At 44.3% G+C, this 144,179-nt stretch overlaps 3 protein-coding genes across 4 annotated transcripts in view; 1 reads left to right on the top strand and 2 right to left on the bottom strand.

Moving 5' to 3' along the window:
* Window positions 1-65,077: 65,077 nt before the first annotated feature.
* On the bottom strand, window positions 65,078-103,864 carry EIF4E3 (eukaryotic translation initiation factor 4E family member 3). Its single transcript, XM_060161354.1, has 7 exons — window positions 103,689-103,864; window positions 88,962-89,034; window positions 79,668-79,762; window positions 78,011-78,071; window positions 75,338-75,404; window positions 71,459-71,614; window positions 65,078-67,072 (listed from the first exon to the last, which is right to left on the bottom strand). The coding sequence occupies exons 1-7, from the start codon at window positions 103,862-103,864 to the stop codon at window positions 67,026-67,028; spliced, it is 675 nt and encodes a 224-aa protein (XP_060017337.1). The 3' UTR covers window positions 65,078-67,025.
* A 24,422-nt stretch (window positions 103,865-128,286) lies between these two features.
* GPR27 (G protein-coupled receptor 27) lies at window positions 128,287-130,564 on the top strand. The gene has a single exon (XM_060161353.1). It carries the CDS (start codon window positions 128,632-128,634, stop codon window positions 129,781-129,783), a length of 1,152 nt encoding a protein of 383 aa, XP_060017336.1. The 5' UTR covers window positions 128,287-128,631; the 3' UTR covers window positions 129,784-130,564.
* An 11,560-nt stretch (window positions 130,565-142,124) lies between these two features.
* Window positions 142,125-144,179, bottom strand: part of PROK2 (prokineticin 2) — a 12,416-nt gene continuing 10,361 nt past the window's right edge. The window contains exons 3-4 of one of the 2 annotated variants that reach the window (XM_060163890.1): window positions 143,719-143,781; window positions 142,125-142,229 (exon numbers count right to left, since the gene is read on the bottom strand). In XM_060163890.1, coding sequence (XP_060019873.1) covers window positions 142,125-142,229; window positions 143,719-143,781 — 168 coding nt within the window. The remainder of the gene's footprint in view (window positions 142,230-143,718; window positions 143,782-144,179) is intronic. The other variant, XM_060163891.1, reaches the window with a different exon arrangement.

The raw sequence follows: 144,179 nt of genomic DNA, 5'->3' as shown, positions 1-144,179 counted from the left end.
GAGAAACATCTGGACGAGTAACACAAGAATGGAGGCTCCAGGGTGTCAGATTTCAGCTCAGTTGTGACTCACTGACTTCGGCTCTATCACTGACCACGCCCCCCATCCCCTCAATTCATTCACCCTGAAATCCACAGCTGACGGGGCTCTAAGCACCAAAGACTTAGTACACCTGAAGATTTTGCCTTTCTGCTATCTCTCACGGCAACTGCTGTCCCAAACAATTCACATTAGCCTTAAAAAGAACCCCCAATACAAACCAGCTCTTTGGGGCTGTTTCTGCCCAATTTTCAAGAGTGTTGGGTTGTGATGTCAGAAAGAGCCTGTCTTAAAGGTGCCTACCGTGCGAGCATAACCCCATCTAAATGACGTGACCACTTCATTCTAGTGAGAGCCTGCATGAGACGAGAGATCCCTCCTGTGCGTTCAGGGGAAAGCGCTGCTTAAACTTCTCTAGTCTCCAGAAGGAGACACATGTTCACTGAATACGTGTTTTGCCTACTGAATATTCAACATGACCCACATATGGTCCTTGAACTCATGGAATGTGAGAGCAGATAGGGACCTCTGTGTTTATCTCACGGGAGTGTAATACTGGCTGCACCACAATTGCCGACTCTGATGGATTGGTACTGACTGCCTTCAGGTCTCTGACAAAAAGCTGGTGGGATTTGCAAGGAAACCTGGTAAATGATAGGAGGTGAGCAGCACCAAGTACCCCCAATCCATACTACTATACCTAACCCAAACCCCGCCCCCCCCACACTATAGATCAGAAAACCAAAGCTTCTACCATCCCCACGGGTCGAGGGAAACCCTGACAAAGACCCAAGTTCACATGCACTGTAATTAATCTACACTGGTCCAATATAGGTCCAGGTTCTGGCTCAAGTAACACTTCGGGCCAACTTTAGGAATGGGTGGCTACCAGTAGGGTTTCACATATTTGAAAGGCACCATCACCCTGGCCAAAGGGTCCTTAACCGCTGTCCAATCCCCAAATTCCACAACTATACACCCAATAAATTTCAAGTTTCTCCTCTGAATTAAAATGTTAATATCCTTGGATGGAGGCAACAGGAAATGATTTAAGTCTTGTCTCTCTTAGTATGAATGATGTTATTAGATCCCTTCCAGTAAAAAATCTTTCTTTAATGGTGTCATTTAAATTTAGAGAAAGATCATTAAAGAAAAACAGTTACACCCAAGGTGGGTGGATGATGATTAAGCAGTAAGGACACTAACCCATTAAAGAGGGAAGGAGGGAACATGAGGAAGAGGTTGGCTGGAGGCAATGCAAAGCCACTCGGACACACTCTACACTTCTGCCTAGAGCCAGTCCTGTTCCCATCATTTCGGTGTCAAATGGCTAAATCATTTGCGTCTTCTAGTGGAAGCTATGCTAGTTGTAAATTATCTTTTACTGTCCAATAATGGACAAGTCATTGTACTTTTTTAAAAAATCAAGCATAAATTACAGCCAGGTTTTATCATTCTGCCTTTACTTTCCAAGACTGTTATGAAAACACCCTCTCGCCATCGATCAACACCTTTCTTTATCTTTTCCCATTGCAGTGGTGGTTGAAAATGGAGGTGTCCAGAGAAACCCGGCAGATGAGAGCAACGAGAAAAGAGGACCAGCCTCAAGAAGATCAAGGACAACAAACACTCTGCATCGGGAAGACAACAGAGAAGACTGAGGACTGTGGCATGCTGGACAGACCAAGACCATTTCAAGGGAGCAGCTGCCCAACTCCATCTCATTGTGGGATTGAGGGCCTAAACACCAGGACTTGCACTTTCTCAACAGAGTCAGAATCATCTAGCTTATTGCATGCAATATCCTGATTTTTAAATGCTGACATTGAACTTTTTGAAAAGCTGAACATGATGCAAGCTGGTCATAGACATCTTTGGCCAAGTTTGACTTATGCGCAACCACTTTGCTATCTCTGCTTTAAGGCAGGACTTGACAAACGAGTCCTTGGGCTAAATCCAGCCCCTGCCCATTTTTGTAAATAAAGCTTTATTGGAACATAACCACTCTCACTCATGTGTGTACTGTCTCCTGCTGCTTTTATGCTAATAACAGCAGAGATGAGTTTAGCACATTTGAAATCATATGGCCCACAATGTCTAAAAAATTTGCCACCTGGTCCTTCACAGAAGAAGTTTGCTGATCCCTTGCTTTAGGGTCTTGAAATTGATGGACCCTCCCAGGATCTCTGGTCTTTTCCAACAGATCAGTTGGCCACCTTTAAATCAACGAAGAAGGAAGGGCCTGAAACAACTTTCGCTGGCCTGTCCGTACCACATACAAACCACAAAATTGATTATTTTGCCATCAAAAACAGAATACTCAATTTGAATACTAAGCAAACCAAGAAACAGCAGAATCGTGGTTTGGGGAAGGTACTCCAAGCATCTGAAGCAGAAACACCTATGCTAGAATCCCACCTCTGCCACCACTAGCTGGGAGGCATTAGGCTGAGTACTTGACTTATGACCAGCTGTTGCATCATCTATAAGATGGCAATATTATTAAGTAAATAATGATACCTATTCTGCAGGTTTTATGTTGAGGTTTGAAAGTAATATATGTCAAGTATCTGGCACCTCATAGAAGTTCTATAATGATGAGGCCAGTAGTCCTAATGGTGGTAATAGTAACACTATCATATATATTCCAAACTTTGCTGCCCAGCACATTTTCTTTCTTAGATATTCTTTGATAAGGAACACGATTCTGGGACTCTTCATGTTTCAAAGGAAGGATTAGGAGAAACATCGAAAATTCCTTCCTTTAAGACTCAGTTACTTATTTTAGGGGCTGGGGAGTGAGTCTCTTTAATGTAAGTGCTCAGGAAATGGGCAGAGTGAGTGTTTGGGCAGAAAGGGGCAGAGTAAATGTTGGTTGATTTGTTTTCATGAATGAGTATATGGTTGAAGGGATAAAAAATAATACAGAGTCAGAAAAAAATCTGAAGTTCCAGTGTAGTATGTTTCCTTTGCACTGTTTCTTAAAAAATTATCACCAAGTAGAATTCAGTTAGACAAATCTTGACTGTGAGGCCATCTGCAAGAAGACGGACGTTCTTCAACAGTCAATGCAATGAAATAAAGCTGTGGGGTGGGATTCAGTGGGTCAATGTTCTGGACTAAAAGAATCAGGAGACATAGTGACTTAATGCAATGCACAGCTCTTGACTAGACTGCGGTTTGAACACATCAGCTATAAAACAACTTTTGGGGACATTTGAAAAATGTAAATATGAACTGGGTAGCAGATAATATAAGAGAATTAATTATTATTAATAATTTTAATATAATTATTAATTCTGTTAGCTTTGATAATAATATTGCAGTTATATCACTTGTAGAGATACCTAATGAAATATTTAGGGTTACGGCGTGATAATGACTGTAAATTATTTTTAAACACTTTAACCAAAAATTTTAAAAGGGAACAAATAAACAAAGGGAAAGAAAAGCACAAATGTGGTTAAAAGTTAACACTGTCGAATTTAGGTGATGGGTATATTAGTCTCTCTACATTTCTGATGTTATTTTGTAATTTTACATGATAATGTAATAAATCAATAAAACTTATCTCTTTCTGGAGTTCTTAAGGATGCTGGATTATATTAATTATATTTGGAAATTGTGTCTAGGGTTAGGTTGCCCTTTCATCTCTGAAGAGTACAAAAGTCATCTTTTCCATTGAACTCTGGGCATTTTAGTAATAAATAAGAAAAAAAAGTAGTATTACTAAAAGATTAGTTTCAGAGTATTAGTTTGTCATTGGTGCTATAACAAATTCTACAAACTTGGTGGCTTAAAACAAGATGAACTGCAAAACTTACAGTTCTGTAGGTTACAGGTCCAACACAGCTTTTTCTAGGCTAAAATTGTGGTGTCAACACTTGCAGGCTCTAGACGGAACCCTTCTCCTTGCTTCTAGAGGCCACCTGCATTCCGTGGCTCGTGGCCGTGACTGCCTTCCTCCACCTTCAAAGCCATCAAGCTCGAATTTTTGACCTTTTCCCTATCATCACACCTCTCTCTCATCTCACCTAGGAAAGATTCGCTGCTGGTAAGGACCCATGTGATTACACTGGGCCCACGGGGATAATCCAGGCTAATCTCCCTAACCCCAAGCCTTAATCACACCTGCAAAGTCCTTTCTGCACACAGGTTTCAGGATTAGCATGTGGACGTATTTAGGAAAGGGCTTTCTTCTTCCTGTCACAAACACTATTAAAAATCATAATGCATGATACCACAGGTAGCAGGATTATGTAGATATTAAAAATAACTGCAGCAACAGCGTAGCCCCCATTCCTTGAGCACGTACAATACGCCAAGCACGTGATAAAGGCTTTACATGCATTTCCCTGTAACCCTAACGAGGTTCACCAGATTCTGCAGATGAGGAAACTGCAGTTCTGGGAGGTTGTGATATTTGCCTAAGTGGGAGCTTGAATCCAGGCCAATCTGATCATAAACGTCAACTTCAATACCTCCCAACTACTTCCTGTCTCTGATGTCTTAAGCACCTTCCTACACCGCTAACACACCCAGCACTTTAATTGATGCCGCTTGCCTGCCGACTGGCCAAGCTGCAATTATCCATCTACTTCATTTCTTTCACTTCTTTCATTTTTTTTCTCATTTCTTTTTAAAAGAAAAAATTCCATTTCCTATTAGCTTTCTTCTGGAGAACGCCCTCTCAAATACTTAAGCAAATCTTGTCACCAGTCTGGGACAAGTCATTTGCTTATGTAAACTGATCAGGACAGACGTCACATAAAACATTTGACTTAGAAATCATGTGGTTGTTGGACAAGACACGTTCAAAACTGGGGTTTTATCCGAAAATGTTGGTCAAGAGCATGTGTAGAAAGAAACCCACTGATAAAGAGCCAGTGCTTCCTGAGACAGGCTCACTGGGATTGCTGTCTTTGTGTTTTGTCAGGGAGGAGAGCAGAGACATCTTGGTTGGTTATTTGTTTCAAGGAAATGAACAAGTGAGAATCATCCCTCACTCACCTAGAACAACCTCAGCATCTAGGGGATTTGATGCTTCTGGCCAAACTCCCTCCTTTCTTCCTCCAGGACGGCAAACTGAAGTTACATTAAGGTACCTTTTCATGCAGAGACTGTACATTACCCTAAAAACTATGAAACTAATTCTCACATGTGTGTCTTGATTTCAAAATGGCTTACAGCAACTATATTCCTTCTAGAGTTCTTCAAAATTTTACAGTTATTTTATTTATCTAACAAGCTCTCCATAGAGAGCTTGATTTAGCATACATATTTCTTGTTAGAAAATCTTTTTTCTTAAATAGTCACGAGACTGAAATTTCAAGGTACTTCTATTTATCCATTACAGAAAATCTCTTTATGCAATCTCTCTAAAGTGCATTTCAACCAAAGTCGTCATATCACCAACTCTTTTTATAGACACAATCCTCCTAAAAATCACAGGCTGGGAGATGGGTCATTTGTAGATTGAGCCTGCTATATTATTGATTAGTTTTCTCCTTCCTTCCTTTTCCAGCAACACGCAGACTTTGTCAAACCAAACTCAAGATAAGTCATGCGTGAACAGTTCATCAACTGGGGAAAATGGGAAAGACTTGAATGAAATAAATAGTTTCGTACCTCAAACACCATCATTTCACATGTACATTGTGTTCATCTCGTAAATGCCAAAGCCCTCTGGTTGGCCAACTGGCTCTGAAAAATTACAAAAAGTCTCCAATTCCTAAAGGCTGGTAAGCTCCTCTTAATTTTTTTTTTTTCGCTTTACGAAATAGGAATAGTATAAACACAAGATGGGAGTGCTTAACGCTTCTTTTAGCATATCTTTCTGGAGCTGAGAGGGCTGCCCAGGGCCTTCACACATAGCAGCCTCTTTGGTCTCCAACTCAGTTCTTCTCGAGACATTTTTAGGACCTCCTCCAGAGGCTCAGGCCCAAACAGATGTCCCTGTCGCCCCCACTTCAAACTGGTGTGGCGTGAAGAAACACAAGAGGGAAGGGGGGGAAATGCTTTGGTAACCATGTGTCACAGTATAGAAAGTGGTTCATATATTAAGGGAAAGTCAAAATGCAAAACCAGAAAATATGTAGCTAGTTCAAAAGCATCATGAAAAACAGCTTCTAGCAGCTTCTCAGCTGAACCAAGTAGGTGTGAACCTTAGAGAATCAGACTGATGATAACATGACACAGGGGTTGGGGTTTGACCGTGAAGACAAACTTGAACTCCCAAAGGCAAAGGTTCTCAGCCTCGATGGTACAAAAAAGCATAGCGGCTCATGCTTTGTTTAGGGGGATATACAATACTATATGTTGCACGTAGCATCCCTGGCCTCTGCCCCCTAGACACCCCTAGCACTGCATCCGTGGTAACCGAAAAAGTCTCCAGAGTTGTCAAGTGTCCCCTGGGAGCAAAATCACTGCCAGGTGAGAACTTCTGACTTCAGGTATGAATTTGGATTACAGACTGTCCCGACTTACGATGGTTGCACTTAACGATGTTTCACTCCGATGGTGCAGAAGCGATACTTGATTCAGTAGAAACTTAGAATTCTGAATTCTGATCTTTTTTCCAGGCTAGCAATATTCTCTTGTGATGCTGGGCAGAGGCGGGGGCCGCAGCTCCTGGTCACTAGGGTAAACAACTGATATGATCAATCTGTACCCATACAACCATTCTGTTTTTCACCTTTGATACAGTAGCCAATAAATTACATGATATTCAACACTTTATTATAAAACAGCTTTGTGTTAGATGCTTTTGTCCAACAGTAGGCTAGCGTAAGTGTTCTGAGCACATTTAAGGGAGGCTAGGCTAAGCTGTGATGTTCGGTAGGTGAAGAGTATTAAATGCATTTTCTTTTTTATTTTTATTAAATAGATTTATTTATTTTTATTTTTTATTTATTTATTTTTGGCTGCGTTGGCTCTTCCTTGCTGTGCGCGGGCTTTCTCTAGTTGCGGTGAGCGGGGGCTACTCTTTGTTGCACTGCGCGGGCTTCTCATTGTGGTGGCTTCTCTTTGTTGTTGAGCACGGGGTCTACGTGCGTGGGCTTCAGTAGCTGTGGTTCACGGGCTCTAGAGCGCAGGCTCAGTAGTTGTGGCGCACGGTCTTAGTTGCCCCGTGGCATGTGGGATCTTCCCGGACCAGGGCTCAAACCCGTGTCCCCTGCACTGGCAGGCAGGTTCTTAACCACTGTGCCACGAAGTGAGCCCCTTAAATGCATTTTCAACTCACAGTATTTTCAAGTTGTGATGGGTTTATTGGGACATAACCCCACCAGAAGTCGAGGAAGATCTGCATATTTGATGTTCAAGTGATGATTCCATGACTTCTTGGGATCCTCCAGATGGGCTGGCTACGTTTTAGAAATTCAAATGTCAGGGTATTTACACGCAGACAGTACCAAGAGGAATTAAGTGGCCCAGGCACATCAATTATATAGATCAGGAAATTGAGACCCAAGACAGGGGGACTGTCTAATCAAAGTACTCGATTTAATAGCAGCCTAGGTTTTGGTCCTGTTTTTGTTTTTAATTATAGTTGATTTAACAATGTTGTGTTAATTTCTGCTATAGAGCAAAGTGATTCAGTTATACACATATATATTCTTTTTCATACTCTTTTCCATTATGGTTCATCACAGGATATTGAATATAGTTCCCTGTGCCATACAGTAGAACCTTATTGTTTACCCATCCTATATATAGTAGTTTGCATCTGCTAATCCCAAACTCCCAATCCTTCCCTTCCCAGCACCCCCAGTATTGTTTTTTAAGGAAAACTCCCCAGATGCATCTATAAGCGGCCAGGGTCAGGCTAGGGATGCATCTCTAGGGAGATGCACTTTAGACCAGACCCTCTGAAGAGCTGCGCGCCGTCCCAGAGCCTATGTGGATGACTTCTAGACTACTTCCGGGAAAAACTGCTCACCGGGATCCACCTGTGATCAAGAAGGCCACCCCTTTCCCTTAAAGTCCTGGCCTTCAAGGATAACTTGGGTCAAGCAAAGAAGCCCCGGCCTCCTCCCATCAGTGCCCCTGTCAAAAGAGGGCCTGGGTGTTCCTGGCCCTCAGCAGCAAACTGGCTGAAATACAGGATTTATTCATAAGTTGGGCAGATGTGTGTTTGCCGCAATTCTATTTGCATGAGAAAACATTCTGCATGGAAACCCAGGCATGCAAATTTCACCCTGATTTGGCAACTGCAGGCCTAACACTACAGAAGTGAATACATCAACTGCTTCCTCTGGCTCTCAGCTCCTAAACCCAGGGAGAAACCACAACTCCTACTTCCTGCAATCCACTTTCCGCTTCCCCAGCTCACTCCGAGACCCGCGTTCCCTCCTCCTGAGGCCTCCTCTTAGCAACTGCTAATCCCATTGTGGGCCCAGCCACCAGAGTACAGCAAGCAGCCCATATGGGATCCTGGAGGGTGCTTCTGCTCCTTGAGCCTTAGAGAACTGACCCCATCACCATACGTTCCCAAGGGTCCTTCTTCTGCCTGCTTCCTCATAGCTGTTGTCATGGACATGTGATGTTTTCGTCGGCCAGGCCAACGTTCCTCCTCCTTCTGGTAACAGCACCCTGGTGTTTTGCTTCCTAAGGAACCCCTCCTTCCTACTCTCCGTCCTCGAGGTGCAGGTGGACTTGACTCCACCCCCAACCCCAGGTGTGGGATTCAGGGTTAGCTCAGCAGAGCCGTGCGACTCTGCCGCCTCAGAGATTGGTTCCAAGAGGGGCAAATGAAGCTACCTGGGCCGAGAGGCTGGATTCCAGGAGGACAGCGTTTTTGTTGAAAGAAATCGACTCCTGTAACGAATACTGCTGAGAGGACAGGGCTTGGGCTGGGCCAGGGGAGCCACCTAAGAAGCCTACAGAGGAGAGAGAGAAACCACAAGACGGAGCGTGACCCAGACCCCACGGGCTGGCTTGAGTTCCCAATCTGGCTCTGTCTGAAGCCACCAGCCTTATTCTGGACTCTTGACTTATTGTAACCAGTTAATCCCTTTACGTTTAAGGCAGTTTGGAGTAAGCTCTTATCCCTGTTAACTGAAGCGGTCCCAGCGGGTGTAGAAGACATGGGTCCTCTGATCATCAACAATTTGCCGTTCCCCAAATTCCCTGCGCATTTCCAAACATCCTTTTCTTTGGGTTCCTAAAAAAGACGGCTAAAGATTTCCACAGCTTCTTGTCATCTATTAAATCCCAATCTCCTTAGCCTGACGTTTCAAGCTTGCAGTAACCCGGTGTGACTCACCTTGGTCAACCTTTCCCCAACCCCTCCCTGTTGGTGTCCTGCACCCCCCTCAGAATCCCCCCACCAGTCCCCTCGTGGCCCTCTGTCCTGACCAGTCTTCCTTCTGCCCTCTGTCCTGACCAGTCTTCCAGCCTCTGCTCAATGTCGCCCCTTCCATCAAGTCTTCTGTGATGCCGCCGGCTTAACGCCACGGCTCCCTCACCTGAACTCCTGCGGCTCGTTGCCTACCCGCCTCTCTGCATAGGGAAAGTGTGACGCAGCATGCAGGCCCTCAGCAAGTGTTCGAGAACATGCTATCATTACCAGCACAGTCACAGGCGACTTGGTTCTCTGTGCCAAGTCCTTGGTCCAGCCGCTAAACGTTAAGTCTCTCGAGGGACCACATCCCATTCATCGTTATTTCCCTGTAGTGCTAAAAAGCTGTTGAATGAATACGATCATGTATGGATAGTCTGCTATTGTTTTATTAAAAGTCAGATCTGTTTTTATACTGCCAGTATGGAAATCATGAGAAGAAGGCACAGAGTCAGTTATAAGGAACCATCTTGCCGGAGTCTGAAGATGAACTGAGAAGTGTGGGTAAAATGGGATGTAAATAAAGTGCAGAGATCAGGGGCCAGGCTTTGGCGCCAACGCAGCGTGGGTTTAGAGCCTGGCTTTCCCACTGTTGTGGGATCTTGGGCCAGTTTCTCAGCCTCCAAAATCTGTTACCTCATTGGTAAACTGGGGTTTCTAGAACACATCTCACAGGGTGCCCAGGAGGTGTAAACATTCCAGCACATGCGAAGCATTTCGCTCGTTACATGACAAGTAGCATGTGTTCTGGAAACAGCAGCCAAAGGAAAATGTCTGAGATCCCACATCCTGTGCAAGATGATTCCCGCTCGCCCTCCCCACGTCACCGGTCCTCCTAGTCCTGAGGGTTATATTCCAGGTGCTTATTTGTTTTCCATCTCTTCCTAGGTCTGGAAATGTCAGTCTTCCATCTTGGTATGCTATATTGCTCCCTTGTTTCTCCGTGAAAATTACTATTTAAAATTTTTTGTATCATCTCTTCACTTCCTTTACACCATGATGCCGACCCTGAGTACGCTGTCCCAGGACACCCAACTCTCCTCTTTTTATTCCGCACTTGCCGATCTCGGTCATTTAAAAAAAGGTTCCCGACTCTACAGGAGAAAGTTCAACGGGACAATCGTGACCATCTTTCTATGGTTCCTGCTGCCGAGTTGGTAATTCAAGAATATTTCTGTCCTTCCTTCTCTTGCGGATGGTCAGTCAACGACTATTTACCAAGTGTCCTCTAAGTACCAGGGGCTGTGTCGGGTGTGGGGATGTACAGTGAGCCAGAGAGATACGTGTTTCTGTCCTTGCCCTCTTCGCGTCTGCAACGTTTCTTTTCCGTAAATGGAAGGACAAACGAAGACTGGAACTTCACCACCGCTCGTCTTCCTCTGCCATCTCCTTCTTTATTAAAATTGCAACACGAAGAAGAAAAACCACCACGCTTCCTCCATGAAGGAGCTCGGAATTACCTGCCCCAGTCACTGGGAGGTGAATACATTCACTGCTTTTTAATTATATTGGCCTTACTGTTTCATGAAAAAAATAAAAAACAGTCTCGCAGAGCAAAGGACGCTAAATGTAACTTATGCACCTTATTAAAAACAATTAGGGATTGTTTGATGAGGCAGATTCGGCTCCAGATGGCTAGGCTCCATAGAGCCACGGTTCCCATTTCTTCTCACCTTCCCCCAGCCTCTTCCCAAGTTCTGCATCCTCAGTTTTCTTAAAATACAAGGATGGGATTGTAAGGGATGCTGTTCCCACGTTCACTCCTTTGCTCTTCTCCGTTGTTTCTGCACTAATGTTTACTGGCTCTGGGCTTCTCCTCTGTCACCATCTTGGTCGCAGCGCTCAGGCTGCCAGACGTACCACTGAGAGACACTTTATCTGCCTCTTCAGACTTCTATGTTTGCCTTGCTGGGGGAGCAAGTTTGCCTGAGGGGCCTTTGGGGTCCAAGCATGTATCAACTTGCTACTGCATTTTAGCCTTGAGGGGACCAGGAGGGATACAGAAGTCCACTGTGATGTAACATTGGCGGCCTTCCCTACGCTCACATCCTCCCTTCCCACCTCCTTCACCACGTTTCAACGACGCCCACAGATTGGAGGTTCTCCCAACACTTCACATGCTGTTCTGCTCTGTGCCTTTGCTCACTCTGCGCCTTCTGCCTAGATCGCCCTTCTCCTACTTTTTCTCTCAGCTCGTTGCTACTCACCTTACAACTTTCAGTGAAGGCATCACCTCCCTGCCTCGCATTCCGTCCAACCTCTACACCTGGGCTGTGTTGATGGCTCCTTGTGTTGATTTAGATCATAACAATCTGCTCAAGGTTCTGTTTTCCTTAAGAAACCATGGGCTCCTTGAGGGCAAGGACTGAACTCTATTTATCGCCATCTTCCCGGCACTTGACACAATTCAAGGCACATAGTCTGGGGGCTCTCAATCTGAATTACCTACTAGAATCACTGGGTTAGTTTCTTAAAAATAAGTCTCCCAGGGCCATACCTCCTCGGGAGATGGTTTGGGGTAAAGTCCCATCATCTGGTTTTTTTAGCAGCACCCCAAGTGGTGCTCACATCCAGCCAAGGTTGAGGACCGTAAAAGTCATCACGCAGCACGAGTGTGTGAAATTGTGCTCCTCCAAGCTGGGAGAGAAAAGAGATTTCTGGATTTTCTACAACAGGTTTTTATCGGTCATTCCTGACTCTCAGAAATCTAGACATATGGATATATGAGGAGTAATTTAGTTTCCCATGTTGCTTAATTATTCTCTAAAAATAAAAGGGAAGAAATAGAAATGACAACAAAATGGCAGAAGGTTTGTTACACCTAAACATCCACTGACAGAGGACGGATTAAAGATTTTGGTGTATCCACACACTATAATCTTACACAGCCACCAAAAGGGCAATGCTCTAGCTACAGACATGGACCAATACCCAAGACATATTAAGTGAAAAAAGTAAGATACAAAGCAAAGTTTGGTGGCTGTTGTGGGTTGAACTGTGTTCCCCCCAAAGATATACTGAAGTCTTTATCCCTGGTACCTTGGAATGTGACCTTATTTGCAGAAGATGAGGTCCTGCGAGATTTTGATTGACATGTATACACTAATATGTATAACATAGATAACTAATAAGAACCTGCTATATAAAAAATAAATAAAATAAAATTCAAAAAAAAAAACAAAAAGATGAGGTCCTACTGGATTAGGGTGGGCTCAAATCCAATGACTGGTGTCCTTATAAGAAGAGAGAAATTTGGGTACAGACACAGAAGGCCACGCAAAGATGGAAGCAAAGATTGGAGTGATGCAGCCACGGAAGCTAGAAGAGAGGCATGGAATAGATTCTCCCTCAGAACCTCCGGAAAGAACATATCCTACCAACAACTGGATTTTGGATTTCCCGTCTCCGGACTGTGAGAGAGTAAATCCTGTGTTTCAAGCCAGCCAGTTTGCAGTGATTTGTTATGGCAGCCCTAGAAAACTAATACAGTAGCCTATCATTTTGTGGAAATTACCCATCTGTCTGTCTGTCTATCTTTTAATACAGACACTCTATCTGAAGGAATACCCAAGAATCTGAGAACAAACGTGGCCTCTGGGAAAGAGAAGTGATGGCTACAAGCAAGGTGAGGAGCAAAGATTTATTTTTCACTGCATAGTCTTTTGTGCTTTTTGACTTTTGTACTACGTTCACATGCTATTTATTTGAAAATCAATGATTTCACAATTATTGTGATTTTTTATTTTTTAACAGCTTGGGTCAGCTGCAGAAATGACCCAAGAAAGCTGCTGAACCTCTCGGAGCCTCAGACTTCACATCCAGAAAATGGGGATAACGATAATAACTACAGTTGACCCTTGAACAATGCGGGGGAATAGAGGCGCCAACCCACCCAGCAGTTGAAAGTCCACGTATAACTTTACAGTTGACCCTCTGTATCTGCAGTTCCCCATCTAGGGATTCAACCAGCTTGGATCGTGTAGTGCTGCAGTACATCTTTATTGAAAAAAATCTGCATACAACTGGACCCATGCAGCTCAAACCCCTGTTGTTCAAGGGTCAACTGCACCTTACCCTCAGTGCATGATGTGCCTGGAACAGCTCTTGGCAGAGAAAAGGTCTCAAGGCGTGATTGCCTTGGCTATTGTTTTTATGGCTAGTATGTGGTTAAAGTGCTTCAGCAATAGTTAAAATCAAAAGAAGGAATCATGAGTGGGACCCTGGGGGGACCAGATGAGACTGTGGAGGCAGAACATAAAGCTTTCACCTAATCAAGTACAGCATGTGCTACACAGACGAGACACTCCTCAGCAGGCTTCCTCAACGGCAGTCATGCTGCCTTCAGGGCTGGATAATTCTATGTGTTGGGGCTATGCTGCACACAGTAGGATCTTTAACAGCACTGTTGGTCCCCACCTACTAGGTGCCAGTAGTATGCCTCCCTCAGTTGTGGTCATCAAAAAGCCTCCAACCCAGAAAAAACCATAATTCAAAAAGATACATGCACCCCAATGTTCATTGCAGCACTATTTGCAATAGCCAGGGCATGGAAGCAACCTAAATGTCCACTGACAGAGGAATGGAAAAAGAAAATGTGGTACATATATATGATGGAGTATTACTCAGCCATAAAGAAGAACGAAATAATGCCATTTGCAGCAACACGGATGGACCTAGAGATTGTCATACTGAGTGAAGTAAGTCAGACACAGAAAGATAAATATCATGTATCACTTATATGTGGAATCTAAAAAAAGGGTACAAATGAATTTATTTACAAAACAGAAGTAAAGTCACGAATGTAGAAAGCAAACTTATGGTTACCAGGGGTTGGGGGGAGGGATAATTTGGGAGATTGGGATGGACATATCTACACTACTATATATAAAATAGATAACTAATAAGGACCTGCTGTAGAGCACAGGGAACTCTACTCAATCCTCTGTAATGGCCTATATGAGAAAAGAAGCTGAAAAAAGAAAAAAACAGTGGATATATGTATATGTATAACTGGTTCAGTTTGCTCTATACCTCAAACTAACACAACATTGTAAATCAACTGTATTCCAATAAAATTTTTTTTTAAAAAAGCCTCCAGACATTGCCTAATGTCCTCTGGTATATAAAACTGACTCAAGTTGAGGACCACCAGCCTGCAGATCAGTGATTCCTAGTGTGTCACCCCCAGACCAGCAGCATCAACATCACCCCGGAGCCTCTTAAAAACGCAGAATCTGGGCTTCCCTGGTGGCGCAGTGGTTGAGAGTCCGCCTGCCGATGCAGGGGACGCGGGTTCCTGCCGCGGTCCGGGAGGATCCCGCTTGCCGCGGAACGGCTGGGCCCGTGAGCCATGGCCACTGAGCCTGCGCGTCCGGAGCCTGTGCTCCGCAACGGGAGAGGCCACAGCAGTGAGAGGCCCGCGTACCGCAAACAAAACAAAACAAAAAAACGCAGAATCTGGGCCCCATCTCAGACTTACCGCATCTGAACCTGTATTTTAACAAGATCCCCATGTCTTTCTTATGCACGTTAAAATTTGATCAGTGTCTATCTACACCAGTGGCTCTCCCCTCCTAAACATAGGAACGCTTGCGCCTTTGGTTAAAAACACACATTATTAGCTCCTACCAAAACTGCTGCATCGACTCTCCAGGAGAAAGGGCTAGGAATGGATAGTAAAGTGATTCTTAGGATCAAGAAGATTGGGAAAACTCTACAGCATTTCTACGGAGAAACAAAATTTAGCAGTTACTTTCCAGAACTGTCTGGGGAGAAAGTGTCTTGGCTCAAGAACTTGTTCTCTGGATATTCAACAAATCCTCACTGAGCACAGGACAAGGGACAAGCCATTAGAAGAGACACATCTCCTTACCAGCGGAGAGCTGACAGCCCAACCATGCACTAAATGGCCCTTTCACTTCCTCATCCCATGAGTAAAGAAGATCTGCCTCTGCTTAAGCCAGCTGAAGTCTGATTTCTAATCATTTGTCTCTAAGATGGTCTCAACACACTATCCTCTAAAGTCACAAGACTAATTTTCCTTCCTATGACCATGCTCAATGAAGCAACCTTCTAATCCTAATATGGCTTTCCATGAAGCTCTGCCCCCGGGGAGACAATACAGAGCTCACTGAGCATAAGAATGTGATGCTTTTTGTAGCTACAGAGAGTATTAAAAATGAATTGTATTCTGGTTTTATACATCAGTCTCTTGTGAGTTTGGTTCCTGTGAGTCAGTGTCCAGGTTTTAACATATCTGGGTATACTTAGCAAAACGAATATTCCAACCAGTCCCTGGAATGAAGTCATGCCACACCTACACCGCACTGTTTTAAGGCAGGACCTCTTTAAATAGCAAAAAGTGGTTAAACCCAGATGGTCTGTAGATCTCCTTCCTATGTGTGCAATAGAAAGGTGGATCTTTCCTTCCCTTATTGGTAACTTCATTTTCTTCTCCATCTTCTCCTATACAATATCTACAGTTAGTGTTCCTTTTTCATGTTCCCTTCCATAAGCCCATATTTCTTTTTAAGATTTTGCTTTGGGTTTCTCCCACTGGTCCCAAGTGCTCACACAAAATGGTACTTGGAGCTCCTTTATCCGCTGCTCTATGCATTTCTCTCTACACACAACTTTCTAAACTGATACCGTTTCTTTTTAAAGTTCTCTGTTTTGCCAAATTAATTGCTGCCATAACACCAATGGTCTGAGCAACGCACTTACCTAGCTGTTTATTGCTGAATCCATACGTTCAATGACCTACTTCGCTGCATCACCGCATTACATGTAACAACAACAGGAGTGGCCCTCACACTCCTTGCTGGTTGGAATTTAAGCAGGTTCAAACTTTTGGGAGGGCAAACACAAAGTATATAAAGAGACTTCACCCCGTGATCACCCATCCAGGGACTCATCCAGGGAGGGATCCTAAAAGAGCAGTAAGATAAGTAGGCAAAGCTGTCCATTCAGAGATGTTTGCAGTGTTGATAACATTGGCAAATTGTAAATAAACTCAAGGTCTAATGATAGAGGATCAATTTTTTAAAGAGTATATAGTCCAGGAAGTATCTAACGCAACTGGCAAATAAGCTCTGGTCCACGACCCAGCTGTCAGAGGTGAGCAGAAGCTCCTCCCTTGTGTATAGGGTGGGGTGGGAGGAAGGGAGGTCAGGGGGCAGAATGTCAAACAATCCTGTTTGGGAAAGGAGGGAGATGGGTGGTGGGTCCCCACATCATCAGAGCTCTCCTGCCCTAATCTTCCCAGATGGGCTAATGAAATGGATGCCAGCTAGTTGGAAGCTTTTTGGAATTGCCATCACTGAAGTCCTTGTAAGACAAAGGACCCAAATTCGTCCCCATTGATGCGTAGGCTGTAGCGGTCAATCTTCACCGAGAGGTACCAAACAGGAAGTGGGGCTGGCAAGGAGTGGGGTCTCCCTCACGGACGCCCAGAAGTCCTGTCCCACACTCTGGTGTGAACTTGGCTAATAAATCCTTTCATCTCGTTCTACCCCTGCTTCCTCACCTGCAAAGTGCTAACAGTACTCACCTCACAGGGTTAATACATAGCATACAGTTGGCCCTTGGTTAGCATCTCTAAACATTTGCTATTATGATTATTGGTACTAAAAGTTATCTATCAGCTTTTTTTTTCCTTCTTACTAGGCAAAGTTGGGATTCCGAAGTGAACAGCTGCACGGTGTTATCATCTTTCTACACATTCACACATAGCAATCTTAATGATACACCACGATGAATAATTTGGTGTTATTTAACTCTCTGTGCTCTAAGCCACAGACTGCATCAAACCCAACTCAGACAGCAAGCTTGCTCTTCAAATTTCGGTGGTGAAGTCATTCATAAATTAAAAAAACGGCTTCTTGTTTTGTATGAATCAATTCACAAGATAAATATTTAAATAAAATGTGGCTTCAATTGTGCTCTCTGATGGTAATTGCTGGCTCACACTCTGTTTCTGTATCAATGTGTTTTCTTTTATTTTTCCCCCCCACGCTGACTAATGAACAGAGCTGTCAGAAGCCCATTGCTCATGATCTAGCAAACAACACATTAGCAGTTTCACATAAATATAAAAGCCCACAAGGGAAATATACACGTAACGCACAAATACTCAGTTGCTATGAACAGATAAAGAATCCTGGGCATAAATGTAATTAACCAAGTAGTTGACACTCTCTTAACATAGGAATCAGCCCTGCATCATCTCAACTGTCAATAAAAAATATATAATGCAAAGAACAAAACCCTTTCTGCATAGAACATATCCTATTTGGAACAGCCCACAAAATTCTGTACCTGAGGTTGCCGGGGGTCAGAAAAAGCTTATTTATGTAATTTGGGGATATTTACAATCCCTACATTGTACAAAACCGCATACTCTTGAATTTAAATCCCATTCAAAGCGGGAAGAATCCAGGATTTTTTACCTTTAAGACTCAAGATTCTTTTAAATGTCATTTCATTCATATCCTTCGTATCTCCATGGACTGTTCTGTTCCAATTTTACAGTTTATTCACTCCATGAAAACGTATCAAGTCATTACCATGTGCCTGGCACTGCTGGGGAAGATGGATTCCAGGAAGAAAACTTCCAGGCTCTGACAGGCATCAAAAGAACCAGAAAGGAGAGGTCACTGTCTCCCAAACCGCTGCGCTCACTAGGAGCACTGTAAACTCACAAACCGCAATTCTCTAAGATAAATACTTAAATGAAATGTGTTTTCAATTGTCCTCTTTGATGATAATTACTGGCTCACCCCCTGTAATTGCATCAATGTGTCTTTATCTCCTTTCCTCATGCCGATTAACAAACTTAAGATTCAGAAGATACAGAATTGTGAATGTTAGTGATAAAAGACGAGATACAACTGTTCTAAATAAGTCATTGATTCTCCCTATTTCTCCTGATTCCTTCTCTGTCAACTCTTCAGCCATGTGGAGGGTGAGATAGGCAGAAGTTGCAAGGCCTCTCAAATTACACCCCTGACGCTGGCATGAAAAGACTGGGGTTCAAAGCTAACGTCGTCCCCTGTGAGGTGGGTCTTCCCCTCATTGTCTGAAACCCCATCCGGATTCTTCTGAGCAGCCAAGCCTTGGACCCAGTTCCGTCTAATCCACTCACACCAGTGACCACAACCAAATCAACAGCACCCTTGCTAGGGCTTGGAAAATTCAAGAGTGGAAGAAAAATCATGCTGCAGAGCCCAGGAAAGAAGTCAGATGTGCGCTCCCTTGATTTCTTGTTTTCTCTGCCCCCTCTTACGTGGCAGATCAGAGTATCGCTCAGGAACACTCCCTTCCTATCCCCGTCAGTTCCATGGATAGAGTAGGGACATCCTGATTTTGGGTTTGGCTCCGTGACTTGCTTTGGCCAACAGGATATTAACAGGTATGACACGACCAAAGGCTCAAAAAGCACTTGTGAGACTGGACATGTTCTCTTGTGCTTCTGCCCAGCCTAGTCGCCCAAGGACCCCAGGAGGAGGAGAGGACCCACCCAGCCAGCTCCAGCCTCGGTCACCTAATCCCCAGCCACTCTGCAGACATGGGAGCTAAACAGATGCCTTCTTTAAATGCCACCAACATTTTGTTATTACCTGTTACTTGGCAATAGCTAATAACAGAGCTGATCCGTGATGGTACCCATCCTGCATTCCCTGGCTCCTGCCCAAGAGGAAGACACATCCCTTCTACTCTGCAAGGCTTTTAAATTTTGAAATACAACAGAAAATATGTGTTTATTGGCTGAAGAGAAACCTCAGAATCCAAATTGTTGATTTCAAGGATGCACGTGAGAGACTTGAATCCATCATTTCCCTCCTTTGCTTGTAGCTCCCACATCTGCTTCCTTCACTCTCACCTACATCTTGAAACGCTTCTGCTCAGCCTCTGGGGCAGCTTCTTCCCCCTACCTCTCCTCATCCCTCTTTCCATCCACTCCATAAATATCTGTCAGATGCTAGAAAGGCAGGAGGGAAAGAAGAGCACGGCAAGGTCATGAAGGACGCACGAAAAGATCACTTCGAGACAAATGAAATGATCAACGACGGCAAATATTGTCACGTGGCTCAGTAAAGGGTCACCTCGTCCAAGCCCATGGCTTGAGCGTGCCCTCGCCAGCCAGCAACCGTCAGACACTGTAGCCATAACCTCTCCCTGCGCTTCTGCACCCATGTTTGCAGGTGCCCGTTGGCCATCACCTGGATATCCTGTAGGTGATGCCTGCTCAAATTCCCCAAGCCTGACTGATATCTGCCATCCAGATGTTCCCCTTTTGTGGGCTGAGTCTCTCTGATCAACACGTGCAGTAGGTGCTGGTGGTGTCCAGCTCTTATTTCCTTGGGTCTTATCTGGTGTGGCGCACCCTATGGGCTTCCCGCAGCCCACGGGCTGGCTGTGGGAGCTGAAGCCCGCTCTAACCCATGGGCCAGAAGTGCCCCAGAGAATTAACTCCCCACAAGGTACAGCCCTCACCCAGTGGCGGCACCCTCTCCAGGGTCACACAGAGGCACGTGTTGGGTTCTGACTTCTACAGTCGCCCAGCAGAAGCTCCAGTTACCGCAATGGCAACGCCCTTGATAACTGGCTGACGGCCCTAGCCTTACTCACTTTTCCACTACCTTGCCAGTGTTTCTCAGTATCACCTCCCAAGGAAACTATTTGTACAGGAATCCTCGCATGAGGGTCTGTTTATGGGGGTAGCCAGACTGAGGCCAAATGCCTCCCGATCCTAAGCTAGATCTTACACCCCCTCTTTTACATGTTTCAATGACGCTCCCTGCCCGCGCCCACCCAATACAACCTTATTCATTCATTCAAAAGTATTACCAGGAACCTAATACACCAGCTGCCAGGGATACAGCTGTGAACAAGACACTGAGGGCCCAGCCTTCAAGAGCTTAAGCTCCAACGGGGAAGAGGGACAAGAAGCGAGACAAATACATCAACATCATCACCTGCAGAGAGGAGTTTTATGAAAGAAAGAAATCGGGATGATGAGATAGAGAAATTGAGGAAAGCCATATTCTTTAAAGTGGGCAGGGACGGAAGCGACACGGGAGCTGGAACCCGGAGAATAAGCCCAATACGTGAAGATGTGTGGGTGGAGGAAGGTTCTGCAGGCAGAGGGAACAGCACAGGCAGTGGCCTGGAGGGAGGAGGGAGCTTGCCCATCCGAGGACAGGGAAGGAGGTCAGAGGAGGTGAAGGACAAGGGACCAAGAAGAGTGTATATACAATAAAGGGGGAGGGGTGAGCCAGGGCCAGACCACGGAAGGCCTTCTGTGTGATCATTAGGATTTTGGATTTTATTCTAAGGACCACTGAAAGGATTTCAGAGAGGGTGTTACACAAAATTCCCTCTGACTGCTGTATGAGGATTATTTTGGAAGCGTGGAAGCCCAGAGGTTCTTGTAAGCTGACCTTGCCTTCCGTGCAGGGTTCATTCTGAGTCCCATCATGGCTTGTCCGTAATATTTTCAGGGTCTCCGACTCTCCCCTTAAAGGTGTGCAAGCTATAGGCAAGCGCAACAAATATGATCTACGCCCTTGCAGAGCTCATAAGCTAATCCAGAGATGGAAAAGTAAGAGTCATGATGGCACAGGGCCTTGATGGTGGAGGGTACCACTGGTGCAGCGGAGAGATTGGGAACTCAGACCTAGACAGGGTCAGGAAAAAATGCATAGGCTGAGGCCTGAGTGGGGGAGTAGGAATTACCCAGATACAGAAGGCTAAGGGGGAAAGAGCATGGTATGCCTGGGGAACTGAAAAACTCAGTCTGGTCAAGGCATAGAGTATGAGAATGGACGTGGTGAGAGATGAGGCTTAAGCGGTCAATCAATGCTTAGTGAATGAGTGAGTGAATGAATGAATGGGTGATGAGAGACACAAGCCAAAATGAAAAAAATTCTAATCTAATGTTTCTAGTCCTTCAACATTGCCATTCAAGGACTTCCGCTCTACCGCAGATGACAACTTGACAGATGAGTTAAACTGAACTCAGGAAACATTTATTGAGTATTTACTTTAGGCCAAACATGTGTTAATTAAGCATTCGCAACAGATCTATAGAGCTGGCTCTTGGCCTGCAGAAAATCACAAAGGCAAGTGACGTTTATATGACCATCTAAGACTGTGCTCTGACACTGAAATGACTCTTCTCAAAAGTGAGGCATAAATGAAGAGGATTTGTAATGTGGGATAGGCACAGAGATCTGTTTTCTAAACACAGTCTTAGTTCCTCTTAAAAAATATATATATATATATACATATTTTAAAGTTCTGGAGTACAGGCCTTATCTTCAGCTTTGGTCAACAGAAAGAGGGAGATCCTATAAACAACAAGGTCCCACTGTACAGCACACGGACTATATTTAATATCCTGTGATGAACCACAACGGAAAAGAATATGAAAAAGAATGTATATATGTGTATAACTGAGTCACTTTGCTGTACAGTAGAAATCAGCACACAACATTGTAAATCAACTATACTTCAATAAACTTTTTTTAAAAAGAGGGAGCTCCTACACCCTACAAGGCATTTCCACTTTACACTGCAGATTCATTTCATTCTCTACAGCCTCGCTGTCCAATACTTTTACACTCTATACTTTCACTGTCCAATGTGGTAGCCACGAGCCATATGTGGTTACGGAGCCCTTGAAATGGGACTAGTCTGAATCGAGATGTGCTTGTAAGTGTAAAAGGCAAACACAACTTCCAAGATTTAGTATAAAAAAGAATACAATGTATCTCATTAGTTTTTTTATGTTGATTACACACTGAAATAACGCTATGCTGAGTATACTGGGTTAATAAAATCTTATTAAAATTAATTTCACCTGTTACTTTTTAAAATGTAGCTAAAAGGAAATTTTAAATCATATATGGCTCATATTTGTGTCTCCTATTATAGAGTCGGTTCTAGTAGTTATATTGTTACATATACAGTACATATATTTACATACAATATAAGTATATATTATATATGTATTGTTCTTTTGTATATAACTTACACAAAGTAAGTTACACTTATGTTGAAAATGTGACTTTGTCCCAACGCGACTGATATGTTGAGAAGTGATTTTAGCATAACACAAATAAGGCGTCTACTTATGTCTGCAAGGAACACGAGGTGAATTCAGAAAACTGCCCCCAGCTTAACTGCGTGGCTTGGGAACACACAAAACGCTCACACATGCACAGACCTCAAACATCTCCCGGCCACTTCAGTTCACCACATGGATTACACATCACACGCACCCACATCTGGTACTACAGCTTTCCATCCAATTTTAGATAACCCTCCTTCCACCACTTACCATAACTCACAGGCAGCCACCCACTGCTTGTGGACGCTACTTTCCCAAGCAAATGCCAGGTCTTTTCCAAGGTAAAATGCAATATGTAGTTTAGTACTCATGCAATCTGAATCAGTGAACATATGCAAAACTGGGCTGTTTTTACTACGTTTTTTTTTTTTTTTTTTAATGTGTCACGGACAAACTTTTTAGTGTTATGCCCCTCACCCCACTTTCTCTCTAAGTCCTGCAGTTTTTATTGCAAGATTTTACATCTCATGGTATTTTTCAGTAACGTCTATGGCTGTATCTCTTTTGGACGGGGCTGTGCTACAGAACCTCGGCTCCCAAAGCAAACACTAGCCTCTCAGTCCTACCCTTAAGACACCTGCTTCACAGGGCGCCAGATCTTCCTTTAAAGCAATCTTTAAAAAAAACAGCGCAATATGATTCTAAGGTACTGTAGGGGCAAATGTCATAGAACCTATACGAACAAGGCTAATGATTACTTTCATAACATGACTGCTAACTTTGCTGTAAATGTGAAAACAACCGTTGTGCTTTTATGAACAGTGCCAGGGGAGTGAAATAAATAAGAAGTCTCGCTGCCTTGGGGAAAGCGGTTTTTTCTGCTTTGTCCAGGAGAAGATGGACCGTGTGACTACATAAGAGAGCACTTCCTTAAAATCTCAGGGGCCACGATTACATGACGTCACTGGAAAAGTGCCGGTGACTGGGATTCCTGCTTCTGAGACATGACGCTTTACTTTTTTCTAAAGCCCGGCTTTATCCCGGCGCTGTCAGGATGGACCCTGGGGGCCTGACTGGAAAACCAGCATAGAATATGGACTCACTTAAACATAGACACTTCCTTAAAAGCTTTGGTTCGATGTGAATGTAAGTCATTTTGATTACTCAATTTCTATATTTATTAGGAATGATAAACCAAAGTACTTGAAAATAATTTCAGTGGTGATGAACTGCGGCAGTCGATCGATGGGGGACACGGCAGTCAATTACCCTCTCACTTTATTTTGGTCCTCGGCAATCAGTTGGGATCAATGCTCTCAGTCTCCATTGATAGCCAAGCGCAAATCACAAATAATTCTTTTAAGTGGGCTGTCACAGTGTGTGCAACCAGGTCCAACTGCTCCCTCCACGTGGGCGACTAGGATCCGGTGCGCGCTGTGCCGTTCCCAGCCCCGCCAGGTCAGCAGGAGTAGCTACGAGAGGCCAGTTCAGCCCGAGAGGACCCTCAGCCTCACAACTGCGTCTCATTACAGCCCACTCTGGCCTCTTCAAAATGGAGCTGCCTGAAGTAAGCTCGAATCGGAAACTTGGTGAAATCAATGAATTGAGCAAAAAAGAATTACCAGGAAAAATCATGCAACACTCAACAAGGATAAAGAAAGGAAGAACTATAACCCAGCAAGGATACCCATGCATTCTAAATGTGCTTTTCTAAAAAGGAGGTGGTGGGAAGGGAGCTTTTCCTGAAGATACAGACTCCGGAGAAAGGTTGACTTAACTCAGCCCCTACGTGTGTCATTTGGGGAGGCAGAAAGACCCCTGAATTTGAAGTGAGATTCTCCCAGTTTGGCCATTCAGAAGCTGGCTGATCTAGGGTAAAACGCAGCACCACGTGACCACCAGAGAGGTGAGTCCCAATTCATAAAATGAACAGGTTGGCTTAGGGTGATGGTTCCCAAACTGCTCCCTGGGGGAACTTTGCACCTCAGGGAAATGGGGAAAAGGTTTGCGGAGAGGAGGAAGGAAAGGGTTGAGGGGAAGGCCGAGAAGCTTCTCTCCACTCTGTTTACTTGTCTTGCGCATTTGGTTCTACCTGAGTTTGTTTCAAGGAACAGCCTAATTAGCGTGTGAGAGTCTGAACTCTGGAGCCAGGCAGCCTGGGTGTGTTTCCCAGCTTCCACTTTCTTGCTGGTTGACCTAGCCTCTCTGGGCTTCAGTTTCCACAAATGAGATCTGAACAGCACCTACTCTCGTGGACTGGTTATGAAGCCTAAATACATTAATATTTGTAGTGCACGCAGAACCGTGTCTGGCATGTGGCAAACTACATATGGGTTTAAGTAAAGCAAGTTTTATGCTGCCTTTAAATTTTTTTTTCAACTATAGCCCTAAACTAGGGGTCTCAAGACTTTCTAACCCAACATCCTTATCAGAAAAAAAAAATTCTGAACATGCAATCCCCATGTTTATATACTTGTATACACACACGTACTATGGTTCTAAGGTATTCTGTTTTAAGGTGTGCAAACAATTCTGGAATGAACATAAAGTTGGGATATAAATAGGGAGGGAAGTTAGACCTGTTGCCTTGATTCTCCTCCACTGTCCTGACCTCAGAGGGCTCAGCACCCAATGCTTGCCTCAGACCTCCAGTGAAAGCAGCTGGGCGAGCCTGGTTGAGCGTAAGTAGACGGCTTTGCAAATGCACAGCAAAGGGACCCTTGTCAGTACCCATTTTCATTCAAGATGCGATGCTCTGAGTGTTCTCAAGCATGCGGTGAGCATCTACTGGGTGCCCTAGGGACAGGAAAAAACTACAAGATGACGTCTATGGTCCTAAACACAACTCAGGTCGTGAGAAGCTGAGACTAAAATGCTGGCCGCAAGCCTGCCACTCACGGATCCGTGACAGAGGGGTTGTGCTGGAGTGCAAGTGGTGTCGGGGAAAGAGAGAGTCTCAAGAAGACGGGCGTGGTCTTCTTCTACGTTAGCAAGCTAAGACTCAAAGTAAAAGCTTGCGCTTCTCCCCTGCCCTGCTACCCATTGCGGCAATTCCAGGCCAGGAATCCAGGTCTTCGTGGCTCGTGTCCGAGGGCATTTCCTACAAGATCATGATCAACCATAGTTACAGAGCTACCCGTGTTCACTGACCAACCCCACGGCCAGCTTGGGGAACGTGAACAGTCCAGACTTCATCTGAGATCAGAAAAGGCCTCTGAGAAGGCTGCCATAGCTCCAGAGGAGAGAAGAGACAATCAAGCAATTATTTAGAACTATCACATAGACATGGGACATTTCATTTATATCAGGATAAATGCCTAAGTCACTCTCCTCTACAGCTATTCTGAAGAGCTAATGTTTCAGGAAGTAGCCTCCAGAGCTGAGCATTTTTACGTTACTCTTGTAGAAATAATCTGGGCTGTCTGCTCAGCTCACAGCAACCGTCCTATCTGCCCTCCTCCTACACAGAGTGACCGTGGGCAGCCACCGTACGTTAGATGCCGAAGCTTCTGAAAGCTCAGGGTGCACACCAATGATCTGCGGATCCTGCAAACGTGGAGATGTGACAGGTCCGAGGTGGTCAAGGGTCCACATCACTAACGCAGTGTTGTAATGACACCAACGTGGCTGATGTAGGGGCCGCACTTTGAGTGACAGGTTGTCTATAACTCCACCCACTGACCATAGCTCACTGGACGTGGAGTAAACACCTCACCAAACTGAGCCAATCAGCTTCCATTCCAGACATTTCGCTTTGAGATAGAGATTCTCTTCCTTCTGGGATGATCTCTCAAATGTGGACAGATCTGAAAACTCAAAAGCTGTCGGAGAGCTGTTTTCTGCTATGTGGATGGAGACAAATGAAAGACCAGGAGGCAGAGAAAAATTGAGCAAGTATGCAAAATGAGGGACACAGACAGGACACAGACTGCCTGGGTCCTGCAGCTTTTAATTCCTGGGTCCAGGTCCTATTGATACCTCTAGGAGTTCCCTGACTTGGGTTCCACAAGACACCCCTGCATCATTACAATAATTTTCTCTTTTTCACTTAAGCTTGTTGTAAGTTGCTTTCTGTTACTTGCAACCAAAGTACTATAGACTGTCAACAGCTACCAAGGGCAAGCACTGGGCATTTTAATCTAAGACTTTACCAAGAGCACATAGGAGGTGCCTGTAAGACAGCTGATGATGGAATGAATGAACATAATGCCCCAGGCATGGTGTTCTCTACAACTTCCCTGTGCCCAGATTTGGAGAAACCCTTTTCCTTCCTATCTCGCTGTCAATCCTAGAAATCCAATTGTCAATGCAGCACACTGACTGTCAATTTTTCTTTTTATGCCATCTATTCCCTCTGCACTCTGATTTCATTCTTCGTATCTGGCAAGGGAAAAAGGGACTCGGGGAAGGTGTATTTCCCCTTTAAATACCATGAAAGTTATGAATATATCTTTCCCAAACTGCCAAAATAATTGTTTCATTTACAGAACTGAAATCCTCTAGGGAGCGTCCCAGTGATGTTCTAAATTGCTAACATCAGATACGCAGAAAACAAATATGGAGCGGGCCATATGCTCCCGATCCTGGATTTAGCATCGCAGCTCAACAAAAACTCGCATTTCAATCACTTTTAGTCGGTTTTGGGTTATGAGTATGTGCAGGGTTGGGGCTGGAAAGAAGCCACCGGCCTGGAACCTTCTGCAGAGAAGGGCTCTGTCTGCACGGCCTGAGGCGCCTGCACGAGTTACCGTTTTAGAGAGTTCACTTTAAATCAGCACGTACAGGCTGCAGATCCCCAGTCAAAGGGGAAACCGCAGAAGGCAGTGGCTATGTGACTGTGGAAGGAGAATCTGACAAATTTCTCCCTCTTCTTTTTTATTACTATTCAGAAAGTCCTATTGTTTGGGGGGGGGGTTGGGGCACAGCCAGCATTTCCCACGTCTCCAGGCTGCGTTATGAAAACGGCATGTAACGAGGGACAGGAAATCAAGCACTCGGGATGATAACAACGGTGACGGAGGTAACATTTACAGACCACATTTTATGTTCTAGGTGTTACTCTCAGAACCTTACATATGTTAACCCATTTAATCTTTAAAATAATCCTGTGAGGTGGGTATCATTATTCTCCCCATTTTACAGATGAGGAAACGAAGGCTCTGAAAATTGGAGTAATTATACTAATGAGGTGTAGTGGAACAGCTCTTGCTTTTTCCTGCCAACAGCCATTCTCCTTCTTCTGCTCGTAGGTCTCAGTTTCCCTTTGGAGAACCACTATTCCCTTCTGCACGTTGTTTTGGTGGGACAAAGGAGACTACCTTAAACTCTAGGACCAAAAGATCCTATCTATTCAGTCCTTGTTGGACTATGAACTACACAAGGGCAGGCACTGGTTTTATCCATCTCAAATCCTAGCCCAGGGCACAGGTTAGATGCTCAACAAATAGTTGAAGGACAAACAAAGGAACAAAGCATATGATGTGTAATATATTAACGTGATGTTTTCTACAACAGCTGTGTCCTGATTAGTCAAGCCTGGTTGTGCGTTTCCTCTAGACTGGATCATGCTCTCCCGGGAATATGAACGGAATCATGCAGGAATAGAAGCTTTTGGAGCTGATTCATCCTGACCATGGTGCCTTAGAAGGGCTGCTACCTCTATCCTAGACCTGACCCTGTGCTTTTCAGGTCCAGCTTTCCCTTCAGTTCTCTGAGATTACCCCTAACCCACAAATAAATTCCCTTTTTGCTTAACTGCACCAGAGTTGGTTTGTACTGCCCACCAAATCACCCTGCATTCTAAGTGGCATGTTTGTACCATTCATGACATGGCTAGACCCAGAAGATTGAATTACAGGGACACAGATCAGTGCTGAAAGCTTAGGACCTAAGGTTAGGCAAAGCCACTGACATGGAGCATTCATTTATTCCACAGACATCATTCACCGAGTGCCTTTATGAGCTTGGAGCTATAATAAGTCTTTCCCCAGATTTTTCTTTTCAAGATTCACAATACACAACAATTATCAAAGTATCATACCCACTTTGCAGATGAGAAAATTAAGGCTCAAGGAGATTAAGTAACTTGCCCAAGAACATCAGTAGAGGGAGTGGCATAATTAGGACTGAAAATTACATCTTCCTGAGACCAAAGCAATTGCTCCCACCATTGTAGCCCACAGTCTCCAATGGACTAGGGGCTTGGCTCACTGGCAGGGCTGAGAAATCCAGTTGCTAGAGCTTGGGCAAAAGGAAATAGAAAAAGTGAATGGAAGCTGAGTGTCATGTGGGTTAAACTAGTTCAAGGGATGCAGACAACCACCAAATACGTTATTATACACTCTGCATTATTCAATAACTTTTTCAGTTAAACAGAAATTTCCTCATTTCAGGAGAAATATTGTTTGAGTCAATACAGGTTCAAAGGATTGGCTGAACTGTCCCAATTCCCCTAGCTTCCGTGCTCAAGTCCCTCATACGGTGACAGACACATGCGACCTCTTCTGTCCTAAGGACAGCCCTCTCATGTTTTACACTCCGTATGAATCCATTCACAATCAACTTAAAACCCACTACCATTTGCGAAGACCAACCGAAAATATTTAAATCAAAGAGCAGTGTATGGGCTTCCCTGGTGGCGCAGTGGTTGAGAATCCGCCTGCCAATGCAGGGGACACGGGTTCGAGCACTGGTCTGGGAAGATCCCACATGCCGCGGAGCAACTAAGCCCGTGCGCCACAACTACTGAAGCCTGCGCACCTAGAGCCCGAGCTCCGCAGTAACAGAAGCCACCGCAATGAGAAACCCGCGCACCGCAATGAAGAGTAGCCCCCACTCGCCACAACTAGAGAAAGCCCACACGCAGCAACAAAGACCCAACGCAGCCAAAAAGAAATAAATTTAAAAATAAGTTTTAAAAAAATTGTTAAGAAAGAAAAAGAGCAGTGTATGACATCACAGAGCCAAGTGCAATCTTTTTTCTTCTCTTGATCTAGTGAACAGCAGATGTTTTTGCCCTTACGCACCCACTTCACCTTCTTTTGCTGCCCCTTTGAATAAGCCCTTCCTGGTGCTTGGTCTACATGGCTTAATTGCGCTGACCTTAATTCCTCCTCACTTCTTAGGTGCAAAATGGGCCTGTGATTCAGGTCTGCCAAACGAACGCCTTCCATCTCCCTGGATACAATATGGGTTCAAGGTTGGCCACTGAATGGTCTCATCTGAGTCCTGGGGCTTCTGCTGGACTCATGATATGAAGAAGCCCTCTTTCCCTTGGGAGTACCAGCCACAAGGAAGAAAGAATCCTAGTGCTGCCTGAGAATAAAGCCAACGCCAGAGGAGGCAGAGCTGCTGAGAAACAGACAGAAGAAAGAAAAGTTCTTTCCATCACCTGCATGCAGCCATACCTCAGGTCTGTGCCTTGGACTTTGAAGCAAGAAAGTAAGACAGAATCTCCCTTTTGTTGAAACATCTCTGAATCCCCTAATCCAAAGAACCGAGAGGAACACCATCGACTCAACCATGTGTTTCAAAATACATTTATTTGCCCTGAGCTGCTCTTGTGTTCTCCCAAATCTTCATCAAATTGCCTAAAATTTACTATTTTTTTTAATGTTACATTTTAGAAACTTCACGCCCTAAAATTCCTTTGCCTGGAAGTTAAAGGTTTTAACATAGCAAGAGTGAAAACGTAATTCATTCCCAAGCGGGAATTTATTTGATAACTCAATTCTCTGTAATAGCCCAACTAATGTACTAAGAATGACAGGAAAAAATAGGTATGTGCCCTGCAGATTATATAATATTTACTGAAAAACCACAAGTCCCATGCTACTGGGGATAAGGCAGTAAACAAAAGGCATTTGTTTGGCAGACCTGAATCTCAGGTCCATTTTGCACCTAAGGAGAGAGGAGGAATTAAGGTCAGAAAAAAAATTCCTGCCCTCATGGAACTTATATCCTGGTGGAAGAGGAAAAGAAAATCAACATGACATAGATAAACAAAGCAGGGCAAAGTGAGAGAAAATGGTGGAGGAGGTGATGCTATTTTAGACGATGGCCTGGAAAATCGCCGAGGAGGTGACATTTGAGCTGATACTGGTGCTAGCTGGAGAAGCATACTGTAGGCAGAGGGAACATCTAGTTAGGGACCCTGAGGCAGGGATGTGCTTCACATGTTCCAGGAACACCAAGGAGGCCAGCGTGGCTGGAACAAAGTGAGGGGCACAGTGACAGGAGATGAGTTCAGCAAGGTAGCCAGAGTCTAGACCATGTGGGTCCTTTTGGGGCCAGAAAGACTATGAGTTTGACTGTGCTATGATGGGAAAGCAATGGTGCGAGTGGGCAGAAGAACAGCATGATTGAACATATATGTGAAAAGAATCACTCTAGTTGTGTGTGGAGAATGAACTAAAGAAGAGCAAGAATGAAAGAGACTAGTTAAGAGACCACTGAGGTCCAGGCAAAAGATGGTGTGGATCAAGCAATTGAGGTGGGGATCATGAGAAGTGGATGCTAGATGTATTTTGAAGGTAGAGCCGCCGACCTGGTTTTAAGAATGGAGCCAATGCAGGATTCTAGGTGATCAACATGTGGACCGCTACTGAACGAGACTATGTCCTTTAAATTAACTGTCTTAATGAGTTTATTAGATAATCTCTTAATTTTAAAATAAAACATGCTGCTTATGCAAGAATAAGGCCTTTGATAAACCGTTGAGTGTTTAAAATATCTTTGCATCATAGAACAGAAATATATAAAAATGATATAGGTTGACTGTAAACAGGTGTTTTCACAGGTTTGACTTGTTTCTTTTCTTTTTTATTTATTTATTTATTTTTGGCTGTGTTGGGTCTTCGTTGCTGCGTGCGGGCTTTCTCTGGTTGTGGTGAGCGGGGACTACCCTTCGTTGCGGTGCGCGGGCTTCTCATTGTCGTGGCTTCCTCTTGTTGCGGAACACGGGCTCTAGGGGCGCAGGCTTCAGTAGTTGTGGCACGTGGGCTCAGTAGTTGTGGCTCACAGGCTCTAGAGCTCAGGCTCAGTAGTTGTGGCTCACGGGCTTAGCTGCTCCGCGGCCTGTGGGATCTTCCTGGACCAGGGATTGAACCTGTGTTCCTTGCATTGGTAGGCAGATTCTGAACCACTGTGCCACCAGGGAAGCCCTGACTTGTTTCTTGATAAAGTTATTAAGACATTAGAGAAAGGTATACTTAATACAAATTAATGGAATAAACAACTAAATGAGACTTAATAACTGGCATTTGATTTTAAATATTTAATTTGTTCCTATAAACCTTGTCAATACAAATAATAAATCAACAACAACAAGAAAAGAATGGAGCCAATGTTGGATGTGAGAAAAAGAAAATCAATGGTGATGACACCAAGTTTTTAACATGATCCTAAAAATGAGTAGAGGTGTCATTTTCTGCGATAAAGATGATGGCAGGAAGAACAGGTGTGGGGAGTGGAAACTGAGGTTAGCGTTGGATGTGTACTGTTCTTATTGCAGCAAAATACACAAACATAACATTTACCACTGCACTCATCTTTAAGCGTTCAATTTAGTCGTATGAAGTACATTCACAATGCTGTGGCCATCACCACTGTCCAGTTCCCAAACTTTCCCATCATTCCAAACACAAACTCTGTACCCATTCAACACTAACTCCCCATTTCTCCTCCCCCCAGGCCCTGGTCATCTCTGTTCTACCTCCTGTCTTTAGTGGACACGTAAGTGTAAGATGCCTACTGGACATGCCGCTGAAGATACTGGAAGGTAGTCAGACACACTGATTCTGGGGTGGAAGGGAGAAAGGAGAGCTCGAGTCATAAATTGGGGAGCCATCAGCATATGGAGTAGTCAGCGCACAACTGCCATTTATTGAGCTCAATGTCTGACTTAGTTTCTCTCACTCCTGTGCAGCTCAGAAAATGAATATGGCGCCAGACAGAGTGCCTGGCATAAAGTAACCATTCAATAAATATTTGCTCACTTGAGCAACTAAACGCTTTGCCCTCCAGTTTGTGGGCACAACGATTCTTTGAACAAGAAATTTTAAAAGTACAAGCCTTTAAAATCAACACCTCTATTTCTTGGGGGAAAAAAAAAAGAGTCTGAACAAATTTAAACATACATTGGCACTGCTATTGCAGTTTTCAGAAATAACATTTGATTTTCTGATCTCTTTGGCTGATGACCATGCCAGAACCCAGTACCACTTGACACCACGCTATGTTACATAAACACACTGGGAGAGACACGACCAGATGTGGCGTGTCACAGCAAGGATCGATGAGCTTGAAAAGCCGAAGAGGTCCTGTCTAAAACCAGGCATTTGAAGTGTGTTTCAAAACCTCCAACCTCTATTCACATTACCCTGGTGATGTTCGAAGAAAAATGTGATCGTGGAAAAAGGTAAAATGTTGGCTACCAAGATGGGATTCAGAGAGCAATTTATCTTCAGCCAACGAATGTCTTCTACATAGAATAATCTTCAAGCGCCGGATCTTGATAATCTCAGTCACGTGCAGGCATTTAAGGGCTGCTGTTCCTTAGGGTGCAGCAACCCTTGGGCATGTCAAGGCGTGTCATACATCCTCGGGGTGTGGAGGTCCTGGGATTTATCGTTACATAATAATGTTGGAATCGTCTTCTCCAGCCACACTGCCGTAAGTGCAGAAATTTGAGGATGTAAACTTGGTATGGGAAGATTTCAAAAGCCTCAGCTGTTGATTACATTCTCTTGACACTTACTTCCATCACCTGTATAATTAACCATCGCTTAGTCATCCACTGGTGCCATGGCTACAGCCCTGAAGTTAAACTGAAATGTTAGCGTAATCCAGGCTGCGAAACTCAACGCAGAGCAGTACAAGACAGGCAAGCGTTCCCAGACCCCAGTGTCAGTGTTTCACCGGGAAGTGAAAACACATTGGTGTTTTCTCTCAGTCATCATACCTTCTCAATTTACAGTGGTTGTTTTGGTGGATGCGAAAGTATCTGAATATGGCATTAGTAATAGGTTAAGAAACCAATTAGCTTCTGGAGGGCATATGAGAATTTCCAATTCCTTGAGTTGGAATCTGAACTTTGAAAGCTAGGATACGTTTGCCCACTTTGAAAAAAAAGAGAACCTATTCAGTTTAGAAGGCTGGTTATCCAACTCCAGTTGTACGGGCAAAGATGAATTTGCCTCCTCCGCCCAATTTTATCATTGGGTTTGGACCTTCCTGATGAGCTAAGAGGAGAAAGGAAGAAGTATTTCTCCACATCCTCTCTTTGGAGTAGAACAAGATACTCAGGATGGATTCCACAGAAGCTTTCTTAACCTAGTGCTATGTGGTGTCACTACGCTCCGCCGCACATAAAACTTCCTTGGGGTACATGAGCCTTCATCTGTCCTCAGGGATGACAGAAACAAAGCATTTTCATTGTTATTGTATCATGAAGAGATTTAAGAACCAAAGAAATGCTTAAATTCCTGTGCCTGCGCATTGACAAAATAAAGGGACTTGCATTTCTAGTGAGAGCCAATGAAGAAAACTAGCATGTCTCTCGTAACGCACCAAGAGCATTTTCTAACAAATTCCACTGCAAAACCTAGAGCCAGAAATCTTTTCCAAAAGAAATAAAAGTTCACTCGCCTTGGGGTTTTTGAATGAACCGTATATTTAATGTAAAACCCTATTTCAATAATGTGTCCTCGGGCTTCCCTGGTGGCGCAGTGGTTGAGAGTCCGCCTGCCGATGCAGGAGACGCAGGTTCGTGCCCCGGTCCGGGAAGATCCCACATGCCGCGGAGCGGCTGGGCCCGTGAGCCACGTCCGGAGCCTGTGCTCCGCAACGGGAGAGGCCGCAACAGTGAGACGCCTGTGAGCCGCAAATAATAATAATAATAATAATGTGTCCTATTTTAAACTATTTTTAAGTTAGTTATCATGGCCCTATTAGATGCTGATGATGACCATTATTAGCAGGAAATTTAAACTTGACTTTTCCTGCTGCCATGCCTCAGTGTATGTCATACTCTATTACTAATCTGTTGACTCTCAGCCATACAGGTTATTTTTATTTGGCCAAGTTGCACAGCCATTTAGCACTTGCTCAGGAAATAGTCAGTGCAATAAAAAGGGCTTTAAATATATTCAGAGGCCGCGAACTCCTCTTCTTCTATTTTACCATTGGGAGTACATATAAGCCACAAGATGTTGAAGGAAGTCTAAGTGAAGATGGTCAAACAATTTTCATTATGTGGCACAATGTATGAATTGGTCAAACTACAGCAAATGCACCTGAGTCTCTGGGCAGCGAGCAAGCCTTCAATTTAGACAAGGAAGCGCACATTTCCTTCCAGAGGAAAGAGAACGTTTCAAAATGTAGTCAGGTTTATCAAATTTATTCGGGGTATAAATGGGACTCATGGTCAATCAGACTGAAAATCAGGTAGATTAGGGTTACTGATAGTCTTTAACAGCTTAGAAATGAGAATCGACTTAATGTGGAGGAGCCATTGGACAATCAGGTGAAAACATGGTGGTTGTTGGGATTTAGGAACTATACTCTCCAATTTCACAGGACAGGCTGGTGGGTTAAGACCCCGAGAATAGGGACAGTAGTAATAAGAGTAAGAAAGGCTCTGACAGTGAGGATGAAAAAGAACCACGAGGGAGATGGACCCTACTGGTTTCACTGACTGTTGGGATGGGAAGTGTGTTAGGTCACAGGTGACTGATTTTAATTCACGAACAGGAGAATGGAGACGAGGAAGCGGATCTGGATTAGACAGGAATGTGCGAGGCTCCATTCTGGAGAGGTTGAGTGTGAGTAGCCTGTGGAATATCCAACTGGAAGCTGAGGTCTTGTCTCTGAAGAGAGAAGCCACACCTATAAGTCTAGATTGTGTAATGGCCGAGATGGTCGTTATGTCCAAAGAATAAAGTGGCTGTGAGTACAGGGAGGAAGGAAGCTGAAGCCAGAACCTGGTAGGACGAAGCTGGAGTATGGTGAGTGAAAAGATGGGGAAAAAAGGAGGAAACCCAAGGCATGTAATGACATAGACAACAGGGAACAGGGACTTTCAAAAGGTGTAAACGATTCAAGTTAGTTCAAGAAAACACAGAAAGAGCTAAGTGCAGGGGGGGGGCAGGGGATAAATTGGGAGATGGGGATTGACATATACACACTCGTATATATAAAATAGATAACTAATAAGGACCTACTGTAGAGCACAGGGAACTCTACTCAAGACTCTGTAATGGCCTATGTAGGAAAACAATCTAAAGAAGAGTGGGTATATGGAAATGCATAATTGATTCACTTTGCTGTACACCTGAAACTCACACAACATTGTATATCAACTATACAATTTTAAACTGTATCATACAGTTTTCTTTTTAACTCAACAAACAAACAAACAAACAAAGAAAACAGAGGAAAAGCCCATAGGATTTGTTAATTAGGGAACTGGTTTATCTCTGTTGGGTCAGATTGAAAGTGGATGAGGATTCTGCACAGCAAAGGAAACCACCAACGAAATGAAAAGACAACCTACTGAATGGAGACAATATATGCAAATCATTTACCTGTTAAGGGGCTAATATCCAACACATATAAAGAACTAATACAACTCAATAGCAAAAAAAACAACTCGATTAAAAAACAGGAAGATATAAGTAGACATTTTCCCAAAGAGGACGTACAGATGGCCAACAGCTTCATGAAACGATCTCAACATCACTGATCATCAGGGAAAAACAAATTAAAACTGCAAGGAGATACCATCTCACACCCGTTAGAATGCCTACTCTCAAAAAGACAAGAGATAACAAGCGTTGTCAAGGATGTGGAGAAAAGGCACCCTTGTGCCGTGCTGGTGGAAATGTAAATTGGTGCAGCCACTATGGAAAATAGTAGGGAGTTTCCTCCAAAAATTAAAAATAGACTACCAAAGGATCCAGCAATTCCACTTCTGGATTCTCAGCTGAAGAAAATAAAAACTTTAATTTGCAAAGATACATGCACCTCAGTGTTTACTGCAGCGTTACTTATGATGGCCAAGAGATGGAAACAGCGCAAGTCTCCATCAACAGGTGAATAAAGGAGATGTGGTACATATACAATGTAGATATAGATATAGATGTGGTACATATACAATGTAGATATAGATATAGATGTGGTACATATATACAGTGTAGATATAGACATAGATGTGGTACATATATACAATGCAATGTTACTCAGCCATAAAAATGGAAGAAATCTTGCCATTTTCAGCAACATGGATGGACTTTGAGGGCATTATGCTAAGTGAAATAAGTGAGACAGAGAAAGACAAATACCATATGATCTCACTCATATCTCGAATTAGAAAAAGGAGAAAAATAAAAACAAGCTTATAGATACAGAGAACCGACTGGTGGTTGCCAGTAGCAGGGGATCAGGACTGAGCAAAACGGGGAAAGGGAGTCAAAAGGTATAAATTTCCAGTTACAAAATAAATAAATCATGGGGGTGTAATGTACAGCAGAGTGACTATAGTTAATAATACCATATTGCATATTTGAAATGTTAAGAGAGTGTATCTTAAAAGTGATCATAAGAAAAAAATATTTTCTAACTATGTATGGCGACAGATGGTAACTAGACTTACTGTAGTGATCATTTTGCAATATGCCCAAACATCGAATCGTGTTGTACACCTAAAACTAATATAATATTACATGTCAATTATACTTCAATTTAAAAAACGTGAATGAGGAGATGGGACAATACACAGAGGCATAATCTGTGTGGCTCTTTGGAGAGACAGGCAAGTGTAGGAAAGGAGAAAACAGGGGTGCATACGGGCACCCTAGGACTGAGGCCCTCCACATCTCATTAGTGGGATAACAGGAATAATGCAAGGTCTAGGCTAAAGGGGGTCATTCTATTATATCCAACACACAGTTTAAATACACGGCCATGGGTGTCAAGGTTGTCTAGGGAGGCCATCAAAGCCAGAGTGGAAATGACAGCGACCACAAGAAAGCAGGGAGAATCTGCTTGGGGGAAGGTGAGGATGATAAGGTGGTGTGTGTGTGTGTGTGTGTGTGTGTGTGTGTGTGTGTGTGTGTGTGTGTGTGTGTGTGTGTGTGTGTGTGTGTGTGTGTGTGTGTGTGTGTGTGTGTGTGTGTGTGTGTGTGTGTGTGTGCGTGTGTGTGTGTGTGTATGGGGGTTTTGGTGTTTTTTTCTTCTTTTGGTATATAAATGGTTTTGAGTGCTAATGAAAACATCACAGGTGATATGCTTTGCACGGAATGTTTAAAAAATTGAATTATTTACTAAGATTGAAAAGTTGAGAGTATTTCAAATAATTTTTTTCTAATTTATCTTGATGAGGACATGACTTGGGATAGTCTCCCATGTGGCAGCAGACATCAGGAACTGCCTGGTTGTGGGCGCCTCCTCTGGACACTGCAGGTTTCTCCTTTGCCCTGATCCTCAGCATTCCCTGTTGTCTACCACCCAGTTCACAGGATCTTTCTGGTCTCCTTAAACACACGAGTTTGCCACCTCGCGGCTGGAGGTTCTAATTAGTCAGTAAGAAATAAAAAGTAGAAAGTGATGGATATGTAAGAAATTATGATTAGAGGCAACTTCAGAGCCAGACCTCAAAGTCTACCTTTCTACATAATCCACAGATTTTGAATGTAACTTCAACACCATATTTCTTCTAAAATATAAACACTTATACAATATAAAAACATTCCCTTATTCATAATTCAGAAATTCAGAGTTTTATTTATTTTTCTAATTAACTCAATGTTGGCAAGACCTGACCTGATACTGGATCTCTATAGACGTTACTTGGACCATTAACCTGAACATTCACACATTTCACTGCAGAAATATTAAAGTACCAGTTACAGGGTACATGACGCATGGTCCAGGCACCATCGTGCCTTTATAAAATCCCCCCGATTCTATATTCTGGCACTAAGAGTTTCAGGAAAGGGACTGGGATCCTTAAGTATCAACTTTCACACACCTATGAACAAAGATACAACTTTGTCCATTTGAGGAAAAAATGTCTCGGGGGTGTCTAAAACAGTATTTTCAAAATAACATTTATGAAGACAGCAAGAGTTGGGAGGGGTAATTCAGTATTCTTAAGCAAGCAGGTAATCAGAGGAACAAAGCAGGTATGAGATCTCACAACAGATTTCTGCCAACAGAAGCAGAGGACACCGGTGTATTAAGAAGCAAGTCTTTTCCCTTTGCTCCACCCCCAGACAAACCTCCACTTAATGTTCTCCGAGAAACAGACATCTTAATACCACAGTGATTTTACAACGGGAGCTGAGAGGTTGCAATGGTCAAGTCTACTGAACAGAGTGAGATGGGCGATGACTCCACGTGTGTGCCATAGACTCTCTGGCATGGGGCTTACTTGCCAGAGACCAGCCAAGACTGTCTTCCCCCAAATGGAGGCTTAACCCACCAGAGAGAAAACCCATCGGTTTTTGCATCAGCTAGAAGTTGGGCTCTGTGGGCTTCCGAGGCCACGTTACCAGGCGTGGGCTTTCTAGGCTACAACATCCCCCGCGACGCATCTCTGATTGGTCTTTGACCAGTATTGTCAGTTGCCTGACATTCCCCCTGTTTTCTTCTACTGGAGTGATGGGGGTTAAAAATCATTAAGAAAAGGAGCCTGATGTTCTACGTAAAGCCAGGCTCCCCAGTGACCTCTTCTTAGCCAAGCGTAGTCCGCTGTTTGCAGGGAGGCTAAGTGCTTCCAAAAGCCATCTCATGGCTCCAGCAGCATCCAGCACCTCTCCCGAGTGTACGGTATTGAACAGGGCCTGGATACCTGCTTGCTAAGCAGAGAAGAGCACGTACCTGCTTTTATGCCAAGCCAAAGAGAGTACCCACTTGGTATCACAATAGCTTAAGATCTCCAAGAAACTGATTTTTTTTTTTTTTTTTTAAAGAGCTTTTCTATGAAGCCAGAGAACACACTGGTGAGACTGCTGTTTTCCACTGCACCTGAAGCTATGGAGCCCCTACAAAGGAATCTGGATGACGTTTCTGCCCCTTTCCTCTATAATCTCTAAGGGATTGCCACTAGACCAGGGCCACTTTGGCAGAGGCAGCACTGACTGAGCCCCTCTCGAACAGAGCATGGCAAAAAAAAAAAAAAAAAGCAACCAACGATGCCTACTGCATCAGTATCCCAAAATACTTTTACTCCCCAGTGCTCATCTGTAAAAGGCAATGCTTGCTTTGTTAAAAAAACAGAACCAAAAAACACAAAACAACAACAAAACCGAGGGGATAAATGTGCTAGCACCGACGTTCAGACACCACAGCCAGGCCCTGTGGGGTTGGCCATTGTTCTAAGATTGCCTCTCTCCCCCTCCCGGGATGACAGGGAAGTCAGAAGAATGGGAAAATGGTCCAACAATCTTTTCATTCTGACCTCAGTTATTATATTCCTGAGACAGAACCCAGAGTGGAAAACAACTTCCCATTTTTTTTTTGTACCCGCAATTGCAGCCTGATTTCTCTTAGTATTTTTGAAATCTTTTCTTTCACGTTGTATTGGAATTCATTTTCTCTGAAAATGTAAAAGGGCTTGTCTGCATTGAATTCCTGGACAGCGTCTCCCTGATTAAAATCCAGTGTGAGTATAACATGCTTTTAGCACGTTTCCTAGTTAATGCAGCTCTTTGGGAATAATTCCCGTCTGCTCACCTGCAAATCTGGCGCTCGACTTTTCATTCTTTCAGTCCTTACACCATATAGCTGACTCTTCCCATAATTTACGTTACAGTGCCATCTTATGGTAGTTTATGACCACCATTTATGGATGGAAAAACTCTGGACTGCCTCTTCAGCGTTTTAAGGAAAGATATGGGGTTAAAAATCATCTTTAATTAATCACACCAGGTAAATGTACCATAAACGGAGGTCTGTAAATAAAAAGCTGTTTCATTGCGGTCTGCTAATGCTGAACACTGCAGAGAATAAGTGAGCAACCACACGAGCCTTAGAGCCCACTGATGAATTTCTTTTAAACGCATTTATGTTCCCATTCAGCGACTATTACTGCATAATCTGACATTAGGAAGCAGTATTTTCCATGAAGGCCATGATGTATTTGGGAAGCATTTATCAGAGGAAGAGGCTGGTCTAAGTTAGTGATTTGCTGCCCAGAATTTTCAGCTCTGCATTCTCATGGTGCCTTATTTCTTCCCTCTCATCTTCAAAAAAAAAAAAAAAAAAAAAAAAAACAACCCACAAAAGTCTCTGGGCCCCTATCAGCAAGACACAAGGAAACCCAATCCCACTTTTAAGCCTGATCATTTGCAAATGTGTTTCAGACCCAGGTTTAATTCGAGGAGAAGATTCCTGGGAGGAGCCTCCTTCTGGAAGTCTGCCTGCCAGTTTCTGGAGGCTTTAAGCTGTGTTTCCTCTGTCTTCTCCAGGTTTCTTTCCACCCACAAAGTGAATGTACATCGTGAATGGACCTGAACTGAACGCCTTCACCAGAACTTGGCAGTTCTGTGGCTTCCACGGCCAGTCACTCTCAGGAGGGCACAAGGGAAAAGACGGTTTCAGTTCCAGGTTGGTTTGGTGGGAGGAGAGGGGGCTCTCCCATTCCAGGTGGGTTCATGGAATGGGATGGGGATGGGGGAGATCTGGGGTGGTAGAGAGGGTTTTACTAAAGTCATGTCCTATCCTCTTTAATGACAAGAAGTCTAAGACCTAACACAGTGATCCACCTCCAAGTCTCACACTCCAGAATCCTTTGTTCACATCCCATCTCCCTCCCAGACCGCCTCACTCATTTGCTCATCATTCCTATAGGATCCAGAGGAAAAGTCTGAGCTGCTGGCGCCAGGCACTTCTCCATCTCTGGATGCTTCTTTACTCTCCATACAGAGCACACAGTGATTCATGAGGAAGGAGGCAAAATTAATACGCATTTCACCAGATCTAAAAGGAGAACTTTGTCAAAAAGGCATTTTTTTTTTTTTATTAAAGGCATTCAAACGTCCAATGTGTCTCGGGTTCTTCCTGCCCTGTCACAGTGGAACTGCTTTCCTTTTTAACTTCTCCACTTTCAGTAATTGTAGGGATCACAGTTTCAAATTAAACATCTCCAACACATCGTGGCGGGTTTCGTGTGCTGGGTTTCCGCTCCCCTGATTCTCTAACCCCATCCCCCCTTCCACCCCCTCCCCTCCCCCAACTCTCTTTGGCTCATAAACTTACCTTTGCTGACCCTTCTGCCCTCTCCTGGCAGGGGGGGCTATTCTTGCTTCACTCCCTGCACTTGAAATGTTCTTCTCTCTTCAACTGTCATCCCCAAATCAGCAGGGATACGCCTGGTGCTCACATTTTCCCCATCTTTTGTTGAGTGTGTGTTTGTGTGACTCTTATTGTTTCCCCTTCCCGCCCTCCCCCCGCCCCCCAATCAGAAGAACATGATCAGAGACTCCAACACACTGAGCTCAGAGTCTAAACTGCCTGTACCCATTAGGAATTCTTAAAGTGCAGATGACGCTACAAAATGACTCTTTACAGATGCAAAAGCAACATCATGGGTTGCCTCACCCCGACCCCACCCCCCAACATGTATGGTTTTTTCATTGCTGTTCCAATTTAAATTTCTCAGTTTACCAGTCAAAAGAGATGCATTTTCTTATCTCCATCCTGCAAACTCCATCTGGGATCCCCCAAACAAGCTGCGGTCTTCTGCCTCTCTCACATGCAGGAATTAGGAAAAGTCTGCATAGGAGCAGGGACCAGGTCAGGCCTTCTGATCCTGAACCAGGAGTCTCGATGACTACAAGCACGCAGGACAAGTGAACAGGGAAGATGGAATAAATGCCTTCCTCCAAGTGATTTATTTCCCCCATCCAGCCTGCTGATCTTGTGCTAATTACCTTGGGAAAGCCCAAGTTCCAGCCCTCAAAAAATCAGAAGCGAGGAGCATCTACTATCATTGCAATTATCCTACGACGTCCACGCATCGCGAGATATTATTACCCTTCCAAGTTGTTGGCCTAGTGTCTCATGTGAACAGAGAACCAGATGGGAGTTTGGGGGGCTAAAATGGATACACCAATTATTTATAGATTCGGACTAAAAATCACGTGAACTGCCTTCTGTGGAGTTCCATCTTCTGAGAAAAGACTTGAAATAGACATAGTTGTGGAAAGTCTCAGAATCCTTCAGAATAATCCTAAACATGATATTGCAAGTAGGCAGTGGTGGAGAGAAGCCTAAAGACTTTTAGAAGCCCCTCAATGAAGAAGAACATAGTTTAAGAGCTATCTTTTGGAAAACTCTAGAATGAGACCCGGTGGTTCAACTTTATATCCAGTTGGTTTTAGTAGCATCGCCCCTAGTCACTTTTACCTCCTGGAAAAACCTTTAAAATTTGACTTGACTGCTTGCGTAGCTGGGTTTCACCAGCTTCTGAGTAGAAGGAAATTGTTCCTAGCACCTACACATGACAGGCATTCAGTCAACATTTACCAAAGGGATGAAAGAATAAAAACAGACTCTCTTTTGTTAATACTAAGTATATGACTATGTCTTATTTGGGGAAGTTTCCTTAAATTCTCAATTTTATTTTTTGACTTCGACATATATTTAAGCAATCTTTTTTCCTTTTGAGGGAGGGAAGTGGAAGGGCAATATTTCTTGAAGGATTCCTTTGTGTTAGGTACCATACTAAATACTTTACCTACATTGCTTTATTTCAACCTTATAATGACCAACAATCTTTCGGACGTTACAACAGTGGAATTATAACCTGGCTGAGGTTAACCACCTTGTCTAGGTCACCCATCCAACCTACTCTGGAGCCCAAGTCCTGACTGCTCCCAACACAGCCTGTTCTGCTCTGATTTAGAATTGAGAAATGCTGCCTTCTATTATTACTCATAAATCTGAAAATCATGATGGAGGAAATTTTTGGAGAATTGCTGAGGACATTAAGATTTTTTAGGGATGCTTCCATTTTCATAGCCAAAAAACCATTTAAGGCAATCAGCAAAAGCTTTTGCTTTTGTTTATTTTTTTAAATGTCTTTAATAGTCTCCTGAAAGACAGGAACAGGCAGCCTAGGCTCAGCTCTCAACTCTCTCTAGGCTCTCCTCTCCATTAGAAGACTATTTTGGTCCACAAACTAGTGAAAAAGCTTCAAGGAGAGAAATTGAGAAATGTCCTTCTCTCTGGTGGTATCAATCCTTGAGTTATGGTGTGATTCTAAAGCACCTGTCTGTACTGATTTACCTTTTATTGATATCCACTGAAACATACAGAGCATCACTAAACACGGGGGAAATAACTTTGATTACCGTTTCCTCTTGACTTGGGAAAAAGTCCTCCTGCGTCAGCAACGGAAGATTCTGCCAACTCTATCAAACTCGCATGGAACCAAAACAAACTTTTCTATTTTCCAGTCAACTGTCATTCTCAGGGGAAAAAGCATTCAGTTTCTCCCCTTAAAAGGGAACAACGGTACGCCAAGTCATCTCCCCGACCCCCGACGCCTAAGTGTTAACTGGTCCATGAATGACGATCTTGAGCAATGATCTAATTCTGGGCCCTCTTCACCATGTGGCTGGAATAATGTCAGTTGCAAGAAATATACTTCATAAAAATTACGAGAAAGCAAAAAACAACATCACAAGAAAGCTTTCAATGAGGTCTCAAAACTCACTTTGCGTGGGGGACATTTCCAAGTCAGTCACCTAAAATTAGAGAAACCCCTTTAATTTTATTTTAATGACACTCGCAAAGTTGCAAACGTGGAAACCTACATTTCCACTTGGTTTTAAATCCCTTCGTTCCACAATTAATTTTCCAACTGTCACAGCATGGAATGTCGTGGGATTGTGTGTGTGTGTGTGTGTGTGTGTGTGTGTGTGTGTGCGTTCCCTGCGTATTCTTTGTACTTCCACCAAACGCTACCTTAGATCATCCTCGACAAGAGAGTAAAGGTTATCATTAGCATGTTGAATAATGGATGGCGTCCATTGTATTTTCTTGTTTAGGACAATAAATCATCCTGAAAACTTTTATTATGTTCTCTATAAAATACAAGCGCATCAGCACTTGTTATGTTTGCCTCTCCTGAGCTGGTTTGGCAGGGCGCCTTAGGCTGCAAAGAACAGCTAGGGGTTGCCAAGCAAGGGCTGACTTGATTCTGTGCCCATTCCTCCAGGGGATGTAAACATCCTGCCCTGGAATACTTCACCAACCTGTAGCGAGCAAACTCCCGTGCACAGTGGTGCACCTGGGAGAGCTGGAAACCGTGCGTCACAGCACCGACCAGGCCCTGCTGGGTAACGGAGAGGTCAAAGGTGGAAGCCACATCTACCGACCCCAGCCAGCCCCAAACAGGAGGACAGCACTGGATTCCACGGAGAACCGGGCAGGAATCGAGTGCAGACAAAGGGCACGGGACACTAAGATTTACTGAGTACCCACCAACCACATGCCGGAGACTGTAGCAGACACTTTCACGTGCCTTATTTCATGTCCTATCGAGGAAGGCTGCTCAGTGGGTAAGGCCATGGGAGCCAGAGTGACACTCCCCTGGCCCACCACTCACTGGCTGTGTTGTCTTGGGCAACTTGCCTCATCTAATCCTCAGGATTCTCATTGGCAAAGTGGGGACGGACCAGTTAGATACTGACATCCTTTCATACCAGACCATCCAGAGCAGTGCCTTCAAACCCCAGAGCCCAAACCCTCCCACTGTCCTGGCTGCACCAGCCCCCCACAGGGAACCTCCCCATCCACTGTGGGCCACCCTGCAATCCAGGAACTAAAGAGACATGTGGGCACAGCAGAGCCACTAGGGCCTCTCCAGTGATACAGGCTGGTTTGCTCTCATTGGTGGGTATCCGTGCCCATCAGTCCATCAGATAGCTTTCCAGGGCTGTCCTAGGGAAAAGGGTGGAGTCTAGAGAACCTATCACATGACAAGCCACCCATCAACGATAACGATAGCTGTGCCTATTATACCGATGCGGAAAGCTAGGCTAAACAAGGTTCAGTAACATGGGGAAAACTAAGGAACCAGGATACGCATCTAGGTGACTTGAACTCTCAGCTCCACATCTGTTGACCACGATGTATCAACTGAAGAATCCTAAGAGCCCCTTTAAAGATGGTATAAAAGAGCTTCCCTCCTAGAGAAAGCCATTGCTTCAGCTAGATTTCAAATGTCCATGCTCATTTTGAATGTCATCCTTGAGGATTTGATAAAAGGGAAGCCTGAATCCAGTTGTAATGACAATGTTTTAATTATATTATCAGACTTCTTACATGGAAACTGCTTTTCTCCAGCCTGAATGGAACAGACTGATCTTAGCTGGGGAACCGAGTGTAACAAGCACACAGCTAGCCTTTTCAACCACAAGTGATGCGATGCTACTCTTATATTTGGGTACTCTGAGTGACTGCTGAGTTGTTCTTCTGTGCTTCTGAGTTTTTGAGGATGGAGGGAGAAAATGCATTAAAAAGATTAAAATACCTAATTTTATACTGTCAATGAAGTGATTTTTTATCTTATTGAGATAGAATACTGTCAGGATACATGAAAAACAGTTAACGGCTCACCAACTGCACATGTGATTCACATAGAGTCATCACAGCATAAATCTATACCCTGCTCTCAAGATACAGGCTTCTGATTCTACATCCTGCTTATCTATCAGCTGTTATCACTTGAGTATGAACTAGTCACCTGGGGACAGGAGGGTGCTTCTACAGGAATAGCACTTAAGGCAGTGAAGTTTTATTAAAAGAAAGGAGGAGAGATAGGAACATTACTGGGGGGTGGGGGGGAGGCCAGAGTGGAGATTATTCCAGAAGTAATGGAAGACTCTGCTGCTCAACATGTGATTCACGGACCAACAGCATGGACATCACCTGGGAGCCCGTCAGAATCTGAGGCCCACCCCCAGTTCACGGATCAGAATCACTATTCTGATCAGATGCCCAGACACTTCGAGAAGCCCTGCTCTAGGGGGTCCAGTCTCTGCTCACACTGGGTGGAGAGGAGTGGGTACAGGAGTGGCGTGGAGCAGGGAATGGAGCTGTAAGAGATGGGAAGGTACCCAAGTGTTTGCCTACGAGGTTATCTTGTCTGCATCCACTGGAGGGGGAAAACCTCTGCTGTGGGAGGCTGAGCAGGCCGTCCCTGCGGCTGCACACAGCATGGTGGCCATCTGTGTACCAAGAGAAGAGGAACGCTGTGCAGGAGCGTGGACTTGTGCAGAGCCTAAGCACGACCAGGTGTTTGAGTGGGAAAGCCAGTCTCCAAGATCAAAGCCACGTCGACTGTAAAGAGAACAGCTTGCCCACCAAACCCAGGCCCTCCGAACGGAGAGAGGGCAACATCTGAACAGACCAGATGGCAGCAGCCAAGGGCTCTGCAGAGCCCAGAATAAACTTGCCACAACAGCTCGGTGGCATCAAAACCTCATTATCTGCCAGGCTTACCACTAAAGACAAACACAGGTTCTACAAGCAGGTGGGGAGAAGCCCCAGCGATCCGTGTGGTAAGTGGGCAGGAATTAATTACAGGGCAGACGCTGAAGCCCCCTTTTGCGGATGACAAGGGAATGTAGTTTTTGAAAAAAGCTGGGTGAGCACTTGGCACTAACCAGTCTGGGGTCACGCAAAGCGCCGTCCCTGTGGGCCTCTGAGATGGGCAGGCAAGTTATTTTTGTACAGAAGCCTGGGTAGTTCTGGCTCAGAAGCTTCCACCCCTTCGTGCCGGGACTTTAGATCCGGTGCCACGACCCTGTCACTCCACCAGCGACCCAGCGGCCTCTCAGGGACGCGGGCATTTCACCAACTTGTGAATTTTCCACAAGTATAAGTCCGTCTCCTCTTCACTGCCCCCAGGGAGATTTCTTTAAATACATTTAAATAGAATAATTATTATTGTTATTTTACTTTCTTCTTCTGGATGGCAACTTTCCTACATGCCGCTCAAAGAACTATTCTGAAACGATCCAGTTACTCTTTGCAAAATTCCTGGGAAGAAGGTGGGTGGTAGTTTCTCTACATTTCTGGAGGAGAGGGGTGACATGGAGGGAGGCTGAAGGGGGTAAGGGGGACGGGGCAGAAATGGAAGCCAGGCTCCCGAACCCCATTCTCCGGGACAGTGCTCTCAAGTTCAACGTTGTCAAAGTCACCACTGCCTAGACCAGGGCCCTCAGCACCCAGCTTGTATTCAGATCCTGGTGGCAGCCCCCCGTAAGACACATGGAAGTGTCTTTGTGCAAGTGAACGAGCCTCCTTGGGCCTCAGCATCCCTGTCTGTCTGCTGCCTCGCTGACACACCGTCTGCTTGGGGCGGGGCTCTAAGTTGGGACCCTCCTGCTGTACTGGGTAGCACAGCCTCCGGCGTCTACCCCCGCGGTGGGCTCTTCTCATGTTTTACGCATTGCAGTGTCAATGGTATTCTTTTGGGGCCGGGAATGGAGCAGAGGCTCTGAGATCGGCTTTGGGGATTAACAGCCTGGCTCAGCTCTTGACTCCAATTCTTCCTAAGTCTCAGGACCGGGGCAGGTCACTTAATCGCACTGAAGCTCTGTTTCGTCGTCTATAAAATGGGGATGGTGATGAGTCGACGAGATAGTGCAGACAAAGGGCCTGGCACTAGTAGGTGCTCAGTATGGGTTATACAGAGACGGGGTTAAGAGGAGGAGCCTGCTGGGGGACCGCCTGCATTTGAATCCTGGCTTACCACCTCGAGCCAACTGACCTCAGGCAGGCAGGTCACCTGACCTCACCATATACGGAAGGTTCCCGTGAGGCCCAGCCAATTCACAGATGTAACTGACAACAGATTTGGGCACAGAGCTCGAGAAATGTTATTAATCATACTGTGATTATTGTTTAATTTCTTTAATTTTATCTGGGGAGCCATGAAGACTGGCCTCCACCCCCAAAGAAAGAAGAGATGACTCCACAATTTGAGGGCGATGTGGAGGGGAGAACAGCTCAGTGTCAGGCCACTTTCCCCCAGTAATTAGAGTAAGAGTCTCTCAGCTGGACAGCGCTCCCTCTGGAATCAGAAGGACCGCGGGCTGCCACTCACTGGCAAAGTGATGCCAGGCAAGTCTTTCCATCTTCCTCTCAGTCAACTCATCACCAAAATAATGGTAATACGCTAACCACCTTGATTTGTCACAAAGGTGACCTGAGCTAATGTACACAAACGCCCTTTGTCAACTCTTACATGCTACATACATTGCAACGGTTATGAATTCGAAACACAGACTTTCAAAGCACACGCGGGTCTGAACTGTCATTCGAACAAGGGGAAACTAAACACTTTCTATGCGTGCTTTTATTTTTCATTGCTTTGAATTAAAAAAAAAAGTTTTCTTTAAAGCTCCTGTCTCAGGTAGGAGAAGAATGAAGACACTTTAATTTCCGCTGGTGCCAGTGCCCTGGATTTGGGCTTCACCCCCAGCTGCTCTCAAACCAAACCAAAACCAAACAAACAGTAGGTCCACCCACCCGGGAGACTCAAAGTAACTCTGGGTTTCTCTTTGCCGAGTTTCCTGTGGGTACTTCAAAGCCTGGAGACTTTGCAGATGTCTTGGTGGTGATTTCCCTTTAGCAAACACATGGGAAATACTCCAGTAAGAGAGAGACCAACTCCACGAGAGGAAATTTGGCGGCAGAAAGAGAGGGAAGCAGGCGTGCAAGCCGAGCTGACGAGCACAGTTGCCCAGATTCATTTCTAAGACATACGGCATGCGTTTGCAGCTGGGGTCTAATCCTTTCGCTCACCTCCAGCATTTACAGCAAGGAAGTATTTCTAGCCTGTGAAGAGTCAAAACCCAACCTGACTGGAAAGAATTATATTCCCTACCTCACCTTTGGCAAGACCGTCCCTGAAAACTGCCACCCCCATGGGAAGAACAGTAGGCTCTTCTACTTGAGAAGGGGGAGGGGGCAGCCGGCAGAGGGTGGGTCCTATCAACCATCGTGTTATTTCCAAATTTCTGCTTCTTTGACATTTTTGATTCTCCTACCAAAGCCAAATTCCCTTAACATAGAGTCAGAGACATTTTTACTTTGAGCAGCTCTAACGCTTTAGCACAGAAAGTAAATCTTGACTTTCAGGAAAGTTCTTTGGTGGATTAAAATCTGCTTTTTGAATCAGGCAGCAGCTCATCCTTTGAAAACAAGAATTTATTACAAAATAACCTGACCTATAAAACTAGACATGGACTGTTAAGAGTCTGTGCAGGCAGGGGCCCGGGGTTTGTTCCAACGGTGGGATGGTACGGGCCTGAGGGCACTCACTCCGTATCCGGCTCACTCTCCTTGGGCATCTATAGGAGCCCGTGCAAGGCAAGCGGCCTAGACCTGGGGTGATGACCACAGCTACAGGTCAGCACGAAACCCCCTCATCCACCGGGCAGCAAACCCTCAGGACCAACCAGGTCTTCACCTGGGAGGTGCCCCATCGGCTGGCCTAGGGCTCAGGCCTGGTTGTTTTACATTCCAAAGATCCTTTGAACACCTGCTGTGCGCCAGTTCTGTCACCCAGTATCAATACCCCCTTGTCTGCGGACCACCACCATGACTTCACTCCTGCATTAGGGATGGGTATGTGACTTAAGCCTGCCCTGTAACCGCATGGCTGTGCCCTGTCCACAGTCACTGGCTCAGGAATAAGAATGAGAACTAGTTAGAGTCAATGGTACACAACCTTGGAACTTACTAGGACTCCGCAGAGAGAAGCAGAGAAAAAAATCTGTATTTTTGCACTTAAAACTGGGGGGATATAGGTTTAGACCTGGAAGATGAAGACAAAAGAAAACTAAGAACCAAGACAACAGGTCTCCGGATCAGACTCTGCCTAAAGCCATTCCTCCACAGCTTTTCAGTTATGTCATTCATAGTTTTTTTTTTTCTTTAAGACAGTCTCGGTTGGTTTTTCTGTCACTTGGAATGCAGTAGCCCTAATGCAGTGGTGATTATGGTGACCCTCTCTCATTGTACCCTAATGTTTTAAACTACTGAAGTTAATTGGGTGTTTTGCTTAATTCTTACTTTTTTTTTTTTTTTGGTGGTACGCAGGTCTCTCACTGCTGCGGCCTCTCCTGTTGCGGAGCACAGGCTCCGGACGCGCAGGCTCAGCGGCCATGGCTCACGGGCCCAGCCGCTCCGCGGCACGTGGGATCTTCCCGGACCGGGGCACGAACCCGCGTGCCCTGCATCGGCAGGTGGACTCTCAACCACTGCGCCACCAGGGAAGCCCCCTAATTCTTACTTTTAAAACATGTATTTTCCTCAGTGAAAACTTCAGGCTTGGAATGGACAGAATTCAAAAAATAAAGGCAGAATAGAGAACAGGGATGTGTGATTTAAACAACTACAAAACTATAGTCACCTAGAGAAAAGGAAACTGTATGTGGAATATGGGGAGTGAGGTCCAGATCCTGCTCTGAGGCTCACTAGCTCTGTGACCTTGGACAAGGGACCGTTCTGCTCTAAGTTTCAGCACCCTCATCTGAAAGAAGGGAGTGTCACTAGATGGGACCCTGATTCAGGTCAGTGACTGCTCTTGAATCATCAAAGGATGACCAGCATGGATTCAGGAAGCCCGTTCATATCCAAAGGTAAATGGCAGCTTATCTTCCTTCCAACAAGGTCCACACCTGTGTCTGGCAGGTGCAGCTGAGAAAGGTTCCTCATTGTGCTTGAGCTCACAGAGGTGGGATTATGTAACTGACAACCCTGGAGGACCTAACGTACTGGCTCTTGGAAATCTGCAATGGCAACCCTGGGAGAGGGTCTCCAACCTGCCTGAGTCCTACTGGGCGCAGGAGACCACACCTTACCACCTAACCGACGGAGAGAGAGGACTGTCCTGGGCTCACCTTCCACCACAGTGGAATCTCTCTAGAACGAACCCTCACTACGAGTTTCCAAGGCACAGCTGGTCTTTGTTGTCTCTTGATGACTCCCTCTAGCTAATTGGGAGGAATCTCGCAAGGATCTCAGGAAAACCACACTGGTTAGTTTATCAAGGTTGACGCTGGCGGGTTACACGTGGGTAGTGAATTGGAAACCATCTGATGAGCTGAGTGCTTTGTTTACCTGTTCGGCTAAAAATTAACCTTAGAATTTCTGCAGCTTTTAAAAATAGATACTTTTGGGCCTCCCTGGTGGTGCAGGGGTTGAGAGTCCGCCTGCCGATGCAGGGTACGTGGGTTCGTGCCCCGGTCCGGGAAGATCCCACGTGCCGCGGAGCGGCTGGGCCCGTGAGCCATGGCCGCTGAGCCTGCGCGTCCGGAGCCTGTGCTCCGCAACGGGAGAGGCCGCGACAGTGAGAGGCCCGCGCACCGCAAAAAAAAAAAAAAAAAAAAAAAAAGATACTTTTGATCTATTTTGAACTTCATTCAATGAAGAAAGTATCCCTAAGAACTGGAGATAAAGAAGCCAGTCACTGTAACAGACTCTGAACGCAAATTGCTTTCAAAACCTGTGTTCTGTCCCAGGTAAACACATTTTGTCCTCCAACAGCTCAATCTAGGAACTCATTAGGTGTTTCTGTCTCCAAGACAAGATTTAAAATTTTGTAAAAAAAAATGAAATATACAAAATGAAACGGATATGTGAAATGGCTACTGAGCTTTGTCAGAACAAGGGTATGTTATAACCAGGAGTCACTGATGCCTTTCCACAGGCAGAAGGCATCTTCTCAGCTCCCAAGGCACAAAGACACACACAAACACGCCGTCCTGGCAAAGTCCTCACACCACTGCAGCCTCTGCCACCTCATCTGAATGACATTCCAGGGCTGCTCTGTCTGGGGGCTCCATGTGGGCAAAGAGACGTAACAACCCACCGAGGCAAACCAAACAAGAAGACCAAAGTAACTCCCATTTTCATCCTCTTAGAATCTGACACACTCTCCAACTCTAACCAACCGTCCAGCAGAAACCATTTACAGCGCACAACTCATGTCACGGGGACTAAAATTCAGCAACATAAACGCAAGGGGCACAAGCCATTCTTAAAGACAAGATACAACACTGACAAGAAAAAGAATTAAAGACCACAAACCTCCACGGAAGTTTCTGCAGGGCCCAAAATTTCTGCCTCTTGGTGGCAAGATGATGCGTATTTGTCGATCAGTGGGAGTGACGACTTACTTTCTAATTCGGGGGCCTTCCAAACCCTTGAAAGTGCAAGGGGACTCTCGCAGGTTCTCTCTGCCTTCAAACCTCCCCTCCGGGAACGGAGTTAAGAGGTGGAGCTAGGCTTCCTTTAATGACGTTCTTAAACACGGGGAAGAGACAGGTGTTGCTAATAACTTTCTTTCTTGTACCACCTGAGGTAAGGCGGTGCCTCTTCACCAGGCTCACCCCATTCCTTTGGTCCCTCCTTTTTCCTACTCAGTATCCCTTACTTTCTGTACACCTGCATTCTCCCCTCGCCCCAACCCTGGCCTGAAGCAGCCCAATTTTCTTGCATATCTTCAAATATTCATAAACACTGTTACTTCCTACTAATCATTTAGGAATAAAAAAGGTGATGGGGAGGCGGCCAGCTACTATTATTATTGTTCACCTTTGCTTAAATGAGCATGTACTACTTTTATCCTAAAAACACGAATTTTCATAAAAATAAAGGGTTTCTGGACTCTACTTTAGAATGTGATTTTAAAACAATGAGCCAAATACCTAGAAACCAAAACAAAATAAAACCCCCAAACAAAACAAAAAACCCAGGCCTACCTTGACCAAAACACTGCAGTACCATGAGGCATTAACAGCAAAACCTACAGAAGAACAACGCTTAACAGTTGGTAGTGGGCCTTCATGCATAATTTTCTCATTTACTCTTCCCACCCAATGATGGGGGCGTTCATCCTTCCTGTGACCCAGGTGAGGTGGAGTGTGGCAAGGCCCGGGGACGCCTGACAAACGAACACGCACACCAGGATGAACCGAGGGCCACGGCGGGGGGGGGGGGGGCGGCGGGGGGCGGTGTGTGCGGAGTTAAAGAGGCTCAGGTGTCTCCTAGATTCCGAGAGAGGAGGGCTGCGCTCAAGCTGGAAAGCTCAGAACAGGCTCGATGGGGGAGGGGGCCTGGGCTCACCCCCAGAGCACCAGAAAGGGGTGAGCAGGGAGGGGTGGGGGCGGAGGGTTTGGCAGCTTGGAGCCTGCATGTCAGAGAGCAGGGCTGAGGACGGCTCCAGCTCACGGGGGGCGGCAGAACCCTCAGTATAGTTCGCCCGTTGCTGGAATCTAAACGACAGCTTTAAATTATTAAGGGTCCTGGAATGCCACAGACGTTTTGAAACCTACCTGTCAGGGTCAGAAAGATACTTGGAGGAGGGATCTTCAAACCAAGTGTCAGCCGTGAGAGATGGACCCCTGTGACCCCACTTCCCTCCACCCACGTTTACCAGCCACCAGTCGTCGGGTGGCGGGAGGGGCTCTGGGCAAGCGGACCCTACAAAATTACGGAAGCGGACCCCACAGTGTGTAGTCGTGCGTGATTTGCCTACATTATTAAAGGGGAAGAAAAAAACCTTCCGGGACTTCTTTCCAAAATTGTGATCTCAAGGTATGAACCATTCCTTTTGTGAAGGCGTTTTGGGAAAAGCGTAAAGCTGGCCCGGGACAGTTAGGGGACCATATTTCATGCACCAGCAATTCTTCTCAATTTAGAAGGCAGAGCCATCACAAGGATGCAAACTGTCCTCGGATGCCCCACAGAACCGGCAGATGACAGAGCTGCTAAGAGGGTTCTGCGCTGCAATCCTGTGCTCCCCGATTTAGCAGAAGGCTTCTCTCACTCTCTCCTTTGAGTGCGCTGTCGGCGCAGACCCACAGCAATTGCATTTGGAAGCCCATTCCTTCACCTTGTGCTAGGCCTGCCTTCACAGGTAAATCCCCTGCACTCGGGGAATTCCCTTTTTAGCCAGGTAGAAGTCAATTTCCTTATCCAAACTCAGGGCTATCTCTAACGCTTGCCAGATATCACAGAGCGATTTTTCTTTTTCTTTTTTTCTAACTTCATCTTCACAGCAGAAACATAAAAGGAGAGATCTATAAACATTTCAGATTCATAATATACTACTTCCTCTCAGTCCTTCTAAGCGGAAACTTTGCTCTTGAGTAAAGGTGAGCATCTACTAAGAAGTAATTTTCTCTGTCAGGAGGGCTCGCCATGCACTCAGTCGCAGCTGAAACGTGTTTTAATAAGGCCTTTCTCCTTTACAAGCCCGGCTTGCTTTCAGCCCCGTCCCACAGCCTCCAGCAGGAGGAAGATGCCTCTCAGATATCCTTTTGTTACTCTAATCAGAGCCAGAAGGGCTTTATTGACTTTCGGGCCTTGGGGAGTTGTCGTTCTTTTGTATCCATCTCGTACAAGAAATCAAGTTTGATTAATTTGTCATCAAGGAAAATGTGTGATCCGCTCAGAGCCAGGCCTTTGAAGTGGAAGGATGAACTTGGGCTTGCGAAAGCCCGGGTCAGCGGGCAAAACAGCAGTGGTGCCCAATCGAACACGTTCTTCTCCGCAGAGCTGCCTGTTCTCATTTAAAACACTTAAAACACACACACACACACACACACACAGCCTTTTCCACGTAAACGTTCAGGGTTGGATTGCTCCCTGGCCAGGGTCTCCTTTTGTTTACTTTAATTTTGAAAATTGAGTCATCAGGGCTACAATGCAACACCCAGAGAACATTTAGCCATGCCACAAAGCGTGGGGCTGGAAGGATTTGACCTCCTGCCAATCTTAAAAGACCACTAAGAGTGGGAGAGCCGAGAGGGCTGAACTCGGTGTCAGCACGTGCTTCTGGAATGAATAATCGGAGGGGTCTCCAGCTGGGTCATGGGACAGATGCTCATTTATGATGCTCTGGTCTTGTTAACCTGCACTTAGTGGAGTTCCCAAACTGCTGAAAATGCATAAGGTAGCAGCCCCAAGATATTATTTAATCCTAGACTTAGTGTCATATTTCTTGTTCAGATGCTATATATGCTTTATAAGGAATTACAGGGCTTTTAAAAATGACAGAGTAAGCAATCTTTAGACATTCCACAGTGTAAGAATGCCCATACTTAACATGTTGGTGCACAGGCCGTTTTATGACGGTTACCCCTCAGGTAGAGACAGAAAGACAGAGTGAATTACTGAGCAAAAGTCAGGGGCTCGCTTGCCTTTGAAAGATGTTTGAAAAGCACCAACAAATTATAAACAGCCTTTGTGGTTACTGAATTCATTGTCAAAACTATTACCAGACAATTCTAAAACAATACTGAGATTAGTGAAAACACTCAGCTTTAGAAATCTAAGGATATTTTGATTAAAAAAACCACCTCTGCTTAGGGTAACATGCAAACATTCCTTCATTCAAACCTGCATTCAGTCTGCAGTATGTGTAGGCATTTGGAACTCAGAGATGTTTAAGATCTACTTCCTGTCTTTCTTACCGCGGAGTAGTTCAGAAGTTCTATGGTATTTACCAATCCCCTGAATCGTAAGCTACACGAAGAAGGGATGATGTCTTGTTTATATGTGTCAGTGCCCGGCACATCTTAACTAGGATGCAATACTTACTTTAACTAAGATTCAATACATACTTGCTGAATGAGTCAGTATCCCATATAATCCTTATCTCAGCTATATTAATGCCTATCAACGTTCCTTTAAGGTACCCAGGATTCAAAGAATATGCCTATAACTCAGGCAATTCTTGGGAGCCTGCTACAGTCTTCGTCCAGTGTCATGTTTACGTGCCTGCAATCCATGTTGCACAACACGGGACTCATGCTTCAATACTAATTTGCTCGGCCTGGAAATATTTTCATCTACCAAACTTCCTTTTTTTTTTTTTTCTTTTTTTTGCGGTACGCGGGCCTCTCACTGCTGTGGCCTCTCCCGTGGCGGAGCACAGGCTCCGGACGCGCAGGCTCAGCGGCCATGGCTCACGGGCCCAGCCGCTCCGCGGCACGTGGGATCTTCCCGGACCGGGGCACGAACCCGCGTCCCCTGCATCGGCAGGCGGACTGTCAGCCACTTGCGCCACCAGGGAAGCCCCCAAACTTCCTTCTTAATACATATTCCTGAGTAATGATGGCAGTCATGTCCTTAAAAAATAATTAACTGGAAGGTTCATTCAGGTTTTAAACTGGTTTGTGGCAAATGGACTCAGAAGCCAGGTACATAGAGCACAGGTGAAGCAGGTAGCTTTGTTTTCCCCAATATGGTGTGATGAGGCGGAAAGACCGGTAAACAAGCAGTTAGGAGACTAGCGGGTTTGGCCAGTGTTGCCCCCAACAACTTGCAGGACTTCAAACAGCTGAAGCTGGGCCAATCCCTCACGAGGAAAGTGCCAGAGTTTCACTGGATCGGCTCATTCTCTTTACCGGACCTACTTCACGGATACAGTCAACCAGTGGAAGTACCATTTACTAACGCTTTGCATGAGCAAAGTACCGAGCTGGGTGCCTACGTATGCTGTTTGCCTTGAAGCAGCTCCACCTTCTTCCCTTCTAAAGATGAGGAAACCGGGGCTCAGAGAAGAGGGGTGATTTGCTCAAGGCACAAGCTAACGGGATTTCCACGCAGTAACACAAATTTCAAACTAAGCTCCGTGCATGATGCCCAGTTTGCCTCCCTTCTGAAGGTTTGCACGCAAGGCCAAGTCGGGCATCCCAGAGAGGTTCAACCCAGACAGGATCCCACAGTCTGCCACCAAAACCTCCCAACCTTTTACCAGGATGCCTAACCTTCTGGTCATGGAATCAAATTCCATCTTCTCTGCTCTTCTCCTTTGCAATCTCTGGTAGAAGCATTTGCAAACACAAATAGTTAAAGGTCACCAGTAAGAAGCAGAAGAGGGATTCTGCACAATCCATCTGTGCTGGGATAATCCAGAATTGGCCGTGAATGTGCTGAAGGGCCTACACTATACCAGTAATTCTTTTTCACCTGCCATCCACAACAGTCAAATGTGTTATTCTTGTACATTCTTTGGAGAAGAAGTGAGGCACGTGCATCCACAGACTGGGCACTCAGTCAGTGCCGCGGGGAAGCAAACTTCAAATACAAATTTTTTAATTCCCAGTTAAAACCTTGAGAAAATAAGCAAGTGGGTGGTGCGGCCTAGTTATAAACTGGTTTCAAGTCAACTCTGCCCTGTGGAAATGATGCAAAAAAGCAGAATAGAAAATGTCTTTTTTTCCACATAAGGTATGGAATGAAGGAAAGATCATTGATTTTAACAGCTGAAAGGTTTGGGGATCTGTCTGTAACTTTGCCACCAACTGTTTGTGTGACTTTAGACAGATTCTTTATATGCTCTGGGTCATTTTTTCATCTGTAAAAGGAAAAAAGGTGATCTAGGACAGCAATTTTTCCATCTGTTTCTTAAAGCTGTAGATCCTCTCCTTTAGAAGTAAACTCTTATATGGAATCTCAAAATCCTTGTGCTTCGGAATCTTCAACTTCCATCAAGGCAGCATAGCATTGGGAGAACGGGCTGGAGCCATTACCTTGGATATAACTTGGCTCTGAGACAGACTGACTGTGTGACCTCGGACACGTTATTCCACCTCTCTGAACCTCAGTTTGCACACACAGAAAGTGGGGACAACAATGAGAGGATCTACCTCCTAGAGCTTTGGAGAGAAGTACATTAATTATTCCACGTGCTTAGAGGGCATGGAACTCCATACACATTAGCTATTACTGTTAATAATATAGCCGTGACCAGAGCAGCAACCCCCAGCAGAAGCATATCAGAGCCTGTCCAGTTGTTGACTTGGGGCGATAGCAACTGTTTATAGACGGTCACTCTGCACTTATCATTGAAAGGGCTCATAAATGATTTTTCTGACCTCAACTTTCATAAGTAGAGGAGCTTCTACAGAAAAAGATAAAAGTGAGGTTTATCACTCGAGTGATAAAACCAAAAGGAAATGCAAGGAAGTGCTTACTGTTAAGTTAGGATAAAGGTTATTTTAATGGGGAAGATGGGGCTGTGACCAGGAGGGGACTCATGAACGGGGCTCCTGGGGTAGTGGGCACAGCTCCTGGGGTAGTGGGCACCAGTCCTCGACCTGGGTGCTGTTCTAAGAATCTTCCCCGTGTAACAATTCACTAAGCTACACGTTTGTTTTGGGTGGTTTTTCTATATCTTGGTTTTATTTTATAATAAAAAGGTCTTAAAAGTGTTGTTTCATAAAACAAAATCAATGAGCACGTAAATTACGCTTACTGGCTTCCAAAATGTTAACGTTTTGCCACGCAACGCACGTCAGTATGGATGTGCTATCGTTTTACTAGACTTTTAAAAATATATTTTACAATAGGAGCTTTGTTTGCAGTATCCCGAAGTATTTCTGTAGAACCAGCCACCTGGGGAACACTCTTTGAAAGCCAAGGGACTTCTGTTAAAATTTTATTTCTGAGTCCGTGATTTTTTTTTTTTTAAAGATACACTCTGAAAATCAAAGTCCTGCCCTTCAGAACTTGACTATCTTCACAAAACACCAATTATGTTTGCCTTAAAAGGGGGCATTATTGCTTTAGTATTGAACCTTCACTTCCTTCATTCTCCAGTAAGTCACAAAACCCAAAACTTTCCTAGGACCTGAAACCTCCTCTAGGTCTGTGCTCTCCAGAATTCTATGTGCACCGAAAACAAATGATTTAAGTTTCCCCAGTGAAAGAGGAAATCGGGGAGTAAAAACTTGTCCACATCTTTGAGGCTGGGTGGAGCACACGCACTAACCATACCATCTGTACAAACGGTACCAGAGTTCAGCGTGCTTATGACTGGAAAGGCTTATGATTTATGCTCGCTAGTTAAATATGCTTATGATTTAAACTTATTTTCTCTGGCAAGAAATACGCTAGTCAGCACCATGGCCGAGCCAGATGATGGGAAATAGATACATATTTCAATGATACACATTTTAAGGCTTGCTGAGCCTTGTAAACGCTACTGTTTTCTTTTTATAACAAAAGACCTAACTTCCTGCAGAATTCCAGAGAGTTTTAAAAAATACATTCATTAGTGAAAGCAGTGAAAAGTTCTCTAACAGCGGTTACTACACTAAAAGAGTCACCAGTTGGCCTCGAAAAAACTGGATTTGAGGTGGGGAGGCAGAGCCTATGCTTATAAAACCACCAAGAACACATTCCAAAAGTGCACGGATAACCTCTAGGTGATAAAGGACACACTGAATACACGGCTGCAGTCATCAGACTCAAATGGGTGGAGGAGATATTAGGAAATCTTAAAGCCTTCACAGCGTTATGCCCTGCTCCTCATTTAATTAATTAATTTCATTTAATTCACTGTGTTAAAATTAATTGAGCATCATATACACAATCCTGAACTGCTTGCTTTTACAGGGAGAGTTAGGAAGAGTCTGCAGATGAATGGGAGAAATAAGAGTGCTGGCATTTTGCTTGTTTTTAAAGGCATATGTTAGCTAGAAAGCAAGAGTAAATTGACTTTATGTGGCTACATAAGGGGCAACTGAATCTTACGGGCAAATTGGGGGACAAAAGAGAAACAAGCATGATTGGCTTACTCTAAAATGAAACCATTCTTAGTAAAGGGTAAAGAAAAAGAATGAAAATAAAATGTGTTTTCTAAGACACCAACGTGAGCCCTATCACCAAATACATTCAAGAAGGGAGCAAAAGAGGGCTTCCCTGGTGGCGCAGTCGTTGAGAGTCTGCCTGCCGATGCGGGGGACACGGGTTCGTGCCCCAGTCCGGGAAGATCCCACATGCCGTGGAGCGGCTGGGCCCGTGAGCCATGGCCACTGAGCCTGCGCGTCCGGAGCCTGTGCTCCGCAACGGGAGGGGCCACAACAGTGAGAGGCCCGCGTACCGCAAAAAAAAAAAAGAAGGGAGTAGAAGAAACAGGAATAGCTGCTTCCTGCCGGAGGACGCATGGCAACCTACTAGGTGTCAGACACCATGCTAGGAGCTTCACACGCATCCAAACAGGTGGACAGAAAGTTTCAGTAGGTGCCGGAATAAACAGGGTTTGACAATCACCACACATATATATACCTGGAACCTTGTTAAGATGAAGCAGTGTGGTTTCTAACATTGCATGAAATTCTAAACCTGAGGGAGTAGAACGACATTTCTATACTATAGAACCCAGTTACAGCGTGAGAATCCACGGCAACAGATTAGGAAAGATCTCGACATAAAGCTCTACAGATTAATGAACACTTAAACAAACCCCACGAAGTTCTAACTTAAGAAAAGGAAGGAGCACCAATTCACAGCAATACAGTCCCGAATCAGAAAACGGCAAGAACTTTTGCATGAAAAGTCCAAACATGTGCACTAAACACATAAATCACTATGTTTTTTCAAGTAAGAAAAGTACAGTCTAGTCTTACCTGATGGCTGCCAAAGGCTGGAATAAAAATTACTGGCTTAGAGAAGCAACTTTCACATGTATCTGAACATCAAACACAACACACAATATAAAATCAAAAATAACTGGAACAGAAAACTTTTCAGTCTGACCTTAAAAATACTGAGCAAATCACGAGATGAAGCCAGATCAAAAGGAAGGGCATTACACCAGCTTGTAGCCATATGTGAAAGGGCCCCCAATGCACAGGGCACAGATGGTATACCACGGGGAGGAGGGGGCACAGGCAGATCCAAAACATCAGGCAAATAAACCGGCTTCAAGTTACACAGGTAACACGGTTCAAAAGAATGAATAACTGTGAATGCCAGTGATAAGATTTTACATTTGGGACAAAGGGTACTGGCGGTGCCAAGGTCAAGTGTGCCCACTAGTTTAAGCTCAGAAATCTTTTTGTGTAACAATCTCAATGAAACTGAAATCTCGGTGGGGGGACATGCAAAGGGATGGTGACTTGTTATTACCCAATTACTGAGAAGATAGTTAAGACTTTTTGAAAAACCATACAGTGGCTGTCAGCCATATTACCTGATTACGGGCTGAGAAATTTTTCTTTGGGGGGGGTGATTTAATGTATACTCACGAAGCTAATAGCTCTAATTGAAACTAGAAACACTGTAACTTAATTAAAATGCTCGAAGTCCTTTAATATTCCCCATTCATCACTTATGTAAACTGCTAAAATTAAAATTTTCACCTCCTAAACCTTCATCAAACGTCGCTTCTTTGTTTGAAAAAAAAAAAAAAAGTTCTATAGAGAACTCAGAAATGCTAATATTTACTTCGTTTGTTTCTCTCATGCAAAGTTGCCAGGTTAATAAATCTCAAACACTTGTTCCCAGATAGAAGTTTCAGAAAAATTCTCTGACTTCAACCTAAGTTGAAACTGTCATAAAGAGATCGTGCGTTTCATTAAGTGAGTTGATCACTTTTCTCAGGCAGCAACCAAAACAAAGCCATTTAAGACAGGTTTCTTCAACCTTGCGATTTCCGAAGGACACAAGAGCACAGAATATCCAAAAGGCTGTTGTATTGGATATTCTAGTAAGATACATTCAACACACACATATACAATGGGACTCTCAATTTTAGTAGCAACGATGAACAAAATAATACTGACTTCACAATGACTTTTGCTTATCATTCACGTGGTTTAGGGAATACTTTGATTTTTTTGGATACTTCCACGTATCAAAGGATCCTTCCAATTTAGTAACAGCTTTGCTAAGCCACATCTAGGAGTGACAATTAATTTGAGTGGAAATTCACTCCCAGACTACTGTGATAGTCATTTGAACACTTTTGAGTTATTTTACATGCAATTTTATAGCTCTGTAACGTTCATTTAATCTCGTTCAATGATGCTGAACCCCAGATGCCATAAGACATTATGGAAAAGGAGTTACTGCACATATGGGGTACCTACTTTTTCTGAACATTAATTTCTTCTCTCTTAACAGGCTGAAATGGTATCTAGAAAAGAGAAAAGCCACCATTCTGTATTAAAGGTTTTATATTATGGACTTCCGGAGGTGGGCTACCTATTACTGCTTGTGGTCCTAGCCATAAAGTTCTTATTTACGAACATCACCTTCTCAAGTCTAAGTACTAATGGCTTTCTCCAGCCTTCAGAAGGTTGTTGGTATTATACACACAAATCAGGTCACCTGAGAGAGCTTGCGGGGGGGGGGGGGTGGGGGTGGGGTGCGGGGGTGGGGGTGGGGGGGGGCGGCGGTGGCTGTGAGGCTCTCCCCATTTGAAACATCAAGGGGTTGGATATAATCAGGGGTTTGCAAAGTGAGGGTCTGAAGACCATCCACATTAGAACCCCTGGGGCGCTTGCTAAAAAGGCAGGTATCTGAATCAGAAACTCTAGGTTCGGGGTCGAGAAAGGAAGCACCCCAGTAAATTCCTCTGCGTGCTAAGGGATGAGAAGCCCTGGTAGATGATCTCAAAGGTCCCTTCCACTCTAAAATTCTAAGAGTCTGTGAGTTTTAGGAGTAGAGTTGTATCAGCCAGATCGATAAGACAGTGACTCGGAGCCTGAATGGGTTAACCTAAATAAGAAGTGCTGTTAGATTCCGATGCATATGTAAAAGCAGAAAACAAAAACAGAACAGTATCATCAGATGTGTGAGGCATCTATTTGGGCTTTTGTCCTCATGCGAGATGGAGAGGAAGAGCCCACTCTAACTGCTGCATAGGAGAAGAGACCCCAAGGGGGCTTTCACTGCACTTCCATTCCTATCCTTTTCCTCCTCACCTTCTGACCCCTCTCTGCTGTTGCAGCAGTTAGTTCTCCAGGCATTGACCATCGTGACTCACCAAACTCTTAAGTAACTTGTCATCGGTCTGAATATCCTCTTTTAAGAAATAAACTGTCTACAGGCAGTCCTCTACTTTCATTTGTAACGAGCGAAACGTGACAGAAACATCAATCTAGGAAAGGTGAACAGCAGACTTACATTTTTAAAGGGGAGTTTCATATTTAAAAAGAAAAAAGAATCAAACTCTAACTTTACTTCTCCCTTTGGGCACAAGATTTGCCCACTTTGATGAAATATTTCTGGTATTTCCTATATGTTAGTTTATTTCATTCCTTCTCTTCCTAACCGCTTATAGGCTCAATGAGAGCCTAAGATTTGAGATTTTTTTTTTAAAGCACATCCGGAGTGCTCTATCTTTGACACATTCTTACTAGGTGTAGGAGAGCTAAACTTCTACTGGTAGTACCTCATCAAATTTTTATAAAACCACAAGAGCAACAGGCAGTGGAACCTTAAAATGATTATACAAACAGAGCTGGATACACGATGCTGCTGAGGCAGAACCGCTGGCGGGAAAGCAGCGCCACCATGTGGTCGCTCCAAACGTTGTCAGCTTTGTGTAAATACAAAAGTTGGGATCCTCTCAGAGTTGGGCATCGTGTAGCAAAATGCCCGCCTCCTGGGATAAGAAGGTTATTTTCTAACACACACTGTGACACTGCTTCGGTCACTCAGTGTGACAGGCAGAGAACGAGAGCTGCTTATAACAGGGGTATCTGATTATGTATCGGTGTATCGATGGCCAGGTTGCATCAGATATTTAGTGCGTGATCGGGGTACCATGTTTTGGCGCTAGGGGGACACACTTGGAGTGTTCCCTGTTTAAGGAAGCCTGGACTGTGGTGTAGCCTGCAGACTTCAATGCCCAGCTCTATCACGCTGGCTAGTCCCCTGTCCTTTCACAAAGGACAATCTCTCTGTGGGTAGATTATACAGTATGTCTAGTGGGCCCGATTATGTTCAAAATTTCTTTCAAGTACAAAGTCTTGTGACTATATGTATGATCTAGACATCGGCTAAATTCAAGAAAGTGGAGAAGGTCAGAGTCAAGTTAAACTCAAAGTTTACCAGAATTGTGTTTTCCTTTCCATGTTTTTTCTCCATCAACTGTATCCCTCAATTTAACAGACACGTCATATTAAATGGACGTGTCCTCTGTAAACTACACCCTCACTTCAGAAATGCAGAAACATTGTGGGTGGGAGGAATATTAAAACGGAGTGAGCTGTCATTCAGAAAGCGCTTACAAAAGAGAACCAAAATACAGACAAGTTACTTTCAATGAGTACCATCTGTCCTTATTTAATAGGAATGACAAAGACCAGAGAGCAAGCTCTCTGGCTTCTGGATGGCTCTATGCAGAGAGTCCAGGCTACACCTGCAAAGACTTCACTGAAAGACACCCGCATTCTACTGCAAGTACCCCCTTTACCCAGCAATGGCCGAGGGGGGACGCCACCCTAACACTAAAGTCACGTGCCCCACAAAACATTTCCTTGTATCTCCAGAGTATTAGCTTCTTTAATCCAAAAAGGTAATGAGAGGTTTTTAAACTGATTACATCAGCTTAGTTCATACACTGTCTCTTAAGAACTAAATAGTCAATTAAAACAATTTCCAAAGCAAAATCTGACAAAATCCTCTCTTAGGGTAATTTAGATGATAGGTTTTTAACTTGGGCAAATTAAACCCTTCTCACAGCTGGTATTTTCCACAGGGTCAGAAAGAGTGGCACCAGTTCTCTGGGACAAAAAAACCTACTTTGTGTGTTAAGCCATGTTTCGTGATCATAAACAACAGAAACTAGAGAACATTAATGGGAGCCTAACATGCCTATTCCTTTTATTTTTTTACTTCAAAAGCTACATACATGCAAAAGTTGAACATGTCATCACAATGCTTTAAATAAAGTTCAAAAATAAAAATACTTCAACATCCATTTACTTGTGGAAATATATATGACAATTATAATGAAGATAAGTCAATTATATCCTTTTTCCTACTCTATCAGAAAAATACTTATATTATAAAAAAGAATTTAAATTCATGCCCAGAATACTTTTTTTAAATCCTTGATCAATAATTTAAAAACAAGTTGGATGTTAGTACAATGTTTAAAAAAATAAAAGTTCCAGGCTTTTGAAAAATGGGTCTGATATCCTTATACCTCATTTTGAAATCACTGGAGAAACTCAAGTTTAGAAACAAAGCATTAAAAAAAAAAAAGAAAAGCCATGATCATTGTTATTATGGTTGATGTGGTTAGTGATGCAAGTGAAGGGCACGACTTTTGTAAAAAGATATTGTTTCAAATCCTTTAAAATGTTTGAATGGAGGATTTTATTTACAAACACAGGTTGGGCTGCAAGGAGCCCCACCTCTCTCTGCTGGTCAGTACTGCAAGAGGAATTAAAAATCCTGGGTGCAATGAAGTTGGGATGCACCGCCCTTTTGTGAAAAGTATAAGCATGCCTTAGCTCCCCTGAGTCCAGAAAAAAAAGCCAGCAGGAGGAAGCGTCTCCAAATGGCCCTGCCTTTTTCAGGTAGACGCAGTAGGAGGCTTGGCAGAGTCGACGGAGGGAAATCAGAACATTCTGAGTGTTCCAGAGGGTGGTCATTTCCTTCTACTAAAACCGGTATTTATTTGGTAACGTAATACGATGTATCTCAACAATTCTAAAAATTAATGTGAACAGAATGCATTCAGAGTTCAACTTTGTGAATGTTCACATTCATCCTGGAAATGAGATTTAACTTCTGCTCCTAAATGAAAAAGGCAGGGGAAAGCTGCCCACCCTGGAGAATGACTGATTATTGGAAACGACACACAATGTGAACGGTAAAAGGGGATCATTTAACAAAATGTGTCTGAATTCATTTGGAAAGCCCTAAGTGGGTACACACACCCAAAATTTAGAAGCAGCTTAATTCAAACAATTAAAATATCACCTCCTCTTTAGATCAGAAATTATAAGGTTTCCTATTGAGACAAACCCTTTGCTACCACTCCAAGCGCCTCCCTTTGAAAAGGCCAAATTGAAATTCTGGTTGGAAAGTATTTCCACCGAGGGTCCAAAGATCTACAGTTTGATTTATATCCTGATACTCAACTGTGGTTATAGTTTTCATGTTTGGCAACCCAACTATTCCTTTCCTTTCATCTCGGAAAAAAAAAATTCTTAAAAAGGAAAAATAAAAGATGTGTGTGCTCTCAGTGAAAAATCAGATTAAGTAAGGTTTTTCTTTTCCCTGGGACAGAAAAAACAATGCCCAGTGCACAGTATGTAGGAATGTGTCACAACAAATAATCAAAAGACAGGTTTCACCCAGCTAGTATTCCTCCGAGGACAGTGTGGTTTTCAAAAGCAGTATTGTCACGATTATGCATATTCTCATTAACTAGGTACAGCAGAGCTACTTAAAGGGAAACCAATTTCTTGTGCCTCAATGAAAGGGGAGTATAGAAAACAATAATTAGACTGAATGAGGAGTTTAAAAGGGCAAAAAAAAAAAAAAAATGGAGTGAAAAGAACAGAGAATTCAGAAAGCAAAAAAAATAGCAAGTAATGTGACGGTAAAAACCCACACAATCTCCCTCCACCCCACCTGCCACTTTGAATCCTAATTGCTCAATCTGCAAGGGCAGAAACCCACTCTAAATGGACCAGCATCGGGCTTCGGCAAGTCTTCTCTTCACTCTCCCTCCTGTTAAGACCGTTTCCAAAACCAATCAGCAAAGGACAAAGAATTCTTTACAGAGTGCAATTAGTGTTTTCCACGTCCACCTTCAAAAGCATGATGCTCTTCATGGGCTAAAGGACAGAAAAAAACAAAAAAGAAAAAAAGGAAAGAAAACTTTAAGCAAAGGATGGGGCAACCCTCCTCTAAGGCATCTCATTCAGTTTCCCCCAATGTTGGCAAGAACTCAAATACCCTTGTGTGCTAGTAACTGTCAGCTAAGGCGTGCATTTCCTGAGGAACGTAATAATGAAAATTAACACAAGGAATGAACAAGCAATGGGCACGCTGCCTGTTCCTTCTTGCTGTGCCGGAGAGGATGAGTAACCCCAGCAAGCTGAGGAAGAGGACACACTGGGCTGCCAGCAAATTCTGTAGGGAAATGCGCCCCGCAGAATGCAGTGCTGGGGAGGGGCCTCACAGAACCAAGACAGGGCCATTCACAAGCTCATCTTCAAAAATAAAACAAAACAAAAGTAAAACAGAACTGAGAACACCACCAGGAGGACAGCAATCCTCCTAGGTCCTCCCCTACCTTTAAACACCCTCTGTGGGAAATGAAGTTTCATTAAATGGATGGGTCTTTTATTTTTCCCAATCACGTTTTTTTTTTTTTTTTCTTTCTTCTTTTTTTCCAGCCCTACTGTCTGGCTTGCAAAATGACTAATTAAAATTAGGAACTTCAGAATAAAAAAATGATGCTATGAAAAATATTTTCCAAAGACTTAAGTTTTTATAAAGTGGAGGTGGGAATCGGGAGACCTGTGAAATATAAAATATTTCCTCCAAGGCGAAAGACCCAGTTTGAAAATCCACTTCCTGGACTTGGTTAAACCATCATCATGAAGCAAGGGCAGATCCTCTTCTCTCAAATGGAAAAGTTACTGACTTGGGGCTGAAAAAGCCAAAGGCCACTCAGGATCCCCCATGCTTTGTCCATCCCCCCTCCCCCCTAGGAAGGATGTCCTAGGAGGGCAGACATGGGCTGGCCCATCTCACCTGCTAAGCCCCTCCTAAGTCTGTATTTTTAAGATGGACTAAATTCTTCAGACTAGTGTGTGGTAGGGGTGAGGCGGGGAACTGGACCATTTGCCCTTTAGGATCATCATGGTTATTCACCCAAACCTGCTCTTCACTTGGATAAAACATTGAGAGAAGCACACTTTGCAGCTCCCGGGGTTACGGCAGGTTGGCCCAATTCCCAAGGGTGGCCAGGAATCCAAGCTGACTTAATTGAACATTTCTCACATGTAGAACTTTATAAATATTTCACTTTGTATGTTTTTTTTTCTTTTTAAGAAAGATTTTTAGGACAGACATCAAACAAAATGTGGCCTGCTCTTCAATGAAGTATAGCATTGCTACTGGGTCAAGTGGGGGGGGGGGCACAGACCTCTTAGCGATGCTGGACCCCAAAAGATAAATCAAGAGATAGGAACTGTCCATGGATTTTTATTACTTCTCAGTGGGAGGGACAGTTTGGGGCAGTCATAGTTAAGACAGTGCAATCCTGATGGGTCATGGAGATGGGAACAGAACATTCAGAATCGGGAGAGTTCTGGGGAACAGGGAAAAGTTCTGTGGGCCTTGGGTTAGCCTTGGTTGAAAGGGAATATAGAAAAGGTCAAAGCCAGGAGTCAGCAAACTTTTTTCTGGAAAGGGGCAGAGGATAAACATCTTAGGCTCTGTGGGTCACAGGGTCTCTGTCTCAACTATTAACCCTACCCTTGTTACGTTAAAGCAGCCACAGATGAGATATACCCAAACAGGCATTGCTAGGTACCAATACGCTTTATATATAAATACTGGAATTTGGATTTCATACAATGTTCATATGTTACAAAGCGTAGTTCTTCTTTTGATTTTTTTCCAACCATTGAAAAATGTGAAAGCCATTCTTAGCTGCAGCCCATACAAAAACAGGTGGGAAGGGGGCAGATTTGGCTGGACAGTGTAGTTTGCCAAACTCTGCTCTAAACAATTCTCACATTAGAAGACATTTGTCATTCAGCTGCTCCGAAGAGCCCAACAGAATTTGGCGGGGGGAGGGGGTCTCCATTCATTTAAGTTTCTCAGTCAAGTAACCAAACTGTATCTAACCCACAGATAACTTATCAACAGCCTGACCCTCAGCCACCTGCCTGGAGGCCCTGCCCAGATTCATTAGGGCTCTTTCTATGCGGGAAAATCTCCCCTGTCACGTGGCTCCTGTAACAAGACTGAGGAAGAGCGTGGAGTTGGCCATTTCTGACCTAGTTCACCCTACCAGCCTACCTGTTCTTCACCTACCTACCTAACACCCTGCCTGTTCTTCACCTACCTACCTAACACCCTGCCTGTTCTTTATCAAGCTGTGAGTAACATTTCTGCCCAAAACCTCATTTTTCCAAATCAATTCTGCAGCACGTGGTGTATAACCCTACTGAGTAAAGGACTGCCTGCTTCATATAAAATAAAGACAATTGCTTGTTTTTTCCAATTCCAATTTTTATTTGAATAATCTTTGAATTTTTAAATGTCAGTTTATGCCCTTAAAATATGCATTTCTACTAAGACCCGCAGCCAGTTCTGCCTGACTCACGAACGTCACCGTGGCCTCCACATAAACGTAGACGCCCTAAAGGGCGCCTGATCTGGGGAGCTGCAACGTCCCCTCCTCTGTCTGGCTTTTTTCTCCCCCCACCCTCCCCCAACCCCAGCCAACACAACAACGAAGTGATGACTCATCTTTGCTTAGTCTTACCTCATTATTGCCACTGGCCTAAAAACTAGCCTAACCGCTCAGTGGCCCGATTACCTCTGTGGCCTAAACACTCCTATCGTGTGTTGAGCCTGCTGCTACCCTACGTGTTAGAATTTTGAAGCAGAAGGGACCTTGGAGATCATTTAAGACCAACCTTCTCAACAGTCAGATGGGGAAGTGGAAGGAGGAGACACCGCGACTTGCTCGAGGTCACAGTGTTGAAGTGGGACAAAAGTCCAGACTGCCTGACTTGACCATTCCAAATCGCTTCTCTACTCTTTGGAGTCAAATGTGGAGAAGGTCCTAAGGAGGTAAAGAACGTGTTCGCCCCGTTCATAAATGGCGGCGAAACATACTTCCTTTTGGAGAGTTTCTGCTGGAGTGAGTCTCGTGGAGTACAAAAAAAAAAGACCCTCGGTGAACTTTCAATGAATATCTGGGCTGAAAATACAATTAATGCTCCCTATGGAGGCAAAACTGCATCTACAAATGTGCGACTTCCGCATGGCACAATCAATAAGCGCCTTCTGCAGTGCCATCCTCTGTCTCTTTTACTGAAACTTTCATTTAAAATTCAGACGCTAAGCATCTCCTGAGTATCTGCAGCAGCAGATGTCCCACTGCTTAAAATCTAAAGCACTGGGCCTGTGACTATATGAGTGCCTAGAGGGAGGCTTAGTCTTCATATCACAGTAAGACAATCACAGAGCAAAATCTGACTTTTTTTCTTCTCCTTTTTGACGAGGGGTTGGGGAAAGTGAAACGGTAATAGAGTATATTTCACCAATGCTAAGATGCACTCCCCACTCCGCCTCCCCACTGCACATATGAAGACCCCGGAATCAAGAACGTGCCATGGGTCAATTAGGAGCCTTGTATGTTTCTTTCTTAGTAAAATACTAAAATAATACTTATCATCAAGAGCATCTTAGAGTCAATGAAATACCGTGGTTTAAAAAAATTGGGTTACTGACTCTTGGAACAGTCTGGGGAATAGGAAATTCACCACATACGTGTAGGGCTGTCAATGCTTTGCTCTAACTCACTGTTAAAACTGTAACCCGCAGTTTGATCTACCAAACATTGGTTTAATAGCACTAAGCTGTTTTCATTATGAAAAAGATGACTTTTTCAAAAGAGCACACAAAAGCAATGAACATGAATCATGATGGAAACAATGGGTCCACACACCTATTCATACTGTTAACATTTCACCACTATGCGTGCATTCTCTTCTGTGTCACAGTCATCCGTAATGAGGACGTATTAGCATTTCAGTAGAACATTCAATCTTGCCTGTGCGCAGAACGAGTTCCTCCACGGATACAGATGTTATACATTATAAATCCCTGTTTATGAAGGGATGATTGAAAATCTACCTGCCAGCTCATATAATAACTTTTTTTGTTACTGTTGCTTCGAATAGAAGGTAATTTTTTCTGAGAATGACAAGTTTGAGATCAGGTTTGAATTTTTGAAATAAAAACAGTAAGTATCTCCTTTTCTGATCCGTGTGTTTAGGCGACAACTGAAATCGCACTTCAATTTCTGAGGCTACAGTTTTTTTAAAACACCCTTAAAATGTATTTTATTGAATTATTTATTGGATTACAGAATTTCAAGCGATTCTCCCTGCACCTCATTGGCAACACGGTTTCTGTCTTTAAAAGTATGATAGAATAAGCTAGAAAGTAGTAACTGGAAATGAAGCACTTACGTTTATAAAATACGGCTTTAAAAGATATGTGGGGCAGGAGTTCATAGATCTTTTCTAAAACGGTGGCTTCCCCCACTACGGCGGCATTTACATTCCAGACTTGGACGACGTCTTCCCGGTCCCGGACACTGACACTAACTCCTATTACTTCGTCATCTGAGCGGAAGGAAGGGGGAAGAAAGAAATGAGTGATAATTTCAAGTCCGCCGGGAGCCGGTTTCCTAGCACTTATCATTTTATCTGTAAGTTGTAGAGAAGATGATCAAGACAAGGTGGCACGAGAGAACCCGTGATAAATACTGTTTCTAAGGGGGATCGTTGGACAAAAAGCAAGTTAGTGGCAAAAGCTGCAGCAGTCACATCACATTTATCCGGCGACTTAGGTAAACAGAGTGTCCCGGCCAAACAAATTTTCCAGACAAGTGAGTTACCCTTCTTAACATGTTACCGAAGCTTTGGACTATTTCTTACTCTGTTTTGGTAAGACTTTTTCAAGGTGCATAATGATCGGCCCCCCGAAAGCCAACTGAACTCACATGAACTTTTTCCTCGATGCTTGGCGGTCTTTGTGAAGAACAGCAAGTATTTCTCCCGACTTCCCGCCAACCATTCAGAGATCTCGGGGTGGTTAGTGCTCCAGGCCCCAACACTAACTGGACCCAGACTGTGTGTTCCGAGTTGCTCATTCTGCTTTCTGTGGTTTTGCTTGTCTGCTCCTTTCCTATTAATCATCCCTGCTCTTGCCTGTTTCTCCCTAGCCATCCCCCTTCTGGTTTGGGCATTTTAACTGTAGGCTAGAGAATCAATGACCATCTGTTAGCTCTGTGTATAAAGTAAGTATCTTCTAAGTGTGGCCATGTCCTTAGAGCACTTCGGCAAATGGGCAGGAAAGCATTTATCTACTTTGATTAATGTAGGTCTTTTTTTTTTTTTCTTAACTAAATTCTGGATTGGGGGCTGCTCTGTAGGCATTCGAGAATGGTGGCTGGATAAGCAGGATTGTGTACTGTCCTCTGGGGCCACTTTGTGTACAGTCATTTGCAGCAAAATGACAGGAGTAAAGACTTGACTCCTGGTATACATGTTTGCAGCGTATTACTGAAGTAGGGTCACCCCTCTGCCCTTGCACACTCAGCATTGACGAGTGAAATGTGAAAGATGAGCATTATCAAAGTTAGGAAATTTTGCTTTAGTTAATATGTTTTGCCTAATTTTCCTTATTTACTATAAATCTGTACATCTCAACAGTTCTGCTATCAGTTTTCCCGTGTGTCTTCTGGAGGTTACAACGTTCCAGCATTTAGATACAATTTAAATGAGGACCTGTCCAATTACTAAAGGAGTTCATCTTCAGTAAAATAATTCCTTTCTTTCCTCTGTCCTTCCCTTCTCTCCTTCATTCCCTTTTTCCCTCTCTCCCTTCTTTCCTTTGAAACTAAACTTGACTCTGGCTAAATGTGTATGACGTGACACTAAATAATTCCACGTATAGAAGTGTTTGAAAGCAGACAAAATCAGTCGAAGGTGTCAGAAGCTGGGCTTGTGGCCACCTCTGGGGGAAGGGGGGGTGTGGAGAGATTCTGGAGGCCAGTAACATTCTGTTCCTTGATCTGGGTGCCAGTTACAGGGATCTGTTTACTTTGAGAATATTAAGGTACACACATAACAGTTTGCATCCTTTTCTGTATACATGTCACATCTAAACAAAAATTTCCAAAAGAGTAAACAGTACCTGATCACGGCTACCCACAGAAACTTATTATCCCCTCAAGAAATGTGTCTTATGTACGTGTTTCTTGTTTTCTCATTTACCTTCAAAGTATATTTGCTAGAGCTCAATGTTAAATTCTATGTGAACAAAAAATCATCAAGTGAAGAGGGAAGCTTTGGCATTCACCACTTTCAAGAACAGTCGTGAAGACACTAGCTCAGCCTTTCAGGAAAAGAGCAGCATTTTCCAGTCTTTTTGTTTTGCCCATTTCTACACTATTGGGCAGAGGGTACTGTAGCTTTACGGGTGCTGAAAATGCTGAACTGTCAATATTTCAGTCTCGTCTGACTTTTGGTTCCTACGTGTAACCTCCTAGCACAGCACTTTCAGAAAGGGCATGGTAAAAAGGCTGCAGCCCGTATGCAAAAGGAGATCCATCAGCAAACATGTAATATTCATAAGCAGAATCAACCGGCAAAAACGCTGATGATTTTAGGGTACTGGCAGCACAAGACGTCAGAGCTAGGAGGAGCCACTGTTTGAAGATGGGGGAAGTGAGGACCAGAGAGATGAGCTGACCTGCTGTAGTGGTGGAGCTGGGTTAATTAAGAGAGAACAGTTAATACTTAATGGTGCTCTCGTTCCAAAGTCAAGCGCGGAACAATAGGTCTTCTTTGCTCAATCCTGCCTATTTATTATTACTTAGACTATTTTCCCTGGTTCTGGAAACAGGAATAATTCATACAGAAAACTTCCTCTCCCGGGGATTTACTTGTTTATAATTATACCGAAGATGCATTTTTGACTACATATTGTAAAGTTGCTACCTACCCCCTATTTAAACGGAAGGGATCTGTACTTTTAAGATAATTTCATCTTAACCCAGGTTCTGTCTTCAATGAATAAAAAGACGTGTAAGAATTAAGGAAAACAAAAGGAGAATGACTGAAACTGTTAGTGAGGTAAATCTGAAACCTGCTTGGCACCGGCTAGGCCTATAAGGGTTCCCAAAGACAGAACCAGTTAAGACGCCTGAGGGCAAATCAGTCAATACCAAAGAGTTAAAAAAAAATGAAAGCTGAACAGGAAAAATGTGATTCTAAATGTTACCTCAGAAGCATTCAGAAGGAACTACCCAAGAAGAAAAAACAAAACTTTAAATGAGCAATTCAATTTTCCTCTCTCAGTGGTTTCACGACAAAAACAAAGCAAAATAAAAATGGGCTAAGGGATTAACAGGTACCAACTATTAGGTATAAAATAAGCTACGGGGATGTGTCGCGCAGCCTGGGGAACAGAGTCAATATTTCGTAATGACTACAGATGGAGTGTAATCTTTGAAAATTGTGACTCTTTATGTTGTGTACCTGTAACGTATGGGTTTTGTACATCAGCTATACTTTAATTAAACAAACAAACAAAAAAAGCAAAATAAAAATGTATTCACAGGGCTCTCAGAAACGCACTCAGTATTTGAAAACTGAGTGAGTCTTCAAGTAAAGTCTTCAAAGTCAAGTCCTGAAGACTTTACATTTCAGCCCCAGTTGTCAGATCACAGACGCTAATGGCGATTCATCCCCACCTCCCCTTTATCTCTCACTCTGAGTAGAAGGGACCAAGAGAGGGACAGGAGGAAGGGGCGAGTAACTGAGAGGGGCAGAAAGGACTGTGCCGACCTAACTACAAACTTCAGGTGACAACTAAGCCACTGGGCTCTTCTGGAAGAACTGGAACTGGTGAAGGAAGCCCACCACCAGTGGTGTTAGGAGCCCAATGTCAAATTTCATTTTCTTCTGGAACATATATAAGGCTGTATGTCAATTACCCTTCAATTAAAAAAAAACAGTTTTCCTTTTTTTCTGCCTATTTATTTTAGACAGATGGTCACGGACACTATGAAGATGAGCTATAAGTGCAAAAAAATATATAGGCGTATACACATATGTATATCCACGTAATATACACATATGTAAGTATACATATGCACATACACATGTAACATGAAAACGCCACGAGCACATGGGAAAAAGCTAAGTAACTTCATAGTTACAAAAGAAGCAACTCCAAAATATGTAAAAAAGGCAAACACACAGAAACAAGGCTCAGCAAGGAACAAGCAGAAGCCAAGCACGCGCGAGCGGGGACGCCAGAGCTGAGGGTCTCATTACCTGCGACGGCACAGTCTGTGAACTGTTCCCCGATAGTCGCTAACAACAACTCTTTCCAGACTGTGGACTGGTGTGGGAAAAGAACAAAAAGCAAAGCAAAAGAAAACCAAAGAAAAGGAACACATATACATTTTTAAACAATTATCTTCAGGAGCTACCCAAGTCACAGTTTCTTTAACCTCTCACGCCCTTTCCACGCCCGTATCTGGAGCCCGCAGGCATCGCTGAATCACAGGCGTAAACACCCACGTGGTGGCACATGTTTGTACTGTTTTACACATCGCTTTGCACAGAGAGATACAAGGGATCCCAAGTCACAAACTCTGTGTCCACAAAACTGTGGGGTCCGAAGCTACAGAGCTAATCTCTAGTGCCACCTCTGATGAAGTTGAGAGCAACGTGGGGAAAATGCACTCAAACGACCTACACTTTTCCAATTTCTTTGCCTCTCACTGATTCAAAATGTATCAGCTGGTTATAAGTGAATGCTATTAGGACCATCCTTCTCTTCAAAACCCTTTCCTGCTTTTCCAGCAGTTTATAAGGTACTTCCAAGGTTACACAAGTGAAGAACACTTAAGGAAATTTCTGGTTTACTGACTACCAGAGACTTGCAGATCTCCATTCACTTGAAGGCATTTTGTTTCTGCTAAGTGACTGAACTGTGGTGTGTGTGCGTGTGCGTGTGCGCGCACATGTGCATTTCCCTGGAAGAATCAGTGCACGCTCTAGTCCACCTCTTCCCTATGAGAAAACCTGGAGCCTCTTCTGCTGAAGACCCCCTAATGCCATCCAATCAACAGCCAGCATCCACGCACAGGTAACTGGAGGTCTCCAAGTTCTTTCCAGTTCCTCTTCCTCGAAAAGTTCTTGGTTCCGTATCTCTTCCTTGTCTTGGTTCACAGGCCCTGAACTCCACCAGAACCGGGTTTGATTCCTGACAGCCGGCTTAGAGCTGTACCCTAGGCAGGCTTATTAGCCTCTCTGAGCATCAGTTTCCTTCAGTGAACAGGGAATAATAATAGGACCGACCTCCCAGGGCTGTTGTGACCATGAAATTAGTCAACAAATGTTGCGTTCGATGGGCTCAGTACTGTGATTGCAACAACAGCACTGGAGATTTAAGATCCATTCCATAAACAGCTGTGTGTTTGCTCTGGACCAGGCGCCCACTAATGTATTAACTATAATGAGAGTACGTATTATTATGTTCTAATGAGCTGAAAGCAGCCTCACTGAATTTTTAACCAAGACCACAGCAGTCAACCATCATGGCTTTTCACTCTCAAGGAGGGTTTTCTTTTCTCTTTCCTAGACCCTCCGTCTGGTCTACCTGTCTCCCACCTAGAAACCATCCCTTCTGTTTTTTATCTGTCTCATCTGCAGTCTCTTACGCTATTAGGAACAAAGATGAGGGTGTTGAGAGGAAGTTAGGGGGAGGGGATGTTCCCTCTCCTGTTGTGAATTCAGAGGAGGCTGACCCACCGGATTCCCACCGGTCAGCAACAAAGAGAGGGCTGAGCTGCTTGGGATGAGGGCGCTTGTGCAGATGTGAAAGCGTTATTATTTGCGACTGAATGTGGTCAAGTGAGCTGACAAGGAGGGAGGACAAACTTGTCTTTCAGCTACCTTTCATCCAACGCTGACGTCATGATTGTTTCTACCAGAAGTCAATGTCTACTGCAAGTAAATAAAGAACATGGCAAGGAAAAGGTGTCCTTATGGAAATTCAAAACAACTTTCTCTCCTTTCAGGGGGGCAGGAAGAGCTTCACAGGCCTTGCTTGTTTTTTTGTTTGCTCCCCTGACGTTTTAAAAATTATGTATGCCAAATACTAGCCAACTCTCGTAGCTATGCATCTTAACGATAGTTTGCACCTTTAACAAACAAATTGGGTCGTATCTTTCGGTGTGTGCTCATCGGGAAACAATGCAAGGTCAAGCCTATGGGTCCCTGGAGATGTTTCAATCCTTTGAGCTCGTCCAAGTGAAAGAAACCATGAAAAGGTGAGACTGGGGAGCATGTGTCCTTTCATCCATTTTCAAAGGCGGCTTAAGAATAGATTTGAATGCTCTTTTCAGTCGGTACAATGAATTAGAGCCCACTCCCGGGAAACCCAGGTCTCTGAAGCTTGACCACTGCCAACCAGCGGCCGAGCAGGCTGTGCCATTAACCAGGGTTTCATCAGCCCCAGAGGGAGACTGGACACAGCCTCGCATGAAACCCCAAAGGGCGGTGAGATGCAAGGCCTCCCACACATCCCCACTCTCTGTGCCAGGGTCATTCTCAGAAGTGCTTGTCGCCCCAGTGGGGAAGGGACGAGCCTTTGCTGGGAAGGATCCTGCTTCTCGCTACGTAGACCCACTTCCACATGTCAGTCATGGCTGTGGAGGACATGACAGCCCTAATCAGCTTTTCTGTAAAGTTTATAGGCATGTAGCTGTTCAGAACTATATGATACAGTCACACTCTTACACCACTTCTACAGAGACCCACAATGCATTTTCAAGGTGACAGTGTAAGGCAGAAAACCCCCAAGGTCAGAATAGAACTTCTCACCCCCAGTCCCATTCTGAGTCTACCAGGCGGACTGTCTAGAACGCACAAGAGGTTCATCATAAGCTGTCAACAACCCCGAACTTAGCTTCTAGAAAAGGATGAGAGCGAACCTACCGTGCTGTCCTTGGGAACTTTCATCTTCCATACGCCACCCTTTGCATTACTCTCCTCTTCCCTGGATCAAAGACCAATGTTCACAGTTACACTCATGGATTAAGTAGCTCTACATACATCTAGTTCAACAATGGATGACATTAAAAACAACGGAGCATTCTGCAATAAACTCTCCCCGGTTCGTTTTACTAGAAACAGAAGCAGATGAAAGAAAAAGGAAGGGGATGGAGATGGGGAGGGAAGAAGGTGGGATTCAGTGGCCAAAAGGGTAGGGAAGGTGATGGGCTACCAGGTTCTCATCCTCAAGGAGCTGGTGAGGAGAGGTTCCCTAGACCCCCTGGGGTGGACAAACTAATACAAGTGCTTCACATGTGAGAAGGCCTTTACATTTCAATGTCATGCTCTTGACATCGCCTCATCTGATTCGCATTTCAGTCTTGTGTCATAAGCCTAATAGGGGACTCAGCCCCGGCAGAGGACATCTGCTGTCTCCCTGTGTAGTAACTGCTCCCTCTTCTGGCAAGAGCGCCCCAATTTCCCTTTAAGGAGCTACTTGTCCCCTACTCTCATGCCAGACCCTTTCTGATATGGCTGATTCCATATCCTAGCTTTAAAGGTGGGCTTATGACCCAGACACTTATGACTTCGTAGTCTTTATGATTGGCCAGGGATGGAAAGGCAACCCACGCTGGGCCGATGAGAGCCTGCCCTGGCATTTTACTGGAGCTGGTGAATGCTGACACTGACAAACTTGTAGGGCTTAAGACTGGAGCTTATAAAAGCCATTTTGTCACCACAAATGGGAAAACCTGCCTGAAAATTAAGCCAAGGCAGAGAAAAGCAAAGCAAGTCTGACGGAGAGTGTCAGATTCCTAAGAAGAACTGAGCACCCAGATCTGCCTGAAATCAGCCCTACCGGTAGACTGTTTAGTTACAGAAGCCAAAAGATTCCTTTTTTTGGCTCAGTTTACGTTTCTGCCATTTGCTACCAAAGAGCTAAGATATATTCCCATTTTATTAATGAGTAAATGGCTTAGATCAGTTGAGGGACATGATGCAAGGATTTACTACTAGTTGGGACTCCAGCCTAGGCAAACTGGCTTACTGTCCTCCACCCTCAACATTACTCCAGCTATTAAAGAAGAAAGACACCTTCCCCTCAACCCTGGGCCGTGATCGGTATCATACACTTTCTATGTGGTCCACATGAGGTATGTCTGAGGTTATATGATCTTTGTTCATATAATAGATGTGGGTACCACATCTGTTCCCTCATCTCCCCTCCAGCCTATAAGCTTTTTCACTCCACTGTCCAGGTCATTATTGAACAAGTGAAAGAACAAACCCAAATGATGCCACACCCCGATACAAAGACCTGCACGGCACCTTCAGCGAGCTAATGAGGACCTATGTATTGTGAGACTGCAATGGGGTCCTCCGTGGGCGGATGCTGAGACACCTGCTCATCACTCTGGAGCACAAGGGGAAAGGGGTAGAGGGAAGGGGTCTATTTCAAAATTAAATCATGGCTAAAATGACTTTGCGACACCACCAGGAGAAAATTACTTTGGCATTCCAATTTGGCATGAAGTTATTTTATTAAGTTCACAACCATTTCCCTCCCACCTTAACCTCAAACTATACAGAAGACACTTACCAAAGTGGCCGCCTCTCTCCTCTCATTAAATGATAACTACATCTCAAAGGCAGGCTAGTCACAGGAGGAATATTATTGTACACACTCCAGAATATCTTTAAAAGAAAAACACTTTGTTTAATACACCCAGTATTGACTTACTGTGCTTATAAAATTAATGCATTAAAGCTTATAAAATTCATGCATTAAAGAAAAAAAAATCAGATCTCATTAAGTCCTACCCATTCAAATTAGATTTTTCTTAGTATTCTTCCTAATTTTCTGCTAGAAAATGTAACATAACATTAAAGAATGTTCTTTTCTGAAGTCAGGCTAAGTTGTATGCTTCAGGAAGCTATGGTTTAGCAAACATTCCTATGCAATGTGTCCCCACATAAAACAGGGTAAGGATCTTGCTAATGATTTTTCTGACAGGTATATGGCATCTAATAAAAGCCTGTAGTGCTGAATATGTGTACTGAACCATATTTCCTCATGACACTGACTCTGTCTTCTTTCTAAGCCTAGAAAGAGTCTGTTACACTTTGGATTGGGGGAATGGGGTACAGAGGAGGCAAAGAGGAATCACCTCATGTGCTCTGTCCCCCTTCCTTTCCTCTCCCAGGAGGAAAAGGAAATAGCTCAGCTGCCAAAGCCACAAGTTGCCCAAGATGCACGGTGTTAGGAATTCCATGATTGTGTGTTCTCCAAACTCATATAGTGAAACCCAAGTCCCCAATAGGATGGAATTAGGAGGTGGGGTCTTCGGGCATAATTAGGCCATAAGGATGGAACCCCCCCCCCAATGATGGGATTAGTGTCCCAATAAGAAAAGGAAGAGAGTTAGCCCTCTCTGTCCACCATGTGCGGATATAATGAGAAGACGCCTATCTGTCTATAAGCCCAGGAAGACTGCCTTCACCAGGACTTGACCATTCTGGCACCCCTGATCTTGAACTTGCAGCCTGCAGAACTGTGAGACATCAATGTTTGTTGCTGAAGCCACCCAGTCTATGGTATTCTGTTACAACAGCTGGAACTAAGACACAGGGTGGCTGGTAGTCAGAAACAGATTACATAAAAATAACAGAGTAATAGTAACAATGAGAGTAACAGCAGCAACAGTAATAGGGCCAGGATTTGGTCTCTGACTTTTTTTTTTTTTTTTTTTTGCGGTACGTGGGCCTCTCACTGTTGTGGCCTCTCCCGTTGCGGAGCACAGGCTCCGGACGCGCAGGCTCAGCGGCCACGGCTCACGGGCCCAGCCGCTCCGCGGCACGTGGGATCCTCCCGGACCGGGGCACGAACCCGCGCCCCCCGCATCGGCAGGCGGACTCCCAACCACTGCGCCACCAGGGAAGCCCTGTAATTTATCTTAATGGCAACGTAATTAGGAGGTACAATTATTATTCTTGTTTTATAGATAAGGAAACTGAGGCACACGGACTAATCCTCCCAAGCATCACTGTGTGCTATGACCACGAGGATGAGGACAAGAAGTGAGTTTTTACAAAGAAGAAAACCCTTCCCAGCTTGTTTGGAACGGTACCAGGAATCTCTACGCTACCAACTCTATGCACAGAATTACTATACAAATGAAAAATATCACTCTGTGTGGTGAAGTAAGTCAAGGGTGGTTGTCTGGGTCTCATAGTGGATCTGAGGAGAACAGAACAAGCAATCGGACAATTAGAAACATGAATCCAAGGGCATCATGAACAGAGCGGCATAGGTGGAATGAAATTTTATCGATGTTGAATGAGAATCCTTATGGGTTGTTTGAGCCCACGTTGTATGAAAACTGGAGCCAAATTAACCGCAAGGCCAGCAACAGGGAAAGATAAGATGAAACTGAAGGCAGAAAAAAAAAAAAAACCACCTGACAATAGATTTATTAAGAATACCTTATTAAAAAAAAAAAAAGAATACCTTATAAGAACCTGCCACATAGTACGGGGAGCTCTACTCAATACTCTGTAATGGCCTACACGGGAAAAGAATCTTAAAAAAAAAAAGTGGATATAAAAAAAAAGTGGATATATGTATAACTGATTCACTTTGCTGTACACCTGAAACTAACACTTTGTAAATCAACTATACTCCAATAAAAGTTATTTAAAAAAAGGATATGGGGAGAAAAAATTTTTTTAATGCTAGGAAAAAACAAAAAAATAAACAAAAAGAATACCTGGGGTCCCTTATACTAAAACGGTGCTAATGTAGGAAGTAACAGAAAATAGCTCTGTAGTAACAGTAGATGCTCAGACATCTGTCTTTGTGGAGATACCCGCCTTATAAATGGTTTGCTATCAGTGCAAATAATAAGATTACTCCAATATTTCAGTTATAGCCTGTGGTATGGGTGTGAATAGGCAGAGCTGGAATCTGAGGCCGGGCAGTTGGATTCCAAAGCCTGTACCCTTAACCACTAAGCTATTTCCTCTGCAGATATTACTACATATTTTAGGCACATCTTTCTCCAGTCCTAGAAGCCATGGACCAGGTCACGAGGTCATGGACGAGGTCACAGAGTGAGGGGCACCAGTTGAAGATGTCTTCCCACCAGCACGTGCCCTTCATCACACTGACTATGCCACTGCCTTAGCTCTAGCCTAGGACTTCTGCAATGATGTGGCAATGACCTGTGCAGAATTTATGGACACACTTATGCTAGAATATACATCCCTGCTTCCACCAAGAGGACTTTGATGCCAGCAAACTTCAAGTCTCCTAAAAGGCCAGATCACCTGCCCTCACACCCTTGCCAAAGTTCTCAAATCCTAACTTTTCACCCAGTGTTTGAAGCACCTTGGAAAACACAACAAAATGCTTCTCCCGTTCCAAAGGTGAGAACATCACACTAAGGATCGTGCTACAGTGTGTAGCTTTAGAAGCTTCTCTTGAAAACACAGACAACTGATTTTGTTAGTCTTGGCAAATGCGAGAGGAGGAGATTACAGCCCAAGAAGATACAGTGAGAGACTTCACCCTGACCTAATGTACTCATTCAAGTGCATATCTGCATGTTTCTGCATGAACACAAAATGAGAGTGAAATATGCGGTGACCGCATGGAAAAGACCCCCATTAAAGTCCGTGGCACTAAGTCGGTCTGTTTCCATATTGCAAACCTCACGCAGTGTGTAGAATACTCGTCAAGCATGTATGATGGCAAAAGAGCTGAAGGAAGGAACCCGGCATCACACAGCTCCTTAGACCTTCTTCCTCCCCTGCGGAAGCGAAAGTGCTGTTTCACTGGAAACTTGATAATTCTTGGTCATATTCTCTGTAACATACTTTTATGTTTGTTAAACCATCTAAATTTTACTACAGATAGAACCTTGCAAATAGATTTCAAAAGCCCTTAGACTTATAATTAATTCTAAGTGGTCTGCAAACAGTAGACTGCAGTAAAGCTAAGCACAATGTTTATTAATAATAATGAAGTGTTTTTTTCAAAAGCCTTACCGACAACCCGAGGAGAGGGAGGGAAGTCAGGCATCACTTATTCAGTCAACATGTGTGGACACCAAGGAGGGCAGGGCGCTGTGGTGAGTCCCAGGTTGCTTAGATTCACTAGACAATGGTGTCCACTTAACAAATCCCCAACCTACTAGTCCTGACTGAAGCAATTATGCTCCTCCCAACAGTCCTTTGCCAAATAGATAATCAATCATTACCAGGAAAACTGGCAAATTTCCTCATTTTTTACTAAATGCTTTGAAGGAAAAAAAAAAAGAGAATATACTTGAAAATACTTGAGAAGAAAAGATGCCATGTGGTGACAGACAACATGGTGTTAAAAAAAAAAAGAAAAAAGAAAGAAAGAAAGAAAAGAAAAACATGCAGCAAATACGCCTCCAAAAAACCCAACAAATCCAGCATTTCTTCCGCAGGTCACAGCATATAAATCTTTGAAAGTATTTCTGAAATTTTAAACAAACGTTTTCATTCCTTAGGTATTTCTAATTGGCTGGGGCTTGCATCCCACCAAGTAAATCAATGGTTTATGGGAAGGGCAGAGCCCAGAAGAAAGGCAACTGAAGAGCTTAATGGATGTTTTTAAATTCACAGCAGATACAACAGGCTGAAAGCAAAGTGCTTCTGACCTGGGAGAGCCAGGTAGTGGAGAGAGAAATGGGTTTTGCTTTGCATTCCAAAGGTCTTAAAGTGAGAACCAAAGTTTGGAGGACTGATAGGGGAGTGGGCAATTTCTCACCACGCAGTTAAGTCAATGAATGAAAAACAAAGTCTGAGTCAGGGAGCTAAGTGGGGTTCACACATTGAGAGAACAGGAGAAAAGCTGGGGGAAACAGCAGAGCAGTGTGTATTCGGCTTCCTGGGTAAGGCCCATAGGTGTATGTTTATTGATGTTAATATTTTTCAGTGCACAGGGCTTTCACTTTGGTGAAAACCCAAAGACGTGATTGGACTCAGAAGCTTATACACCATTTTAACAAAGGATGATAAATTGTGGAGAGTGACCAGACAAAGGAAAGGGGGTCTGGGGCCCCTAGGGGTGGTATATGGTGTGACTGTGCTGAGGAAATACAGCTTAGTATTTGCTTAGTAGGTTTGTTATGCAGACTCAAGGGGTAAGAAAAAGGGATACCTTTACAAATGTAAATTTATGTCACTTTTAAAAGGGTAATTTATGCCCTGACTTCAGGCAGATAGAGGAGGTCAGAGAGCTCCTCCTGGCTCTGCTGTTTTTCAACTGCCTTCAGTTCAAAGTAATTCTTAAGCTCAAGTGACGTTTTTGGGGTGGCATATTCTGATCCCCCTTGAGAGACCAAGTTTTACATCTGAAGTGACTGAATCACTTTCACTTTACAAGATTTAATCTCCCACCCCACGTGCACAGCGGCTTCCACTGCCAACATGCCAGCGGACAGGATCCAGGTACTTGGACTTCAGTTCTGTTTCTGCACAACTGGGCTGTGACTATAATGATGATCCCATCATGTACCCCATGAATAAATTAAATGACAGCTACATAATCCTGTTATTCTCGATACTAACCTTCACTAAACAGAACTATGAAGTAGACCTGCCTGCAGGGCTTTCCCTCTCTTTTTTCAGGAGGGAGTTTCTCTCTTTCTTCCCTCGACCCTGTCCCTTCACCCAAATGGTTCACTGCAGGTCATTCTATTGCAGGATGCCACCCACCGTGGGCTGCCCTGCTGTGTTCCAGGGCAGTGACGACTTTGAATCAATCTTTTTATCATTCTCCATTATCGGTCCTGACGTATAAAACCTCTCCTCCCATAAGGGACAGCCCTCCCTTCCCAATGATTTGCAAAGCAATCTGCTGCCCTACCTTAATGACCTGCAAGAGCACAGGAGCTCCACAACCTTCTGATAAGGGATGATGCCTTGATATCACCGGCCATACACAAGTATAGAAGGAAGATTCTCTTCATTTTAAGAGATTGTATCTGTATTTCTCTGAAGACCTTCTGTTTATGATAAATGATGCTGGATATCCATTTACAGAAGAAATATGAAGCTTCTGCTTTCCGTAAGTTTAAGTAAAAAGTCGGTCAATTTATGGGACCACTGCATAGGACATAGAACAACAGGACACAGTGTGGCAAAACCTTGAACGTGATACCTGAGGTGGGTTAGAATGCTACACAGGAATGAGTTTTCAGGGCTGGAATTTTGGTCTTGTGGTAGCAAGGGAGGATCCCCTGCAAATCGTTACCTGGCCGGTAACTCCCTTCTGCCACAGGTAAAATCAGGCTTGGTCAGAAGCTGTGTTCTATTCCGCGCTGCATGCATTTAGGACATAAAAACACAGAAGAAATGTGGAAAACTTTGAAATGTTTACAAAAGAGTAAAAGGAATCAGTAAGTGCCTGGAAAACACATCTAGATGAAACATGGAATTTTCCAAGAAAGGCAGGTAAGTAGGGAACAAATTTAACTCCAACCAGAGGGCATTACTGGTGGCTGTGATGAGACTGTCCTCAGCAGGGGTCAGTGGGCCGGCTGGAGACACAGGCCTCCCTCACTCCTCAGTCAGGGTGGACCAAAAGCAAGAGGATGGACATAGAAAAGGAGGGAGTTCCGGTCCCAGAGCACAGCGCGATTGGCTGTTTCTGCCACTTTTCAGGCCACTTACCTCCCAGCCTCAGCCCCTCCAGCTAATAAATGGGGATAACAATTCCTCTGCCACCCCCATCAGCATCTCTGATTTGCTGAGGGCCTCAAAGTACAAAAAGACATATTATTCAATATGTTCTTATGGAAAACAATCATTAATACCACATGATAACTACACTGCATCTAAACACAGATGAGGGAAAAACAGACACGATTAGGGACGTAATTTTTTAGTGCTGATGGAGCGAGAGTTCAAGAATCCACATATAGCCACAAAATGAAAAGACAGTGGGGCAAAGGCATATCCTCAAATGACTTTAAAATCAGCACCCAGGCTAGTTCTCAAATACTAAGGACTGTTCACAGATATAAGGACACAGCTTGAAATCCCCAAACTCATCGACAAGTTAAATACATTTTCATAAATAGAGGTATTCACCGTGGTATAATCTGGGGAATAACTGCTTGAAATAAATCATCTAGAAGTAGTGGTACACAGTTTTGTGATTTAAACCATGATTGAGGAATGTACAAGAAGATGTTCCAGTAGAAGTAGGCAAGTAACGGCAGACGCATTCATTATTATTCTCCAGCACTTACTGGGTGCTTTTTACGTCCTTATGCCATTTCACTCTCACAACCTCACAATGCAGTTGGTATCACAATTACTCCCATCTTAGAGATGAGCAAACAGATACAGAGAAGTCAAGCAACTTGCCTGAGCTACTAAGTAGCAGATGTGAGATACCAACCCAGGCGGTGTGACCACCCTACACCCAGGCCCACATCCTCCCCAGTCAACCGATGAAGCTGAAGTGTAGGATGCAACCTTCTGTAAAAGCTGCCAACAGCTGAGGGCTTACTAAGTACCAAGCACTACTAAGAACTATGCGATCTCATTTAACCCTCACTCAACCCTAGGGAGGAGGAACTGCTACTATCTGTTTTACAGATGAAGAAACGGAGGAGGACAGACTCATCGGAGATACGACAGAACTTCCTGACCCCTTGGGGCAGTGTTTCATTATCACCCCCCTATGTTGAAGGAGCCCTTTTCCTACTCACTTTCTTGTGAAACTTTAATACCACCAAGAGACTATATATCTATTTACGTACCGTATGCCTATCTGTGCTTTCTACAAAAAAACAGCATGATTTTTTTTGGCCACACCAAGAATCAATTTTTGCCGCCATTGAGAATGCGTGGTTACAGCCTAACAGATCATTATGTGAGCAGTCTGCTGTGACAGAAAGGTGGTTCATTTATTAATTTCTCATTCATGCATTTGATCCTTCAGTATTTATGGAGTGAAAGGAACCAGGCACAATACAGTACTCCATTTATATGAGGTTCAATAAAAGACAAAGCCAATGCATGGTGACAGAAACATGAATAGTGGTTGCTTCCGGTAAAGGACTGGTAGGAAAAGGGCATGAAAAAAACCTTCCTGACAGGATGGAATTTTAAAATCTTGATCGGGTGATAGTTACACGTTTGTGTATCTTTGTCAAAATTTATCAAACTCCTACACTTAAGAGACCTGCGTTTACTGAAAAAATTATATCCCAATGAAGTTTTGAAGAAGGTATTTCCTAGTATGTGCCGGCCTGGGTACTTTAAATTGGTCCCTGAAGACCCTATGTCACTTGCTGCCAGATACCAAGGCTCAACCAATGCTCTGCTGTCATCACACAGGGGCAGGGAAACAAACCAATCCCTCGGTGTAACTTTACCAATGTCTTCCTGGAAACCCAGGCACGGTTGTGATGTGGATCCAATGTCACAATAGCATGGGAAAAGTCTAATGAGGACCTCAAAAAAAAAAAAAATCAGTGGGCTCTAAGAACTTCTACGTGAGGACAGGCTTTAGAATCAAGTGCTCTGAGGTTTACACAGCGGTGCTGGGAAGAGGTAAAAAGGTCCATAATGTCACCACGGGGAGAAGTGAAGGGGACCCGTTCCTGTACTCTGAGAGCATCTGTCCCTCTGGACGGTGGCCCACGTGCTGTCTTGTGACACTGCGTGTACTTGGCACCGACTGCTTATTTACAACAGCACTGTTATTCTGCTCTCCACACGCTGAGGTCATTTTCTCAAATAGTTCAGAGACAGCCTGTGGTAGGGACCGCGTCTCTACACCCGGCTCAGGGCCCTCTGCGGCCACACGAGGCACCTGACAGTCAGATTCCTGGGGCTGCATAACCATGAGTACTACATTTCCTGAACCAGATACTGGGAGAAGTGTCTGAAAAAAGATCTCTACGCAACTCCTGTGCAAGTGAGAGGCTGCCGAAGAGACACCGATCTGTTGGAATTTCTAACACATTAAAAGACTCAAGGGCAGAACACACAATTTAAAACTGGCCCTTCTGGAAAATTCAGGACACATAGTCAATGCAAGTATGAAGCAGCCTTAACAGGCTTATCGAGTGTACAACAATGGAGGGGGAGAAACTTGATAGAATTTGCTTTGGAAGAAAACAGTAATGTGATCAACTAAATAAACCAGGTTTTGTTTTGTTTTGTTTTGTTTTGTTTTGTTTTTTTAACGTTCATCCTAAGAGTTGGGTAGAGAAAGAACTAAGAGATCTAAGAGCTTACATTTGCTGACAACCTACCATGTATCAGGTCTCCTGCTAAGCCTGATAAAGACATCATCTCGTTCAGGTCCTCAGACCCACCCATGGAGGCAGGTGCTACCATCACACCAGTCTTACACAAATTAAAGGGCTGATCCCTGCCCAGCTTAGGATGATGGAATTTGAACGTGGAGCAGGACATGGGTCTGAGAACGTGGAGCAGGACATGGGTCCGAGACCTTCCACTTTCAGGCTCAACACTATCCTGCCCTGTGACTTTCAGTAAGCTTGCAGGTGGTACCAGGGCCTCTCACCGATGGCAAACAGAGCCCAGAGAGGGAGCGGCCAAGCTGGTGCTTAAATGAGGACACACAGTGATATCGTCAAAACCACACCAGAGTCACGAGGCTCTGGGAGACGAAAAGGTTCCACACGTCACCAAGAGAAGAGCAGGCCACTCGGGCATGTGCTCAGCTGGCCTTTGGGGTAGATGTGGCTGAGGGCTGCTCTGCCAGAGTGGGCATGTGAGCTGAGGTCAGGGCACAGCCCCGGGTGGGCGCTGCCAGCACAGCACAGGTCTCAGGTTGGATGATTAACCGTCCCACGAACAGCAGGTTTCTTGATCTTACCTGTACCGTTTGTACTGTGTAGATTTTCTTCAGATTTGACGCGCACTCAGCTGCTGTGGCACCAGGGAGGGATCTAAGCAAACAGAAGCAAAAGAGCAAAGAAACAAGGAAAATGTTTCAGTGTTCGTGAAACATTTCACAGTGTAATGTAAGTCTGCAGGTCTTCACACAAGTCAGGTCTGAAACCACAGAAGCGGACACTGCTGGGATGCTAGTTAGAATTTAAAACGGGAAACTCCTACTTTGTCAAGTCAGGTGCTCGCGTCTCCTAAAAATAAGCATATTAATCCTGTGGAAGTTTAACAGGAAAACTGGAAATGTAAGAAAGACATTGGAAACCTTAAAATCACATTTTAAAAAATATAAAAATAACCATGTGATAGCCAAGCCTTTTGGGCCTAGGACCCTGGATAGGAAACTGGGCATGCTGTATAGATGACAATGACAATGCAGGGTCTTGACCTGCTTATATGTCTGAAAAATTTGTTACTTCCTTGGTGGTAAATATTCAAGAACTCTTGGGTGACCTTTTGCCAACTTTAAGAAAACATGATTACTAAAAGTCACCCTTCGCCTCACTTGAATTTGCACGTGTTTCCAAATCACCTGCCTTGAGAAAATACTTTCAGTTATTTTCTCGGGCTGATTTAATTAGCTCTGCTGAACTCTGCGGTCAGAGTATATTAATCTTTAGTTTGCCATATGTTCCACTAGATGGCAACATACTACCAGCTCATTCACCAGAAGCGCCATCCACTGAGAATGGCTTCACCCAGCACCATGTCCTGGGTTTGGGGGTAACAGGACGTGGTGTCTTCAATCTGCAGAAGTGAGGCCTCCCCATCCTTGCTACCTTTCCTTTCTCCCTATACTGAATTAGCAGGTCTTGCTCAGGAAGGTTGGGGTCCAGCTACCTCAGGCCTCAGGTTGAAAAACTCAAGTAATGCTTGACAGCCCCACGTCTGGCTGTAAGGACTAAGAGGCTGGCGGTGAGCGGCAAGCACCAGCTCACAGCTGACCCACCAGGGCCTGGAATCTGTAAAAGGAATGCTTTCTACCAGCCACTGACCCTCCGAGACACAGTCCCCAGGGGACCTCAAGATGGTGAGCTTCCTGGCAAGAGATGTGCACAAAACTGAGCCAGCTCAGAGGTGGAGGAGATGGCAGCGCAGAGGGCTAGGCCCAGGTGTGGGGCAAGCGTCAGACACCAGGGGCAGAGCTCTGCAGACTACAGTCCCGGAATTATGGACCTGGGTGTTGAACCTGATATAAAAAACCCATTTCTGAACACCGCTCCCTAGCCTGGAGGTCACAAGGAGGCATAATTACGGACTAGTGTGGAGGCAAACAAGGGACCCTGTCGAGCAGGTGGAGTCTGATAAATCAATCTTCCCCAAAGCACCAGGTTTACAACTCTTTTCTAGTTATTATGAGTGTGCCGGACGTTGTCTGACAAACGCAAACCCACAATAACCACCAGGACCGCATTCTGCCGCCAGACCCGAAGCCTCAAGTAGCTACGCTGCAGAACGTGATGAAGAGCGAGGCGCTGGGTCAGCACCTGCGACGGTGGCGTCTGACCCACGATGCATCCGTCGCTCTCTCTGGACTGCCCCGGGAACTACAGTATTGACTTACATAAATACTAATTTGCTATTTGATACAGGTTTTATGCTGTCTGGGGGGTTTAAATTACAAAAGGATTGGGGAAAAAAACTAAACAAAAAAACCCCAAACCTTAACCTTTTCTGAGTAGGTTTTCACATGAACAGTCTATTGCCTTTATATGAAAATCTACTGGCATTTATTCTAATACCGACTTTTCTTCCTTTGAAGAGGTTAGCTGACTCTCCACCAAATATGCCCAGAAGATATACCGCTGGCTGCCCAAAGCATATAGCAGAATACAGACAGGGTTCTTTCCCTAATGGGGTTGGGGGACAGGGTGGTATAAGGATCCAAAGGTAGGAAATGTCCGTTGCACTTTTTCATTTTTAAAACTGTGTATTTTGAATTTTTACTAATTGTTTTTTTTGCGGTACGCGGGCCTCTCACTGTTGTGGCCTCTCCCGTTGCGGAGCACAGGCTCCGGACGCATAGGCTCAGCGGCCATGGCTCACGGGCCCAGCCGGTCCGCGGCATGTGGGATCCCCCCAGACCGGGGCACAAACCCACGTCCCCCGCACCGGCAGGCGGACTCTCAACCACTGTGCCACCATGGAAGCCCGAATTTTTACTAATTTTTAAGGCTACCATTCAATTTATGACGGTTTAGCATGAGTATAATTTGTGTTCACCTCATACAACATGTCAATTTAAGCAAATAAAACATGAGAATACCACCATTTCACCCAGAAAAAAATATCACTGATAAACCTTTGCTTTATATGCCTCTTTTTAAATGCCTCTGTCTCCACGTTCTGGTCTTTTACTCATATTCTAGTGCAGCAGACAATTATACAAAGTCATTTAGGTCTGTTCAGTTTCACTGCTCTAGGTTTCTGAAGAAACCTCTGTAGTCTCCAGAGTCCAAGAAGGGTTCTAGCATGAAACAAGGAGGCAGCGCTTTGTAGGACAACATTGCCAGGGGCTGACGTGCATCGACTGAATTCTTGTGTGCTCAGCAAGTCACGGTTCATCACAGCACTGAATCCTCGCAAGCCTGCGTATTCAGATGTCATTATTACTTCTTACCATTTTACAGCCAAGCAGCCCAGTGCCTAAAGAGGTTTGATAAGGTGTGGCCTCAGGACACAAAAACCTGATTTGCAGACAGGTGACCTGAGACTTCCTGCTCTTTACCCCTCACTGCTAAACTGTCCAGTCAAGCCATATACACACTTTTAAAAAAAAATAAATTTATTTATTTATTCATTTATTTTTGGCTGCGTTGGGTCTTTGTTGCTGCACGCAGGCTTTCTCTAGTTGCGGCGAGCAGGGAGTTACTCTTCATTGCAGTGTGTGGGCTTCTCATTGCGGTGGCTTCTCTTGTTGCACAGCGCAGGCTCTAGGCGCACAGGCTTCAGTAGTTGTGGCTTGCTGGCTCTAGAGCGCAGGCTCAGTAGTTGTGACGCACGGGCTTAGTTGCTCTGCGGCATGTGGGATCTTCCCGGACCAGGGCTCGAACCCATGTCCCTTGCGTTGGCAGGCGGATTCTTAACCACTGCGCCACCAGGGAAGCCCCTACACACTTACATTTTTTAATGGAGTTTTATAATTGACTCTTGGCGTGTTCTCATCAAGGCGGCCGTTTTTGCTGAATCCTACTTTTAATACAAGATTGTGTCCACGTTATGTTCTTCGAATAGTCTTTCCATCAGATCAAGGCAGAGAAGGTCCTCACTAAAACCAACAGGATCACGCTCAACAATAGTTCTATTCTGCTTAACATCTTAGGATGCTGATGTATTGGTGTTTGAAAGGAAATGTGTCAGCTTCTATGGAAAATGACTTGCCTAATTTCTTTTTTTTTTAACATCTTTATTGGAGTATAATTGCTTTACAGTGTTGTGTTAGTTTCTGCTGCATAACAAAGTAAATCAGCTATACATATACATATACATATATCCCCATATCTCCTCCCTCTTGCATCTCCCTCCCTCCCACCCTCCTTAGCCCACTCCTCTAGGTGGTCGCAAAGCACGAAGGTGATCTCCCTGTGCCATGGGTTGCCTCATTTCTTAATGAAGTAGGTTGGATTCTCTAATTTTCAAGGTTCCTTCCAGATGCTGAACAGTTTTATGTATATCCAGGTGTCAAAGTAAGAAAAATACTGTCGGAACTTCTGACAGTAGTGAATCGTTGGCTGGCTTGGCCAGCGCAAGGAAAGCCATTCTCCTGCAAGCCAAATGTGATCCAGACAGTCGCTAGAAAACACTAAAAAGCCTATACCTCGTGCCTGAACCTCAGCCATCCTTAGCAAACAGAACTGGGCCATATCCACAAAATCGATTTTAAAAGGGAAAACAAGCCGAGATTCGTAAGTGATCTGCCTTGTAAACAGGTCAGTCTGTACTGGACTTGCTGATTCAACAGCGAACTGTACCATCTACAGTTACTGTTTCTTAAAGTAGCAGTGTGGGCAGCTGCTGGCAAAGCTGCAGCCCCGGGAAGCAGGCGGCCGGCAACCCTCTCTTCCCTGTTCCTCTAACAGATACTTGCAGCAACTGGGAGGGAAGTGTGTGTAGTGGATTTCAATGAAAGAGACTTTTTTTTTTTTTACTGGTATCATACATACAGTACATTCTCACATCTTTAAAAAAATCTTTTGACTTCCTTCATGTTACACACCCAAACCTCTCAACGGAACCCTAACCAAACCTCTCTCTGCAGACCAAGGGTGCTCATCTAGGTAGAGGTGATGGGGCCTCTGAGGAGAAGACATCTGGCAATATCCAGAGACATTTCTGGTTATCACCACTTGAGGGGTGCTGCTGGCATCGAGTGGGCAGAAGCCAGGGCTGGACAGGATAGCACCCGCAACAGAGGGTGATCAGGTCCAAAATGGCAAGAGTCCATGCTGAGACACCCTGCCGTATACGTGCAACAAACAGCCTAAGAAGACCTATCGTCTATTTAACCACCAAAGATCCATCGCACACCTCTTTTAGCTGACGAGGAGACAGCAGTGTTCATTCGAGACGAAGCCCTTGTCCTCATGAAGCGTAGCTCTAGAACTGGCACCCCTGCCTCTCTGAATTTCCCAGATTCCTGAAGGCAAAGAAACAATGTTTAGGTTCCTCTTTGTTGGCCTGGGAGGCAGGAAGTGTGAGAGAAAGTTGAGGGAGAAATATACCAGTAATATAACATTGAATGTGTCCATTCCTGGAAGGCTATACGGCCAAAGCTGTGGACAATCACAGAACCAAGGAATCAGGACCTACTTTCACATTCTTTGAATACTATGTCACCCTCTCACAGGACACAGCTGGAGCTGGGAACACAGCAGTGGAACAAGAAACGCCTCCTGGTGGATCAGGTTAAGGAGTTTGAATTGTTCCACTAGGAGTTTCCCCTCTGATTTAATGAGAGTAATATAGTAATGGCTTCCTTTTACTGAGCACGTACTATATGAGAGGGGTTTGCATATAGATCTCTAATCCTTACAGCAAGCTTGCCAGGTTGGTATCATTATCTCCATTTACAGACTAGGAACCAAACTCAGTGAGCGTGTTTTTGAGGAGCAGATCTGGGTTCTTTCCTTGGTCTCTCTGGCTCTGATGCCCACGATCTTCCTCTTGGATGAGGACGCTTCTCAGTAAAACACCAAGCAGTCACTGTGAGCATGGGTGGTCACAGGTAGCACATCTTCCGCCAAATGCCCCTCTCAGCCCTTCTTAGGTTATCTACTCCATCCTTGGGCCCACCCACTGCCCTTGCCACTCACTCTCTCCTCCACCACCACCACCCATTTAGCCACACTGCCTGGGGGGGGCAGGGGCTGGGGGGGAGAAGCAGAGACGCGGGACAGGGTTAGACGCCACCAGAACCCTTGGCAATAACGATACCCCAAAACGTGATACAAGGAACACAATTCGGGAAGAACGCATTTACAGGTCATCATTTTCTGAGGCTGGACATGAGAGGAAGATAATTTACCAAACAAAAGCCAAGCTGGGCTGTGGCAGGAAGGCAGAAGAGCAGAGGGCTTGAGAGGATGGTCTTTGAAATCGACAGAACTGAGTTCCAGCTCTGCCAGCCACCCGCTGTGTGACAAGCCTGACTCTCCTGACCCTCGCTTCCCCTTTCTGAGAATGGTCTCTATCCCTACTTAGACTGCTACTTAGACTGCAAGAGCTAAGGCGCATAAAGTATTTACACGGCAACTGGCATCTAACAAGCAACACTGGCTGTCGTCACCAGCGGCAGCAGCAAGAGCACAAGAGGAACAGAGGGGGAAGCCATCACAACTAAGAGACACCGGGCACATTTTCTAATCTGTGGGACCGAGGGCAAAAATCCCAAGAAGTCTGTGAGAGTGACACAGACTGAGAAACCCCTGGGTCCATCCTCAGGAAAGAAAGCCCATCCGGCGCCAGTCTCTCTGGGCTTAAGGCCACAGCTTCCAGGAGCTGCTTCCACTTGGACCTGGCGAATCCAGAAGCTGTTATGGTTAAGGCAGGAGTGGGGAGGGATCCTCCGAGGTCTGCCAAGTAGATGATTAGTGTAAGATGTCAGGGGAACTCTTAATGTTACAAAATCCCCAAGTCCAGCTTTATAGTGCCCCTGTGTGTCTTCAACTTAATCACGGAATTAGAGCAAATGCATCTTAAGATTCTCTATGCAAAACTGGTTAAAATCCCTTTTCATTTGGGGAATTAGGAGAAGGCAGGAAGTTCAATAAGTTGGACCAACTATTCAACTTAAACGGTTTCCAGGCACGTAACCACCATTTGCATGCAATAATTCAATGTGTTGTTTACAAATCATCTTTATCTATTCATTAAAGCAGGTTCCTGAGAATCTTGCCAAGACAGAACTCATTTAGCTCCATTTGAGTCTGAGACGCTTCAAAGCATTTTTATCCTCTCTCTTATTCAAGAGATACTTACTGTGCTCCCAGTAGGTGAAAAGATCACACAGCGTGTGCTACATGCATGCATCGTTAATTAAACACCGTGAGTAAATAACGGTTGCAACCCCACTCTGCAGATAAGCAAACTAAGTCTCAGGGTGGCGACTTGCCCAAAGGCTCACAGCTGGCTAATAGGAGAGCTGGTACTTGAACCAAGGGTCCCTGGCAACCTGGCTCTTTGTCAGGAGCCTGAACTAACCACTTCCAGCAGGACGCCCTACCCTGCTTGGTGCTGCAAACACAACGCGGCCCCAAATACATTCTCAGCTCGCCTGCACCTTGCAACCCTCAACCCTGACTTCCCAGCAGTCCAAACGCGCCTTCTCCATTAAACCTCACCTGGGTGCTGCAGGCTAAGCTCAGGAATAAAATTCCTGGGGACAGATGCCTTTGTCAGTACCTCAGAAATTATCTTAACCATTCCTTAGCAGACCACAGCAACACTTACCAGGGACCAGGATTTCTGGAGATGCTTCCTACAAAGGAAAGAAGCTGAAAAGGTTTCCCCAAACCCTGCCCACATCCCTGCCACTTATATTCCACCAACCAGCAGCATTACCTGGGAGCTTGTTAGAGCTGCAGAGTCTCCAGGCCGCGCCTGACACCTGCTGAATCCCAGGTGATTTGTCTATACATTAAAGTTTGAGGTTTGTTGATTTATATCACGTAAAGCAAATCACCATAAGAAATGGGAAATAAGAGCTAATGGAATATAGACAGCATCATCAGAAAAATGTAAAAAAAATCATTTTCACAGATGCATTTTTTTCATCACCCAAAGAGATGATTAAGACGGGGTTATCATTAAATGTGAAGGACAATCCTATAAAGGCACTTGAACATGGGGTTTAGGCGGGGCTCTCTTTTTCTCTGCCAATTTGAAAGCAGGGAGTCCTTGGCTTAATTATCTCCTGTGACACTGGCCCCTAGTTTCCTTATTTGAGAAATTCAGTGGCAGGTCCAGATGACCTCTCAAGTCCTGCCCAGCTCCCATATTTGAGGATATGAAATACGGGAGAACTGTGTCCCATTCACTGTTCATATGCACGGGGAAGCAGTGTTCACTGGGGTGAGGGATGCCAGTGCTTTTTGGGGTCACACAGTCCTTACTCCAAATCCCGTTTCTGTTCTATGTTAGCTGTGTGACCTCAGGCAAGTTACCTGTCCGCGCCTCAGCTGTCTCGTGTAAAATGTTGCTGGTACGGCCTACTTGAGTACTGTGAGGATTCTGTGGGTAATTACGTACAGCTCCAGTCTAGTGCCCGGTGCACTGAAGTAAACAGCTGTGAACACTAATAGCTTAAAGTGAAAAAAAAGTGTTTAAAACTTTACGTATGTTACAGGATAGCCAAGTTATGGATAGACATGCCCAGGGCACATGCACACAATAAACGTTTGGTGAAAAAACGAATGATGACTTCACCTTATATGAGAGATCAGTTCATTTCAGCCAAGAGAATAACCTAAACGGGGAAAATTTTAAAGCCAGGGATACGTCTCCTAAAAGCGCGTCGTCTTCTTGAATTTACTAACATCAGGCTCAGCTGCCACAGAGAAAATCTGCACAAGCCCAGATACTGGATGAAGGGGGTGCCTTGTATATCAGTCACTCCATTAAAGATGATTTCATTTTAATCACTTCTAAATAGATCTGCGGCTTGTGGCTACACCAGCTTCCTGTCTGAGAAAGGCTCACCTGCAAAAACGGGCCAGGGCCTATTCATAACATTTAACAGTGCATCTATTGAAACTGTCTAAATGCTTTATTTTTGCAGGTTTATTTGATTTTGAATTTTTTCCCTTCTCTTGTCTATTGTCACTCCTGGCCTGTGAGCTCCTTGCCGGTAGCAACTGGGACTCTTTTCATCTCGATATCTAATTAATCCTTTAGTACACGGAGGCTGGGTGAAAGAGAAGTGTTAACAGTGTTCCAGAGCTGACAACGGAACTAAGAAGGGCCAGGTCACTGAAGTCTTGCCAGCTGTCTTAGGTTTGGAAATAAGGAAATGGCCTCTGTAATCCTGAAAGCAGGAAAATGTATTTTCGAGAAGCTAGTGCCAGGTAAGGACTAGGAAGCTTTCTGAGTGAGGACGTTTAGGACCTTTAGGCCTGTCTGTAGGAGGCAGCTACTGACCCACAGTTGGACAGGCTGTGATCCCCTAGGTCAGGGCCTTTCCCTGCCTGAAGTAGCCAGAACCCCTTTGCCTGTTACAAAAAATAAAATCCTGGCCATTAAGAGAGCTTGTGGGTTCAGAAAGGCAAGAATGGGGAAAAAGGATAGGAAAAGTCGAAACTCCAGCCACTTTCTCCCTGTCACCTACGGCCTTCCATGCAGCCCCCCGCCCTCCCCTAGACCCAGTAGGCCGCTCTGGGATGAACAAGGATGACTTGCGGATCCTCTTTGTCATTCTGGTCCCACCCCGCCTCCATGAGACGCGTTCTTATGGAGACACCACTGGAACACACTTGAACGTACTCCACCCTGGAAGGCGGGTCCCTCTAGAATTCAGTACCTGGCTGAACTCTTCACTGATGCCACTGAAGCAGATGGTGTGTAACCTCCTGGGAGGCCCAGGCCCATGTTGTCATCTTTGCACTCTCAGCACCTACAACAGTGACTGGCAACTAATATGTTCCGTTAATCTCACCAACAAGCAGAGCAGTAACTGTGAAGTTTTGGCACCTGAGGCATTTGTTACAAATGCACATTCTACCCCAGAGGTCTGATGGAGCAGGTCTGGGGCAGGGACAGGAGCCTGTATTTTTTTACGCTGACTGGGCGGAGCTAAGTCCTGATGGGGTGGGGTCGGTGGGCGATGTAGCGAGGGCCCACCTCTGCGATTCAAAACACGAGAGCACAAACACTCACTAGGTACCTCCTCTGCACACCAAGGCGCACTCCGGGAGCAGACACGAGGCAGTTATGTGTCTCGTGGTCATGAGCGAGGGAGGAGGAATTAACGATCCTTAATACAAATACAGGCTATAAAGATGCGGCAGGACCACAAAGGAGGTGGGCTTAATCATGCCTGGGCCAAGCGCTTTGAAGGACAATTATAGACGTGGCAACTCAAGAAGGCCTCGAAGGATGTGTGGCAGCTTTTTAGGTAGACGAAGGGGAGGAGGGCAACCCGAGCAGAAGGAACTTCACAAGACAAATCTCAGAGGCTGGCAAGTCCATGGTTTATCCAACAGAAGGGCCAGGCATTTGCTGTTGTTACCAGAGAGAATGGGCCAACTGAGCGGCATAATGGAGTTGGGGAGACATAGGTGATGAAGCTGAAAAGGAGGTGGGTTTCAGATTAAAAAGAGCAATACAGAAGTTTCTACCACAAAAGTCAGTCAGAGCTGCTGGTAAAGGTAGGGGTGCAGACCCACAATTCCACCTGGCTGGAGCACACAACCCCACAACAGAGGCACCCTTAGGTGGTGAGAGACAGAGTCAAAAAAATGCACTGCCGTGGCAGAGGAGAGGGGCAGGGGAGTTTTGGAACGACGAGACCAGGCGTAGTGTAGAAGGCTAAGCTGTGAGCCCAGGTCGGGGAGGCCTGGGGAGAGACAAGCTTGGGAGCAGGACGCTAGAGAGTGTGACAGGAGCTGGAGGGGCCCAGGATGTGCAGAGGGAGGGACACGGAGAGGACGGGACGGCTTAGCCTTGGAGTAACGTCAAGTACAGAGCTGGATGGGGAAGGGTACATGAGACAGAAGGGGATTCCAGGTAGGATGGTGGTGGTGTTGACCGTAACAGGGTAGGTGATGTGTGTCCAGAACTCAGGAGAGGGGTCAGGGCTAGGATGCAGATTTGCAACTGATAATCAGAGTAAAATCAGCCGCCACAGAAGGGAAAGTCACTGTGGGTAGAATTCAAGAGCCCCCTAAATATTTAGTGTGGGCTGAGCTGTCCTAGGCTCTGATCTAGGAGCTGAGGACAGAGTGGCGGGGAAAAGAACCCTGGGAAGTGTACATTCTGGTGAGAGAAGACAGACGAACAGTGCTAACCCTACAGAGACAACAAAGCAGGAGCAGGGCCTCGGGGAATGTGTCAGGAGATGCGGGTCATTTTCTATCAATGGTCAGGGAAGGTCTCGCTGAGACGATGACATTCAAGCAGAGACTGGAAGTAAGGGAAGCGCAGACCTAGCAGATGACTGAGGGAAGAGCATCCCAGGAGGAAGGACCCCCAGTGGCAAAGGCCCATGCTTAGGATGATGGAGAAAGAGCAAGGGGTCCAGCAAGCCAGAAGGGCATGTGCAGTAGGGAGAGTGACAGAGAGACAGCAGGAGAAAGGTGTACCAGGCGGGGGCAGGACATGCTGCAGAGTCTCACGGGCCACGATAAGCACTCTGGCTTTTGCTCGCAGAGGACCCGGGAGCAGAGAAGTGACATGTTTGAACTGTGGTATTTCAAGGGACCGCTCTGGCTGCTGTGATGGGAATGAACTGTATGGGGCAAGAGCAGAAGCAGGGAGAGCAGTTAGGATGCTCTTGCCTTCATCCAGGTGACAGATGTGGTGTGGTCCAGGGTCTGGGATGCAGGTGGTGAGAATACATTGGATGCTAGATGCATTTTGAGCGTAGAATCAATAGCATTTGTTGTTAACGGATGTACCAGGAGGAAGAAGGATGGGGAAGGGGATAGAAAAGGGGGGGAGGTAAGGAGGAAGAGGAAGAGAATCACAGATGACTCCAAGATTTGGGGGGGGCGATGAACAACTGGAAGGATGGGGTGGCTGTAAACTGCTCTGGTCTGAGATGACACAGACGAAGGAGACAAGGTGGGGAGGGCAGCCGAGGAAGTGGTTTGGCACGTGTTGAGTAAGGATGTGTATTAGACATCCACATGGAGACGGAGAGGAGGAGCTGGATGCGTGAGTGCAAGGTTTTGGGAATCACCAGTGTACAGACGCAGCTGAAAGCCTTGTGACTGGATGAGATCACTGGTGTGGCTGGGAACAAAAGAAGACGCCTGAGCACTGAGCCCATGGATAAAACTTAAGAGGACAGGGGAGGGTCATCATGAGATGAAAACAAAGCAGTCAGAGGCACACAAACAAGAGTGGCCTCCAAGAATCAAGACAGGTCCGAGTTTTACAGAGCCAGAAAAGGGAGGAAAACTCTTCCGCCTACACCCCCAGCCAAAATTATCTGCCAAATGTTTGAATCCTTAGCCATAAAGTCTAATTAAAAAACAAAACAACAAATAAAGACTTACTGGAGTTTACTACTGAAACTGCAAATAACTCTACTGGGGGGACTCTCAAATTCATCCATGACGGAAATAAATTAGGATGCTGGCTTCCTCACACTGAATTCAGACAAGTTGCTCTGGGGAACCACTGATGGGCGAACGGGTGGTAATTAGGGAGCACTGGATAATAATTTTAGTAGTTAGCATTTACACGTATTCTATGCTAGGACACTTGTTGGTATTTTACATTCATAGCGCTCATGTAGCCCTAAGAATATCCTATGATTATTTATTCCCATTTCACAAACCATGCAAGTGAGGCCTAGTGAGGCTAGAACATTTGTTCACCGTCACAGAGTAGGCTGGAAGGTAGGACAGGCCAAGAGGCAGGTGCCAAAGACTTTCAAGTAGCAGGAGACCTTTGGATGGTGTGGTTCTCAAGACTGACGTCATCGGCGGCAGACAGCAGCTACCTGAGGTGAAGGCTGCCCTTGGAGGGCTCTCCTGAGAGCCTTACCACCCTCTCTACAATCTTGTTTCTCTGGGGGGGAAAAAAGATACAGGGGAACCTCTAGAACACAATGTGCTCACAACTCCGAGGGAAAGAGGGGCACCCTGCATCTCTAGAGAAGTGGAGAAAGTTCAATAGCAGCTATGGGATGACGGATCAGGCAGAATGAATTCATATGTGCAATGCTGGAGCTAAATATTATTTCTAAATTAATACAGCCACTTCTGTTGAAGATTTGGACATGGTGGCAGTAACATGTTTCATTTGATTACTGGCTTTCAGAGAACAAAAATGTGCAAACACACAGTAGGAAGGCTATAGTCTGTCTTCACTGGAGTTACCGTGGTTTTAACTTAAAAGATATTAGATATTCTTTAAAAGTTGTGTTAAGATATATTTACAACACAGGGAATAGAGTCAAGATTTTATAATAACTATAAATGGAGTATAACCTTTAAAAATTATGAATCACTATATTGTACACTGTGTAACTTACATAATATTGTACATCAACTATGCTTCCAAAAAAAAAGATACCAGATATTCTTTAAAAGTTGTGTTGCTATATAGTATTAGTATCTTAGACCATTCTTAAAAATGTTGTGCCTGTAAGGAGACTAATTTTTGACCTGTTTATAAACACATTCTGTTGATACTGTTTCCAGCAGCCCACCAGTATCCAATGGTCCAGAGGTCCAGATTTAACACCTTGAAAACAGATACCAGGTAATAGCAATTACAACACACCTTTGAAAACAAAGACACACATGATTTCATTCTGCTACAATTTGCCAAAACCATTCTTGTTTTGACAGTAAAACGCTCTTAACATCTCATAACGAAAGTGAAAATATTAAAAATAAAAAAAAACCCAACAGACTCACTGTATCTTACCCACCCCCAACTTCTCTGTGTCCCCAGAAAAGACAATGACTCCAAGTGTCAGTTCTTGTAGAGGGGTGCTAATTCCAACAGGAGGAAAGGAATGAGCTTGTCTCCCTAAGAAAAGATGAATATCACTTTTTAAAATTCTTGCAGGTATTTTACGCAAGGCTTTTAAAAACCAGATTTGCGGGCTTCCCTGGTGGCGCAGTGGTTGAGAGTCCGCCTGCCGATGCAGGGGACACGGGTTCGTGCCCCGGTCCGGGAGGATCCCACATGCCGCGGAGCAGCTGGGCCCGTGAGCCATGGCCGCTGAGCCTGCGCATCTGGAGCCTGTGCTCCGCAACGGCAGAGGCCACAACAGTGAGAAGCCCGTGTAAGGCAAAAAAAAAAAAAACACAAAAAAAACCAAAAAAAAAAACCCCAAAACAAACAAACAAAAAACAGATTTGCGTCTACTGAGTAAATTTCACAGCAAACGGACACACCCATGCCTCCCTAACAATTAACCATTGAGTTACAGTGTCATCAAAACTTCCATAAGCTCTTGGGACAACCCTAAAGTGTCATCCTTGGGCACCGGCTGGGTGACAGATACTACGAAGGGACTTTGCAATTCATCCATTTATTCATCTGTCAAAAATTTCTTGCGCTCCTACTAGGTGCCAGACACAAGTTCCTGCTCACTGGCCCGTAACAGAGGGGGAAATGTTGAGGGGTTGAGACAGATGGAAAAATAAACAGTTTCCTACACAGCACAACTCAGTAGCATTATGAACTTTATGAAGAAAAACAGGGAGGACATGAGCGAAGGGAGGGAGGAGGGGTGCTAACTTAGATGCGGCAGTCATGTAGGCTTTTCTGAGAAGGTACCTGAGCTGTCTGTCCCCTGAGAAAGCTATAATTGTCCCCACTTTACCAACAAGGTGGGGCATGGCTCACCACTGAATCCCCAGCGCCTAGCAGGCGTGTGGGTCCACAGTAAGTGCTCAAGAAACAGCCGCCCAGTGGATGAGAAAGAATTCAAAGGCTGCATCGGTGGACGGGGGTAGGCGCCCGCTGTGCCATAGTAATACCACCTCCGCACACTTCCCAGGGGGCTGGTCGACTTTCCCGAGCGCTGTCACGGCGAGGGTCGTGTCGCGAGTTCCCCAAGAGCCCCGTGGGGGGTGACCAGGACAGCATCACTCGCCTCACTTTACAGCGAGGACCGATCACCCCCGCCAGGCCCAGCATCTCCCACTGCCCAGCCAGGATACCCGCCCGCCGGCGTTTCTTCTACGGAAGGAAAGAAAGAGGAAAAGTGCTGCCGAAACTTTGGCGACTGCGTGTTTTCTCTCCCGGCCGTGAGGCGAGGCCGCCCGACAGCCGCTCGCGTCGGCCCAAAACCCTCGGCTTCCGAGCCGGCTCTGCGCGAACTCGCGCGGCGGGGCCGGCGCCCGGGGCCCGGGGCTGGGGGCCGGGCCGCCCGAGCTCATCCGGCGCGGGGCGGGGGAGGTGGGCCCCAAGACAAAGCGGCGGCGCAGGCCCGGCGGGCGCACGGCGGCGGTGGCGAGCCCCGCGACCCACTCACCTGTCGAGCCAGAAGGTCCAGGGCGAGTGCAGCGGGATCCCACCCGGCTCGGGCCGCAGCTCCGAGAGCTGCTGCAGGCCCAGCGGCGGCGCGGTGGCGGCAGCGGCGGCGGCGGCGCGGGGCCCCGGCGGTGCCCGGGTCCCGGAGGGGGGCGCGGCGGCCGGGGACAACGCCATTTTCTCCGCCCCGCCTGCGAGACCGGCGGACGCACGGACCGCGGGGCGAGCAGCGGCTGAGTCACCCAGGCCCCCGCCCGCCCCGCCGCGGCCGCCCCGCCCCGCCCCGCGCGCGCCCCGCCCCGGCCCGGCCCTTCGCCCGCCCGGCCTTGGAGCCGCGCCGCCGGGCCGCCCGGGGCCGCCGAACAAAAGCACTACCCACGCGAGTGGGGGGCCGATTCGGCGCAGGCACCGACCCAGCGTGCGGGGACTGACGGACTCGCGGGTCTGGGGGAGGGCAGAGCAGCGGCGGGGACGGATTCCAGGCTACAGGGGTGGGAGGAACAGAGGAAGGGTCAAGCGGTGGGTTCTGCAGCCAGACAGGCGGTGAGCAAGACGTATGGGTGGGCTACAGAAAGATGGAGGGATGGAGGGATGGATGGTCCAGTGGATGGAGTCTCAGACCCACATTGTGGGAGGGGAAGGGGGTGGACAGACATACCAGCAGTCTGAAGGATGGGTGGGAAAGCTGGCAGATGGTAGGAGGAGGGGTGGAGGGATGGAAGGGCAGATGGAAGCACAGTTGGATGTGAGAGACAGATGCCCGGGGAACCGCTGGCCAAATGAATAGAGACTGGAGTGCCCAAGAGTGCAGAAAGAAAGGGTCAGACAGACAGAACCAGGACCACTGACCGGGGGATGAAGTTGTTACAGGTCAGTTTTGCATGTTTCCTAACTCAGCTGATTTGAAGGGGCCACCAGGTGCCCAGAGTGTGACCAACTTTAAATGAGGGTGCCCCAAATCAGCCCAAGGTCTCCACACTTGCCCCAAAGCACCCACAAGGAAGGAGGAGGAAACTGAGCATCAGGAACCCAGCCCTCCGCTTTCTGCACCTTTGAATACGGAGGAAGCCCCTATGGCCATTAAGATTCCTGAGCCTCCTAGCACCGCCCCTTGGCAAGTGTCTATCATTCTCTTTCAAAAGAAAAGGAGACGCATGAGGGCATGTGAACACACATGTCACAACTGGCGTGGACATGGACACCCTCCTTAAGCTTGAATTTCTGGATAGTGCCTCTCTGGCCTTTACCAGCTGTGGATGTAGAGTTCTGTCTCCTCAAAGATTTTCTCCGTGGCCTAGCATACATTCCGCTCTTAACCTGAGCAACTCTGGGATGGACTAGAAGAGGAGCTACAAAACTAGATGGGTTCGGGGGTTTCACAGGCATTGTAAACACCTGTTATGAGTCCCAGGGTAGGTGCCTTCCCTAAAAGGTATTCAAGTTCTGCTAAAATGACCACAATGAAAACAAAACCGCTGCTTTGCTATCCTTGCTTCGAACATAATTTTTATACGACGTATGATGCTGCAAGCAGTGACATATTTAAAAGCCCTTCCACCTCTGAGATACAAGGGGCGCTTTCGGTTAGATGCATTTTTGGGGTTGGTTAATTTCTCCTTTTATTTTTTTTCCAGAAAATGCATATATGGCAGTGTTTAAGCTATTCTGAGCACTTTATCCTTATTAACTCATTTAATCCTCACAAAATCCAATGAGGAAGATACTATTATTAGCACATTTAATAGATGAGAAGTGGAGAAGTTAAATTAACCCCAAGGTCACCCAGTTAGTGAGAGAGCCAGGATTGGAACATACGTATTCAGGCTCCAGAGTCTAGGCTTCTAACTGCCAGTCTCTACTGCCTCTCTAGCTGGAAAACTAACAGGTCCACATAGTAAAAATAAGAAAATGAATAGTAAGTCTCCTTCCCTCCCAAGGCTATCAGTCTTCTTGCCCAGAGGAAACCACTGTTAACAGTTTCCTTCCGGAAAAATGCACGTATGCCTGTAAAGGCATATATCTACAAATATAAATTGTATACCTACTACCTATATCTTTTATAAAGAAATAGAAGCATTTTATACCACTGCCGCACCTCCTTATCTTAACTGACATTATACATTTGAAGACTTTCATATCAAAACATATAAATCTACTTCTTTTTAAGGACTGCAAAGTAATCCATTCTAAAGAAGTAATGTAATTTAATTCACTAGCCCTCAAGATTTATTTGGTTTGCAGTCATTCTCTTTGATAAATAATGCTACCATAAGCATTTTTATATTTAATGTCTTTCCTCAACTGCACAAGTTTATTTCAGAATAAGTTTGGAGAAGAATTTTTGCCTGTGTCTAAAATTGCTAAATTACATTGCTAAATTACCATGCAAATGGTTACATGCATTTATATATAATTGATTTATAAATAATGGCTGATTCTGAAGTTTTATATTTACTTAGTGACATCTTTAATCTTTATATAAAATTCTAAGGCATTGGTAGAAAGGGAGTTTTTGCTTTCTATTGATTAGAACTAGTCAAACTGTCAAGTTTAGCTTCTCCCTTATGTTCTGTGACAATACTCTCAGCAAGAAAGGAATATTTTGAAAGTTTTATCTGCAGTTTCTAAAAGAGAGTATGCACCACATGATAAATTACTTTCAGAATTTAGAACTAGCAACAGTCAGGCAATTTGTCTTTATTGAATATCAATTATGTACCTCCCTCTCTTTTTGCTTTGGCTTCCAGGATGCTCGAAATTACATCTGCTGTTCCATCACAACATCAATATTAACCAATGAAAAAGCATCACTATTTTTATGTTAATATATTCCTATTTTATGTTAATGGTCCAGTTGCACGTGTGCATCTTATACCGTGAACCCCTCAAATCTATTTTGGAAGCAGGTGATATACAAAAAATATAAAATTTAAATCACCTTAAGATTAATAAAAGAAGTCAGGCAACATGACTAAGGTGAGAAAGCAAGGAGGGAACAATGGGCATTACTTTCGTTCCCTTCCTGTCTGAAATGTGTAAGAGACTTAACTCTTGTTATCACTCTTCAGAATCACCCTTAGAAGATAATAAATGAGGAAAATTCCCCTCATCTTTCCCACTTTGCAACTGGGCAGCAGGAATTCCAATAATTTCAGGGTAGAAAGGGAACTTGGAGATTACCTACGCACACCCATCATATTACAAATGGAGAAACTGAGGCCCAGAGAGGTGAGGTGACTTACCCGAGGCCACAGCTCTAGGAAATAACACAGGCAGGACTAGAACGTGGGTAGCTTGAGATCCAGGCCAATGTGCTCTCCCACTGCGTAACACGCAACTCAGACAGCTTGGGGCGGCAGGAGGGAGGAAGAGAAGGTGACCCCACAGCCCCTAGCAATGAAAGCAACAAAAAAGACTTGAGGCACTCATAAATAATTAAGCAGTGAGCTGCAGCAGCTACTCCCCTCCCTTCCAGCATCCAGTCACCAAGGCAACTTGGGCAGGGTGCCTGCTGGTTGCCTAGTAACAGTGTGGTCTGCTCCCCTGACATGCTCCCTAGGCATCAAAAAGGATTTGAGAGCCGGAAAGAGCCTTAGACAGGGACCACTACTCCAACACCTTCATTTTCCAAATGGGTAAATAGAGGCCCAGAGAAGCCGAGTAACCTGCCCAAGGTCACACAGCTACTCAGAGGCACAGCCAGTCTCCATTTCTAGTTGCTTTCCATTGCACTATGGCTGCCTCAGGGACATTGCAGATGGAGGACAGGAGATCTCTCCACAGTTCCTAGAACAAGAAAGTAAGATGGAGAGAGCAAGCAAGAAAGAGACGGAGACCTTCAGCTTTCATATGCAATTAACAGGAGCTGGTAATCCCATCGGCCAGACTTTCATCATCACCATGGCAACATGGGTGAGGTGGGTACTGGTTGCCTAGTAACAAGTGGTCCTCTGTCTTCCACTCACATCCGGCTCCCTGGGAGTCACAGGAACAGTTGAATGTTGGAGCTGGAAGGGAAGGCAGGGATCCGAACTCAGTCTCCTCCTTTGACTGAGGTTCAGGGCCACTGTACAAGGTGACACAGCCACAGAGCTAGCTAGTGACAGGGACTCGTTGGATAGCCAGCCTTTCCTGAATTCACTCTGTTTACTGCTGTCACAGCACTGTGGAAAGGGAAGCTTCACTCAGTAAAGACAAAACGTGGCAGGGGAATGGCAAGTGGTCCCCAGGAGGTATTTCTACTGCTCGTCTAAACGGTGGCAATTCTGCACACGAGGCCTGGCACACAAGGGGCACTCCGCACAGTATGAAACACAGGGTCTCTAAAGTCAGAACATCTGAGTCAAAAGCCAGTTCTCCCCAAACCTGGAAAGCTTCTTATCCCTCTGCACCTCTGTCTCCACATCTAAGAAATGGGTATCCTGATAGTCCCTACCTCTCGAGATGTCATTAGGATTAAATGAGAAAACGTACACATCAAGCGCCTGGTATACAGTAAAGATGCAGTAAATATTAAGCAGTCATTTATTCCACTTTCAGTAAATATTTGTGGCATGTCTGCTATGTAAATGCCACTGTTCTAGGGTCTTGAGATTCATGAGCGAGCAATACAGACAAAAGAAATCCCTATTTCAGGAAGCACACTTTGCAGTGGAATGAATATTTGATATACACACACACACACACACACACACACAATACATATATCTATTTGTTTGTTGAATGGGTGGAGAAACTCATTGGCAATATGCTATGTTTATGTTACTGGGCTCCTTCTCTAAGACTGAAGAGTTTCCTGTTTACAGGGTGTGATGCTATAAATATGCAGGCCTGTCTTGTATGTGGAAACTCCCGACGTTTTCCTTTCTTTTAAAAGCTCGGAGGAAAAAGGAAGGCAGTGGCCACTAGATGGCAGACCTGTCTCCCCAGATACTGGGCCTGGAGGCACAGGCCAGGGGCACAGACTGTGACAGACACTTCCAGCAAAGGCAAGGGCTGCGGTTGGTCCGTCCCAGGGCAAGGCTAGGAGGAGTGCGGGAGACTAGAAACGCCTCTGGGACACTGGGGGTGTAAGGGGAGACCGTAGTGTGGTGTGAGAGTGATTGCTTTAGTGAGACTGAATCCTGCCTTCACCAAGACCTTGCCCCAGGTAAGCTGTGTGACCCGGGGAAGTTTTATTCACCTTGCTGAGCTCCAGATTTCTCCTGTGGAACAAAGAGGTAATAACAAGAGCTCCCTCTTGTTGCTGCTTTGAGGCATGCATGAGAAAACATGTCTAAGGCACCCTGCAAGCTGTACATCGCAAAAGCTCAAGCAATGTTACAGAATCTAAAAGACCCCTGAAGGTCTGGTTCAGGGTTGCAAGTGGAAGAGAGAGGGCTAAGGGAAAGAGCACTTATTAAAGCCCTTGTGATGAGGAGACGGCGGTCCTCCCAGTCACTGGGCTTGGAAATTGTGGCACTGAGGTTCGGTTGTCCCACCTTCCACCTCCCTGCCCACCCATCAGCCCCAGAGTCCTTGTCCTGTCTTCCTGCCCTTGCACTGCTCTTCCTCTTTATTCCCAGGGGTGGCACCCGCCCCCGGGCCTCACCTGCTGAGGTCCAGCCAAGCACATTAGTCTCCCTGCTTCCGGCACCAGCCTCCCTCCCACCCGCTGTGGGACAGCAGCCTGAGCAATTGTCCCCAAACACCCGTTTGAGCATGTCTGAAGTTTTCCACTGGCTTCTTACAGCTCTTGGGAGAAAGCTCAGACTCCTTCCGGTGGGCACCAGGGCTCACCACCTTCTGGATCCTTCCTGCCTTTCCAAGTCCGTGGCAGCGTTGAGGCATCGGCCCCTGTTGGTTCCTCTCCTGAACCTCCAGCCCCTCCGTTCTGCACAGCTGTCCCTTCTCCCATGCAGGCCTCCCGGGCAGCCTCTTCCCCAGCCTCCCCCTCTACAGCAAGTCGCCTCCACCCCTGATCCTTTCCTTCCCAGCATGTGTCCCAGCCGCACTGACCTAGCGCATCCCACACCAGAACATCCGGTCCCAGAGGGCCAGGCCCCTGTTCTGCTCTGCTGTGTGCCCACGGCCGGCCATATATATGACACATCGCCAGGAGCTGTTCAGTAAATGAACTGGGTATACAACAGCTACTGCTTGAAAGGAACAGTCTGTGCATTCATCTCCCAGTTTCTAGACTTTCTCCCCGGTCAGTGTATCCTCTCTGGGGATAGCACATTAGTTTTCCTAAAAAGCAACTCCTACTGTTGGGCATTTAATTTGTTACCAAGGTTTGTGTCCACTATGTGCCCTCCCCTCCCTGCAATAAATATACTCTGCAAACCACTGACTCCTTATCGAAGACTAGTTATTAATGCTCCCCCAGGCCCATCAATCAGCCAGAGAGGTGAGGATGACTCAGATGAGAAACGGGACCTGAAGAGGAAGGCCAGCAGGCTTCCACATGGTCTTTGGAAGTTTTTAAAGGAGAGGAAAAGATGCACAGTAGAGAGGCAAGGTGAGCTGCCCACACTTAACAGCTGGGTGATTTTGGAAAACTGAGTCAAGCTCTCTGCATCTCCTTTTTTCTCACTTGAACAGTGAGTGCCCCGCTAGTCCCTGCCTCGCCGTGCTGCCTGGAGGCGAGGCTCTGCGTGAGCCCTTAAAGTGCCCCGCGAGTGCTGGGCACTGTTTCCTGATGCCCGTTCCTGGCGGGGAGAGCCGCACACTTCCTGTGCTTGTTTGAACACAGGTGTTCTCCTTTGCACTCTGGAGAGTTAGAGAAGAATGTGTAGAGCAACCGACTGTCCTGGTTTGCCTGGGACTGGGGCACGGAAAGTCCTGGAAAACCCCTCCTTGGTCCTCGGCAAACCGGGGCGGTTGGTCTTGCTAGGGGCACGTCCACGGAGCACGGGCTGTTGCACGTGGCTTGCCACGTCCATCATGGAGGCCTCCAGTCCCCAGAGCGGCTGAAAATTGCTGGCATAGTGGGAGTGTATTGCTGGTAGAGTGACCAGCAACCAGCTGGTCACTTCTTCACGGCTAAGAAGCTCACTGCTTTACGGATAAGATTTCGTTTTGAGCTGTCAATTATGGCTCAGATATCGCTAAGGGGAGCATTCTGCAAGCCAGTATTCTGAGGAAGGGCATCGTGCTTTCTATAGCTTTATGTTTAAACTTAAATAATCACATCATTCTATGGCTTAAGAAATCCTGATATAGAAAATATCAACTTCCTCAGCAAACTATTAGGAAGTGATGAGCCATGTTACGCAATGACCACCTGTACCTTATTTTCCATATTAGCCTAAGTTCCTTGAGGGTGGGAAGCCTACCTTTGTGGTCTCCACAGAACAGATGGCTCGTGTAGCGTATACTCAATAAATATTGGGGTGATGAATCCCTGTGTGATTAAAACATTCATGAAATGTTTTATAAGTCATGTACTTCTTAAGAGCTGAGTAGTCTAAAATTTGAGAAGCTATTATCAACTGATGGGCAATTAGAAAAGGAAAATAAGCAATTTTTGAAATGAAACCACATTACTTGTTTTCTAAAAAACCCCCAAAAACCTGTAATCGCATAAAATTCTTAGAACAATAACTACCGTGTGCAAAGTGCTACATTAGGAATCACGAAGATGCTTTCAAACAGCATTTTAGGCCAATGAAAGCTTACACAGTCAATCTCTTACCATCAGCAGGAACTGCATGCTCCCAATAAAGAAAGATATTGTCAGTTTTTTACTTCTTTCCTGTTGATTTTCATTTGTTACATATTCTGTAGATAATGTTAATTTGCACGTTATGGTATTTCTTTAACAGTTTCTTGGTTTTTATGGTAAGATGGTGTCTTTTTCTGGGAAGTGAAGGATAGGCACATATTACTTACACAAAGTGTGTAACAAAATGTGGTCCCTAGTGGGAGTTATGAGCAACATGGTAGCCCACAGATCACCTTGCATGTCATAAATATTTACTATGTTGACAATGATCTTGGAGATAATTAAGAATCATTTTTGTCCTTTTAAAACCTTCTAGATCCCTCAGAACTAAACTCTGAATTATCCTAACTTTGAGTTGATTCTCTATCATTCCTAAATACCCAAGGGTCATCTTTTATATTGTATGAAACATAATCTTGTCAATAAAATACAGTATCATTTCTTTCATATGTTGCAAAAGCATAGTCAATGATGCAAATAATCTCCTATCTTTCATTCTGAGGGAAAACCATTAATAAGACCATACTCTTTGCAAGAATCGAAATTTAGCAGTAAGAGGGCACAAACCGTCCATAAAGGCAAGACATATATTAGCAGTAAGGAAACAAGCCTAATGAGTATAATGTCCAGATGGAAATGAATAACTGAATCATTCTCTGTCCAATCAAATAGCACCTTAATAAGTTGTTGCATCATCTCTGTTGATTTAATTTAACTGGAAGATAGGAGAAAATGAGTATGACCTGCAAAAATATCTTCATTTCCCATGCTCATTAACATTTGCCCTGTGCATCCCCTCCTTTTATTCTGAAGGTGAAGTTACCTCCAAAATGGTCTTTAGGTTTCTTTCCCTCAGAAGCAGCCCATGTCAAAAAAAAAAAAATAGCCCCAAACTGGAATGAAATTATTGAAATTAAAAGAAATGGAACCCCAGTGTAAACACTTCTCTTGCAGGCAAGCTGGTAAGTACAAGTTGTCATGGAAACAGGATGTATTCAAATTATACTAGGAATGACGTTCTTCATCTAACTAGGTGTTCATCTCCTCTAAATGGGGAGAAATTGTTGTAGCTGAAATCCATTATATTTCCTTCAAATCTGCCTTAAAAACAATCACTCCCTTTATTTTATATAGAACTACAAAGACACAGAGCCTCACTCTCATAAAAGGGAGAATTAAAACTACTTGCAAAAGAACTGGGGCGTAAATAAAAGGCATAAAATGAAAATGAATCCCATGATATAAATCTACTGACGCACAGTGAAGGGGTGAAGGATGGAAATCAGACAATATAATACCACCTTCATTAACAATAGGACATATTTTTCTTCTATAGCATTAGTGACTATGTTTTACAGAATGATCTAGGCCAGTTCTCTGGAAGTTGGGGTGATTTGTTAACAGGTGTACTGTCACTGCTGCTGATTACAGCACAGGCCCTTGTTAACTGACATGCATGTAAGAAAGACACAGAAGAAAGGCAAGGCTGTGATGAGCAGTCATTTCCCACTACTTACTAAGGCAATCATCAAGAAACACATGGTACAAGCTAATTTTGTGGGGAAAGATTCACAGCATGGGAGGCCCATGAAGTCACAATACATCTAAGAGGTAGCTGGAAATTCTTTTTGATCAAGATGTTCCTTTGGGAACATCCTGTAATATTTTTCAGGTGAAGATAATTTCTCTACCTCCTTCCAAAAGATGAAAAAAAAGATTTTTCAGGTTTTGCAGCCTGCAATGCTGAGGTCTCAACAAAGCCTTTGTCCAAGCACTTAAGACAATGATCATTCAAATTAAAATGCCAACAGTTACAAAGAACTCTTAAAACTCAACAATAAGAAAATGAACAACCTGATTTAAAAATGGGCAAAGACCTGAACAGACAACTTACCAAAGAAGATATACAGATGGCAAATGAGCATATGAAAATATGCTCAACATCACGTGTCATTAGGGAATTACGAATCAAAACAACAAGATGTGAGTACACACTGATTAGAATGGCCAAAATCCAAAACACTGACAACACCAAATGCTGATGAAGACTTGGAGCAACAGGAACTCTCTTTCATGGCTGGTGGTAATGCAAATGGTACAGCCATTTTGGAAGACAGTGGCGATTTCTTACAAACCTAAACATACTCTTACCATACGATCCAGCCATCATATTATTTGATATTTAGCCAAAGTACTGTAGTTGAAAATATGTTCACACAAAAATCTGCAGATAAATGTTTATAGCAACTTGATTCATAATTGCCAAAACCTGGAAGCACCCAAGATGTCCTTCAGCAGGTGAATGGATAAATAAACTATGGTACAACGATTAACTGGGTATTATTCAAGGATAAAAAGAAATGAACTATCAAGCCATGAAAAGACATGAGGAAGCTTAATTGCATATTACTAAGTGACAGAAGTCAATCTGAAAAGGCTACGTACTATATGATTCCGACTATATGACACTCTGGAAAACGGAAAAACATGGAGACGGTAAAAGGATCAGTATTTGCCAGGAGTTAGCGGGGAGGGAGGGAGGAATAGACAAAGAAAAGAGGAATTTTAGGGCAGTGAAACTACTCTGTACGGTACTCTAATAGCAGATACATATCATTATACATTTGCCCAAACCCAGTGAACGTACAGCACCAAGACTGAATCCTAATGTAAACGACAGACTTTGGATGACAATGATGTGTCAATGTAGGTTCATGGATTGTAACAAATGGACCTCTCTGGGTGGGATTTTGACAGTAGGGGAGGAAGTGCATATGTAGGGGTAATAGGAGTAACGGAAGTCTCTGTACCTTCTGCTCAATTTTACTGTCAACCTGAAGCTGCACTAAAAAATACAGACTACTTTAAAAAAAAATACCAACAGCAATAATAGCTACAATTTCACGACTGCTTAACTATGTTCCACATTTACTTATCTCAGCTATTCCACATATCAACCCTATGAGGTAGATACAATTATCACCCCCGTTTTACACACTGGAGGCTCAAAATGGTTAAAGAACATTCCCACAATTACACAGCAAGACGTACAGAGTTGAAACCCAAGTCAGTCTGGTTCCAAGCCTGTGCTCCTAACATGTACAAACTCTTCTCTTGAGGACAAGTTTCACCTCCCTGAAGACGTCTCTCTGTCATATGAAAAATGAGCTCGGCCTTTGACTTAGGGAAGGATTCGAATTATGCTCCCAAATGCTAAAAACAGAACACTGTGGAAAAAGTGTACAAAGACTATAGATGCTTATTAAATAAACAATACAGGACTAGTAAACATCAGAGTTCAACTACAAACTAACAGCTGTTTTAGCACTGGCTATAAATTTGGCCGAACCATCTGCTTCCAGAGAGGGACTGTTTAAGAGATATAAACCAACAGATCCAAGAATCTCAATGAACTCCAAATACCAAAAACATGAAGAAAATCACACCAAAGCAGAGCATAATCCAATTGTTCGATACCAGGAAAAAGATACGCTATGAACAGAGAAACAAAAATAAGGATTAGAGAAGAGTTTTCATGGGAAATAATACAAGCAAGAGGATAGTGGAGCAATCTCTTCAAAGTGCTGAAATTTAAAAAATGTCATCTTAGAATTCTGTGTCCAGTAACACATCTTTTCAGAGACAATGGAGAAGAAATATGCTTCCAGCAAGATGGAGTAGAAATGCTTTCCTCAGTTTTTCTCACAGAGTGCACTGAAAACTCCTAAACATTATATATGAAACAAACAGAAGGTTTAAAGAGGGTGGCACACCAGCTAGAGACCTTGGGACCCAAGGAATGACATGATGGTGAGTTCCTTGGGATTTTTTTTCTTTTTTTTTTTTTTTTTTTGGCCACGTATATCCCAGATTTGGAGCTGGAAAAGCTGACAACCTGGAAATGACGATGGGTACAGACAAGAAAAGCCCCAACAAAAGCCTTTCTCCCTAACCAAAGGACACGGAAAGGAGTAGCCAAGCAAGATAAAAACTTTTAGACAAGAACTACTCTACACCAACCAAACACCATGGGAAAGACTGTGACCCTACCTCTACCCAAGCCAGCAAGGCCAGGAGGGGAGCTTAGGCTTCTACCTTCACCAGGCAGAGTGGATCAAACAAACAATGACACGAGCAAAACCCCCGTGATCCTACAATATCCTATATACAAAAAACTCACTTCAAATACAACATGGTTAAATGGAAAGGAAAAGGATGGAAAAAGATATACCATGTAAATATGAATCTAAAACAAAGAAGTAAGAGCGGCTCTCCTAATATCAGATAAAATAGATTTCAGAGCAAAGTTTACTAGAGACAAACGACGTTACCTAAGGATGAAAGGATCAACCCACCAGGAAGACATAATGACTCCAAATACGTGTGCACCAAACAAAAGAGCCTCAAAATACACAAAGCAGACCCTGAAAGAGCCGACAGGAGAAAGACCATCCACAATTATAGTTGAAGACTTAAACACTCCACTCTCAGCAATTGATAGAACTATGAGACAGAACATCAGCACGGGTAAAGAAGAAATGAACAACAAAATCAGTCAACAATACCTAACTGAGATAGACCGCACTTTAGCAGAATATGCATTTTTTTCAAATGCTCTAGAATGTTCACTAATATAGATTACATCCTGGACATAAAACAAACCTTAACAACAACAACAAAAAGAGCAGAAAGGCAACAGGACAGAAGCAGGTTAAAAGTAAAAAGGATAGAAAGTCTATTTTTCTTTCTGCAGGTAATACACAAAAACTTTCAATTTAACAAATATTTACTGAGCACCTCCCATGAACAAAGACTATATGAGAAAAACTGTTAAGAAAATAAAAGAACTTCAAGAATTCATTCGAAACCACACACCCATGTACACACGCAAACACACAAATACAAGCAGACATCCTGAAATCCCAGGCATAGACTGTTAAGCAAAATTAGACATTACATTGATCCTTAGCTTGATTTTATGAGCATATCCTACCATGAAGTAATTTTTTAAATAAAAAAATAAGAGTAGATAGAAGATATACTGTGCCACTTCTAATCAAAAGAAAACTGGAGTGGCTATATTATTATCACACTAATTAAATTTCAGAGCAAAGAATATTACCAGGTCAATTAATAATATAAAGGAGTTACTTCATCAAGAGGACACAGCAATTCTAAACATGTTGCTCCTGACGATAACAGAACTCCAAAATACATGAAGAAAAAACCATTAGAAGTGCTAAGAGAAATATGAAAATCCATAATTATAGTCTGAGATTTCAACATCCCTCTCTCAATAACTGATAGAACAAGTAGACGGAAAATCACTAAGAGTATAAAATATTTCAACAACATTATCGACTGACTTGGCCGGACATTTATAGAACATTCTATTTAACAACTACACAATACACATTCTTTTCAAGTACACAAAGAGCATTTAAGTAAGACAGACCATATTCTGGGCCATAAAACAAATCACAATAAATTTAATAGAATTCAGGTCACATGCGTCTGTTCTCTGATACAATGGAATTAAATTAAAAATTAATAACAGCAATATCCCTGGGAATCTCCAAATATATGTAAGTTAATAACATACGTCTATATAACCCATGGTTCAAAAAAGCAATCAAAAGGGAAATTAGAAAGTATTTTCAAATGAATAAGTATGAAAACACATACATCAAATTTGTGGGAGGCTGCTAAAATAGTACTGAGGGAAAATTTTATAATAAGAATACTTAGAATAGTGGTCTCAAATCAATGAACTCAGCTTCATGTTAAGAAACTGGAAAGAGAAAACTGGACTCAAATTAAGTAAAAGAAAGGAAATAATAAAGATCAGAGTAGAAACCAATAAAGTGGAAAACAGAAAAACAACAGAGAAAATGAATGAAACCAAAATATAGTTCTTTGAGATTAAAAAAAACTGACAAACCTCTAGTCAGACTGTTCAGGAAAAAATTGAGAAGAAACAAACTACCAAAATCAGGAAAGAGATAGATGATATCAAGCAGACTCTACAGATAGCAAGGGAATTCTAAAGAAAACAAAGGGCTGATTAATAAGTCTCTGAAAATGAATTAACACTGGAGATGGAAAAATTCCTTGAAAGACACAAACTACCAAAGTTTACTCAAGAAATAGATACTAACTTGAATAGCCATATATCTATAAAAGAAATGTAATACGTAGTTAAATACCTTCCCACAAAGGAAATTCAAGGCTCAAATGGCTTCACTCGTGAATTCTACCAAATATTTAAGGAAAATATAATACCAACTACATAAATTATTCTTCTACACAAACTACACACACACACACACACAAAAACTGGAAAGGAGAGAATACTTTCCAACTCATTCTATTAGGCCAGCCCCACTCTGAAGCAAAAAACAGACAAACCAGTACAAGAGGAGAAAATTAGAAACCAATAACCTTCATGAATATAGATGCAAAAATCTTAAACAAAATCTTAGCAAGTAGAATATAAGAAAACATAAAAAGGATAATACATCATGACTAACTAGAGGTTCTCACAGGAATGCACATTGGTTTAACACTTGGGAGTCAATTAATATAATTCGTCATTTAACAAACTGAAATAGTAAATCATCTCAAAAGATGCAGAAAAAGCATTTGCCAATCCAACATTCATTCCTGATTAAAAAAAAAAAAACTCTCAGGGAAGTACAGATATAAGGGAACTTCCTCATCTACAGGTATCTACAAAAACCCACAGCTAATATCATGCTTAATGGTGAAAAACTGAATGCTTTTCCTCTAATATGGGGGAAGAGACTAATGAGGTCCATTCTCATCACTTCTATTTAACATTGTACTTATTGCCAGTGCAATAAGGCAAGAAAAAGAAATAAAAAGCATTGGAAAAGAAAAAGTAAAACTGTCCTTATTCACAGACAACACAATCATCTATGTACAAAACCTCATGGAATTTATCCCAAAAAGCTACTAGAATTAATAAGTGAGTTTAATAAAATCTCAGGATACAAGATCAATACAAAACTCAATAATATGTTTATATACTAGGATTGAAGAATGAGAAATGGAAGTTTTTAAAAATACCATTTATAATAGTATCAAAAATATGAAATACTTATGGATAAATGTGATGAAAGATGTGTAAGAACTGTACACTGATAACTACAAAATATTGCTGAAAGAAATTAAAGACCTAAATAAATGGAGAAATATACGTTGATCATGTATAGGAAGATGGAGTACTGTTAAGATTTCAATTCTCCCCAAATTGATCTATACACAATCCCAATTAAAATCCCAACAGGCTTTTTTGTAGAATTTGACAAACTGATTCTAAGATCTATATATAAATGCTAATAACTCAGAATAGCCAAAACATTCTGAAAAAGAACAAATTTGGAGAAATAACACTCCCTGATTTTAAAAGGTTATTGAAAAGCCACATTAATCAATACAGTGTAGTATCGCCCTCAAGATAGATGTAGATAAACTGAACAGAATAGCGAGTCCAGAAACAAGCGCACATATATATGAACAATTGATTTTTGACAAAAATGCAAAGGCAATTGTGTGAACAATAGTAGTTTTTCAAGAGAGGGATGGAACAATTGGCTATCCATATGCAAAAAAAAAAAGAACTTCAATCCATACCTCCCATACCTCATACCGTTTATAAGACTGAGCTTAATATGAAACATAAAATTTTAAGAAAATAAAACCTCTAGAAGAAAACGCAGAAGAAAATCTTTGTGACCCTGACTTAGGCAAAGATGTCTTAGATATGACAGCAAAATCAGATGCATAAAATAATTCAAAATGATAAACTGGACTTGGTGAAAATCAAAATCTTGTGCTTGTCAAAAGACACTATTAAAAGAATAAAAAGAGAAGCCACAGACCAAGAGAAAATATTTGTGAATCATATATTTGAAAAAGAACTTGACTCCAGAATATATTCTTAAAACTTTCAAAAATCAATAATAAAAATATATACAAATGGTATCATGATAAAAGGGCAAAAAGTTGAACAGATTTATCGGCAAAGAAGATACAGAGATGGCAGATAAGCACATGAGAAGATGCTCAACATCATTAGCCATTATTTCCAACCTAGGCGAATTCTATTCCCAGCCAAACTATCAATCAAGTATGAAGGTTAAAAAAAGTGCGGTTTCAGATATGTAAAATCTTACTGAGCTATATACACCACATAAAAATAAATGAAAAAAGGGCTTCCCTGGTGGTGCAGTGGTTGAGAATCTGCCTGCCAATGCGGGGGACACGGGTTCAAGCTCTGGTCTGGGAGGATCCCACATGCCACGGAGTAGCTGGGCCCGTGAGCCACAGCTACTGAGCCTGCGCGTCTGGAGCCTGTGCTCCGCAACAAGAGAGGCCACGACAGTGAGAGGCCCGCGAGCCGCGATGAAGAGTGGCCCCCGCTCGCCGCAACTGGAGAAAGCCCTCGCACAGCAACGAAGACGCAACACAGACAAAAAATAAATAAATTTATAAATAAAGAAATGAAAAAAGAAAGAAAGAGAAGGAAAGAAGAAGAAAAAGATGTGGGCTACAGGAAACAGGAGCTCTGACATAGGAAGGTAGTGAAGAGACAAACATGACGTTGAAGGGAAGTGCCAGGGCAACAGTCGTGCAGACGGCTGTTCAGATCAGATTGAAGAGAATGAAGGTTCCAGGAGAGATGTCTCCAAGGACAAAAATACAACCACCTGATTGGATGATGAGTTTGGCTGTAGTGAGTGAAACTGTATGGTTCTGTCAAAAAGTTTGAGTGGGGGTTTCCCTGGTGGCGCAGTGGTTGAGAGTCCGCCTGCCGATGCAGGGGACACGGGTTCGTGCCCCGGTCCGGTAAGATCCCACATGCCGCGGAGCGGCTGCGCCCGTGAGCCATGGCCGCTCAGCCTGCACATCCGGAGCCTGTTGCTCTGCAACGGGAGAGGCCACAACAGTGAGAGGCCCGCGCACCGCAAAAAAAAAAAAAAAAAAAATTGAGTGGGTTACAGGCACACATCACTTTACAGGGAGGAAAAACCACAATCATTAGCTCTAAGGAAAACAAAAAAGGTGTACAATTCACAAAATGTAGTTATCATGTATGATTCAGCTGTGAACTACACTACACAGGATGGAATTTTACAATTCCACAGCTCACTGATGCCAAGTTGACTCTAACTAACTTGTATTCATTAGAGTTCTATGCCTGTTAGGAGAGTGGCAGAAGGGTGGCAGCAGGGGGTGGGGTGGCTCTGAGAAATGCAGCTGTTAACTCATAATGTCTGTGACACTGAAATCAGACCTTCCTAAAATCACACGGAAGTCTAAGGAGAAATGTGCCAAAGTCATACCTTTTATGTGGCTTGTTTCACCATCAAAATCGGTCTGCCTTGTCTCCGAGGTAAGCCCCTTTTATTTTTGCAGATACTCTCCCTAACAGTGGTAAGAATTCTGGCCAGTGAAAGATTCTATACTTCATCTAAATCAAAACCCAGTGCAAAGCTTGGGGCGGGCGGAGGAAGAATTTATGTGTGTGGATGCGAATGTGTATAGAGAGTGGGTATTTTAAAGAGTTAAACGTTCATTTTTCATTACAAGAAAGTTATTGGATAACTAGTAAAACAGAAAATCAAGAAAGAGTAGGTACATCCCTAAAGGTGTGTCTTATGGGCCTCAGTACCATAGCTTAGACCATTAGATAAGGATGTACTCCAAAAATCTGTATCTTAAAAATTATAGTCTCTATAATTCTCTAGAATAGAAAATAACAATCAATGCACTATTTGATTTTTGAGTAAATAAGAGAGGAGGGGGAGGAGAGGATTATAGAAGTAGTAGCTCTGATATCTACTAATTATATCATGATTCCACACACAGGAAGAGGACGTTTAAGCAACAGGTTTGATCCTATCATCTTTGGCACTCACAGTAGCACCCTTGTCCTGATAGTTGCATTCCATCTTTCGAAAGCAAAATTTAGGATCACAACATGATTTAACCCTAGAGGGAGTTGAAGGGGCTATTAAACATCATATAATAGAAAAGAGAGGGGCCACATAAAAGGCTTTTTTCTCACTTGCAGCCATGGCTATAACTCTTTGAAAAAAATATACTACCAAAATATCAAAAGTGAGATTTTAAGTGGTGACAAGTGTATATTTTTGTTTCTTCTAAATGTTAGAAGTGTTCATTTTCAAACGATTAAAATACCGCCTATAGCATAATGGTTTTTCTCAATTCTGTACCAAGTAATACAACCTTCAGTTTAGTATTTATTTATAAGATGTTGATAGGTTTTTTTTCCCCTCAATTATGTATTAGTCAACGCAGCCCTATATGTGTATTTATTAAGAATTCAGGCTTTCAGGCCAGGTAGACCAGACTTTAACCTTGCTTTACCACTATAGACTATGTAATTAACTGCTGTAATTAACATAAGACTCAAGGTTCCTCATCTGTAAAATGGGGGTACAGGGTTTTGTAGAAGTAAACTAGACAGTGTATGCAAAACACCTTGGCGCACTAATGGATCTAAAAAAAAAAAAACATCTTTCCCAATGGGTAGACACTGTACTGCAAAGCTAGTGACTGAATAAGAATTTCTTAATCCCTCCTCCCAAGTTCATTTCGGCATCAAAGCATGTAAATACGGAAGCAAACCAAAGACACAACCCTTGTACACATAACCTTATGGCAAGACATACTGATTTCTGTGACCAACCCCAGGGAAGGGCCCGAGAGTTCACACCTTAAAGGCTTACATACACTCAGGAAGCAATGAGGAGTCCATGTCACATTCTAGGCCGGCAGCACTCTTTTGATAAGGATACTTCCTAAGGTTACAGAGGTGACCTGACTTTAATATGAAATATGGGTTTTTTTTCACAATTATGTTACTTGCTTAGGACATCCAGAGTTGTGCAACTATCACTACCTAATTTTAGAACAACTTCATCACCCCCAAAACAAATGCTCCAATACTCATTTGCAGTCACTCTTCAATCCCCTCTACCTCAAGTCCCTGGCAACTACCAATGTGCTTTCTGTCTCCACAGATGTGCCAACTCTGGCCATTTTATAGAAATGCAAGTGTACAATACATGGTCTTTTGCATTTGACTTCTTCCACTCAGCATAATGTTTTCAAGGTTCGTCCATGTTGCAGCATATGTCAGTACTTCATTCCCTTTTATGAGTGTGTAATATTCTACTACGTGGAGAATTCACATTTTGTTTATCCACTCATCCACTGACAATTGGATTACTCCCCCCTTGGCTAGTATGAGAAATGCTGCTATAAACATCTGTGTCTAAATTTTATGTGGACATGTTTTTATTTCTCTTGGGTATATACCTAGGAGTGGTATACACTGCTGGGTCATAGGTAACTCTATGTTTAACTTATGACAAATTTCCTAACTATTTTCCAAAACAGCTGCATCGTTTTATATTTATACACCAGCATTGTATGAGGTTCTAATTTCTCCACATCGTCGTCAACACTTGCTATTTTTTTGATAACAGCCATCCCACTAGGTGTGAAGTGGTATCTCACTATGGCTTTGATTTGCATCTTTTTAATGATTAACGATGGTAAGCATCTTCCCATGTATTTATTGGCCATTTGTATATCTTTTTGAAGAAATGCCTATTCAAATCCTTTGCCCAATTTTAAACTGGACTGTTTGGCTTTTTACTGTTGATTCATAGGCATTCTTTATATATTCTAGACACAATTCCCTCATCAGACATATAACTTGAAAATACCTTCTCGCATTCTGTAGGTTGTCTTTTCACTTTCTTGAAGGTGTTCTTTGAAGTGCAAACTTTAAAAATTTAATAAAATCCAATTTATCTATCTTTTCCATTTTTTGCTCATCCTTTTGGTGTCATATCTAAGAAACTATTGCCTAATCTAAAGTTATGAAAATTCACCCCTATGTTTTCTTCTAAGTTTTACAGTTTTAGCCCTTACATTTATGTCTAGGATACATTTTGAATTAATTTTTGTACATTATATTTGTGAGGTAAGGGTCCAACTTCATTTTTTTGCACATGGAGAAAACTGTTAAAAGAGTTTTCACTAAACCATATTTTGCTTATTAGAAGTGTGACAGTATGCCATGCGTGTACACATGAATGACATATTCAGTCACTCATTCAACAAACATATACAGCAAGGACAATATTTTGAGATATGACCTGATCATTTTTCTTCCTGTTTTTCCCTTTCCTTCCCCACACTGAAGCAGATAGCAGGGTCCGGGCTTCCTCGCCAAGGAGAGGTTTACGGAAGGTAGCTTCCTGACTTTTGTTCTCCCAAACACCTAAATTCTGGGACCACCGATTCCCAGGAGAACTGACCAATTACACTATCCAGAAGAACAGAAAGAACAGTATTCCCCAATGCTGGAGTAGACAGGGAGTCCCCAGAGACGAAGGCAGAAGGGAGGAGCGAGAGGGTACTGAGAGAGGGGATCTGCACTGGGTTTCCCAGACATACAGCTGAGAGACACCTAATATGATATATATTCTCAGCCCCTATTCTCACACCCCAAGTCTGGCATGAGACAGCTAAGAATCACCAAACCACAATGGCTTATAAGGACAGAAAAAACATGGCTACAACTGAGCAAACATCACTGACCTCCCATACACACGCACACGCTACCCTGAATGACTGTGTGCCGGGCCATCTGGGCACTAGCCTGGAATTACGGCACATCCCAAAGAAGCAAAGGTCCATGATGAAACGCCAGAAGCACCAAATTTACATGTTTTTCTTCACCATCAATGCAAAATGGCAACTCAGTCAGAAATTAAGTTTCTACGAAGCAGTTATATTTCTGGCACCCTTGATTTTATAGACTGACATTCACACCTGCCACACAAATACTGAGACATATATATATACACATATGTGTGTGTGTGTGTGTGTCTGTGTGTGTGTATGGCATCCTCCTAGGCTAGATTGAGAATATAAAAGTCAATCAAGCCATGGTTAGCCAAGGCATTTATAGTCTAGTAAGAGCAAAAAATGTATTTACCATTTATTACACACCACCTGGGCGCACACCTTGCGTTACACTCTTTTTTTGTAAATGGATCGCATTTAATGGAATCTTCCTCGCAAAAGGCCTTTGAGGCTCAGAATTTCAGAGGAGGTAAAGGACTTGGCTAAGGATACATGTTAGTAATTGATGGGACTCGGATATGCACTGAGATATATTTAACTTCAAGTCCATTTGCAGTCCTGAAGTTACGACTCCCTCCCATGGAGAGGCCAATCTAAATAATATCCTTTGATAACTCAGCATCCATTGGACATAAATTTTGTTTTCTAAGAGTTGGGATGAGACTAAGTCAAACCAACCCCCTCTAACTTGATGCTCAACATGCCCATTGGCAGATGACTAGCCAGAAGCCTGAGGCTGGACAGGAGACATCAGCCAAACTGTCTCCCGTGATGATGGGGACCATGGCCTTGATTGAATCTGTCAAGGTCTGTCAACCAGTCTTCCAAACAGCAGACTTCCATTACCATTTACATCACCTACATGTGCAGCAAAGAAGTAACAGAACTAATTTGGGGTGGAAACCCCAACTTTTCTATCTATGTGCAAAAGGAAGCAATTTTTCTTAGAGGGAAGAATCCCACCGAGCTGTTATGCTTTGAGATGCTAGCACTCAAATTGGTGCCTAAGAAACTATTTTAAATTCTTCAGTGAAGCTCCCTAGAAAAAATAAAGGGAAAATAAGTTGATTCTGGCAATGAAATGTTAATAGTTTTTCCTTAAGTATTAATCTTCTGAACAAATGGTGACAATGAAAGAAGCAGGCATATAACTGCTGTGAGAGCCGTGATTTATATATTTTCTATTGCTGCTTCTGCTATTTGATCCTGAGAAGATGACTAAACCAAATCCCAAAGAGAAGCGTACTGAGTCATGGAGAGAAGTAGAAACCTTAGAGAAACCTAAATCATAAGGAACTAATGTCTCTCCTTATGGGTCTTTTTATGCAGAATAAATCTCTCCCCATTCGGGATTGTATAACCATTTACCTTTCATTTTCTCATATACAAAGTGAACCTCAGAGGTGAGGACCCTCTGAAATCATTTGGTCCAATTTCTCCTTTTGTAAACGGGAATATTTGAGATTCCAAGAGGTTAAGCGAAATGTCAAGTGATCATTAGAACAAATAATATGAAGATTTCATCTAACTGGTAACGGTACTGACCTAGGAGTGAGAAGACCTAGATTCTACTGCCCACTCAGCCATGTATGAGTTCACAGAATGAAAGCACTGGATGAGATGCTTTTGAAAATCTCTCCCCTCTTTGAAGCGGCTTTACTTCTGTGAACATCAGTAGTGTTTGGTTCTTTGTTTTTACAAAGGTAGCACCTTTTTTTGCAGTTATGGTGAAGGCGCAATACGTATGGTGGTTGTGAGCGTGGGCTCTAGAGTCAGACTTTCTGCCTTGCAATCCCAGCTCTCACACTTACTTTTGGTGAAAGCCTGAACAAATTAACCTCTCTGCCTCATCTGCAAAATGGAAATTATAACAGTACCCACCCCATAAGGCCCTTAGAATGATGAAACGAGATAACACATGTCAAGTATTCAGCACACCGCCTGGCACATAGCAAGTGCTCAGCGAACACAGGCTGCCCTTAACAGTGTCATAAAGGAACCAGAGTTGGTATCTCTGTGTGAGTTAAAAGAAGGCATCCCTTCCTCTGGGCAGAAGCAGCCCAAGTGCTAAGGTCCACATCAAGGCTGGAACTCACTGTCTGTGGATGTGCCTGGCTCTAAAATATCAAAGTAAGAAATCACTCCCCAATATCCTTTGCTGATAGTGGTACCCAATGAATATGTGTCTGTTATCATGTAGGCCTTCTAGAAAACTCTTCAGAGGAGGCCCACTTAGATGGCAAGGACGCTTTTGCTCTTCTTTTCTTTTCCTTCTTTCTGCCTGGAATGCCGAGGGAATGGCTGGGGTGTCAGCAGCCTACTGATCACGAGGAAAGGGCTAAAAGATTTTCAGAGACTCAGACTTACAGCCAATAATTCCACGCCATTAACCTCCAGACTTCTTGTTTTATGAAGAAAAGAAACTCATGTACATTTTTGAGCTACCATTATCAAAATGCAATTCCTGACCAAAACACTCTCCAAAATCTAGTTCTCTTTTCTGTCAACAAATATCTGTAGACTTGCCTGGTCAGCCACTTGTCCCTGGCCACTTAGGGGCCCTAAGTCAGGCCCTCATTGGCCATCACTTAGATTTTTACAAAATGTCCAAACGCCCTCAAGGTCCTTGCTATTCCAAGTGTGGTCTGTAGACCAGAGGCATTTGTGTCACCTAAGAAATTACTAGAAAGGCATCATCTCCAGCCCCATCCAGACCTACTGAATCAGGATCCCCAGTGATTTCTGGGCACGTTAAAGGCTAAGGCTCTGGACTAGACTTCCAGACTCTGCTCTGTCATTCCTCTTAAACACTACCGTCAAAATAATCTTCCTGACGCACATCAGTCGTTTTCCAATCACAGCACTTTCCTCAAAAACCTCCAAGGGCTCCTGACTGCCTATAGACTAAAGTTTAGACTCCTCAGTCTGACAAGGCTTTCTGTGATCTTGTGTCATCCTAAAAATGCCCATCACAGTGCCTGCCATGCCAATAAATAATATTCTGCATAAAACAAAGCAAAACATGAGTGTACCTGAGAAAGAACATATTTCTTAATTCTGGCTTTTCCATCCTAGGCATTGGGGATACAGGGTTAGGAAAAACCAGACACAGTCGCTTGCCTTCCTGGAGCTTAGAGATCAGCTGAACCGACAGGATCTTCAAAAGCAATAAAAATACATAATACCAAATATTAAGTGCTAAGAAGGAATTGAATGGGCAATGGTACAGAGTAAGCTAGACTGGTCAGAAGAGTGGCCCAGAGGATGGGGAGCCCGTTGAGGGGCTGGTCCAGGCAGAGGGAACGGCCTACGCAAAGCCTGGAGAGAATCTGGTGCAGCTGAGGATCAGAACAGGGGCTGCCCTTTCGGGCTTCCCAGAGGACTGACACCCTGGGAGGAAGGTGGCATGGGATTCACCTTCCAAATCAAGGGAAAATGCTGAATTTCTTTTCCCTGACATATGCCTTCACTGGGACCACGAATGGGGCAGAGAGCAGGGTATGCTTCAGGGTCGCTGGTGAGTCCGGCCATGGAAATCACACCGAGTGAAATTTGAATCTCAGCTCTACCACTTACCGGCTCTCAACTCCCTTGACCTCCAAGCCTCTGCTTCCTCAGATATAAAGCGGGTTTAAGCATAGAACCAACTTTGTCATTTCTGTGAACGCTGAGGGCGTAAAGCTCCCCAGAACACTGCCGCCCACATCAGTGCTGACCTGAATACTAGAGGTTACAAGGCTGTGATCACGACGATGACTGTGAATTACTATGAGCTTGCGGGCAGAGGGCTCATCCCAGATCCTCCGGTCCCACACCCCGCCCCCACGCCCCGAGGCCTCCCGACTCTGCCATCCCAGGCAACCTCCCCCCCGCGCACGGCCACCTCAGTGACCCCAGGGCGGGCGCCGGGCACCGCCGCCGGACCCCCGTTACCTGGGGCCAAACGCGACCTGCCGCCACCTCGCGTCCGGGGCCCTGCCTCCCTCCCGGCCGCCTCCCGGCCCCGCAGCTGCTGCGGCGGCGCCCCCAGCCCAGCCCGGCCCGGGCGGCGCGGGAAGCCTCGGCGGGGCTGGCGGCGGCGGCCACGCGGCGCGCTCCGGCGGAGGGGAGGGGGCTCCGCGGCGGCGGTGGCGGCGGCGGCAGCGGCGGCGGCGGCGGCGGCTGGCCCGGCGGGGGGCAGAGCCCAGAGGCGCAGCGGCGGCGGCAGCGGCGAAGGAAGAGGAGGAGGAGGAGGATGCAGGAGCTGCGGGCGGTGGCGCGGCCCGGTCCGCAGTGAAGCCCGCGGCGCCCGAGGCGCAGGGAGTGGCCGTCGCCTCCTGCGCGCACCATTCCTGAGATGGCGGCGACGCGGCGGCAGCTCGGGGAGCCGAGGAGGGGTCACCCGGGCGCGGGCTAAGCCCCGCCGGCCCGGGAGCTCGCCGGAGACCCGCGCGCTTGGTTGAGTTCCGGCCGGCCGGCAGGCCTGCGGAGCGGCGAGGCCGGGGTCGGCCCCGGAGCGGAGCGCGGCGCCCGGCCCGGGGAGGCCGCGATGGCGAACGCGAGCGAGCCGGGCGGCGGCGGCGGCGGCGGCGGCGGCGGCGGCGAGGCGGCCGCCCTGGGCCTCAAGCTGGCCACGCTCAGCCTACTGCTGTGCGTTAGCCTCGCGGGCAACGTGCTGTTCGCGCTGCTGATCGTGCGGGAGCGCAGCCTGCACCGCGCCCCGTACTACCTGCTGCTCGACCTGTGCCTGGCCGACGGGCTGCGCGCGCTCGCCTGCCTCCCGGCCGTCATGCTGGCGGCGCGGCGGGCAGCGGCCGCCGCGGGGGCGCCGCCGGGCGCGCTGGGCTGCAAGCTGCTCGCCTTCCTGGCCGCGCTCTTCTGCTTCCACGCCGCCTTCCTGCTGCTCGGCGTGGGCGTCACCCGCTACCTGGCCATAGCGCACCACCGCTTCTACGCCGAGCGCCTGGCCGGCTGGCCGTGCGCCGCCATGCTGGTGTGCGCCGCCTGGGCGCTGGCGCTGGCCGCGGCCTTCCCGCCCGTGCTGGACGGCGGCGGCGGCGGCGGCGACGAGGAGGACGCGCCGTGCGCCCTGGAGCAGCGGCCCGACGGCGCCCCCGGCGCGCTGGGCTTCCTGCTGCTGCTGGCCGTGGTGGTGGGCGCCACGCACCTCGTCTACCTCCGCCTGCTCTTCTTCATCCACGATCGCCGCAAGATGCGGCCCGCGCGCCTCGTGCCCGCCGTCAGCCACGACTGGACCTTCCACGGCCCCGGTGCCACCGGCCAGGCGGCCGCCAACTGGACAGCGGGCTTCGGCCGTGGGCCCACGCCACCCGCACTCGTGGGCATCCGGCCGGCCGGGCCCGGCCGTGGCGCGCGCCGCCTCCTCGTGCTCGAGGAGTTCAAGACAGAGAAGAGGCTGTGCAAGATGTTCTATGCCATCACGCTGCTCTTCCTGTTCCTCTGGGGGCCCTACGTCGTGGCCAGTTACATGCGGGTCCTGGTGCGGCCCGGCGCTGTCCCCCAGGCCTACCTGACGGCCTCCGTGTGGCTGACCTTCGCGCAGGCCGGCATCAACCCCGTCGTGTGCTTCCTCTTCAACAGAGAGCTCAGGGACTGCTTCCGAGCCCAGTTCCCCTGTTGCCAGAGCCCCCAGGCCACCCAGGCCACCCTCCCCTGCGACTTGAAAGGCATCGGTTTATAAGTGGCTCTCCCTTCACCTGCACCGCAACCCGGCTTCTCCCTTTGGCTTGGACAGTGACGTCTTTTCTCCCCCTTCTGCCCCCTTTTTAATTTTCTGAGCTGCCTTCAAAACGGCTCTCGAAGTGCATCATCACTAGGATTGTACAGACTCCTTTTGGGGGGAGGGTTTCGAAGTCCCAGCCCCACCCCAGCTCCTTGCGATTGTTCTCCTAAATATATTTTCATCCTGACAGCAGGCCCTGGAGTCTTTGTACTGGCACTGATGTCTTTTATTCCATGAGTTACTCTTTTTTTTTTTTCAATAAAGGCTAAACTAATTTTTTTCATGCAACCTTTCCTAAAGACCATGGCCAGTTTTCTACAGAAGCTATTTTTGACAACCTCAAGTGGCATTACATTTTGCATTGAGGTAGAGGAACCCAGGGGGACTTCACAAGTTTGATTTCTTGAGGGTCTTCTGTTGGCAGCAGGAGAAAGAGGGAAAGTTGTCTCAAGTTCCCTCTGAATTGCCATCGGTGGGGTCAGTTGGACTGCTGTGGTTCTTTGAAGGCGTTGAGAATTTTGTTCAGTATTGATATTGAAGTTAAAGAGCAGAAATGGGAACAAGTAGCAAGGCAGTCATTTTTAATCAGTAACAACACAAGATTTGTTTCCTACCTTGCTTTATACTACTAGGAAATGCCCGTCAGCGACAACTGCTCTTTGTATCATACCAATCTTGAGTGGAAACATTTCTGTAAAACTGTACCTTTCAAAAGAGTAAAAAGTGTTTTGGTTAGTAATGGTGTGGAGAAAATACAGTATTGCATGTTTTTGTATGTACTGATTGTGGTTCACGGATTGGGAGGGCTCAGAGACAAGCAGAGTGCTAAATCAAAACTGTTTAGGTATTTTTTGCCAATAAAAATTAAAATAATTTTAGGGGAACAGTTTGTGCTTTGAAGAGCCCAGTTTTATTCTGTCTTATGAAACTAATTGCCACTTTGAAAATTGTTATTCTCTTGTTCATGGTATAAATGGATGGAATATAATGATACTCTTCTATGAGACAAAGCATTTCCTTAAAATGTTTGCTAGGTTAAGCTGTGCTGTTCTCCTGATGGTTATTTTAAATTAATAATGAGAACTATAATTTTAAGTACTATTTCTTTGTTAGACACGTTGTAACCTTAAGTTGAAAGACTAAATTCTGCAAGTACTGTATTTTTTCGCTTATAATGCTACATTTTTATTAACGTATCTTCCGTTTTGAGGATTTATATCTGTATTTCTCTTTGCATTATATAAATATACCAGTATTTTCATTCTGGAGTGGGTTTTTGTTCCTGTTGTTGTTTGAGACTGTGACAGGTGGTAATATGCGTCTAAGTAAGGTACTCATGTTTTTATTATCCTTTTAGTGCATGCTGTTTGGCTGACCATAATTTCTAAGACATTTGGAGGCTTGTTAACTTAAAATGCAAGATAAAAAATCTGCAGATCTTCTCTTCAAGGGAAGAAGCAGTATATATATATATATATATATATATATATATATATATATATACTGCTTCAAAACTTTTTTATGAACATAGAAAACATGAATGTAAGCAAAGTAACCATTTTGATAAAATAATAATTAAAGTGGGTACAGTAAATATATTGAAATTTGAGTTGCGCATAATATAAACTATTAAATATTCAGTCCAAGATGGATAAGTCATAATAAGAGGGTGTGGCCAATTTATTGCAGGAGAATGGTCAGCATTATTTTATTTTGTCCGTAAATGTCAATCAGTCTATGCAGACAATCTCCTATTTGGAAAGTATGAGTAACTATCAGCCTGTTTCTCCCCAGATCATACGACCGGGTAGACATTAATTATCCAAGGGCCACTCATCAGAAATCTTAGCTTATCTAAAGACAGGCCAAGGAAGTAAATCTCTCCTCATCCAACATCCCCCCACCAGCCACAAGTGATCCAGGTTCAAAAAACAGAAGTCACTAAGCCTATGTGATGGTCAGAATTTGTAGCACCTGCCATGGCATAGGAACTAGGCTGTCAGGGCTAACTCCTGTTTTTTGTTTTGCTTTGTTCTGACTGGATGGGAGATTTCTAATGAGAATTCAAGTGACAAGTAATGAGAAATGACGGCCAGCTGTAAAGGAAAAAGAAGAACCAAGAGATGCAGAGGAACTAGCTGTCCAGAGGAATACTGTGCAGGAGCAAAACTCCCCTTGCACCTCAACAGCTACTTTCATCACTGAATTTATTAGCCTGTACTTTGATTGTTAATTATATTAATAAAGAATCATCAAGAGAAGGTTACTTGTATTTCAGAATACTCTACTTCTTGTACCAGGACAGGAACAATGTATTTGGGGAAAACTTCCATTAAAATAGCTCATTTTCTGTCATTGACAAGTTAATTTAGCATAACTCCTCCGCCACTCCTCCCCAGGTGAAATTAATGGGTTATGTCTATACTTGAAGCAAAAGAAAATAGATTGCTTGTCTATAAATCTGTGCATGTCCTGGCATGGAATTATTGGGTCAAAAATGAGCATCTTTAGGTCTTTTGACACCATATGTCAAATCGCTTTGCAGAAAGACTTATATCTACTTTTAGATTTCCACCTGACCATGTTCATTTTTTACAAATTGAAATATCTCAAAGTGGGGAGGCGAATCACAAGTCAATAACCATGATGATGAAGAATAACCTCCATACGCACCATTCAGCCTTGCCAGACCTTGTCAGTCCTGCCATATTGGTTTCTACCTTTCCTTTTTTCTTTCCTTTTCCTTTCTTCCCTTTTTCCTCTTCTTTCTTCCCTTCCTCCCTCTCTTATTCCTTCTCTCCCTCCTTTCCTCCTCTATTTTCTTCCTTCCCTCTTTCTTTCTTCCTTTCTTCCTTTCTTTCTCCCTCTTTTTGAAAGAAAGAAAATACAACACAATCATTTCTGCCAAGGCTTTGGGCTCGCCATCAGCCATCTACAGTTTCAAACGCCCTGCCCCTAAGAGGTACCAGGGTCCCAGGTCCTGGGGCTGAGTCAGGATGGATCATTGGGTTGGCAAGATTGGTTCTACCCTTCACTGTCTTTCCATGACCCATACGAGTGCAAAATTCTGGTTTGCCGCAGAAGGCCTTTTATGGTCCGGCCCCTCCACCACCCTGGCCTCATCTTCCCCTTATATTTCCACCTCTCCCTCCTCTGGTTACCTTTGTATAAGCTCTCCCTGGAAAGCCCGTCCCCCTCCTCTGCCTGGGGACTCCCTCACCACCTCCTCTAGAGCAGAGGCAACATTCACAATATGTAATAACTGGGATGACACGGGCATAACTAACCTGTACAGCTGTACCCCTGGGTCTTAGCTGAATATCAGGTTTGTGCTGGACTCAGATCCAAGACTTCTGGAAGGCCTTCTTGGCCCAGTCACCCCTCTGCTGGGCTCGCACGGTGCACACCTGGGCTCCTGGCTCCCACGCTGGTCTCACATCCTCCCACTCCCTACTCAGGCTCTGTGCTCCAGCCACTGCAAGTCACTGGCAGTGCCCTGAACAGACCATACTGGGTCACACCAACATGCCTTTTCTGCGTTGTTTCTTGCGTCCAAAGTCCTTACTTCCCCTTTTCCCAACTCAACCGCTGTTAAGCTTTCAAACATACAGGCTGAACTCTTAGACATAAAGGGTGAACTAACCTCCTCAGAGAAGGGGAGATTGTCCCCATGCAGGTCCTGAAAAATTTCCAAGTCTCCAAACACAGTCATTAGATCTGAGTGCCACGGTGGGCTGAGTAGCAGGCTTACTGGCATTTCAAGTTGTCCGTGAACTGAGATGGCTGAGGTTGTAAAATGCAGTGGACTCAAAACACTGTTCTCCATTCACCTGGTAGACGGGCCACTCTGTGTGACCCTCCAAGACCACTGGACTTCAAGACCCCCTCTGTGAGGGGCAAAGGAGGTAATGGGAAACTGTCTCCACCCATCCATATTCTAGACCCATATCATTATCCTTTGCATTGTTTATTAGCTGTTTCTCGAGTAAACAAAATTAAAAGCAAACTTGATCTGAGTCCACGGGGTTCTTTAGGCTTTTTCTCCAACTTGGACAAGACTTTTGGGATCTACCTCAGCCTAAGAACAGAGCCCTCTTCCCCTCCCTTTTCCTTCCTTTTGGGATATTTTTGATGAGGCTGTAATGCTTGGAGCCACAGCAGCCATCTTGCAACCATGAGAAGAGATACTGTCAACATGGTGAAAATAGCAGACCAGAAAGATAAAAAGAGCAGACATCTGTTTTAACATTGTTGATCTACTTACCCAAACATGCAACCTCATATCTCTAGATTTTAGATTTCTGGTCTTGAAATAAAAACTGCTATTGCTTCAGGCACTGATATTCAGAAAGCCTGTTATTTGAAGCAACAATTAACTGCAACAATACTTAAAACAATTCCATCCTCTCCACTCCCTTGACAGATATGCCTGATATGCTGGAACTGTAGTCACAAATTTTTTAAAATTAGGCTTATTTAATTCAATTCACATTTCCAGTTATCAGATCATTCAGCCGGCTGTTAACTGTCAGATTAACCTGCTCTGGAAAAAAATAATAAAATAGATTTGACTTGATTTCTTAGATTGAAATAAATCGAGAAGATTTTTAAAAATAACTATTACAAGGCTGGTTCTATTTAATTGCACTTTATAAAAACTGTTACCATGATCAGTGTATTTTTAAGCTTTTAGTATGATAAATTTAGTTATAGATATCTGGAAAACCACCTGAATGAATCCATCTAGTCCATAGGTATTTTTTTAATAAGTTTAATTTTATTGTTTTACAAGAATGACTGAAGCAGCCAGGATTCTTTTTGTTTTTCTTTTTTTTTTAACATCTTTATTGGAGTATAATTGCTTTACAATGGTGTGTTAGTTTCTGCTTTATAACAAAGTGAATCACTTATACATATACATATGTTCCCATATCTCTTCCCTCTTGCGTCTCCCTCCCTCCCACCCTCCCTATCCCACCCCTCTAAGTGGTCACAAAGGTATTTAAGTGAATAAGAAGCCAGTTTCTATGTTGGGAAGTGCAGGGGAACACAGAGGATAAGAAAGGTCCAGTTCTCTTGCTGATGAGTTAGCAAGGTAATTGGAGAAACCTGGCCAATGTGCCCCAAACCATAAATCAAGGCAGAACATGAGATACGCCAGAAGAGGGATCGAGAAAAAGAGCTCGGGATAATGAGGAGAACAGACCTCACAGCTGATTGCCCAGAAAGGGCCCTTAGGCAGACTCTCTCTGGTTGCCCTACTGAGGAAAGCAGGAAAAACCAGAAGACGGAACAAAAAATTGTCCAGTTTCCACCTTCCCCATCTTTCTGATTCCCACATTCTCCTCACTCTGGGGTCCATTTTCAAAATAAGTGTTTCTAAGGGAAATAAAACCACATAATTCTCTCTTCAAAGTTTTCTGTTCCAACTCTATGCGAATGCTCAAGTGCCAGTAAGGGATGTGGTCGTTTGAATGGAGAAAGTTTGTTACCTAAAATCTTTTTGCAGGGAGAGCCAGCAAGTCAGATTAGAAATGTCAGAACCGAACAGAAATCAAACAGGTAGCTCTCCAGGAGACCACTCTCCTCTCTTTCCAAAGGAAGGAGGAGTAGCAGGCTCACCCTAGAGAAAAAGGTATTTCGAGCTTTTGCTCAAGGGAAAAGGAGAAGAAAAGTCTTAGTAAGTATTCGATTCACCCTATATACTGGTTGCAGGCATTTAAGATAAATAAACAGCTTGAAATTTATATCTGAAAGCCTGAAGACTCAAAGTCACTTCAAATTACACAGAGAAAACATGCACAAATGTTTTAAGCTGCAACGTCAAGGCATAAATGCAACTGTCTTATTTCTCAGTAACATTAAGGAGACAAGTAAATTAAAGCTATTTTACCACTTAGCTTCTAGGAGGAATAATTTAGTCATTTACAAATTAAGTTTTAAGTGGCCAGCCTATTCTGGGTAGAGAAGGTGTAAATTGGTAGGAAAGTGTATATTTAAAAACATCACTCGAGATATTTTTATTACCTGAGTTATGCCAGTCTGCGTAGCTTTCTGGGATGAAAATCTTGCTTTCTGCCAGGATGTGATATCTGAGAAGCACACACTGTTTTTCGGTTAGAACCTGTGTTGGAACCTGGAGGGTGCAATAAATGGTTTCACTTTCTTGAAGATACGTAGATGTGCTGTAAGTTTGAAAGGCTTTGAAAAATTATTAAAGTTGCAACGCTGACTTAATACATGCCTTATTAAAATATTCTCTAGAGATCATAAAATTTAAAATGCATGAGGGGATGAAACTTGTCCTCGCCTTTTTCATTTAACATATTTATTCCCCCTCCACCCCGTTATATCTTCCCCCATAGTCCCTGAGTCCTGACCAATTTGCATTGCAATGTGCTTAGCAGAAGAAAAAAAGAACATGTTAAAAAAAAAAAAAAGGAAGAACAGATAGGAAAGAACCCCTGTCACAGGTATTCATTCTGGAGAGTGACATACTAAAGAGTTTAACCGTATAGTGTGTAATTCTTTTAACCCACAGTCACGATCCAGTTCATTTGCATATCTATCTTGAGGAATTATGGGATACCAAAGCTATTTCTAGAATTTGATTTGCATAATTGTTCTAATCCTTTATGAGTAGGGTGACATGTGGTCTGACAAAAGATTTTTTTTTAATTTGTAAGTTACTTTATAAGTTTTATAAAGATATTAGAATTCAACACCTTTAGATATATATTTAATACCTGCTTCTATTAAAAGGAACACAATTATACAAAGGCGTGATTAGTCTTCTGCTAACGGCATGTTACTTTACTTTTTGCTAGTTGGAAAAACAGCTTCGTTCACTGAAAGTCTGTCTTTTGAAGTTTATTCTTTTTTTTCTAGCACCTCTTGGTGAGATTAAAATTCATTTAAACGTCATAAGAAAATGTGCGGTTGTAATGAGCCTCAGTGACTCTGTCTCCCAAATTTCTTAATCCGTGGGTAGACGACATATTTGAGTTTGAAACAGTAGCATCAAGAAATACATTTAGGGGCTTCCCTAGTAGTGCAGTGGTTGGGAATCCGCCTGCCAAGGCAGGGGACACAGGTTTGATCCCTGGTCCGGGAAGATCCCGCATGCCGCAGAGCAATTAAGCCCGTGCGCCACAGCTACTGAGCCTGCGCTCTAGAGCCCGCGAGCCACAGTTACTGAGCCCTCATGCCACACCTACTGAGCCCGTGCGCCACAACTACTGAAGCCCACGTGCCTGGAGCCCGTGCTCCGCAACAAGAGAAGCCACTGCACCGCGCACCGCAACGAAGAGTAGCCGCCGATCTCCACAACTAGAGAAAGCCCACGCGCAGCAACAAAGACCCAACGCAGCCAAAATAAATTAAAAAAAAATACATTTACACATTTTCCTAGTGTATGGAACAGGAATGCTCTTGTGACCAAAGAATGTGAATTTAACCATTTCTGATTTGAAGATTCTTCTTCCATTTGGCTATCAGTTTCTCATTATGATATTTTTTCAGGATTGCAATAAACATGAAAACTCCATTCTGGATGTTTAAGCACTGACCACACTCCAGCCTCACACTCTCCTCTCCGTTCTTCCCCACCCCAGCAGGTAGGAATTCTCACCCAGCCCTGCCTCCTGACCATAATAAAAGCTAAAACGAACCGAACTGCCTCGCTGTTGCCACTTTGGGCTGACGTGCACCTGCTCTGTTCTCACCAGAAAATCCCACGACGTGAGTCATCAATGTTGTCACGTCTTTCCAGTGTGTGTGGCAGCATCTGTCCCAACATCCAAACCAATTTGGGGGGTTGGGGGTTGAGTCCACCTTCTGCAGGGCAACCACTCACTGTGCAAGAACACCAGAACAAACTTTTTAAGATCACAGAAAGAGGTATTAACCAAATGATGCACTTCTGAAAAAATGATGCCGTTCATATTGATTAGGGGAGAAGCGGAAGTGTTTGAACAGAGCCCTCGAATCGGAGTGGCTGAACTGCTTCTCTGGGCTGCTGGGTGACTGCTTCGGGAAGTCGTTCAGTGACCCACTGGTGGGTTAGCCCTACCTTCACTCTCTGGGTCCAAAGGAGCCAGATTCACTGCTGCATCTCCCTGCTGGAGAGGAAGGGGAGTGCAATTTACTTTTAAGGCAGTGAGGCATATCACTTCTGCCCACGCTCCATTGCTAAGTCACATCTGGCTAAGGGTTGCTGGTAAATGCAGTCTCTAGATGTCCAGATGAGTGACCCGGTACCCAGGTAAAACCTCTTGGGGGAGGGGCAAGGGGAGGGAGAGAAAGAAGGGAGAAAGGAGGGAGGAGGGGGGAGGGAGGAAAGAGAGAAAAGAGAGGGACGGGGGAGGGGCGGGGGGAGAGAGAGAATTTGAGAATGGATGAATGAATTGTGGAAGACAATTGGAGTCTACCAGCCATAATTTCCATTCTGGGATTTTCCCCCTCCCTAACCGAATCCAGGAGAATTAACAGGGAATATTTAACATCAGTTGTCCAACGGACTAACGATAGCAGACAACATTTAACTCCCCGAACCCAATCACAATACACAGTTAGCAATATTACTGTGAAAATTTCTTACTTTGAGCAGCAAATATTTTCTTTTAAAATTTTATACAAGAGTACATATTCATTCATATATGCACATCCTGGGTCTGAAAATATTTTGCTCCTCCATTTTGAACTCCAACTTGAGATTTCAAAAATATATCTTACGAGGAAATGTTTAGGAGGACAGGCTGATCAGTGAAAGGGCCTTGGCAACATCTAAGCAGAGAGCCATCATAAAAGAAGGATTGATGTTACTACCAACACACAAGGCTGTGCCTGTCCATCTCACAGTGGACCCTATGGAGAAGGGATGAAACTGATTTGATTCGAGACAAGACAGGAGAGGTGAAGGTTTGAGGGTGGGGCGGGAGGTGGGTAGAGGTGAAACAAGACTGGCATGGAGATAATTTTTGATGAAAAGCTGCATGATGGAGATAGAGGCTTCCTCATACAATTTGGTTTAGTTTTGTTGATGTTTAAAAATTTCCATAAGAAGTTATTGTTTTGCTTGTTTGCTTTGAAGAATGAACCACACACACTCATGCACTGTCTCTCAGTACTGTCTCTAGGGCACAGGCCTGTTCCCAGTCATGTGAGAAAACACCACTTGTGAAAACCATTAAAATGGTGCCTGACTTTATAATCTTGTGAAAAATGAAGTGAGAAGAGAGTCGGGTGAGATTTCTGATAACAGAACCAATGATGAGTAAAGTCTGTTTATGTGTTTCACCTATCACTGGTCTGGTAAAGCTCCAACAAAAGACACAGGGATATGCTGGGAAGGAGGAAGGTTTTCAGTGATATAACCGGGTTTGTAAGGGCACGGTTTTGGCACACACTTTTCTACAGTTAAAAAAAATGCTGCTCTTAAAAAAAGGCTCAAGTCAGACATGACGGTTTTCATGAAAATCAATGTTTGCCAAGAAATCCAAAGGTCCATTTGAGTTTGGTCAGTAGCTGCTGGCATAAGGTCTATTTCTACCTTAGAAAGGATGGAATCCATTCACAATATTTATATCAGACTAGATAGTTGACTTAAGTTTTCTTGCATAAATTCTCACTTTACCTTACTTTTAGAAATTCTGGCCTACGAAGTTCCAGCTTCAGTGAGAGACTGTCCCAGGGACTGGAAGAAACAGCACCACCATCTTTATAGCCCAAGACTTTCTGTGCTCTGCACAGAATTATTTTAAAGGCTCTCCATGAAGCATGATCACAAGGTTTTTGAAACAATGGTTTGATAGGTGCTAACTTTGGTAACAAGTTAAAAAATAATAACCAAATAGAAGGGTACACTCCTCAGTAAAAATAATAACGATGGAGAGAGGTAACAAATGACAAAGTTCTGTTTTTCTTTGGATCGTAGTGAGTCAGTAGGTACAGTTCTAAGTTTTCTACACAAGCTTCACATTTGTTCTCTTGGCTGTGTACATGCAGTCTAAGTTTTTAGGTAGCGATTTAAAATATTAAGTTGATATATATAAAAGCAAAATTTTATAAAAGTTATACGTCTTTTAACCTGGGGGGAAACGGACGATGGACCCAATCAAATTTTCACCACTTATGAAAAAGGACATGTCGAACGTTATATAAAAAGAGCATTGAGCAAAATTACCCATAATTCCACTTGAAGTCTATTTTTCTTATCCAACAAACTGACCAGGGAATGTTTCTTGAACCCAAACTAAACTGAACCAAAATTAATCCTTCTATGACCAAGTATGGTACTTAGTACAGCAAAAGCCCATACACTTATGGGACACGTTACTCCAGAGGTAAAGTTACACATAATGTGCATTTGTAAGCCCTGGATGAATAAATAATTACAAAATGGACAATTTTTTTTTGCAACTGTTAGTGGGTCAGCACGGCCACTTTAGTCAGTTAAACACATTCCAGAAGTTGTTTATTTGCAACGTTGAATCCATTTACAACACCTGGTGGGTTTTTCAAGGCCAGGCTACACTGGCATCGCTGTCCGGCCAGCACCTAGCACCCTGCCTAACCACCCATGATCGACACCCTGTTACTATTTGCTGAATCAAGACAGTGAAGTCGTGTGAGTCCATTCCTGATTACAGCCAGTTTTGCATGTCATAATTTTCCTTCACGCTCCAAAAGCTCACTGATTTAACACATTATTTTTATACTACCTTAAAACTCATGCAAACAGAACCTTCCAGTACATAAGATGAAAACTTACACACTGTTAGTGCTATATTACCGACTTCGGAGTCTTTACCCATTTTAGAACGTGGGCTATATAGAAATCCGCTTGTAATACCAACTGACAGCTGTGACAAAAATAAGCATATGATATTAAAAATAAATCAAATGATATATAGTACCATCATTATTCTGATACAGAATTTTTACACAGCAATATTGATACAGGTACAAGTGATGGGATGTCAGGCAATCCATTACAACAGACCTTTGGGTTACAAATAAAGTTTAAATGACAACTTAATACCGATTTAAAAATGATAACTAGTGTTAAGCCAGATTAAAATCAATACTTCCTCTTCGAGTGACATTTTCTAGAACATCTCTAACTAGGAGACTTTCGTTAAAAAAAAAAAAAAGTAACTTTATAAAAAGGAAAAGAAATAAATGTAATATTATACTGGAAAAGTCTTTTAAAAAAATCCCAAATCTAGGAATCTGGACTAAATTAATTTGACTTCCATTCTTTTTGTCCTCATACTAGTCAAACTGCAGACCTGAAACCCACTTGCATAAGCAGGTTCAGTTAAAGTTCAGAAGCACCCCTGCCTCCACTCCATATAAGAGAAGTTTGGGGGGTCTAGTTCAACTACACATTCTTTTCACTGTTTAAGTATCAGGCAAAAAGCTTGATTCTCATCAGTGATTCTGCCAGGAAGCTCAAGGATGTGGATCCCCACTTTAAAATGCTAGAGGCTCAGAGGGAAATGCCAAACAATAAAATGAGAGTCTTAAAACTCACTGAGGAGTGAGGGAAAGAGATCAAGGTGTGTGTGTGTGTGTGTGTGTGTGTGTGTGTGTGTGTGTGTGTGTGTGTGTGTGTGTGTGTGTGTGTGTGTGTGTGTGTGTGTGTGTGTGTGTGTGTGTGTGTGTGCGCGCGCCTGTGTGCGCACACAGTGGGGCTGGGGGTGTTTTAAGAAAACGAAAGTTTCTGTACCAAAATATCAAATTCCTATTCTCCACACTTCTGTGAAAATGGACAAGTTATTGGCATTAAAAAAAAGCCAAACCAAAACACAAACAGGGAAATGAATGAGAACTGGCTCCATAATGCCTTGCACTTTACATTTCTATTCAAAACATAAATCCGCTTTCGATTAAAAAAAAAGAAAAGTAACACATCACTTAAAAATCAAAGAGGAGGGCTTCCCTGGTGGCGCAGTGGTTGAGAGTCCGCCTGCCGATGCAGGGGACACGGGTTCGAGCCCTGGTCCGGGAAGATCCCACATGCCGCGGAGCGCCTGGGCCCGTGAGCCATGGCCGCTGAGCCTGCGCGTCCGGAGCCTGTGCTCCGCAAAGGGAGAGGCCACAACAGTGAGAGGCCCGCGTACCGCAAAAAAAAAAAAAAAAAAAAAAAAAAAATCAAAGAGGAAAACGTTACTTGGAAAGTTGAGGAAGCAATAGCATTTCTTTCTGGCATATTAATTGTTTGGCACAATCACAGGTAAACAGACTTTACGGACATCGTGTGGCTGTTCACATTTAAAGTTTCTCCTCTAAAGTGGTTACTTTCGGGCTAAACAAGTATATCGGTTAAACGAAGTCCGTGAACAGGCTAAGCCGGGCAGGCATGGACACGTGTGATGCATTCTCCGTCCAAAAAATGGAACCTAAAATAAAAAAGAAAACTGAGTCAGAGCAGGAAATGTTAAAAAACAAAAACTTTGTTGAGAAATCTCTTTGAATAATAATAGCTAGTGTTTACTGAGTATTAACTATTCATCAAACAACAGGCTCAGCATTTTTTTAATGTATTATCCTTTTCCATCCTTACGACCACTCTGTGAAGATGGCAAATACTTTAATTTACCCATTTTACAGACAAGAGACTGAGGCACAGAGAGATTAGGAGCTTGCCCAAGGTCACATATCCAGAACTTGAAGCTTGGCTGGCAGGGGGAGCTGAGGGAACAAGCTTTTAACCAGCAAGCTACACTGCCTTCTACTTGTTCTCATTTTAATTCTTTTTAGAGCGTCCTGTGACTGCAGCTCCTTGAGAAGAACATAACATTATGGGCACAACCACATGTATACAGTGAGCAAATAAAAATTCACTGATAATGAGAAATATATAAATTCATACATTTCTGCAAACATGTGAGGGAGTTCCCTGGTGGTCTAGTGGTTAGGATTTGGTGCTTTCACTGCTGTGGCCTGGGTTCAATCCCCGCTCAGGGAACTGAGATTCCGCAAGCCGCACAGCGCGGCCCCCCAAAAAAAAAAAATCTATAAAACCCCCCCCAGAAACCATTCCTCCCCCTCACCACCAAAAAAAAAGATGTGAGACGAAGTCAAAATTCTGGGTGGGGCAAGGGGATAATAAGAGTAAAATTAGGGAAGGAGGCAAGCTCGATTTGCAGAAATGCAATAAAGCAAACCTGGGCTTAGGGAGAACCAGCAGTGAAAGGTCAGCTTCATTCCAAGAGCTGTTCAATTGCTATTTCTAAGAGCCCTGCTCATCATGTCTTGGGTGAAGCCGGGTTGAGGAGGGTCAACCAGCAACTGGGGTGGTGGTTCTTTGTGCCGCGGCAAGTGGAGGACCCTCAAAACACGTATGCTTTCTAGAGGCAAAGAGCAAAAACCATTCTTCCCCCTGTAGGGGTGGTGCTCTCTTGAGAACCTGCAGTGCTTTGCAAGGGATAGGGAGAAAGTTTAACCCCAGGCCTGGAGGCAATGGATATTCAATGAAATGGGATGACAAATTACCCGATCCAGGGTAATATGAGAGAGGCCAGCTCTTACAGACTCATGCCTCCGGGATCCTTCTACAGTTTCCGCAAGGCACGGAAATGCATCCTTCCCGCCTCCCAACTCTTCGGTATCATTCTAGCGTATTTCCTATTCTTTCACCAAAAGAGGCCGCCCCACACCAGTAATCTGTCCTCAGGAGAAAATTGAGATGCATCTTCCAGATGCCCTCTAAATCATTTCTTTATACATCAAGCAGAAGGCTGTCTGCAGACAGTGGCAGAACCATTCTAACCTTATTGTTAGGGTGCACTGATTGGATGGACCCAATTCTATGGGTGTCCAACAACGGTCAAGGCTGATTACTCTGGGCGTTATCTTTGGGTGCTCCCATGCTTGTGTTCTTCTTACCTCCTTTTTCCTTTTTCTTCTCTTCCTCTTTCTTCTTTCCTGCCTTCCATTTCCAAAATGGTTCTGGAAGGGCCAGGGAGATGGTTGAGATCATAAATACACAGGGAAGAAAGGGAAGCAGTAGGACGGCAGGGGAGGTATGAGGTGGACAGGCAGAGCCATTCCAGTTCCGCTGTCTTTTTGCAAGAGCATTATTTTCAAGGCTCTAACAACAGCGTCTACTCGGGGGCACCTTGGCCATCGGCTCCATGCAGACGCGTGCTAGAATGGTTCTGTCACTGTGTGTGTCGAAAGGCCCACGGATAGCTGGCTCATGTGTTGCCCCCGAGACTACGTCAGAGGAGGTGGAGGCAGCAGGAATGGCCTGGACAATTACAAGTGGATGGTATGAGATGCCATAACTCATGACCTTTATGATCCTCTCGTGACCCTGAGATCTGAGAGATTCCTTTCACCGAGCC

This window comes from Lagenorhynchus albirostris, chromosome 10, assembly GCF_949774975.1.
Source record: "Lagenorhynchus albirostris chromosome 10, mLagAlb1.1, whole genome shotgun sequence".
NCBI classification, from domain to species: domain Eukaryota; kingdom Metazoa; phylum Chordata; class Mammalia; order Artiodactyla; family Delphinidae; genus Lagenorhynchus; species Lagenorhynchus albirostris.
This window is presented reverse-complemented; position numbering and strand designations above follow the sequence as displayed.

What these genes read in the sequence shown, in the direction of transcription:
- GPR27 (XM_060161353.1), top strand. Translation starts at nt 128,632, where the DNA reads ATGGCGAACGCGAGCGAGCCGGGCGGCGGCGGCGGCGGCGGCGGCGGC.
- EIF4E3 (XM_060161354.1), bottom strand. Translation starts at nt 103,864, where the DNA reads ATGGCGTTGTCCCCGGCCGCCGCGCCCCCCTCCGGGACCCGGGCACCG. An exon ending in ACACAGTACAAACGGTACAG is followed by an intron (nt 79,763 to 88,961) that starts GTAAGATCAAGA and finishes TTTCTTTTAAAG; the next exon opens with ATATTCTGGAGTGTGTACAA. An exon ending in GGAGAGAGGCGGCCACTTTG is followed by an intron (nt 78,072 to 79,667) that starts GTAAGTGTCTTC and finishes TCTTTGATCCAG; the next exon opens with GGAAGAGGAGAGTAATGCAA.